Source organism: Homo sapiens, chromosome 10, assembly GCF_000001405.40.
Source record: "Homo sapiens chromosome 10, GRCh38.p14 Primary Assembly".
NCBI classification, from domain to species: Eukaryota; Metazoa; Chordata; class Mammalia; order Primates; family Hominidae; genus Homo; species Homo sapiens.
The window spans coordinates 61,395,082-61,520,261 of NC_000010.11; the positions used below are offsets into that span (position 1 = coordinate 61,395,082).

The window sequence follows — 125,180 nt, forward strand, 5'->3', positions numbered from 1 at the left end:
ATTGGAAATATAGATTTCCTCAAACCAAGTACTATAGTAGCATTCTTTAATGGCCTTAAAATGACCATTTTTAAAAATTGCAAGATCTCTCATTGCCTTCATGGGATTCTCTATTTATTTTGGCCCCAAATACCACAAGATTAGCTACTGTAGCGCAACAGTTCTTATCCATGGGTGATTTTGTGCCCCCCTCTCCTTCTGCCTCAAAGGTATTTGGCAGTGCCTGGAGTCATTGTTAAATGTCAAAACTGAGGAGAGATGTAAAACTAGTATTTAGTGAGTGGAGGCCAGAGAGGCTGTAAAACATTTTAGAGTGCACAGAGCAGCCCCCATAACAAAGAATGATCTGGCCCAAAATGTTAATAGTGTCAAGGTTGAGAAGCCCTGGAAGGTTGGGAAGTCTTAGTGTAGAGTTTCACTTCCAGAAGGGGACTAACAGAAGAAACTGCCATAAAGCTGGTGGAAATAGATGTTTCTTACTCAGGTACTGCTGTTTCTGGATTTTGTTTTTTCTGATTTTTGTTTCTAGTTTTTCCAGAGGCTTAACAAATAGTGTAAGAAAATAAGAAAATGTGAATAGAATAGTTTAGAGTCCTGGAGATTACTATTACCCATCTGCCTCTAAATTCATAAATGATTCTATTTCTAAAACTGCTTGGACCCAAATTAAGAATCTTAAAGAGATTCATCCGAGTCCACATCCAGCATACACCCTAAAGAAACCCTTGTGCATGTGAATGTGCAGGGCGACACAGAGCAATAGCATTGGTAATGGTAAAAACTTAGATGCAATCTAAATATCTCTTAAGAAGAAATGAATAGAATAAGTGAATTTTAAATGAACTAGATACATATCAAGGTAGATAAAGGTCAAACGTAATATTGAGTGGAAAAAGTAAGTTGCAGAACAACTTGTTAAGGCAACCTCATTTTTACACAAATCATTACAGCAAGATAATACAATACCAGTTAGGATTGTATTTGGCTACATTTAAAGGAATTTAACAACAGTGGCTCAACCAAACAGGCTGTTGTAATTTTCTCCTGTAAGATTTCAGCTAAAGATGATCCAAATGAAGTTGGCTCCCAGCTGCCATCAATCGTGTCCCCACAAAGCGAGGGAGGGAATAAAATTTACCTGGTCTGGTGGTCCAAAAGATGAACAAAGGATGATAATGTGTAAGTAGGTTTAATTAGTCCACTTTTGCTAAAGGACTCAAAAATTTATTTTTGTATAGGCTCAAACCTGCCACCAGGGTCCCTTTTGTAAGGATCATGGCTTATTTTACCTTCTTCTATGCTTTCATCCTCAGGATCACAAGATGATAATTCTTGCGACAGATATTGCATCCATGCTCAGATCCAAAGAGGGAGAGGAGACAGAAGATGTAACTGAATCTAAATCTGCCCCATCTTACCAAGAAAATTATGGTTTTACTAGAAGTCTTACCTTTTAAATTACTTATAGTTCCTTGACCAAAACTTGACCATGTCCTTCTCTACCCACCATTTGGCTTTTTAGCTAATGACAGAAGAGCCTGGGAGAGGGGATGACTAGAACTCACTAGGCCACAGAGCAAAGTTTTGATAGGACAGAAGAGAAGAGGGGATTAGTGACAACTAGTGGCTCATTAGAATTTATTGTCTCAAATATTACATATTGTTTAAATATAATTAATAAACATATAAAAATGTAGACTGGGAGAATACATACCAAATTTGTGAAAATGTGTGTCTCCAGGCGGGAGAAAGAGGAATACAACTGAATAGAAGTACAAAGAGGATTTTCAGTTGATCTCCATTATCTTTAAGTATTCATATTTTAAAACATCTGAAGCAAATGTGACAAAATACTAGAGTTCTTAAACCTGGATGTTAGATACATGAATCTTATACTCTGTAATTTACTGTAATTGTTCAAAATTAAGAAAAAAATCTTCGAAGGTATTTTGTTAACCTTCAGAATGCTGGGGCTAGTGGTAAGTGTTCTTTTACCTTGAGAGAGAAAAAGACATGAAAGTATCTGCCCAAATAATGAAAGAAAGGAGGACTAAGATAAAAAGTCCAGGGAGCTGCATTCCCACTGGCCCCTAACCTAGACAATTATTGGAAGTTCTAACACCCAAATCCATATTACATACAGAGTCTCCCAAGTGCATACTCTGAAACAATTGAACTAGGATTTAAGCATAACCATGGGGAAAAAAAAATTAAGTATTCATGATTCATCTTGTTCTCGCTGAAAGTCAGCATAAAAGCTTACACGTACAATGTTTCCAAATAGCTGACTGTCCTAACATTTTCTTTCGTAAGAGATAGGTCACGCAGGATACTCATACAAGAGGTGCTTTTATGTAAGACATTTTTATCCCCCCTCTTCACCATAAAAAATGTGTAATGAATTATTTTCTAAAGTTGATGGTTTTGGAGCATTCATTTTCATGAAAGTCAAAGTCACCCCCACGCAGTCATGAATTCTTTTTGGATGCAATTCAGACTTTCCAAGGTTACCATTTCAGGTTTTACAGAAAGAATTGTACCACTCTGACAAGAGGTATCTAGGAGAACTTGAGGAACAGAAAGTTAAGGAAGCAAAAGACAGGATGAGGTGACATCACCAGCACTAGGCATTTAATGAGTACTTAAGAACTTATTTTCATGAAATATAGACAAAGCCAGTTTAGAATAGGTTTTAATTTATTCAGATGAAGAAGTCAGAAAGAAAAGGAAGGAAGACGCCATTTTAGTTTCACTTTTACTTGCTGCAGATTAATATCCCATGACCTAAAGTGCTCGCATGCAAAGAGGAAGAGCTAGGGAGAGAAAGGAAGGGAGAAAACTGTATCATGGAAACTTGAAGGGTCTTCTGTCATAGAAACCCAGAGATTCCCTGCCATGGTGCCTTTCTTGTATTCTTTTAATTGCTTTTGAAAAGTAGTAAGGGTTTCAGTGTAGGAAGGAGGAAAAATTAGTTTTCTTTTTTCCAGCTCTACTAAATATGAAAGAGAAGACAATCAAAAGAAAACACTCTGACATGAATAATTGTAGTACCACAGAAACAAGGGCAATCGTTTTTCTTTGAGTGAATGTGCACAATGTAAACTTCTGTTTGGGAAGAAGTAGTCAAATGACTTTTCTCATTTTTAATGAGTGTTTGAATATTTCTGGAAATGGACACTGCTGGCAACAAACTAGCTCAGGGCCCAAAGAGTGGTAATTCAATCCCATTCTGATTATGCTGAGAAATGGAGTTGTCATTTTATGGAAGTGGGTTTGCACCCACTTCCAGGGACAGCGAGACTGTTTTACTGGTCAAAGCTAAGTGTAGAAAATTTCAGACCAATGGGAAAAGAAAATCTACTTAGATTTTTAAGTTGATTTGTTATCACTACTGCCCCGTGTTGGAATAAAGTCATTTCATAATGCATTCCTACCTTGGGAGCTGAATCTTTGGACTTGAGTCCCTTGGCCCCAAAGACTTGACCTTTTATAAGTCTGTTGACCTCTCTGAGTGCTCATTTCCTCATTTGTTTTTTTAAAACTTGCCTCCAGATTGGCTGTCAAGACTGAGATAAAGATGTGAAAATGTATAAACTTTAAAATGGTGGGCAAGTAAAATTGTTTCAAGGATATTATAAATATTATGTGCTATTAGCAGAAAACTAAAGATGCTTAATTTTTTGTTTTGTTATAGATTTTGTTTGTATTTTGCTTTTATGTACAGGTAATTCTGATCTTGAGTATGCCATCCCTAGAATACAACTAGGCTGACCCTTTTCTCAGCTTTCATTTATTTGCTTTCAAGGAGATAAGGAGATCCCAAAGGCTCCAGGAGTATGTGACTCAAAGTACAAATAAAGAGCAGAGTCTATGAGTAAAATCCTTGTAAAGGTAACCTCTGAAAGGAAGTCCACAGCATGACACTAAGTGAAACAGCATTTTTGAGGGACTTGAAGCTGAAAAAATAGAAGTTATGATAGTCAATGTTTGCTTTAGCTTATCCAAGAAGTTGGAGAAACAAGTTCTATTTTTTTTTTGGAAGATTCTAATTGAAAATAGGATTTTTATTAAGTTTTAGAAAAGCCGTAAGACGAAGGTGAATTATCTGATAGCTGCTCAAGTATTTCCTGAGCGTTATCCTTTTGAGGGACTGGAGCTTTGATGAATGTGTCTGTCACCCCAGAGATGCCATGGTATAATAAATGGATCAGTGCCTGGATGTTTAGTCTTCTATGGAATAACATAGAATGCAGAAATTCAAGGGTGAGCTTATTTTGGTCGGTGCTGATTTTACATCTGTGCAGGTAGGTGTGCAATTTTAAAACACAAATTTTCAAGATGCTATATAGATCACCAGCACTCAGGCTATGAAGCAGCATGTGTGTGCAGCAGAACCAGAGATGTCTGCAAGTTCAATCAAGTCTGATTCAACAGTCTCTAAAGTAGAAGCAACAGCAGATCCAGAAATATCAGTCATTGCCTCTCATGATGTTGACTCCCAAGCCAAAATAAACCAGACTGAATGAACTTTTTTGTCATGTCTGATTCAGCAGCACACAGCTTAATGGGCTGCTTCCCAAAAGAGAGAAATGGTGGTGGACATCTGTTCTTAAAAATGACTGACATGTTCCCCAAACTAGCATTTTCTCTATGGCTTTTATGCCATTTATCACTATCACTAAATACAATTTTAAACCTTTCAAAAAGGATTTGAAAGAGTTAAGAGATTATAATCCTCAAGTATGGGCCAAGTATATCTTCTTTCTAACGTTGTGTTGCTGTAATTAAAGTTGCTAGAGAGTAATGGCCCCAAGTATTCTTCCTGTTAGCCAGTGATTCTGTAAAAATAAACCTCAGTGCTTTTTGACATATGACAAATGAGCATCTTCTGCCCTGGATATCTACCAGGGATATACTTTAAATTATTCTGAAGGCCTGTAAAGTGCTTTTAAGTCTTCCGTGGGGCTTTCACATGAATGGTACTTTACCACTTTGAGCATAGAAATGTGGCTGAGTTCAGACAGAAGCCTCTCCAGAAGAGCTGCATCCTTTGAAAAGAAGACAGCAGATCATAGCCAAAACCGCTGTTAAGTCTAAGATAAGTTCTTGCCATGTTTCGGGGATCCTATGGTGCCCATCCCACAGTGATCAAGGGCCATCAAGCTGCAAAGGTGTGTTTTCAGAAAACAAACAATTCTCATTTCTTTTAAATCAGCCCTCTAAGATCTACTTTCTTTTTTGCATTTCTTCTTATATTTCAAAGTGCTTGTTGGAGCAAGGCTAGGGACTGCAGCTTCCACACAAAACTCAAAGAGAACCAAAATGAGCCCTTCACAGGCATGAAGATAGGTGGCAGGGAGTGAAGTTTATGGAGGCTATAGCAACATTTTTTAAAGGCCACTGTTATAAAAATTTTCTCTAAAGCAAGTAAAATGTCTTATTCATTTGTGTATCCCTCACATAGCTAGCAGTAGTTTGTATATGATAGATATTAAAAGATATTTGTTGACGTCATTGATCATTCACAGAGCAAAAATATTATTCCTCATGTACCCTGAGAGTCTCCATGGATTACAGAAAAAATAATAAAATGAGGTTTCAATTCCAGAGTTTACCACAGGGGCACCATTTGGTCTAGGCTTCAAATTCACAAAAGGCCTGAAAAATCTCTCATTTCTCCAAGTGAGGTTATATATGCCTTCATAGAGGTGATACTGACAAGATTGAGAGCTGAAGTTGTTCAAAATACATATTTAAATTAAGCCAAAGTTTTGGGAACTCTTTCCTTTTTTTTTTATTTTTAAAGAATGAACCAGTGTATTATTCCATTTATATCTATCTATCTATCTATCTATCTATGTATCTATGTTAAAGGGTTCACAAAAGAATAACCTTTAAAGTGTTAATAATGAATTGTAATAAGGTGGGAGTTCATGTGATTTTTACCCTCTGTATGTTTTACCCTCTGTATGTATTTTATCCTTTTGTATGTTTGAAATTACTACATTGATCGCATATGATTTATATAACCAGAGAAAGCAATAAAACTATATTCATTACAGGAAACAGAGTATAGGATGCAGCAAATGACTTTGAGAGTCAGTCAAAGATAACTCCTTAGTCTGAGCCCAAATGACTGGATGGGTGATGGTTCCATTAAGAGAAATTGAGCGATCAAGAAGAGAAACAGATGTGGGGGAGGAGAAGTTTTGAATCCAAATGTGAGCAAGTTAAGTTGGAAGTGTCAGAAGTGCTTCTGCATGGAAATGTTAAAGAGAAGCTTAGAACAAGGCTGGAAATGCAGATTTAATAGGGCATTGATGAGAGTGGAGTCACAGAGAGACAGATGAGCCCAAATGAACAAGACAGGGCTTGTAAATTTAGAGAGTAAAGGAGTAAACAGACCCATGCGCATAATAGGAGCCAATAATGAGGAACCAGGAGATGATGGTTCTCATATAACCATAGGAGTGGAGGCGAACACTATGTGTGTCAGCTCCTAGGACTTTGCATTCCATCTGGAATCAAAATGAGAAGGAGCTTCTCTAGGATGGGGTTGGGGTGGGATATGGACATCTCAGGAAGCAACACCCGCAAATACAAAGTCCCACAGACAGAAAGAAGGTTGGTGAATTCTGGGAGTAGACAAAATTTCAATGCATCTGGAGTTCTGTGGTTATTATAGCAGAGTATAAAATATGACCTGCGCCCTCAGACAGCTCATAGTCTGATGGGAGAGACAGATATAGCAACGAATACTTCCAATACATTATGGTAAGCACAGGGATAGAGACGAGACAAGTACGAGTGCTATAAATGCACAGTAATAGAGGGGAGACATTCAGTTCTGGAAGCAGAAGCGTGTAATATTTTTCTTAAACCTTCTGAACCTTTTATGAGGAATTTTGCCAAAAAGATGGTAAGTAGTGAGTGGGAGATATTGCTAGAAAGGAGAATCTCTGGAAGGGGAAGGGATAAGACAGCTTATAATATACTTATAAGCTGTTGGATTAGTAAACACAGATTAAATTGCATAGTTCAGCCAGATTCAATAATAGGATAAAACTTCTGGAGACCGTTGGCCAGTTGCTTCTCTTGCTGACTCTCGTCAAGGTTCATGGTAAGTGATGAATCCCATAGCTCTATATCCACATTGCCTTACCTGGCATCCTTAGGATTGCTGCTTCAAAGGAAACCTACAAATTAGAGACCCAGGACTGAAGGATGTCTCTGCTCTCAGGACAAGGGATGTCTACACTCACTCACCTGGAGTTCCCAGAGGGCGCAGAACAATTTTTCTTTCTGGGATTGTTCTTTCTTCCCTAGCATCAACTCTGGATGGAGAAATTAGGCCATCAGTAATGGAGAGGTGGCATCACTGAAAAAAGAATTATGCTTGGAAACACAGCAATGTAAAGGATAATGGCATGTTTAGGGGAACACAAGTAGTTTATTATGGTCTTATGGTGGCAGTTATGTGTGTTGGGGGGCAGACCGCAGTAATGGGAAACAAAGTTGAAGAATTAGGTTAGGGGCAAATTGTGAAAGTTCTTGAATGATTTTTGAGGGACTTTAGGTTTAATCTTGTGGGCAGTGAGGCATCATGAAAGTGTTTTGAATAGAAGAGATGTGATCAAATGTGAGTTTTAGAACAGCCAGCACTGAATGCACTTTGGAATGCACTATGGAGGATTAAACCAGGAGGTTGGAAGACCAGTTGGGAAATAATTGCAATCACTGAGGAAAGAAATGACGTGACACCAAATTAAGATAGTAGCACTTGGAATAGAGAATGTAGGATAAAGATTGAGAGGAAGTATAAGCAGCATAACTGACAGAATTTAGGTATTACTTAAGAAGAAGGTATAAGAAAAAAGAAACAAGGACTTAGGAAACATCTGGTTTTGGCATGGGTGCCTAAGTGGCTGGAGATGCTACTAGTTATTGTTTGGAACACAGGAAAGGAGTAGATTGGGGGTTGAGTGTGGTAAGACATATATAATTTTATATATATATATATATATACACACACACACACACATATAACTATATATAATTATACATTATATATAATTATATATATTATATATAAAAATATACAATTAAATATAAATATAATTATATATGTCTTACCACACTCAACCCCCAATCTACTCCAATCTAATTACACATATAATTATATATATGTGTGTGTGTGTATATATATATATATATATATATATATATATACACGTATATATATATAAAATTGAGTCTGTAATACTTGCAGAATATCCAGAGGAGATGCAAATCCAGGCATAGAGTCCAGGAAGTAAAAGAGTTTGGGATTAGAGATACCAATAAAAATCACTAGTTATAGGAATTAGTTGAAACCAAAAGATCCAATGAAATAATTATAGCATTTGACCCAGCTGTTCGCTGCCACGTAGGTCATATGGGGACTCTTGCATAATAGAGAGAATATACTTTGCCAGAAGGTAGAAGCAACCCCCAAGATCCCAGAGCCACAACCATCTGAATTCTTCAGCTATGCATTTGGCAGAAGCTGAACACCAGCATCCATAGAGAAAACATATTTTGTCTTGTAGATCCAATTTTCCTTGCCCAAAATTCTTAGTTTGGATACAAAGACTATATGATATTTGACATATGGCTGGTTTAGAAATATTTGTTTTCCTGAATAAGTCGATCAGATTTGCATATGATCCATTTGATCACTTACCACAATCAGTTATAAATTTAGTAAATACTTGGCAAAATCATAAAAGCTTACATACACAAATTAGATGGGCTGTGAATACAGACATGGAAACAGATGCCTAGATTCTTTCTGAAGTTTTCACTGTCAGGGTTCCTTCAGTTCTCAATCTCTTCTGGGGAAATCAGCATGACTGTGTCATTCAAAGTGAAATTTCTTGATGGTTTGTTCTGGTGACTCCATAAATGTCAGGAGTGTGGAAGTGTTAGACTGGCAGCTTCAAAGTAGTCTCCATGGTACTCATCAAGAAAGACCCAGTGAATCTTTTTGGTCAGCTGGATTCTTCTGTGCTCTTCTGTATCTATTCATTATTTCATTTCCCCAGTATTAGACACTTTATAAGGCAAGCAGAATTTGACATGGTTTAAGGCCTTGATTTATCTAAAACTTCTCAAGATCATCCTTAGTTATAATGAGAAGGTCTTTATTTTCTTGGGTGGAAATAAATGATGTGCTTTTATTTTATTTGCAAAGTGATATCAAAGCATCTGTGCATGGCAGTAGGCTGAAGTAAAACTCACAAATTGGTGAGGTTTCCTTTGTCATAATTACTTTTAACATTACAAAAATGATGTGTAATTTTAAAAATTCAAGCTATCAAATAGATAAAAGTAGTTTTACAAAGGAGGGAATATCCATGATCATTAGAAACTTGAGCACCATTTCATGTTTATTAGCCACTTGTGAAGGTATGGATAACACTTACAAAAAGAGTAACATACTAACTTGTTTTGTATCCTTATTTTTACTTAACAGAATATTTAAGCTATTGTTTCCTATCAACAGTATGGCTCTACTTCATTCTTTTAAAAAATGACATGGTATTATGTAGTATAGAGGTTACATTATTTAACCATGACTCCATTAATGGACATTATGCTGCAACTATGGAAAATACTGAACAGTCTTATATGCACATGTTTGCACACACATATCTGCAGGATACATTCTTAGAAGTGGAGTTGCTAGGTCAGATGATAAATGTGTTTTGTTCTGACTGATGTTGCCAAATTGTCTTACAAAGGAGTTGTACCAATTTACACCCTCACTAACTATGAATAAGAATGCCTACTTCCCTTGTTTCCCTCTAATACAGCATTCTAAAGAACTTTTGGGTCTTTGCCAACCAAGTAACTGAAAAATGGTTAGCCTGTAGTTGAGTCTGCATTTGAAAAATGGTATTTCATTGTGGTTTGATTTGCATTTCTTCAACTATTCCTTTTGCAGTGAATCATATACTTAAGTCATTTGCTCATTTTTTCAGTGATTTTTTTTCTTATTTGTAAGAACTGTTTGTTCATTAAGAAAACTAACGTTTTGTTATATTCGTTGCAAACAAATTAACTCAGTTCATTGTTCAACTTTTGAATTTGCTTATGGTATTTTTACAATGCTAAAATTTTTAATTTTAGGGGCTGAAATTTATGAATCTTCTATGGTGTCTCATATCTTGCTCAAAAAGCATTCTCACCATCACAGTTATAAAAACAAAGTTTTCTGTGTTTATTTTATTTTAAATGTTTAATTATTTGCTCTACTGGAAATGTTTTGGACATAAGGATTTAGGTAAGGATCCAATTTAATATTTTCCAAAACCTAAACCATTTATAATATTTTACCCCACCCCATGATTTATCACATATCAGAATCCCTTGTGTAACTCGGTCTATTTATTAAATTTATTCTGTTCAGCTTTTTGGCTTGCTTATTCATATTCCACAACCAAATCCTTTTGGTTATTATAGTTGTATAATATATTTAAATATATTAAAATATCTCTCTCATTTTTCAACTTTCTGTTGGTATTTTCTAACTATTCTTTCATGCTTATTTTATCATGAAATCTTTAGAATCAACTTGTACAGTCACAAAAAAATTAATATCTTGTTGAAAGCATGATGATTGTGCTACTTGATCTATTTATAGATCAGTTTAGGGAAAATTGAAACTTTTAAAAAAATATCAAGGCTTCTTACCAATCCCCATAAAATAATGTCTTTCTTTTTGTTAAATTATTCATGTATGGCCCTCACAATCATTTTTAAGTTCTCTTCACGTAGATCTTAAACATTTCCCAAGTTTATTCCTATGTATTTTATAGATTTAGTTTATATTGTAAAGGAAATCTCTTCCTCAAGTATATATTCTATGTGATTTTGTATGTAGAAAAGCTATCGATTTTTGTGTGTGATTTCAGATTATTTTTAAAAGTTTCTTAGGTTTAATATGTTTTCCTTGGATGTTCAAGACTCAATCTTCTATGAATAAATGATACATTTGGCTCCTTCTTTCCAATTTCTATACCTCTCATTTCTCTTGTCTGATTTCTCTGACTCCTTTCTCCAGAAAAGAAAATAAGAGTGATGTATTTATGATAGCTTTCGCCATTGAGAAACGTTAAGCTTTTATGTAGGAAAAATCTGTCAATTCTTCTGTAGCTTCTGGGTTTCATGTCTTGTTTCAGAAGATCTTTCCCATCCCCCACAGGCTAAAGACAGACTGCATATTTTCTTCTAATATTTATAGTTTTCATTTTACATTTACATCTTTAATCCATCTGGAATTTATTTCTATATATTGCAGGAGATAAAAATCTAACTTTATTTTTTCCAGATGGATTGCAAAATTTCCCAACATCATTTGTAAAATTGGTCAGCCTTTCCTCACTGGTTTGAAATGCCACTTTAATCATATTCTAAATAGATCAGTTTTATTTTTTAAACTAGAGCTTAAAAACCATAAAGGAAATGAATTGCAGTAGAGAACAAAGACATGAAAAGCCAGCAAAAATCCACATTAAGATAAAGTTGTGCACACACTATTTAATGCATATAATAAAATACAAAGGCCACTCATAGCAAAATAGTATAAATATAAATACTGCAGAGAAAATATTCTTATATGGTATTCTAGTAAGAAAGAGACAGAGGATGAAATAGATACACATAAAATATAAGACTTAGCAGTTAATTATTCAAACATTGTTTAAAGTTACTCCCTGCATATGGAAACTTATTTGAAGCCTCAAAGCTGTAAACATCCTCCAGCCGCCTAGTTTAACCCCAAATCAGATGTTTCTGAGAGCAAATCAGAATGTCCTCTAAGTAAAAAGCCAAGTCTGAAATTAGAAAAAAAAAAAATCCCCTTTTTTTCTTGTAATTCAAGACTGTTTGGTGTTTCATTTGCGTCTCTGTAGTATACGTCACCATCCCTCTTTCTTAGCATTGGAGGAGGGCTAAAGTGGACAGATGCCTGGCATTTGCAATTCTTTCTCTCCTGTAACAGGAAAAGTTGGTTAAGAATTATCAAGAATTAAATACCAAACATTATTACATTCAACTCTGAAAGATGGATAGAAATCTTAAAGCATGTGCACCTACAAATGCATGCCTTTCCAGAGCTTTGGAAATGTTCAATTAAATAATGAGTTAACAATTAGTATTATAATAGTGAATCCTGCTATTCCTTGGCCATATCTATATGGTTCTATAAGGTCTGAAGTGCTATTTGTTAGTGGAACTACAACAGTGCCAAGAGTAAATTTGTATCAGACTCTTCACTGGAAGATTATAAAGCATGTTATTGGCCAATTCAAAATTTTATTTCATTATGCTATTGAAACAGCTCAAATAAAAATTAAAAGAATAATCAAAGATAAAGACAGTTTACTAATGTTACTATGTCAAGTCATGTCCTCTGAGAGTCATCCAGTAAGGGCAAAAGAAACCCACAAGATGATCATGAGGTGTGTTTCCGCACAGTATCATTGAAACATGCACATTGTGTTTTCTTTCACAAGTGGAATGACATGTTTTTAGGAAGGATATTTGACTGAGTTTAATCAAGCAATTAAATAACAACTATGGCAATAATACCAACAGCACCAACAACCTCAAATAAGCCACTTTCTTCAGGGGTTGGGGAGTGACCTACTGTGTGTTGGGGGGAGGGGTTATGATAGAGAGGATGACTTGCATCACATTATACAGGTGTTGTGAGTCAGTTATCTTATTACAGATAAAATGTAAACAAGTCCCAGGATGTCCACACATGGGAGGTAATTGATGTTCTAGCCACTTTATAACAAACAGTTGGATGTTTTGAAACATTACAGTATTTAGCAGTCTACGCTATGAACTGAACAAATTTGTAATATTTAATCAGGAGTCTTAGGAATGGCTAATATATAACCTAGGTTTAGAGCTTTTATTCAAATAAACTAAGCAAATGCATATTTTTTTTTCCTATTATAAAAGCAGCCAGTATAAGAGAGTAGGAGTACTGGCAGCTAGGTTAACAAATGCTGCCCCAAGCAGATTTTCCTGGAAAACCTTGCAGAAGCTGGGTCTATTTTTGCCGCTATTAATTGCCAAGATGGTCCTGGGTGCTCTTTGACTTCCTGACCCTCTAAATAAAGCTAGACTTTGGACAGGCTTTTTATTTCTCAAGCCCACGAGGAGTCTAATTACAAAATACTTTAATTTAAACACTAGAAACTCATTCACGAAGCCAAGCCAAGTCTCAGATTTGAAAGCATTTAAAAATATCCTTGCAACAGCCGTACTACTTTATACTTTATCTATTTTTAGGGCCTCAGTGTTTATTTTGCTGGAAGAAAAAAATTAAAACATGAAAAGTATGCCATGAGCAAATCTGCAATAATAAGCAGCACATACATGTTGTGGAAGAAAATATTCAACATAAAGCAGTCAACATAAAAACAGATTCTGCTGAGGCATTTTTATAAATAGCAGTTATTATTTTGCTTTCAACTGCTGAGCACTTCAAATAACATGCCCTTAAAAGTTGTCAAGTGATTTACTTCATATAAATATAATTTCTTGATCTTAACTTTCATAAAATTATTATGGAAAATCATAAATGTATTCCATTAGTTCCATGTGTCATTTTATAGTCATTATATTGTTAAAATTAGAAGCACAAGGAAGAAAGAAATAAAAAACATATAACAATGGCACTGAAGAAGCCATTTATGAGAAAATATGCATGACTCTGTATAAAAACACAATTTGTCTATAAAAGTTTGTATAAAATGTTTCGAATAGGTATCATGTCACCCAGAGAGTTACAGATAAAATTGTCCCAACTGGTTGTCAATAAGTCATACCAAATTAAGGGCATACCCCACCTTAAATGTCCCTTTGAATTCTCGAGTATACTAATCTGGGGGAATTAGGTTTTGAACCTAAAAGAACAGTTTTGGAACTGTTTGCCTCGTGTAATTACTGCTACACACCCGAGCAAATTTTCACACTGTATCTTTAAAGGCAAAAATCACTTTAAAAGGTTCTGAATCACCTCCATCTGGAAAGTATAGAGGTATGTAAAGGAAAAGTATGGCTATTTCAATACTGGGAAAATGAAGTCTTAATGCAAGAAAATAAAGCGAATTGCCTGATTCCCACAACGGGGTAGCACATTCCGACTCCCGTCACTCAACAAGGGCTGTTGGCCATGGGTGGAGCTGATGCAACCCTCCATCACCATGTTCCCTGAGAGCAAAGGCCACTTCCAGTAGTCGCGGTTCAAAGAAGCTGCAGCTTTGTTCACTACTGCTGGCAGACACCAGAAACCATGGAAACACTTACAGGGCCCGAAACACCTTTATTCACTGCTTCAGAGCTTCCCTGCATCAGCCCACATGATTCAACTTGGCAATATAGAAAATGGTAAAGCAGGGTTCAGAAAAATACTGATGAACACTGCAAATCATGTTCAGAGTAGAAATTGTGACTTTGCTAGCATTTCACCAATATTTCCTGCCTTGCAACCAGTAGATATGTAACCAAAATGGCTTGCTGTGAATTTTGTAGCACCCAAGACAAAAGCAATAAAATTTCTGTAAGAACATATGCGCCATGGCAGAATACAACATCAGCCCAGAAAAAATGATTTTCCTGGGAAGGCCTGGGCAGCGATGAATAGGGCTCTCTATGATACGGAAGCTGGGCAGAGATTTTCGCTTCTTCCAGCCCACAGTGAGGTAATTTTAAAGGCACTTTTCCCTTCATTTGTTCTGCATTCACTGAATGTACATTTTTTGATGTCAGAGGAACATTGCAGAAAAGATCAGACGAAATAGTCTGACAATGGAGGCAAAGTTCAAAGCTTCTCTATTTCCAGGTAACAGCCGCGACAGTTGGTCTGCACCAAATCTTTCGAGGGCATGTCACTGTAACCTCTTCCATAGCTTTTCAAACAGTTCAAGACAAACAAATCACTTAGTCGTTGAACAACTATAACATCTGATACCATCACACAGAAGTTGTAGCAATAGTCACTAATCAAAGTTCCTTCTATTCAGTTGAAAAAAGAAAATTCCTCAGCTTTGGTTTAAGATCACCTTTTTATGTTGTTCTTTTGAAAATTATTATACGCCAAGGTTGGAGGAGAAAAAGGATCCTCCCTGTAAGAAGAACCAGGGAGTCAGGTTCTAGCCGCAGACCACTGTCAATCAATAACTAAGGGGTGTGGTGGGAGTCGTCGGAGGTGACTGGGGAGCCCCGCAAAGGAATAGCCAGGCCCTCCTTAGACTCGTTCTGCCAGTCCCGCTGAGAGGGCCCACTCTCAGAGGTCTGTGCCCGGCAACCATGTTCTCCTTTCAGGCCTTCTGACTGACTTCTCAACGAAGCACGGACTGCCAATGCCAGCACCACCAAGCGGTAGAGTTGCAACACCACCACGAGGAAGTTCTTCGCGGCAAAGAACACCAGCATCTGATTGATCACTTTGAAATAGGTCATCAGTATGAGACGCACGACAAGGAAGGGGCCATCTTGTATGAAGACGCTGATTCCGATGTTCCACAGATCGGCACTGTACTGGCAAAAGAACAGGCTGGGGAATCCCCTCTCTGTCACAGACACAGGGCACACAACGTTCTGTACTGAAAACACAAGACAGACTAGTTACTATCTCTCTTGGAAGTGTAGACATATAAGACAATGCCATGGGGACGAGTCATTAACAATGGGGACTGTGCTAGTAATAATTCTGTGATTTAATTACAGGATGGAAATCAAATGGAATGATCCAGTAATTTAATTCAGGGTGGAACAAGTGAAAGCACCCTGCCCTGTGACTCGCATCCACATAGAAAATGTAAGATCATCTAGTTCTCACCCTGGGCAAAGCACAATTAAATAGATTCTAGGAGCCAGTCATGGTCACAAGTGCTTATAGCCCAAGCTCCTTGTGAGGCTGAGGCTGCACCATGGGGGGAATAAAAAATAAAGGAAGCCACCATTGTGATTCTGGGGTCCACAGTGTAAGGAAGCCTCACAGTTGCATGCTCAAGGCCTCAAGTCAGGAAGCATGACTGCCGCATTTTCCAGCAGTGAGTTGCTGGCGGGGTCACTAAGCCTTCCTGGGCCACGGTTTCTTCCTTTGAAAACTGGGATAACAATCATATCAGTGAGGAGAGGGGTCCCTATTCATTGGCTCATTTTGTTTCCATTAGAATAACAGCCCTGCATTCTGTCCACTTTTTCCCTCAATCTTCCCCTTAGGATCACGAATGATTTGCTTGAATGATAAGCTTAAGAAACGGAGCAAAGTGTACGTGGCTCTGATCATTCTATATACTCTTTTTAGGATCTGCCTGTTTGTTGGTTTACACACTCAAGCGTGTGCGCAAATTGTGCTGTGAAAATTCAAGTGCTTATATTCAAATTCAAACTTAATTCATATTAAATACATTTTTCAAATGATGGAGGGAAAAAGCCTGAATAAATGCCGTTGTTATTTTATTTTATCCTAATTCCTTGTGCTTTGTTTCACAGTTTACAATAATGACTGGATATAATTACTGATTTTCCAGTTAAACAAAAGGAGGTGCAATCAACAGAAGAACCTTTGTCTTAATTTCTGAAATGTAAATTTAATTCAGGGTCAAGGGCAGAAAATAATCCTTTTATAATAATGAAGCCTTCCATTTGGAGTTTTCAAACAAAGAATGCCTTCGTCTACTGGAGCCTGCAAATATTATGAAGCTGCTTTGATATGGATAAACATAATGTACTATTTGTTGGAAAATACAATAATGATTTAGTCAGAAGTAACATTTGGTCTTTGTTTTTCAAACAGCTGCATAACATTATCACCCCTGAAAGTTTACAAAATGTCTTTCTTAAATACAAATTTTCTTAGCAAGGCAATAAACCACAAGATATGGGAGGGTGAGGATCGGCAGAGTGAAAGACAAAAGAGAAACCAAGGTTATATCAATGGTAGCCTTTCCTAAGAAATGAGGGCCAGGAAATGGCTCCCAAAGGACCTTCTAAAGGTATTAATTCAGTATCTAATGTGATGGCACCTAATATTCTGTAAGTGGACACCAGCTTGACCAATGAGTATAGCATACCTTCCAGGGCACATTATGACAAAATCTGTGTGTGTGTGTGTGTGTTAGCATACATTTGTTTGTAATTACTAATAAGTGATTCCGTTTTTGGCATTTCTTAAAAGCCACAGCAAGTTTTTCCATCTATTCCAAATTGTTAATAATTCCAAAAAGAGGATGCTATGTTTAAAATGGCCTCAGACCTCTGAGCCTACAAAAGTGAACCAAAAAAGATGGAGAAAAAGTTAAATATCTCTGTCCTAAGGATTAATTCTAATCCTGAGGCTGGCAATTAAGGTGTAATAAATAAACAAGTCAGGCTAAGGAAAACATAATTATTAATTTCTAGAATTTCTTTGGAGTAAAGTGACATCCAGGAGAATTCTCAAATCAAAATTCTAGGGTTCCAAGAAGTTTTCAGATGACTCCAGATGAACACTGCTCAACTGAACTTTCTGTGATGATAAAAGTGTTCCATATTACTGCTGTCCAATATGGTAGCCATTTGTGGCAACTGAGCACTTGAAAGGTGGCTAGTATGACTGAGGAGTTGGAATTTTAATGTTTTAAATTTTTAATTAATTTCAATTTAAAGAGCGATGTGTGGTTGGTGGGTCCCCTGTTGAACAATGCAGCCCTAGATTATTGCTAGTATAAAATGCCTGGGAAACAGATTACTTCTTGCAAAATCTTAGGGGTTTATGTTTTTATTAAAGTAAGACCAGTAGGATTCCAAGGACCTCCAATGAGGACAATTTTAACTGCTCCTATGTCTTCTGAAGTTCTAATACATGGGTCTGAAAAAAGAATGAAAATTACTTCTTACAAATAATAAGAAATAAAACTTTTATGGCAGCAACTTGCTAAGCAAACTGTATATTACTGAGTCATGACAAGAATCTTCAACCCTAGTGACTATGATTATCATCCCTATTTCATGGGTGAAAGAAAGCTGAGACACAGATGTATTACCTGGTTTGCAGGAGGTCTTATAAATCATAACTGACGGAACTGCTATTTGAAGTAAATATAACACTATGCAATTATCTGCTCTACTATCTTAAGCTCACCGTGTACCACAGTGGATCCACTCTTCTTGGCTTACTAAGTTTCAATCTACTTTCCTTCTAAGCTGAACTAGAACTAATATTGGGATACAGACATGATAATCCTTTCACTTGCCTTCTTAGTTTTAGCATAGTTAATAATCAAGAGGTGTAATTTTCTATTTCTTTGCACAAACATCAGGATACTTACCTGCCAGGTCAAGTGGAAACTGCAGCATGCTCCAAGTCCATATAACAAGGATGGCATAGACTAGTGCAGGACTATTCCTAGAATACAGACAAAATGTTAAATTTGTAATAAAAAGTATGATCACATGCAGAAAAGTCTTCTCAGTCAAGTTTTTTAGTATATTCCTAATAAACCTCTTGTGGCCAAAATATCTTGGTGATTTAATAAATCAATGAAAAAAATCCTTACATGATAATAATGGAATAATGAAGAAGTGAAAAATAAATAATCTGAGACTTAAAGCCCAACATATGCATGAATTATGACAAAGCCTCTTGGTCCCATATTGCTGTCTTTAGTTTTACAAAATTATGGAAACATTATGGGAGAAAAATGATAGGGGAGAAAATATAGATATTAACATGGATATTCAAATGGCTGATTTCAAGGAATGTCAGTGGGAGGATTAATAATTATTCTAAGAAACCAGGGATCGAATTGAAAAGACATTTCAAAAGAGCTAAATGATGATCAAAGATTAAAAACTCAACATTGAAATAAAATTGTCATTAGATAGGAAAAAGGTAAGGAGATAAATCCAATAAACAAAGATTTATACCAGATAGTAGGACATAAAGCAAGGAATAAGCCTATTTCATTCACCACTGTATCCTTAGTGCCTAGAACAGTGCTTGATGGATACAACATATATTTATGGAAGGAATGGTTAAAAGCACCAAAGAAGGGTCCATACTCAGACAAATATACAAATGTCCTAGACCTAGGAAAATGGTCATGAAGGCTAAAATCAGAAAGAACAGAGGTTGCAGAAATGCAAAGGATATTAAACAGGGTCACATTTATTTTTAGCAAAGATAGAAAGGAAGTCATCAATTTGAGCTTGGTAGCATAATAATAGATTTTGTTTCCATCTTCCATCAAAAGAGATTTTCAGATTGAAGAGGTCTGAAAAGCATCAAGGAGGAGTAATTGAAACCAAAAGAAATGAGGTGATTGTAAGGGATATCTTTAAATGCTTCAAGTGTAGAGGCATTAAATACAAAATTAAATCTCAAAACTCTGAGAGAATTTGTAAATGAGATTTCTAAACCATCATTATCTGTCTTGGCAGTTAATGGTGGAGACAAGGTTGGTGATAAAAAAATAAAGTCTCAACTTTCAAAATGAAGCAGAAATATGTCTTGAAGTACAAAAGGCACATTTACTATTAATCTCTAGTTAGATTATATAAATGATCCTTTAAAAGATTTCTGAGAGCCCTTTTAGAAGAACACAGTTATTACGAAGCATCAGCACAGGTCCTCTGAGAAAAATTGCACTCAATTAAACTTAGTTCCTCCTCTTAAAAAATATAGTTAGGATTACCAAGCAGGTAATGTTATGTAAATTGATGACAGACATTCAGATTTAAACAAGGCTTCTGAAAAAGTCTCCCATAGTGTCCTCATTAACAAAATTAAGAAATATTCCAGGTGTGAATACTGTTAGGTGGATTCCTGTGTAAATGGCTCCCCACAGGGGGACTCTCCAATGGGTTGTTGAAGGCTGTGCTTTTGATTCTTTTCTACTTCACATTTTATCATGACTTGGTGGACATTGATGGAAGGCTTCTCACATGCACATATGGCATAGAACGTGGATAGAAAACCAGTACCCTGGAAGACACAATCAGGATTCCAAAAGAAGTAACTGGATGACCTAGATTAGAATAGAATTGGATAGAAGAAAGAGCATTTCACAGCAGCAGCCATAAAAAAGGGCTCAAAGATTTTCCCTAATTGTTATCTAATTATGAGTCCACAGTATGACATGATTTATGATTTACCAAAATCAAATAAAATCATAGGTTGCTTCACAAGAAATATAAGGTCTAAAATTTTAAGTGGAAATGCCTTGGGAATGCAGACTGTAGCTTTTCCCTCTTTACACAGTCAATGTCTATACACAACAGATGTTCAATAAGTGCCTGAATTTTTAAATAATGTTATGGACAGTTTCTGATTTCAGACATTCATGCCAGGCAGTTTTCTAAATGCTTAACTCTATGATCACACTTAATTCTCACACCAGCTCAACAAAGTAGACACAATTGTTATCTCTATTTTATCAAGGAGGTAAAAGAGAGTTGAGGAAATTTGTCCAAAATAATGTAGTTATGAGTGTTGAGAGCAGAAATCAAAACTAGACAGCTGATTTCAGCATTTACTCCTTTGGACATTACATTATATTATTTCCATGAATGAAACGGAAACTTTTAGGTCTGCTCTATTCTACAATGTTCAGAACATACCTGAAATATTATGTGTGATGCTTCATATATTAGGAGAAACATTTATAAAGTTTCTTGTACCAAAGGGGGAGAACTAGAGTGCTAAAGCATTCAGAGTCATGATCTATGTGAGACAGTTCAAGAAACTAAAAACTAGAGATAATTCCTTAGAAGTTTTATTTCATATGTTTAAGGACTATAATGTGGAAAAGGAATGAAACATTTCTTTTGACTTGAGATGGCCAATTCAGGCTCAAAGGATTTCAGTTGCACCTGTGAGAATTCAAATTTCATCACAATAGAGGAAAGTAGTTTCTAATAATATTACCTCAAAATAGAACAAGTTGCCACTTGGGGTTAGTATGTCTTCTATTAGTGGAATTTTTCCAACAGAGCCTGCAGAAAAAGTTGTTGAGGATATTTTCACAAGGTTTTTTCAATAGATGCAAAAGAAATTTTTCACAAGATCTTTTGAAGTTTCATCTAATCCCAAACTTCAATAATTCTACCAAAAACTATGTGCAATTTGCCTGCAAGGCAGTAGAAAGCAGTGGCAAAGCAGGGGGCTTTGGTACCAAGTGACCAGAATTCTAACACCAGCTCCAACTCTCACTAAAGAAATAGGATGTGAGATTCTAATTCCAGATTGATCAGTTATTAGTCATATGAATATGCATAAGTAGTTTAACATCTGCATGCTTTAGTTTACCCATTTACATTATGAGGAAGACAATAATAATAATTACTGGATTATATAATAATTTTATTAAGTATATTATTTAAACATGTTAAACACATAAAGCTCTTAGAACAGCATGTGACACAAGCTATTATGGTAGATCACTACAAATTAGTTATTTTTGGTTTCATGTCACCTTGAGACTTTATTTTCCTTGCCTGACATGTCTTTGCTTATAAAATTGGGATAATAAAAAAATTTACTTCATAGTGTGGATGTAAATGCAAAATAACTTACTAAATTAAAGCATTTAAGACTTCTTAGCACACAAAAAGTCATAAATAAACATTACATAATTGTAGCAGTAGTAATTTTACTAGTATGTCAACATGCTTCTTAAAATCTTTGTATATTATTCACCATCCTACAGAATAGGGATAAATGATATACTAACCCTAGCCCTACATAAATCCAACTTTAACCATACAATAATAAATGCACAGTTTTTGCATATGTATATATTATCTATGCACACACAAAATACGGAAGAATGTGGGTGTTGAAAAACATACTAGTGAAATTATCAAACACAATTTTGGAAAAGTAGATCAGAAAATTTTAAAGCAGGCAAATATGAATTATTAGATCAGACAGTAAAAATTCTCAGGAAGGTTAAATGTTAGAATGTAAATAAATCATGGAGATTAATGGCAAACACTCAAGATCTGTAAAGGAATTTTGGGTGGATTTATTCACCACTGTCCCATGTGTGTAATCTGCCTTCACAAATGTCAACTGAGAAGCATGTAAGCAGACAATGACTTGCTTCAGAGAGAAACAAAAAAATCTTGGGAAGTTTAATTATTGACATTAGTATCACTTTTCTATTTGAAAAAAATTGTAAGATAAAAGACTGGCATTTGGTATATCAGCACACTCAATATGGTGGTTAAAAGTAAAAATAAAAAGTCATATTTTGCCAATGTGCTTAGCTATTTGTTTTTGGAAGTGTAAATATTCCTGTAGAAAAGACAGAATCAGTGGATAGAATTCATCTAGTTTTTTTTTTTTTTAATGACAAATACCACCAGAAAAGGAAAAAATAATAGAAAGGAAGAAAAAAATGAAGTATTAACCTATCCTGGAAGAAATATTTCACCATTTCTTCCAGGTGAAAAAGAGATTAGCCTCAACTCTGCAAAATAAAAATAAAACACAATGTAAACATAAGAAGAGTCTCCTTTGTATGGTCAAGTATTCACAGGGAAATGTTAGTAATGCTGTGAGAATAGAATTCTTTTTAGTACATGATCTATTAATATGTTGGGGGGAAAAAAGACTGCACAAAGTGATCTCCAAAGGTGTGAATGGCCAGGGAACTCTCCGTGGCAATGATGTTGAAACTCTGACTTGTGAAAATGTTGGAAGGTGGCTGTAGTGAAATGAAAAGGTCAGCAAATCCTTTCCCCAACAAACATGTATAATACTTAAAAAATTGTCAAAAATTGTCAAAAACAACGATCAGGGCTCTGAAAATCAACCAAAGTCAAACAACAAATTGGGTAACATTTATTCATGAAAAGCTGGCCAAGCTTCAGGTAAGAACAGTGGGAATCTGAAGCATTCTTACCCACAGATATTCATTCCCCTATCCCCAGCTTGGCTATTTTTTTTTAATTGTACTGAATGAAGTTAAATAGATGAGGAAAAATTTATTCAAGACTATTGCAATACAGGAGAAAGATTAAACTCAACTCTGCTAAAACAAAAAGTAGCAGAGTTTTCAAGAACTAGGAAAACTTTTCCTACTGGAAAAGTACTGGAGACTGTTAGGATGGAGGTTGGTCAATTTGATTAGGCCACTTGTGTTTGGTAATTGGCACTTTTCAAAGTTAGGATCCTACCCTCTCACAGAGGCTGGGAGACAGGGGCTCCATCTTTCTTTAAGACTGCATTTTAAACAGATGGCTCCCAGGTCCTTGAGAAAGATATTGTTGGTTTGCAAACTGGCAAGAGGCTGGGAAATTTACATTTCAAAGGGGCAGAAACAGAATTTATGATATCAAGTTTCTTAACGTAAATGCTGTATGAAAAGATAAATTAGGGACCTATAGTCAGCAAAAAAACAAAAAAACCCTGTCTAAGTTGATTCAAGTTTTGGGAATGCTAAGACCATATTGATCAGTTAAAGTGGTAATTTTACCAGTGACAGCTTTGGAGTGGAGTATGAAATCTCACACTCAGCGGTGTGGTCAATAGAAGTAACAAACTTGATTAGAAATATTTAAAAAATCTGTAGCTTGCTACTTTGAGACTGCAGTCCTAGTTGGAGTGGGTAATGAACTAACTTTAAATTTAATAGAGAGATTCTTAAAGTGAGAGCTATAGAAGGGCTAGATGAGTACTCCTGTAGGCTTGGCTGACTGAGAAACTGCAGGCATGTTCAGGGAAGGCCAAAGAGGGCCTAGTGGGAATCAAAAGCTAAGGCAGACATGAAAACATCTTGAACTCTAAATGTGCTATCCACTCCATGCACAGATCATCAAAGAGCAGAAGTCATAAGGGCTCATAGTATTTGATTCCAATCTGCCCAAGTTATTGACTGACCAAAAACTACATAGCCATAGGTGTGACCACTAAGACATCGAACTAAAAATAAAACTAGGAATTTTTAAAAAATCTGAGACATCAGTGACTACAACCCAAGGAGAGATACATTCCTCCAATTAAGAAAACAGATGCAACAAAATGAGAAGCCTCAGGTGGTGGCAGTGGTGGGGGAGGCTGAAGATAACATGGTTATAATACATTATCCAAAATGCCCAGTTCTCAACAAAGGAAGTATGTGATATATAAAAGAAAAAATCCAGGAATATCTAACTTACAATCAAGAGGAAAAACTGGTCAGTAGAAACTGTCTCTACTGAGGTCCAGATATTGGATTTAGCAGAAAAATATTTCAAAGCAACTATTATAAATAGGTTCAAAGAATGAAAGAAAACTAAGTTTGATTGGTTAAAGAAAAGTCTCATGGCAATGACTCAATAAGTGAGTAAATAAAGATACAGAAACTATGAAAATGGTTAAATAGAAACTCTAGAATTGAAAATATGCAAACTGAAGTGAAAAATTCAATAGATGAACTCTACAATTGGACTCTACATCTGGATTTGAGATGGCAGAAAAAACAATCAGTGACCTAGAAGATAGATCAATAAAAATCGAATCTGAAAGACACAGAGTAAAAAAAGATTGAAGGAAAAACAGCAGAGCTTCAGAGACCTGTGGAACACAGTCAGTCATATATATTTTTAACAGAAGACCCAGAAGAAGAAAGATAGAAAAGAGAGGAGAAAATATTTAGAGAAATAATGGATGAAAATTTTGAGGAAAAAAACATAATTTACAGGTGTAAGAAGATCAACAAAGCCCTAGAATAAGTAAAAGCAAAGATCCACACTTAGACACATCTCAGCTACTAAAAGCCAAAGAGGAAAGAAAATCTTTAAAACATCAAGAGAAAATTGAGTCATCATGTACAGAGTAACAACAAATAAGTACAGTTGACCTTCCAGCAAAGTGGGGGTTAGTTAAGGGAACTGACCTCCCCACACACAGTTGAAAATCTGTGTATAATTTTGACTTTTCCAAAACTTAACTACTAATAGTGTACTGCTGACTGGAAGTCGTATCAATAACATAAAGTCAATTAACACATATTTTGTATGTTATATGTATTACACACTTTATTTTTATAATAAAGTAAGCTAGAGAAAAGAAAATGTTATTTAGAAAATCATAAGGAAGAAAAAATGTATTTACTATTCATTAGTGGAAGTGAATCATCATAAAGGTCTGCATCCTCATTATCTTCACATTGAGTTGACTGAGAACGAGAAAGAACAGGAGAGGCTGGTTGGTCTTGCTATCTCTGGGGTGGAAGAGGTGGAAGAGGTGGAGGAGGTGAAAGGAGAGGCCAGAGAGGCAGGCACACCCAATGTAAGTTTTATTTTTTAAAAATCTGCGTATACATCGACCCACACAGTTCAAACTCATGTTATTCAAAGGTCAACTATAATGGCTAACTCTGGTCAGAAACAATGAAGGCCAGTAGACAGTGAAATTATATATTTGTATATATATGTAAAATGGTGGATCTTTGTTTTTACTTATTATATGGCTTTGTTGATCTTCTTACACCTGTAAACTATGTTTTTCCTCAAATTATATATATATGAAAAACCTGTCAACCAATAATTCTTTATATAGCAAAATTATCCTTTAAACATGAAGGCAAAATAAGAACATTTCCAGATTAAAAAAAAAAAAAACTTGGAGTATTTTTTACTACACATTTGCCTTAGGAGAAACACTAAATAAAGTCTTTCAGGTCGAAAGGAAATTACACCACATAGTAACTGAAATCCACATGGAGAAATGAAGTGCATGAAAATGATAAATGTATGGGAAATTCAAAGAACATATAAATATACAGTCATATAGATATTTTCTAATATCTTTTTAAAACCTTAAAAGATTATATAGAACAACAATTATAACACTGGATTATTTTATTTATAACATACAAAGATATAATATATGTATAAAAATAACAGCAAAAAGGAAGAGGAGGAAACAGAGTTATCAGTAACGGAGCAAGTGGGGCAACAGTGCTATGACCAAATGGAGCCATATTGTTAGGCTTTATCAGAATTAAGTTAGTTTTACCCTATAATAGAGTGTGAAATTTTAAAATGTATATTGTAACCCCTAGAGCATCCACTAATAAAATAATTCAATAAATGCATGGAGAAATTAACAAGAAATTGACTTAAAAATGCTCATATAACCACTCCCACCAAGAAAACAAAAGAGTAGAGGAGTAACACAGAAATAAAAAGGATGTGAGACATAGAGAAAAACAAATAGCAAAATGGCAGCTGTAAATCTAACCATATCAATAATTACATTAAATATTAATGGTCTAAACACAGTGTACCAGCTTGAATAGTGTCCCTTAAAATTCCATGTCTACCCAATTCTCAGATTGTGACCTTATTTAGAAATAGGGTCTTGGTAGATGTAACCAAGTTAAGATGAGGTCATATGGATTAGGGTGGGCCCTAATCCAATGACTATTGTCCTTATAAGAAAAGGAAAATTTGGAGACACAGACAGACACACTGGGGTGAATGCCATGTGAAGAAAGAGGGAGAAACTGGAGTGATATATCAACAAACAAAGGGACACCAAGAGTTGCTAGCCACCACCAGAAACTAGGAGAGAAGCATGAAGCAGATTCTTCTTCAGAGCCTCCAATAGGAACCAGCATCTTGGTTTTGGATTCCTAGCATCTGGAACTGTGAGAGAAGAAGTTTCTGTTGTTTTAAGCCACCATGTTTGTGGTATTTTGCTATAATAGCCCTAGTAAACTAATATACACTTAAATCAAAAGACAAAAACTGTACTTAACTGGGGAGGAAAATGCAAGATCCAACTATAAGCTGTTTATAAGGGACAGAATGTAGATACATATATATATATAATTTGAAAGTAAAAGAATAAAAAAAGATATCTCTATGCCAACATAAGAAAGCTGGAGTGCCTATATTTGTAGGAGACAAAATTGACTTTCAGAAAAGAAATATTACTAAAGAAAAAGTGATCATTCATGATAAAATGTTACTACATTGGAAATATGTTAACAATTCAATTTTGCACACCTACATACAGAGCCCCAAAATATATGAAGCAAAAACTGACAGTATTTAAAAGAGAAACAGACATTCCAACAATTAGAATGAAAGATTTCAGTGTTCTACTTTCAGGAATCAATAGAACAAATAGACACAAAATCAGTAAGGATACAGAAGACTTGAACAACACTATCAAGCAAGGTGATGTAACTAACATTTTATAGAACACCCCACCCAACACCAAGTAAAGACACATTCATCTCAAGTACACATGCATCTCCAGATAGGCCATATAATAGACCACAAAGTAAGTCTCCATAAATTTAAAAAAACTTAAACAATTTAAAGTAGATCCTCAGAAGAAAATAGAATTAAAGCAGAAAACAACAACAGAAAAAAGTCTAAAAGATCCCTATATATTCAGAAGTTAAACAGCCAATTTCTAAACAACCCATGTCAAAAATAATGACAGAAGAAATTGGAAAATATTTTGAACTGCATTAAGTAACAAAAAAAGACATATCAAATTTCTGGGTGCAGGCAAAGCAGTGCTTACAGGAAAATTCACACTTCAGATGTCTGTAATAGAGGAGACGAAAGGTCTCAAATATAATAGAAAATATGAAAGGTCAGCAATCAAAGTTTCCATCTGAAGAAATTAGAAAAAAAAGAAGAGAAAATTAAATCCAAAGCAAGCATAAAGGAAAAATTAAACATCAGAACAGAAACCAGTGAGGTGGAAAACAGAATAACAGTAGAGAAAATCAATAAAACCAAAGGCTGGCTATGTCTAAATATCAACAAAACCAATAAACCTGATCAAACCAAAAAAGTAAACATCAGCCTCTCCCCTCACTGCCTAAAAATACAAGATAAAAGGCAGAAATTGCTAAACTCAAGAATGAAAAAGGAGGGTACCACAACTCACTCCACAGAAATTAACACATGTATAGTGAATATTATGGACAACTTTATGACAAAAATCTACAACATAGATAAAATAGAAAAATTCCTAGAAAGGAAAATGTAATCAAAACTGATTTAAGAAGAAATAGAATATCTAAATAGACCTATAAAAAGTAATGATATTAAATTGATAATTTAAAAAATCTTCCCACAAAATAAACTTGGTCCAGATAGCTCCCTAGGTGAATTCTATAAAATATTTAAAGAAGAAATAAGACCAAACCTATGTAAAATCTTTCAGAAAATAAAGAAGGAATACTTCTTGAGGTATTTGATGAAGTCAGCATTACCAAAGACAGAAAAAGATATCATTAGAAAATAATACTACAGATCAATATGCCTCATAAGCAAATGTTAGCAAGCTGAATCCAATAACATGTAAAAAATATTACAGACTGAGCACAGTGGCTCACATCTATAATCCTATCACTTTTAGAGGCTTAGGCCGGGGGACTGAAACCAGGAGTTCAAGAGCAGACTGGGAAACATAAGGAGATCCTATCTCTACAAAAAATAAAACAAATTAGCCGGTGAGGGCCTTTGCCTCTGGTCCCACCTGCTTGGGAGGCTGAGGTGGGAAGATCACTTGAGTCCAGGAGGTCAGTGCAATGGTGATCACACTGGGTGGTGCCTAGACCCGGGCTAAAGGGCAAGACCCTGTCTCAAAAGATAAAAAAAGATTATATGTTATAATAAAGTAGAATTTATCTCAGGAAGTCAAGGTTGGTTTAATATCTGAAAATTAATTAGTGTAATCTATTGTTTTAATAGGATAAAAGACAACCAACAAGTAATTATGTCAATAAAAGCAGGAAAAGGATTTAATGAAATTTAACACCCACCAAAAAATAATTCCCAATAATCTAGAAATAAAAGAGAAATTCTTCAAACTGGTAAAGGGCATCTATACAAAACCCACAAGTAACATCATCTTTAATACAGCAAGACAGAATGCTTATCTTTTGAGATTGAAATGTCTACTCTTACTACTTCTATTTGACATTGAAAGAAGTTCTTGCCAGTGCAATAAGGCAAGAAAAATAAAGGCATACTGATTAGAAATAATCAAAACAGTCTGTTCACAAGCAGCATGATACTGTAAGGAGAAAATTTAAGGGATCAAACTAATTAGCAAGTTGAGCATGGCTGTGATAGTAGATCATCATACAGAAGTAAACTGTGTTTCTATTATAGCAATAAAAAATGTGAAAATAAAATTAAAAAAATAATTCCACTACTAAGAGCATCAAAAAGAATAAAATACGTAGGAAATAGTTAAGAAAAGCAGTACAAGCCTTGCACTCTGAAAATTACAAAACATTGCTGAGAGAAATTAAGGAACATCTAAACAAAGGATGAGATATTTTGTGTTCACAGATTGGAAAATTTAATATTGTTAAGATGACACTTCTTCCCAAATTGATCTTTAGATTCAATTTATTCTCTACCAAGAGCATAGTAAGTTATTTTTTTAATTTTTTACCCTTTTTTACAACTTGAAAAGAGAATTATAACAATTATATAAAAATGCAAAGCACCTACAATAGCTAAAACAAATTTTAAAAGAACAATTTTGGAAGACTTACAATATCCAATTTCAAAACACACTATAGCTACATAATCCTGACAGTGTGGTATTGGTATAATGACAAACAAATAAAACAATGGAACACAACAGAAAGTCCAGAGAAAAAGCTTTATATCTGTGATCCGCTGATTTTTGACAAAGATGCTAAGGCAATATAATAAAGAAAGACTCCTTTCAACAAATGGTATTGGGAAAATTAGTCCCAGCTGGAATGGGGCAGTGCCAAAAATAAAAAATAAACTTGGAACCTTACCTCCCACTGTACACAAAAATTATGTAAAAACAGATAATAGAAATAAATGTAAGAACTAAAACATTCTACAAGTGTACTAGTCCATTTTCATGCTGCTGATAAAGACATACCCAACACTGGGTAATTTATACAGGAAAAAGAGTTTAATGGACTTACAGTTCCACATGGCTGGGTAGCCCTCACAATCATGGGGGAAGGCAAGGAGGAGCAAATCACATCTTACGTGGCTGACAGCAGGCAAAGAGGGCTTGTGCAGGGAAACCTCCGTTTTTAAAACTATCAGATTTTGTGAGACTCATTCACTATCACAAGAGCAGTGCAGGAAAGACCTGCTCCCGTAACTCAGTCACCTCCCACCAGCTTCCTCCCATGACACCTGGGAATTGTGGGAGTTACAATTCAAGATGAGATTTGGGCAGGGACACAGCCAAACCATATCAATAAGAAAACAAAAGAAATTACATTTCTCATTTAGAGTTAGGAAAATAGTTCCTAGATATGACACCAAAAATGTGAAAGAACATATTGATAGATTTGAACTTCTTCAAAATTTTAAAAACACGTTTTTCAGAAGATAAACATTAAAAAATTAAAAACAAGCTGAACACAGGGAGGAAATATTTATATTTAGATATTTGATAAAGGACTTGTATCAAGGATATATAAAGAATTCTTACAACTCAATAATAAAAAGACAATCCAATAAAACATGAAGAAAAATTTAAACAGACACATCACCAAAGAAGATAGATGAATAGCTAATATTTCCATGAAAAGATGCTCAGCAACATTAGTCATTAAAGAGCTGCAAATTAATGTCCTGGTGAGATACCACTCTACATCCATCAGAAGGGTATAACAAAAAAGACTACAGGGAAAAGGATGGTTGATAAGGATGCAGAGAAAACGGAATCCTCATGCATTGCTGGTGGGAATATAAATTAATACAACTACTTTAGAAATATCTCAGCAGATTTTTTTAAAAATTAAAGCTATACTTAACATATAACCAGCCATTCCACTCTTAGGTGTCTACCAAAGAGAAATGAAAACATAGCCAGGCAAAAGTCTGTCAGTGAATCCTCTTAGCAACATCATTCTTAATATGAAAAAGCTGGAAGTTATCCACATGTACATCTACTACTGAATGGATAAACAAAATGTGGTATATGTGTTTAATGGAACACTAGCAACTAAAGAGGAGCTAAACATGAAACAACATGGATGAATCCCAGAAACATTATGTTACATAAAAAAGCCACACATAAAAGAGCACACATTTTATAATTCAAATTCCATGAAATTTCTAGGAAAGAAAAATCCACAGAGACATAAAGGATATCAGTGGTTGCCTGTTAAGAGTGAAGACTGACTGCAAACTGCCACAGGAATCTTTTTGGAGTGATGGGAATGTTCTAAACCTGGATTGTGGTTATGGATAAACAAATCTATAATTACTAAATATCATTAAACAATAGAATTACAGTTGAACTTTATGTTATTTAAACCATAACTTCACAAATCTGTTAAGAAAAAGTTGCAGAATCAGAAGCTTTACAAAGCTATGTAAATCCATAAAACTTAGGTAGATGAACTTCAATGTGAGCCAAAGGAAGGAAATTTATTTAATAAAAAATGGAATTTGACATATTAGCTAGAAAATAGGGAAGAGATTTAGACATTTTTGTGATGTAGATATCATTGTAGGCTTTCTCCTAAATCTATCAGCCTAAACTATGGAATAAAACATTAGAAAAAGTAAAATGTCATAATAATAGGCAATGCTGAGTAGACTACAATGAAGTGATCCCTTCTTCTATTAGATATAAATATCTTTTACTTATGTATTAAGATTATTCTCCATGATTATCCTCTTGAGCCTAAAAGGGAAGGCTTATGTCCCAGTTGGAAAGGATTAAGGGTCTCCTTCTTTGAAAAAATAGATATTTGCAGTGTCTATTCTTGCAGTATAGGCGAGAACCAAAACAGGAAATCAGAACATGGAAGCTAATTTTTAGGAGAGAGAAAAATTTTATATCCTTCCTAGGCTTTGACTTTGGGAGGGTTTTTGGGACAGTGGATATCTGAGTAATAGAGGCACATAGAACTTGAATGGGAATTACAGAAGGCTACTGTCACAATGTGGTAATATTAAAAATGAAAATGACTTCAACCTGAGACAATGAAAATTGAAAACAAATTTTAAAAACATTAACCAATAAAAACTATGACATAATTTATTGGGCTCCATTAAACATCAGCTTTCCTGGGATATGATACAAGTTTAAAATTATAAAAATACATATTTATAAAGCATTCAGATTAATTGGTAGGTGATAGAAGAAATTGGGAGTATTTATGGTGTCTTGAAACATTAAGTGCTCCCTAAATTCTTACTGAATTGAAACAGTCTTGATTGAGATAGGACTGTGTGTCCTTTTACTAATACTTGCTCACAATTTGTTCCCCAATCTCTGCCTAGCTCAGTGCTTGACACATATTAGATAACCAATCAGTAGTGGGTGAGTGAAAAAATGCCTTATGGTTTTCAAGATTTGGGTTTTTTCGTTCATTTGGGTTGTTTGTTTTGCTGGGCAATTCTACTTTTATTCACGAAATTATTTAATATTCAACCTTTATTGGAAAACACAGATCTATAAATTGCTCCTTGGTGTCACTTCTGGATGGGACTAACAGTCCATTAAGATAAATGAGTTAGGCATTTCTTACAATTTTATGACTGGCCCCACAAAACATATCCCTCCTTACTACCTCTTCTACTATCCTATGTTCCCTCCCAACTCCCTAAATGTTTTGCATGTGCATGTTTATTTCTATATAGGTGGAGTTAATTATCTTTCTATTGTGATGTCCCTGTCACTTTTATGTGCTCTGTCATGATTGCTTGATGTTTTTCTTGTAACAACATTGTATTCTATTTGAAAATACATTTTACAGTGTAAAGCACTGATCATACTTAAGACATTAAAACTACGGAACTAAAATCAACACTTTGAAGATAATGAATCAATTTAGATTGGATTTTTAAAAGAATATGTCAACTTAATAAGCTATAAGAAAAATTAGTATAGATGAAACAGGAAATTATCTTGTAAAGGTAGCTCATGTTTATAAATATAATTTGTGCTATAATTGGGATATTAAATTTACTTGGTAAGTTAGTGTATTTCGTTGAGCTTTATGTTTTGTTGTTTGAGAAGCACAGCATAAAGTAAACTGTAGCATTAAAAGCCAGACTCATTCCAATTTATTTTTATGGCATAGTGCAAAACAACCCAAGCTTAAAGTATATTCAGGCACTGAGACTTAAATCCCTAATGGTAAGAAAGTCGTTCCGTAAACAGATGTGATCATGGATTCTGAGTTTATTTGCTTGTGGCAAAAATAAAAGTACCAACTCAATAAGTTTTAATTTATAGGCCTCTACACCAGAAAGCCTGTGGGCACTTTGAACAAAACTGACTAAAAATAAAATTTAGTAAAATAAAACCTCATCTGCCCCATTCTCCATATACACCAGGGAATGCAAATCCCCAAATGGATAGGGAGAGACTTCTCCATGTCTTCTCTCAGTGCTCTCTTAAACTGTAGCTATGCTGTGTTCTAGGAGAGGATTTTATGATTGACTATGCTTCTGACACTTGGGAATGGAAAAGAGGAGCTGGGGATGGTCATTCCACTTCAGAAGGTTTTCAGAGAACCATGACTCTATCTAACCTGTGGTCATGAAAACATGCAGAGCTTTTCTGTTCTCTCCCACAGAGAATATTATGTGTCTCTTTCTCTAGCAGAAATCTCCTTTGTGTATTTCTTAAAAAACATAAAGACTGTGCTCGTTTCTAATACGTAAACAGCAGCAAATTCTCTGATCCTAACGTTGCATATAAAATATACTAAAAATTCTTATTCATGTGAAATACAAGTCACAGAACAAAGAGACAGGTGCATGGTCTTGACCCTGAAAACAAGGTGTTTTTGCTGCAAGGAATGCTCACCTCACATTTTGTTCTTCTAGGGTCTCACTTGTGAATTCCAGTATGTCAGCCGCTGTCCCCACAAACATAAGAAGAAGTTGAGAGAGTTGATCTCGAGTGATCCCGCCTCCAATGGGTAGAAGCCATCTTCCAATTATTAGCATTAACAGGAATGTCTGATGGAGTCCCAATGTCCAAACTTTCTCACATACTGTAGATAAGTTATTCACAAAAACTTTGGCCTGTTTAACAGAAATGTCATACAGACAGGATTATCAGCCACCACCTGAGAGAGAAATATTTTCCTCACTGTGCTTTCAATCAAGAGTTTGCTTTTGTAGAGAGTAATTTTCAGGAGTTATTCTTTACTTACTAAAGAAAGTAAAATGCCTTTCAGCTGAACACTCTGAAAAAAATAAAAAGCTAATATGGTCCTTAAGATGGGGGTGCCTATAACTAGCAAGTAATTTGAGCCTTAAACTTACGAGTGGGATTGTACCATATAGTATTTAAAGAACCAATTTTACAATGTTTTAATGTCTCATTTTATTATACTGTGTAATGAAAAATAACACATAGCAAAGTTTTATAAAATCCATATTAATATCACAAAAACTTCCTATATTTTTCTTTAATAGATTTTTAAATCTGAATGTACTAATCTTGAAATATTTTTAGCATTGTACAAATCTTCTCTTTGTTTTTTTGCTTTAAAACTCTATTATAGCTAAACATAAAAATGTAATAATGTTTATCGATTACCTAAATGTAAAGAAAGAGAATAACTGTAAAATTATTATTTTTATTCTGAGTACTTAACATACTATTCAATAATCCATAAGCCAGCAAGCAAATTTTACACTGCCATTATTCTTAGACTAAGAAAAACTTACATCCCACCAATGTATTCTGGATGACAACTTGCCCAATTACATTCTAAATAAGTCTCAAAGTATACTATTGCCCCTACAAGGACTTAGGTCTCAAGTGGATAATGATTCCAACTTATTTATGCAAGTGACTTAACTATGTTTGTGCAAAATTCATTTACCCCTCTCCATCACTTGCTGATATCAAATGCACAAGGACGGATAAAAGACAAGGCATGATGCTATCCTGATTGAATCCATACATGAAAATCAAGAATATTCCATCTGTACGCTTTCTTATATTAGTACTATGAAACTTTGCGTACATCATATTTAATTTATACAGGAAGCACATTAGTAGAGTAAAGATTAATATTTTTGATTGTCAGATGAAAAACTGAGAGAGAAACTAAGCGATTGTCCAGACTGATATAAATAAATTGTGATTGGAGCTTGAATTAGAACCCAAGGTTCATTCCATTAAACCTCACAGAACCAATAGTACATCTTATTATTGAAAATATGTTTTGGTGATAGGGGCCTTTTCCTTTTTAAATAGGTCATGGTCAGTTTGCCAAATAACAGCCTTATGAAGAAAAAGGAAGGGATTCTGTTTTGGCCAGAAATCTTCTCTATGTTATTAATAAACATCTACAAAATACATATGGTGGAGTTCCTAGATAATTCAATAAGACGAGAAAATAAAATAAAAGGTATAGGGATTGGGATGGAAGAAACAAAACTGCCTCTGTTCACAGTTGACATAATTGTCTAGGTAGAAAATCCCAAAGAACTGACAAAAAAAAAAAAAACCTCCTGAAACTAGTAAACGTTTATAGCAAGGTTGTGGGATAAAAGGTTGATATACAAAAGTTAATCTCTTTCCTATATACTAGCAAAGAATAAGTGAAATTTGAAATTAAAAACAAAACGCCACTTTTATTGGCATCCCCAAAAATGCCACGTAGGTTTATCAGTGTTAACAAACGCACCACTGTGGTGCAGGGTATTGATGGATGGGGAGGCTGTACATGAGTACAGAGTATATGGGAAATCTCTGTACCTTCCTCCCAATTTTTGCTGTAAATCTAAAATTCCTCTAAAAAATAAATCTTAAAATTATCATATCCCAATTTTTTAATTATATCATTGTTTCATAAATGTATATGTCTCTCAATGTGCACATATTATCTTCTTTATGTGTTCCTTAATGATGCAGGTTAAATATATCTATTAATATATATAAAATGTATCAATGTATATACTTATGCATATTAAATGTTTAATAATTTAAAAATATAATTATTTTGTGAATTCCTAAGCCAAACAATGGATAACTTTCTTCAGGAAAGAATTAGCTGGGAAGCATGTATAGCAGGTAATTGAGGATTATACCAAGTCCACCATTTTCTAGATCCTTTAATAAACAGTGGAAAAGCTCTCACCGTCTCAATGAGATCATCAGCTCTACTGGTTTGTTCATTGGATGTCAATGTTTGATTGAAGTCTTCTTTTCTGCTGGTATTCTGTGATGTTCCTTCAGCCTGGATACTGCAATACTAAGAATGGGGTCAGGGAAGGCAATTATGGCAAAAAATTAGCACAATATGGTAGAGATCAAAATGACTTAAATCTGTTCAAGAGATTATGAGCAGATATGCAGAGTTTATACAGCATATATATAAACATTTCCAAAAATCGGAATATAGGCCTGAGATTGAAAACCACTTTTTAATCAATATGAAAAGAATGTCAAGTATACAAATCTTATTTTTCCATAAGTCAATGAGGATGCAAATGCTCTGAGTCATTGCAGAGAGCTGTAGAATTTATAGATTGGTAACTGAGATTCCTTTCTTAAACCCTGCAAGAATTTAAAACCAAACAAATAACCAGTGACAACAATCAAACATATATGATCCTGGTCAAGGAAATTACAGTGTTTTTTTTTTTCTTTTTATACTTTCATTTTAGGTTTTGGGGGTTCACGTGCAGGTTTGTTACATGGGTAAATGGCATGTTGTTGAGGCTTGGTGTATGAAGAATTCCATCACCCAGGTAGTGAGCATAGTACCTGATAAGCAGCCTTCCAATTCACACTTCCCTCCGTCCCTCCCCTCTCAAGTAGTCTCTGGTGTCTGTTGTTCCTATCTTTGTGTCCATGTGTATTCAGTTTTTAGCTCCCACTTATAAGTGAAACATGTGGTGTCTGATTTTCTGTTCCTGTGTTAGTTTGCTTAGAATACTGGCCTCCAGCTTCATTCATGTTACTGCAAAGGACATGATTTTGCTATTTTTATGGCTGTGTAGTATTCCACAGTGTGTGTCTGTGTGTGTGTATGTGTGTGTATATAGTATTTTAAGAGTTTGTTTCTTATCCAGAAGCCTCTTTAACTAAAATATCATATTGCTTAAGTAAATAATCCAATCATTTTTAATCCTGACTGTCAAGTACTGTAACAACCTAAAAAATTATCATGTTCACCCACCAAAACATACATTTTAGTGACAGTGTAAAAGCCAATTTAGGTCTATGGAAAATTCAACAACAGACATGAAAAATGGCATTTTTCCTTTTTTGTTTCTTCATTTTGTATGAGAATTTCTCCAAGTGAATTGTGCATGATATTTATCCACCAGATGCTGGGAATCCGAGGTAAAGTAAGAAAAGGAAAAATTATGTAAGAGAAGAAAGGAGTGACACTTGAAAATGTAGCTGTACCCAATGAAAATTTTACAAACTGGTTTAAAAAAAGTTGAAGGTTTTTCAAACATCTGCAGTGCTAACATATTTTGAAACACATACACATGCTCCACCACCGCCACTACAACCACCACACATCCACGATCACACATTTGTATTTAGAGAGGACTTATTTTTTTAAAAAAAATTAAAGCTGTAAGAAGTGTATTTTTCTTAATTATTCTGGATACATCGTCGACTATTCTATAAGCTACTTGAAAAAACAGAAAAGAAAGTCTGCAAGAAGCTGTTTTTTCTACTCTCTTTCCAAACGACTAGTATTATGGTTGAAATGACAAGAATAATTAAGAAAAATGGCCATATTCCATATCTGTAGGAGCAAAAATACAGTTGTTTGCACACTTTGTGTGTGTGTATATGTGTGCAGCTAAGCCTCCAAGAAAAGATAATGAAGATAAAAATTAAATGTTTAACCAAGCAACAAATTTTCATTGCAAAGCATGTTGGTGTTTTTATTTAAGATTTATTTCAATAGGAAATATATTTTGACCACTTTGTAGGCATGAAAACAGACTATGTATTAAAAATGGCGACCTTAATATGTTTTTGACATTCTTACCACTAAAATACTTAAACATCTTGTTATTTAAGAAAATAGGCCATGCTTTAGTGCAGTAGAAGATAACTTGGAAGCAAATAGCTTCATAGTCCATATTATGGTATTAAGACTTATCTGAGTTGCTCTCCGCTCTTGTTATTCTATTTGTTATAGATTTATGAGATTTTCCTCCAACTGGCCTCTACATTGGGACTGCAGTGAACAAGTGACTTCACTCTTAAAACCTAGCCTGACTTGTATTATTTTGGGGATTATATTGTTTACATTCTGCCTCGTATAGGTGAGTTCACATAGATTATCTGGATACCAACATGCCTTTTTTTAAAAAAAGGCTGTGTCTTTTAAACTCTTATTAGCTTCAAAAATATTCCTTTGGGTCCAACAAGACTGTGACAACAAGATGACCAGAATATTTCCACTACTTTAATCTTGCCACTTCATAAATGGACCTAAGAACTAAGGTCACAATCATTGTCATAAACGTTTTGTTCCCATACATGTACACCCAACCAGATTCAGGAATGAAGGTAAGAAATTAGTTATCTAGGAGAAATGTCTCATGAAATAGGTCAGGATGTTTTCCTAATGCCAAGTCATAGGTTAGAACATATAGTATATAGAGCAAACGGAAAATGTGAAAGAAAATTAAATTACTCTTTTCTACAATGAACAACTCAGATAATTCTGATGCAAACTCCTCTAAAACACAGAACACATAGCTGAGAAGGGCAATATGGTTTAATGGACTAGACATCCATTAGGTTCTAAGCCCCAGCATTACTGTGTATTCACCGTATCAACTTAGGAAAATTACTGAACCTTTCTGAGTCTCAGGATCCTCGTCTTTAAAATAGAAATGTATGTATCATGCCTAACCTATGGAGTTGTTGGGTCCATATATGTGAAAACATTTGTGAAAGTGCAGGAGACTACCTGAAGAAAAGTGATTATTATCACTCCCAAAATGTTCTAAATGAGTAGACTAGAAGAATTGCTGTAACTCCCTTTATTCTGCCATTTCTTCTTTATTTAACTGCAATTCCAATACTTTTTTTCTCTCTTACTATTTTTCTACTTTCATTTCTGCTCAGTCTGCCCAATTCAACCTCTGGGCATTCATTTTAATTCTCAGTGTCAAAATGAGTCAAATCCATTACTACTAAAGGTTCAGTTTCTTTTGTAGTTTGAAAATTAGAGAGCTACTGCTCGGGGCTCAAAAATCTTTTTTTATTAAAAAGGGAACTTTTGGTTGCACGTTATTTGTTGTAACGGGATTTGAGCTGTATATCAATTAATTGTGCAACAAATTTATATTATAAAAGCATTTAGGGAAATGAATGGTTATTGTGTATGACAGCCATGTCATAGAATTGGATATGAAAGAAACATGAAAGAATTGATTCAAATCACTAGAGCTTATATTCATACCCTTGAAAGTAGTAAATAGTAAAGAGATTGAAACAGTCCCCTAACTCCTTCCAGTATAGTTTTAAAAAGCCATGATAACTTGAACCAAAAATATACAGTTACAAAAACACTTTTGCTACAGACATAGGGATAGCCTATATGACTTTGGTGATTTTTAGCAGATTGAAGGGAGAAAAATGTTTTATTCATCCCTACATTCTTGGTACTTGCTTGTAGAATTCTTCAAAAGTAGTCCACAGAACTAAATTCCCCTTTGTGTGCCTATAATTTGGAGCAAGCCTTTTACAGATAAGGTTATATATTGGAGGCAGATAGGGTTACATATTGGGGGCTTAACCTTGCTATAAAATGACCAACTATAACAAAGAAATCTATGTAAGTCCAAATTCTCGAAGATCTTTTCTAAAGTATTTTATCAGTGAAGTTACCAAAATATTATTAGGTCATAACTACATTTCTCTGTAACATAGTCCTGTAACCTGAACTATGAAGTCAAAGCTGGAATCAGATGGACTTTAGAAACTTGGCCTCCCCAGAGTTGTACAGGAACATCAACAGCAGTATATGACTGCACTCAACCTAGAGACTGCTTATTAGAGTTGTCTGTGTAGAAAATAGCTGTATTAAAAATTTCTGTAATAAATTAGGGACTCTTATTGGAAGCTACTTTTTCTTTGGGAGGGAGTTTCTCTCTGTTGCCAGGCTGGAGTGCAGTGGTACAATCTCGGCTCACTAAAACCTCCACCTCCGGGTTCAAGTGATTCTCCTGCCTTGGCCTCCACAGTAGCTGAAGTTACACAAGCATGCCACCACGCCCAGATAATTCTTGTATTTTCGGTAGATACAGGGTTTCACCACGTTGGCCAGGATGGTCCCCATCTCTTGACCTCGTGATCCACCCGCTTCGGCCTCCCAAAGTGCCGTGATTATAGGCATGAGCCACCACGCCTGGCCGGAAGCTACTATTTTATTTCTATGACAATGTGATCTTCTAATACATATAAGCTCACCTTCCACATGGTGGGTCCCACGACTCCTCCCCTTTAATCTTAGTTTCGGGGCTCTAGAAAAGAATTTCTATTTCACTAAGGCAGCCCGTGGGACTCCCAAAAATTAATCTCCTGTAATCTGCATAACCTGCATTTTAAAAGAGACTATTTTAAATGGCTCCTATAAGTTTAATTGCATTTATATAGCTGACTACAGATAAGGGTTTTGTTTTTGTTTTTGAAATTCCTAAAAGTGTCACTTTACAGGATGCCAGATCATTGAGGCATGCCCATTCTTAGCACAACATAGAAACTCACTGAAGCTGGAAGGGTTAAAATCAAATTTCCACACCCCCATGTAAACTCTACCATCCTGTAGGGTGGGGGACAGGGGAAGTCTTAGTAATAAGATCTCTAACACAAAATGTTAATTCACTATATAATCCTAAATCTTACATAAATGTAATTTTTTTATTGGAGTTTTTTTTTGGGGGGGCAAATCATGGATTCACTTCCTTTTGCTGATAGCCTCTTATTTATTCAATTCTTGCTAACTCCAGTACCTTAGAAAAGTGCATTCCGAAAATAAACTGGATCATACTGTGAAAGTAGCTTATTGCTGAATAGGTCAATTCCTACTTTCCAAAAAGAAGTACCTGGGTCTCATGGTGCAATTCAAGAAGCCATAATGATGGAACGATGCTAATCAGATATAAAAATATGGCTGGTGAAAACCTGTGAAAAGAGAGAAGAAAAAATAGTTTAGCTAATTTAAGCTAATTTTCCAAAAAAAAAAATTAAGAGGAAGAATGAAAAAAAAATGCACATACTCCGACCACATTGAGTCAAACCTTTTCGTATAACTTCAAAGTGTTTATTTCAATGAAGAAAAAAGCATTATGTGATTTCTGCCATATGGATTATAAAGAAACAAAGTAACTGTAAAAGGCACTAGCAGCTGTCATTCTCACTGAATTTCTAATCCAATTAATAGACATTAATTTTGATATGGTTTAATGGGACACTGCCAATTAGTTTCAGGCACAACACTGGATATTTTGTATTTAATATGTTTTACGAAAAGCAAATACAGCAGGAGTAAATCTTGAATTTATTAGACATTACAATTTCAAGATATGGCTACATTTTTCAACATTAACCTGGAACTCTGAGAGCTCAAACAATAATATGATGCTGGAACACAAAAATCAGATGATAAGGACTAGGAATGAGAGTAACCCATTGGCTTTGTGTGTGGTTTGCTAAACCTATAAAATAAAAACACCAACAACCAACGGTGTAAGCCTTTGGTATTTTTTTTAAGTTATCTATATTCACTGTTTTCTCATTCAAAATTCAGAAAGGAATCCGAAGAGTGGACTTCTGTGATCCAACACACTCAGGTTCAAATGCCAGTTTTGCCACTGACCTCTCAGTTTGTTTCTTAATCCACAAAAACGTCACTGCATCAGCCAACTCAGGCTGCTGTACAAAATACCATAGACTATGTGACTTAAACTACAGACATTAATTTTCTTGTAGCTCTGGAGGCTGGGGGTCTGAGATTAAGGAGCCAGAAGAGTGGGATTCTGGTGAGGACTCCCTTCCTGACACGTAGACAGTGCCTTCTCCATGTGTCCTCAGATATCCGTCTCTTCTTCTTCTTATAAAGCCTCCAGTTTTATTGGATTGGGACCCTACCTTTAAGACCTTATTTAACCTTAATGACCAAATTAATCTCCAAATATTGTCACATTTGGGGTTAGGACTTCAGTCTAGAACCTGGAAGGGGAGACAATTCAGCAGTTACATTTATCTCACAGGGTTTTTAATTTTACTTCCCGTAAAGCAGTGCCTGGCAGTGGTGAGCATTCAATAATAGGTAGATATTACTAGTATTATTATCGGACATGGTACAACATAAATGTGTCCTTAAAATGCTGAAATAAGAAAAATAACATACTTTCCACATTTATTTCTTCAAATTGGTCTGGGCACGGTGGCTCAGGCCTGTAATCCCAGCACTTTGGGAGGCCAAGGCAGGTGGATCACTTGAGGTTAGGAGTTTGAGACCAGCCTAACCAACACGGTGAAAACCCATCGCTACTAAAAATACAAAAAATTAACCAGGCAGAGTGGTCTGGGCCTGTAATCCCACCTATTCAGGTGGCTGAGGCAGGAGAATTGCTTGAACCCGGGAGGCAAATGTCGCAGCGAGCTGAGATCAGCTACTACACTCCAGCCTGGGCAACAGAGCAAGACTCCGTCTCAAGAAAAAACAAACAAATAAAAAAACAAATTGAACTTTATTTTAGAGGACTCTTGCTTTGCAGAACATCTCAAAGTCAAAATTATGTCACTATAATTTTATTAAAATGCTTTTAATACGCAGCAATAGTTTGAAATGACCTAGAAAATAGACATGTTAATTGCTCAACAAATAGAATTGTTCGAGATGAAATGTTACCCAAAGTATGTTATTATAATTCAGGAGAGAAAAGTGAAATGAAAAGAGAAAATTTAGAATGATTTTTTTAAAGGCTATTAACCCTTTCACTAATATATTTTTTCAATTCCTAGAGAGAGGAAGGGAGAAAGGGCAAGAGAAAGAGAGGTCTCTTAAAAAATCAATATTTAATATAGATACTCCCCCACCTTTGATTTCCTGCAAAAGCCAATTTTGAAACAAAAGGTTATGGGTCATGATATTATTAAAATCTGACTTGGAGGATGGTGAAGCTGTAGAGAGATATCAAAAGCCCATGTTTAGCATGCTCTTAGAAAAAAAAGAACAATTAACTTTTTGACCTCACATATCAAAGGAAACATCAGGAGATAATATTTCCCTTGTGAAACTGGGAAAGAAAGTGAATTCTAGGTAAGAGGGACAGTAGGAATATGCATATTTTGGTTTGGAGACATGAAATGTTGGCTGGATTGCAATTTCATTGAGTCTCTTGGGATTAATTTTGAGACTAACCCCTCCCTAACAATAATGTAACAATAATAATCTAGGGAAACCATAGCCTGAACATACAATAGCTCTTGAAAGAGGTTAAAAATAAAACAAACAATACCCTTAACATCTTCTATGCATAACATTTATTTCTATAATTGGAAAAAAGTACTATCCTGTTTCAACGTATTTCCTCTAATTGGGAAACTGGTTATATAAACAAACAAACTTCAAGATTCAAGATGTTTTGTGTTGCCTAATAGAAAATCTAAACTCCATAATCTGATATTCGAAGACTTCATTATCTGATCTTATCTCCACTTTTCCTCCCTTACCACATCCTGTCAAGCTGAGCAACTCAGTAGTTACAACTGACTGTGTATTTTAAATAAAACAAACAAAAAGCTTTGGAAAGTTCCTCTCACTTCAATCCTCTTCCTTAGATTATTTGACCTAATGAAGAAAGGGGTAAGGAAAAAGGAATCATATTGAGGGCCCAAGAATTAATTATATTCAACTCAATCCTCAGCCTTGTTTAACTAACCACGTGTCTCTGGTAAGAACAAAGTGCTCTCTGCTCTTTTAGTTTGGTTAATCTAAGGAGCGAGGTTCTGCAATGGTTTTACAGCAAATATCTCCCAAAATTATGAAAGCTTATTTTGGAATGTTCTTCTCTTGCACGTCTATCCACCAACATTCTACTTGTATTTTAAAGGCACAGCAGGAATTAATCTTAACCTGTACTTCTCTTGTGGCCCAACACATGCTGTACTGTTTTATAGTTATGTGTGTATAAGACTTCGCTTTCCTAATGCAAGCTCCATGAAGGAAGGTCCTGGGTCTTATATATTCCTTATATCTCTTTCCTCTTCCCACTCCTTCATTTTCTTTTCTCCCCAGTGGAATCACAGTGTGTTACTAAGTCTCAAATTAATGCTTACTAAGCAAATGCTTAAATATTTGAATGCCCGAATTTATGAAGGAAGGAAGGACTGAGCAAATAAAGTCAATAGAGACTACTGATATCTACAAGGAGCTTTCATTTCAAGAGGTCTGGTATCAAGTAACCTCTTCCAGCTATGAACCTTGAATTATTATATGTTAGTGAGACCCTGTATAAATTTCAGAAACTTAGAAGACCCAAATTTGAATCCTGCCTTTTCCATGCACTGATCTTTGGAAATTCACAACCTTCCCTGAAACTGAATGTCCTCATCTGTAAAATGGGGAAAATAATACCCATCTCATAGTGTAGTTATGAGGATTAAATAAGACAATGTATGCAATGAGATTGACACTTTAGGTGCTCAATAAATGTACTTGCTGCTTTGCCTAGACTCAGCTCTGAAAATGTACTCACAGCTACATACTTGTTATTTATGCTTATGAAGGACTCTTAGAGGACACCCAATTAGGAGACTGTTTCTTTATATAATTTATAATGACTTATATTTTTAAACCATGATTCTCAAAACTAAACCTATATAAGGCCGTGCACAGTGCCTCATGCCTGTAATCCCAGCACTTTGGGAGGCCAAGGCAGGCAGATCACTTGAGGTCAGGAGTTCGCGACCAGCCTGGCCAACATGGTGAACCCCCATCTCTACTAAAAATACAAAAATTAGTCGGGCATGGTGGCTTGCACCTGTAATCCCAGGTACTCCATAGGCTGAGGCAGGAGAATTGCTTGAACCCGGGAGGTGGAGGTTGCAGTGAGCTAAGATCATATCACCGCACTCCAACCTGGGCAATTTAGTGAGACTCTGACTCAAAAAAAAGCAAAAAAAATGACAACGAAAACTAAACCTATATAAAACTCCTTGAATCAAGGGCCCTTCTTGTACTGTTGAATACAAACATCGTTATGCTTAACTTCACAATCAATGTTGAGGCAATTACTGTCACACTGCCATGGTTTGCATGGAGCATTTGCCCATCACTACCTACAAGATGCTGCCCACTCAGGGCCCTGCCCACCTCTTGCTCTCTCTTGCTTGCCATTCTTCCAACTGTGTTCATATAACAGTGTTCTTCTTCCAGTTCTCAAAAAAAAAAAAAAAAAAAAGCAAGTGCTGTCCCAACTGAAGCCCTCACATATGTATTTCTCTCTTTAGAAATACCCCCTCTCTCTTACTTTTAACCTGATTATTTCATATCAGTTATATGGGACTTCAGAAAACTTTCCTTGTTCCTCAAGTCTAAATTAGCCCTCTCTGGTCACTTTTATGCCATAGATTTTCAATATTTATAATTACATATGTGCATATGTATATGTGTGTATTTGATATCGTTTAAGTGTTGACTCCAAGCAATTCTAAATAACGCAAGCACCAGAACTGTGCCTGTCTGCTCAAAAGTGCAGTCATCCCTTAGTATCTGGGGGGGATTGGTTCTAGAAACCCTGCAGGTAGCAAACACTGCAAATGCCTAACTTCTTTATATAAGATAGTGTAGTATTTGCATATAACCTATGCATATCCTCCCTATGCTTTAAATCATCTCTACATTACTTATAATACCTGATATAGCTGTAAATGTTATGTAGATAGTTGCTGTACAGTATTGTTTTTTATTTGTATTATGTTTTAGTGTCACATTGTTGTATTTTATTGTGTTTTTTTTCCCAAATATTTTTGATCTGCAGTTGGTTGAATCCGCAGATGTGGAGCCTGCATATATGAAGGGCTGACCGTATACTCTCTGCTCCTTCCAGAGTATCTGGCATGTGATGAGCTCGCCACAAACATTTAGTGATTCGATAAGGCTCTGGTTGATTTACAGTTTCTACTTTCCTGACACTCTGTTGCTGGTTTGAATAAAAATTTCTTCTTGAAATGTCATCATAAATTGATTTTTATTGGAAGATTTACAGAAGAAAACTAATTTTATATGTTCTGCTCCTATGAAAAATTTAATATTTTAGTGTGATATCTTTGCCATTAATTACTATTTTGAGGGTTTGCAGTATTCTTGATCATGTGTTGTCTGTGCAATTCATTTTTAGAGCAAAGAAGAGTGTGAAGTTTAAAAATTAATAAACCAGGTTTTATTTTAGTCTTTGTCTTGATGGCATTAGGAGTAAGGAGATGTGGAGTACCTTGTATGACGACTAATACCATGGAAAGATCTGGCCAACTAACAAATCATTTATATCACGTTTCTGGATAACTGTTTATAAACATACAATATATTGGACTGATAAAAGCTGATAAGTATATGATTCAATGACTAATACATGTCCAAGTGAAAAATTTTTACAAATGGACAATACCCTATTACCAGTGAGCTATCTGCCCTTAGAAACTCAGATTTATTAGAATCCCAATTACCTGTCAGAATACCAAACTTGTCCAATATGAATTCTTCAATGCCAAATTACTTTGCTCAACTATATTTTCATATAAAGCCCTCTTAAAATCTTTCTTTTCCATGAAGTTGTGTTTTTTTGTTTTAATTCCATAGCTCTTAGCCTACCTACCAATTCTCTCCCAAGTACACAAGCAGGAGCACCATCTCAAAGGAGTTTTTTTCTTTATATATTTACTTGTTTACTTAAAAATTCATTTGTTTTGTTTTATTTGTTTATGAAATATGTATATATATATAGGTCTTGCTACATATTAGACACTGCTCCAAGCTTTTTAAAAGCTTTACTCATTGCTTTTGTCAGTTCATTTCATCCAAAAGTAAAATATTGTTTACCATACAAAGTTGTCATTTCAACAAATTATAATGTTTTCTACAAAATGATATGTCATGACATTTAGCAATTTAGCCCTGCAGTAGATTTTATTTACTTTGACTCACCATTAGTCTAGAATTAGGATTCCATTTTTCTCTTTCTAAAAATGACAATTATTAATGTTTTCTTATTGAAAAAAATAACATCCATTCATTTTTATTAACAAATAACAGTATAAGTAAGCCTATAGAAGAAAAATTAGCCATATCACTACCCTGTTTAGTTTTTCTCTGTCTGTCTTCTGATCATATGTATATATCTGAAAATGGATAATATTTAAGTGAAGCAAAAATAATATTCAAAATGTACTTCAATTGAATCCAGATTTTATTTGTATTTCATTTCTCAATATTTTCTCCTCTACAAAAACAGAGTGAAGTTGTAAGAATACTAGACCCAAGTTTCAAAATCTCATGTTAAGTGAGATTTTGCATGTCCTCCGTAAAATTTCTGGAGCACTTTATAAAAGTTTATTTTCGTGGAAATCAAAAAACCAGGTCATGATATTCTTTTCTAAGTCCCTAAACCTGTCTAACAATGCAAAGGTTGTCTGTCCTTCTTACATGTAGACTCATTTGTCTAAGTGGGCCTTAACATGTATGATTTCCATCAAGGCTGCTTGGCAAAGGCTTTCTGTTAGTGTGTAAGGGGAATATGATGACCAATATAACAACCTCAGTATTTCCTCTACCTCTCTTCAACTCCTCAACGTGAACCCAATGTTTTTGTGGAACACAAAGCCTCTGAATGCCTGGGAAGTCACCAGTGTGATCCCAGCCACCACCCATTAATCTTCTTAACTAGCATGTCCCTCATCATTACCTCCCTTCCCAAAGCCCTTTGCATGTGCCTGTTCCCTGGCAAGAAAGCCTCAACTAAATGGCCAAGAGCTAATGAGAATTCCCCCCAAAATGGAAAATTGAATATAAATGAGAAAGTTTTAAAAGGTGCCAAGATCAGGCCCGGTGCAGTGTGTCACGCCTGTAATCCCAGCCCTTTGAGAGGCCGAGGTGGGCGGATAACAAGGTCAGGAGATCGAGACCATCCTGGCTAACACGGTGAAACCTGTCTCTACTAAAAATACCAAAAAAAAAAAAAAAAAAATTAGCCGGTTGTGGCGGCGTGCGCCTGTAGTCCCAGCTACTCGGGAGGCTGAGGCAGGAGAATGGTGTGAACCTGGGAGGCAGAGCTAGCAGTGAGCGGAGATTGGGTCACTGCACTCCAGCCTGGGCAACTGAGGGAGACTCCATCTCAAAAAAAAAAAAAGTGCCAAGATCGGTGGATAGGTTTGTTTATTCAGTGATCTTAAGGATAGACCAGACAAATAATGACAGAAGAGACAAGGAGGAACTTCAAATGGGTTGAGAAAATCCATTGCAATGAAATCTTTCTTTGTATTTCCGAAGCCCTTGAAGATTGTCTATATTCAGATTTTGTAAAGAGAAGATACTACTGAATGTGACTCTTAGTTATAATTTTCATTGTTTGTTGTTGCAATTTAAAAAAAGTCATATTCCCAAATAATGATATAAACTAATAGCAAAATTAGTACCCCATATACCTCACTCAATCTAAAATTTTCCAAGAGTAGGCCTAAAGCAAGCACAAGCTTTATTACAATTGAAGTTGTTCACAAACTCCAGCAATATGTTTCACTATTACTAAACTAGTTATAGTGACAAAATATGAATCCATTTGAGGATCTACATACTATCTTTCTCATAAAATATTTCAGAAGAAAAGAAAATCATGGCATCCTCCTAAATGAATTGTTCCAATTGAAATCCTAACTGTCACCATCATGATATTCTTTCAACCTGAAAAGCACATCTTTCTTTTCTGCACTCATAACCACTACTACCTCAGAAATCATTTACCTCTGAAATGGTCCTTGTCAACAAGCCCACCTTACTGATTGTATCTTGATTCTGCAGGCTTTCCACACTCTTGGACTTAATTTGTGAAAATTTATTTGGTTCTCTAAATGTCATTTTATACTGTTCTCATATAACTATACATATTTTCTATTTTTTATAAAACCACCATGACAGCATCTGGTACAATAAATGCTTATTTAATGAACAAATGAACTTATATTGCTGCCGACTACAGGAACTTTAATGCTCTCTGAGAAAATAAAATGCATTATAATTGTTATTTGTGTTAGGCTTTAGTTTATTTCATTCTAAATAAAGATGATAGTACTTATTTCTGTTCTGTAGAGGAGATTGGTTCTTTAGGACGAAAGTTAAAATAGTCTAGAATTTTCCCCCTTTTCTCCCTTTTATGTCCTGTTTTGGTTTTACAAGAATGTTTGCTTGTGCAAGAGTGTATCTGAGCCAGACACTCTTGTATGTAGTGTGGACTTCCCTACATTGTGTTCTAAGCAAAATCATCGCAGTCTTCCTTTAGCTGGTCACTTGAGTTTTACCCTCATAATTTAAAAAAAAAAAAAAAAAACACCAACAGAACTTTGACCCTTTCTCTACTACAGAAAATCCTTGACCCTAAAAATTATGTAGTAATGTAGTTACTGTATACAAAACATAACAAATAAGTTGATGGAGTAAGGGGAGGACTCAACACAGGATTACCAAGCTTTCCATCCTGGGAAGAAGAATCCTTCTCCAGACCTCTAAGCTGTAGCTTCCCCATCTGCAAGCAGAGGCATAAAGGCACTACCAGGGCTATTGTGAGGATTGAATGAGCTGATGTGTGCAATGCCAATGCCTGGCTCAATAAATGTGAGTGCTCACCTGATGCTAGGAATTGTTTTCATTATCTATTATTGTCAGTTGTGACCTTGGATAAATGATTTATTGTTGGTGTGCATTAGCGTACTCACCCTAAAATGGTAATTAAGATGGCAACTAATGTATAGGGTCATTGTAAGGATTACATGAGATAAGGGAAAGAAAGCAGGCTGTAGCATTGTCAGTACTCAATAATTGATAAGTGGTGCCACCTCCATTATCATCATCACCATCATCATTTTCATCACCATCGTCATCACTAGTATTAAGAGACTGTCTGAGAATGGCACTAGCCAATTTATTTTGAGGCTATTTCAGGTAGATTAAAATGTGTATGGGACAGGAAGCTCAACCTGGGAAATAAGAAAGCAAAGGAACACTACAGGAACAACCCCACCCCCTCTTCCAGGGCTACAGCAGCACTGATGTTAGAGAACCTCTTTATGTGCTTAAGGATGACCGATTTTTATTCTAATAAGTGGATAACATTAAGTCAGTTGTACATTATCTACCTCTTTGAGGTCAGTCAGACAAAACAAAGATAAAATATAACCCATCTCCTTAAATAACTATAGGTAATAGGTTTATATTCAGAGAAAAGTAACAAAATTGGCGTTCACCCTGGCATGTTACATTAACAAGCCTTATATTCTTAATATATTTTCAATATGACTTTCCAAAAAAGTACATTTCATAAAGTGCCTACATTAAATTTTTTTTTAAAAAAAAGGAAAGAAACTTATTTTTAACAAAACATTTTATATACCAAAGGCCTTTTTGTCCTAGTACCAAGACTTTACAGGAACTTCCAGGGTAGTGGGGAATATACACATGGGGAGAATAAACCTTGATGTAAATGTGAATTTTTCCACCGTTGGAAAAAAACTTAAGGTATTCAGATTTGTCCTGATGCTGTATGCATAATGTCACTGCCATGAGAAGAAATGCATGAAATTTAAAAGTAGGAATATATTTATACTGACTTATAGGAGCTGCCCATGCTAATTTGTACTTTGTTTTTCTCCAGTCAAGTACAAGAAGTGAAAAAAAATATATCAGTAAACTTAATTTTCAGTTCTAAATGTCTCAGTTGAACATGATCATAAAGAAAGCATAGCCATCATTCAGAGGTTCCATTTCTTGGAGCTCCCATTCTACTTGCAGACATAATTATTACATTGATCTGAAGTCTTATGTGAGGCAAAAGAAGGAAATATGACTTCTTCTTGGGAGTAAAGCATGGTACTAATTTTTGAAGAAGACTCTTGTCCTAAACCATGACTTGGATTACTAAGAACAAAGTCATTTGCTAATAACATTCAGTGTGTGCTTCCCAAAATGATGCACATTTAAGTCACCCTTCTGCACTGAGTTCAAGACTCAGGATATAAAACACACATTCCCACAAGCATACAGGAAGATAACAAATACAAGCAAACCTTGGTTTCAGATATCTCAATAAAGCAGATCACACAAAACTTTTGGTTTCCTAGTCCATATAAAAGTTATATTTACACTATACTGTAGTCTATTAAGTGTGCAATAGTATTATGTCTTAAAAAATGTATATACTGGGCCAGGCGCGATGGCTCACGCCTGTAATCCCAGCACTTTGGGAGGCCGAGGTGGGCTGATCACGAGGTCAGGAGATTGAGACCATCCTGGCCAACATGGTGAAATCCCGTCTCTACTAAAATACAAAAAATTAACCAGGCGTGGTGGCACGCACCTGTAGTCCCAGCTACTCAGCAGGCCAAGGCAGGGGAATCGCTTGAATCCAGGAGGCGGAGGTTACAGTGAGCCGAGATCGCGCCACGGCACTCCAGCCTGGCGACAGAGCGAGACTCCATCTCAAAAAAAAAAAAAAAAAAAAAAAAAAAAAAAAAAATTAAAAATGCTTTATTGCTAAAAAGATGCTGACACAGAAACACAGAAACACAGAGTGAACATACATGTTGGAAAAACAGCGTCAAGACTTGCTCCCATCAGGGCTACAACAAACTTTAAAAAAAAATGCACTATGTGCAAACACAATAAAATGAGGTACACCTGTAGAATAAAACCTCAGATACACTAAAAAGCTAAAGAGAGATTTCAGGCAACTTGGACACGAAGTGTGAAGAGGGAGAGAAATTGTTTATCTTCTGGGAGAATTTCCAGTGCCCAAGTTGGCCATATGGAAGTCACAGGGTCTCCTTTCAAATCCCTCTATCTCATCCTCTCTGGGGTCCAAAAACATTGGGGTGGGGAGTGGAGGAGGAAGAGTTTTATTTCCAAACCTTCTCTCTGGCATTTTCATAAACATTTTTGATGGAGGAAAGCACATATTATCACATACTACAGAATTACATCATACAAAGTTCTCCCGCATTGCTTAAAACTTATACATCAAGATCAAATTTCACACAGTATGCATCTGTCAAGTCTAGGTTTTCAATTTCACTGCTGAACTTTTCAAATGCAATTGAGTGATCTAAACAGATTTCAGTGAATTTTTTACAAAATTGGTTTGAATTTGAGATCAATTTAGGATAGAATCCTTTCTGTTTCCTAACTTGTCTTTTCTGTTTTCAGCTGTGAGCCATCCAGATAATTTCTAATACACAGTGTTTAAAATGAAGTATTGTAAAGTTAAAGAAATTCGGAAGAGTTTTTAACATGGAGTCTAGGGATACTGGAATAATAAGAAAAGGGGAAGAGTAGAAAAACAGTATTAATCGGTCATTTGAGGGTATGTCAGAAATATTTCAAGGCTCATGACGATTGCCCCTTTTGTTATCCTCCCCATGCCTGGCTGGCTCCCTCTCTTCTCTAAGGCCTCAGCTCAAAGGTCACATCCCCAGCCAGGCCTCTCTGACCATCCAGTGGCACCTTCCCCTGCACACCCCCCTCACTCTGTCACCCAAACCACTGGGGCCTTCAGAGTTCTGATCACTCATTTGTTCACTTGTTTTCTGTTACCTATTAATTCATCTGTTTATTAATTACTCACATCTTTATTTTCTAAGCCCCTTGACTAAAATGTGAGGTTTGCGAGGGCAGAATTTTGCCTGTTTATTCACTTCCATATTCTCAGTACTTGAATAATGCCTGACACAATACAGTAGATGTTCCGTACACTGTTGTTGAAAGAAGAGTGAAAAGACTCTGTGCCTTCTCCAGAGAAAACTACTCAAGGTTGTCTAATTCACCTGCCCACCCAGGAGGTTCCCTCCCTACATGGCCTTCACACACCTCTCTCCGGATGCAGCTCTCACCCATTCTTCCTGTGACAGCTCAAATGCTGTCAAGTTCCCTGTTCCCGACCCAATATTCTGCAGCATATCCTTTCTCCTCTGAACTGCTGGAGTGAGTAAGATTGGGAGCCTGGAGTCTTCACTCTTCTCTCTCAACTGACAACTAACTGGTCCCAAAAGGGATGACTTAATAACTCTGTGCCTCAGTTTTCTCATCTAAAAACGGGAGAAAACAGAGAAACAATATAAACTACAGTTTTTGAAAGGATCAAATGGGACTATCTGTGTGGAACACTTGGAAGATTCTGGAAGATAGGAAATGCTAAATATTCATAATTATTCTGATACCAGCACATTTGAGCACTGTATCAAAATGCTACCTTTTAAAATGTCGACCGTGTTTGTTTTCTGTTTTTTTGTTTTTTTTTTTTTTTGGTCTGGTCACACAGTGTTTAGCATAGTATCATATCATGCTTGCTCATTAAGCAATTCAAAAATACTTGTCTGATTGAACTTAATAAAGTAAAAGGAAATGAGAGATAACAAAGCAAGGTGACCAAATAGGTGAGTTATTATTTATTAACTCACAAATGATATTTTCCTTGGATTTATCTGGGGAAGAAAACTCAGTGCTTAAAATTGTATACTTTTGCCAGTAAGTTCAACCTAGCTTTCTACTTATTCTCAGATAATGCCTGCTTTCGAGTGAACAGCCTTCAAACTTGTCACAGTCTTAGTAATTTTTTTCTATCCCTGAGGAATATTTTATTGGCTGGAAAGCAGCTGAAATGTTGACTTTTATTTGACTTTACCTAAATGGTAATTCACAGATCCATTGGATTGTTGCCCAGACAATAGAAAATAAAATCAAGAAAATCTTAAGCCAAGTGATATTCATTTTCATCTTACAGAAATGTAATTAAATATGCAGGTGAAATAGATAAATATTAGGTGAAAAAAAGCAAACTCCAGGAGTACATATTTTTTTTAGCTTAACGGGGGACATGTTGTTGGCTCACCCTCTCTATTCTATAGGATTCCAACAAATTAAATATTAGGTGAAAAAAAAGCAAACTCCAGGAGTGCATATTTTTTTTAGCTTAACGGGGGACATGTTGTTGGCTCACCCTCTCTATTCTATAGGATTCCAACAAATCAAACCTCTCCAACTGGCGAGTTACTAGTGTTGATGTAATGTTGCTTGTCCCTGGACAGCTGAGCTCAGCAATTCCAGTTCCATGTTTCCTTTCCAAAGGATAGCTAAAGAAACATTCACTGGATAAGTGTCATATGTTTGCTGTGTTTCAAAATATTTAGTTCACATTTTCCTCTATAGCTCTATTTATTGTTCCACAATTTCTGTAGATTGGACTCGTTTGGGTCCAAGTGTAAATTTGAATTAAAAGAACAATACTCAAAGTAGCCCAGAGTAGTCCAAAGGAAGTTCATGGATCTGATTTTCAAAGAAAAGAACTTTTCCACCTTATATATGTATATATTTTAGTCCATCATTCATGTTTAGTCAATCATTCTGTCTATTCTAATTTATTCCTCTTTATTTATTTTCAATATGGAAGGTTTTTTTTTCCTTTTCGCCTTCCCTTTCTCCTCCTCCTTTGCTCCTCATTTCAACTTGTAGAAACAATGCTTTCAATTGATACAAAGGACAATTCTTTTACATTTTTAAAAAATGTAACCATAATATACACAACTCTATAACTTTAGTGTCCTGATAATATATCATGGACATTCCTTGAGTTTAGTGGTTAAAATCTAGCTCATTATTTTTAATGTCAGCAAAATAGCCTATAGTATGAATATTTCACAATTCTTAACTATTCCTCTGATGGACAATCAGTATGCTTTCAGCTTTACTTTCCACAAACAAGATGGATATTAATATTTTTGCTCATGTCTTCACATATGGGTACCTTTAGTTCTACAGGGTTGATTCCAAAATATAAGACTATAAGAGCAATGGAAAAAAGGCTTATCTATATATAGATTAATGCATATTAATATTTTTCTATATAGAGGTATAGATGTTGCCATAATGTTTACTTCATCTCTATTTAATTCCATCAGCCTAGATTTTCGAATGGAAATTTTTTCTTAACACTCAAAAACAAAAATTACACCTTGCTTTACTCAGAATACTTCACCTAGAAAGGGAATGTTCCCCAAATTGAACGTTTTTTCATTGTTAACATATTATTTCAAGGATAATTTCCTACATGTTTTAGCAGCCCATGTTCTGATTTTTTATTCTCACATTTATGACAGAATAGTGTGTGGGCTTTTTCCACCACAAAAATGAGCATATGTCTATATTCAGTTGTATTTGGTAACATCAATAGAATAAAGCATTATTAATCATATTCCTATTTAGACCATTTACCAAGACTCATTTGTTGCTGAAATTTTATACTAAGTCAAATCAATCAACTTTTTTCTTTGCTTATTTTCAAATATGAGTGTAGATACTATGCCAGCAAGATTTTCCTTGAATTCATGTTATAATGCACAATATATATAATGGGTCTGTTCTTCCAAAATAAAGGTGAGAATTTTTTTTTTGACGTTTTTGCCTGGAACCAATGGTTTATTGGCTAGTCACTCAAGTAAATTTGTCTGACTTGTGCGGACATAAAGTGTGCCTAGTTGATACAATAATATTTTTAATAAGAAGAAAATAAAGAAAAATCTTTGGATTTAGAAAAGATCATTGCTTTCTTATTCATCACCAGTCAACATATATTATTTTATATAATTCTCTAATCACCTATGAGGTAAGTATTCACAGGTAAGAAATTGAGGCTGAGACATTAAGTAGCCTGCTCAAGGTCTGACAGCAAGTAGGAAAACCCAGATTTTACCCCATTATCTGTCTGATTTTGAGGTGCGTACTCTAAACACTAGTATATCCCCAGTTCCCTGTATAACTTGACTTATTGACCATCACTCATTTTTATCCCAACCATTTTTCCTCTCTCGGTTGTAAGTCACATGTCAGTACCAATCAGCAGTAAACAAAGATGTAGACGTGAAGGTAAAGTTCCATTGGCTATAGTATTTACACACAACAGGAATGTTTGACTTAATGCGAGTTAAGGCCTCTGGTCTACTCTTGGAGGGGGAGAGCAGCCCCTCTTCTGAGGCTGAAGGTCTCCTAGAAACTCTGGCGGTTGGTGGCAGGACTATTTTCCAATGAACAGTTTTCAGCCTCAGACTTCATCTTTCTGTGACCAAAGATATTTCCACTCTGGCTTATTAAACCTACTCAGTCAAAGTTAAATCAATGTTATATGACCTGCTGAGTGAACAAACACTTTTCTCCCCCTTTGTTTCTTTATCCCTGAGGCTTACTTGGGAAACTAACACCATTTTTCTTTGAGATTTCCAAAAGGCACACTGGAAAGTACCTCAAATGTCTCACGCTTAATAAATTCTTCATGGGGGTGGGGAGGTGGAGCCAGGGGTAGTCACATTCCCATCCTGGTCGTATTAAATTAGGATTGTTCTTGAATAATTTCAGCATTGATAATTCTAGAAATTTTTCAACAGTAGAAAATGTAAGTAAGATTCACATCATCTTCAGAGGCAACATGTTTTCTTCCGTGAACTGTCAGGAAATACAAAGCCTTTTGTAGTTTAGTATGTAAAACTGTAGAGGGGTTGTTTCATTTTTTTTGAACACAATGACTATAATGCCATTGTGTATGTAATTGTAAATTGCCTAATACCATTTTCTCCTTTCTCATAGCATGAGATATTTTTAATGTATTGATATATATATATATATATATGAAAACACATCCTATTTAAAGAATTAAAAGAGAAAGAGGCCTAACTTGGAGAAGTTCTGGATGAACTTCCAGATGGATTCCTCTGGGGGTTGGGGGAGGCTCTTCGTCAATGGCAAGAGAATCTTTTTCTCAATTATTTGATTGCCATTCAAGCCTTTCGGGGAGGAAATAAGCACCACACGTGGCGTGTAGTTATTGCACACAGACGTTAAGACTGAACCACTACCTGCTGGTCCCTTCACCAGCGTTACAACCCGTTCCTTGCAAGATAGGCAGGCCGTTAGCCAAGCCCCAAAGCCAGCAAACCCAGACACCTGAAGCTGGCGCTGTGCTAGAGAACGCGCGACGCGCGCGGCTGGAGGGAAGGGAAGCGGATGAAACCACAGACGTGCAGCGAGGGTCTTCTCGTCTTAGGAGGGTGGCCAGTGTGCTCAGCTCTTGCGAAGGTCGCTGATGCCCAGCGAAGGACATTCCCACATGTGCACGCACGCAGAGTAACCCGCGCACACTCACACACCCCAGTTTCAGAAGGCACACTACATGGCAACCTCCTTGTCCCAAGACTCCCCTATTTGCGGGCACATTCAGCAAAATAGACCAGCGCTTCCTCTCTTTACTCATCTTCCAAGTTTCCAAACCTGAGACTGGGTGACTCTTGCCTAGGCTCACAGATCGAGCCTTCCCAGTGTTGCACTGGGACCCTAGGGTGGCCCTGGGGTGCCCAAGAGATGCGCAAGCATCTCGCGCCTTCCAAGCGATCAGCGAGGAAAAACGGGGTCCAAATTCGAGTAGAATCTGCGGGTTGCGGGAAGATGGCCTGCGAGTGCGGTGGGGGACAATACCCTAGGGCCCCGTGCGCCCTCGCTTTCCCGGGGCACTCTCACCATTTGTAGCCTCTGCCGCGCTTGAACTTGAGGGTGAGCGCAGTCTCCAGGAAGAGCAAGAGGTTGAGCAGCGCAAGCAGCCAGTACCGCGGCTCCTTCTTCACCTCGGTCACTCGCCAGACCCCGACCAGCGAGTGCAGCAGGAACAGCAACCGAGTGGCCAGGGCGTTAAGGAAGACCAGTCCCTCCATGCTGGCCGGAGCACTCTGCCTACGTCCCCTTGCCTGCGCCCCCAGGACCCTGCCGGGCGTGCCCGGAGCCCACCGGTGAGCAGGAATATGACAAGCACTGAGACCTGCTGCTGCTTGTGGTCCCTTCTCACCCTCAGCGCCCGATGCCGGTAGAACTGGTGCGCGGCTCGCCCCTCCCCCAAACTTCCTGAGAACTCTTCAAAGAGGGGTGAGTCCAAACCCAGCTTTTCCAGACTGCTGGGTTTTCCAGGGAGTCTGGGGCTGCGCTGCCCTGTCTCCAGGGCGTTATTCTCCAGCGCTGCCCATCCCCCTCCCAATCTCGGGGCCAGTCTCCATCCCTGTCCGGTATCCCCGCCCCCGGGCCTCTGTGAGGTTCCCAAGAACTTCCCCATCACGAGGGGGCGGAAAGAGGAGGGAGGAGGACTGAAGGTCAAGGTGCAGCACAGCCAGAAAGGCGGAGGAGGAGAGCATCTCTGGCAGCTCCGCCTTACTTTTCCACCGAAGTACTTTAATTCACTAACACGTTTCACGCTGTCATGCTGACCCGAAGCCGGGACGCAGGAGGGCCAAAGAATCCAAGCAATTTTAGAAACCCCGTTACTGCCCAGCTTGAATTAAAACTTCCTAGGATCAGAGGCAGTCAGACCCTCTGGGCTTTCTGCGAGTTTAGCGCACCTCCCTGGGCCAGTGGGTAGCCCTGCTCACTTTTACTACTCGAAGATTCCTTATTGTGCCATCCCCCACCGCACCCCACCCCTGTTGGTTATTTTTTTTTCTTGAAAAAAATATAGGGGTAGCAAGATAAGACGGAAGAAGGGAAAGTGGAGGAGGAGAGGAATGATAAAACCAGGAATGCCATTAGAAGGTAAAATGCATGCACTCTCAAATTCAAGGACCTGTGCTCTTGAGATCAATGACCATGAATTAAACTCTCCTCTTTCCAGCGTCCAACACAAGAAATGAAGTCGGGGTTTCCCAAAACACCTTCATGATTTTTGTTTGCTTGTTTGGTGTCCTACCACCTGTACTACTATTGACTTAATATTTTTCTTTAAATGTCCTCAAATTTTTACTCAAATAAATTTATTTTAAAAAGAAACTTTGTATCATTTGTAAATGGAAAGCCTGTATAATTGGCTATAGTTGGAAAGTAATTACAAAAATAGCTAAAATATGATGAACTATGTTATTGAAATCTCTCTAGATATTAATTAGTGCCTTCCAAAGCTCTCTGCCTCAAACTCCCTCTTTCTTTGTTATAAAGGGAGATATAGAATTAATTAGTCATATTACTATAATACCAAGCAGGAATGCTCCCTTGACCACATTAGTAACATTGAAAGAAAAGTACAAAGGGAATATCTTTCCTGGTTAGGTTTAGTCAAGTTAAAATCATGTCATACTTTTCTTAAAATCAAGTTGAAAAATTGCAAATTATGTGATTAATGTCTCCATTAGTTGAGAAATATCTAACTGCTCACAAGAAGCTTAGAAGTTATTTCCAATACTGAGAGCTGAGAGAATTTTTGTTTTCTCCTGTGGGTCAGCATTCTCCCACATCTTACAGGAAACCCAGCAATGATTTCCTGGTGCAGTTTATTCTAGTTTATAGTGTCCTTCAATGTTGGCTGATGACACAGTGACCACACGCCATTCAGTGAAGCGGAAGAGCATAGTGTGGCAGATGAATGCTGTGGAAGGAAGCAGTGTGCTGTGGGGGTTAGAGCCCTGTACCCACCAACCAGCTGACTTAGACGGCTCACTAAGTCACTTAGTAGTATTGTGCCTTTTGTCCTTCTGTAAATTTGGTACTAAACCTATCTACTCACGGGGTCATTGTGGGGATCAAATGAGTTAATCCATATGAAGGGCCTGGCAAGTGGTAAATGCTTGGTAGACATCAGTGATTATTGGGAGGGCCAAGAAAGTTACGCCAGGGGAACTGCTCTTCGATGATCTGAGACAAGTAATAACAGGATTGGAGTGGAGCAACATAACATTCCTGTCAAAAAACCCCAGATGAACACATCTGGAACTGAACAAGTTGAGTTTATTACTTTTTTAGGGAGGGGGCACACTCCATGGGCCACTGTGGGGCGTCTCAGTATGAAAGTCTTAGAAAGGTTAAAAAGCATTGGAGATAACTTATTAGATATGATTTGGGCTTGACTGAGGTGATTTTGGGGCTTACAGAAGTGGGGCTTTACTCTAGATGGAATGCTATTAGGAAGCTGGGTTAATTTTATGTTGGGTATGTTGATAAATCTAATATAGAAAGGGATATTTGTGGTTTGTACAATATTCATGTTCAGACATAATTTTGGAGCGGTCCTATTTGATCCACCATGATCTCAGAGTGGCCTTACCTGATGTTTTGTAAAACTTGTATGTTCAAGAGGAGGATACCAATGCTTGGCTGATGGTGCCAGACCACTTGCTTGCAGTCAGGGGTTGTTTTTCTCTTTCTCTCTCTTTTCTTTTTTTCGAGACGGAGTCCCGCTCTGTTACCCAGAATGGAGTGCAGTGGCGCGATCTCGGTCACTGCAGCCTCCACCTCCCAAGTTCAAGCGATTTTGTGCCTCTGGCTCCCGAGATTACAGGAGGATGCCATTATGCCCGACTAATTTTTGTATTTTTAGTAGAGACGGGGTTTTACCGTATTGGCCAGTCTGGTCTCAAACTCCTGACCGCAAGTGATCTGTCCACCTCTGCCTCCCAAAGTGCTAGGATTACAAGCGTGAGCCACCGCATCCAGCAACTTCTCTCTTTCTCAAGCCTACTAGGAAGGGATCTCTAGGAGAGCTTTAAAAAAGGGAAGGCAGTCAGTCTGACATCTTCCAATCATTTCTTATTCCCTATTTTGAAGGTTCAGAAACAAATTAGTTTCTGTCGTCTCTGGATCTGAAAAACAAAATTGTCATTAAAGAGAATTAAGGTTGATTTCTTCTTAATTTTTTCCTAAGTCCATTTTAAAGACTGGAAGCTTTCAGAAATATCTTAAAACTGTCAGGCAAATAGCCCAATATTTAAACAAGAAGAAAAAAATAAGCAATTTTAAAAATTTACTCTTCTTGAAAAAAAAGCAATCTCAGTTGATGCACCCAGGTCTTGTGGTATGGGCTGGGGTTGCACTAAAATGCAGCCAGCTTGTTCCACTATCCCAGGAGGCAGCTATCAACAGGTCTCCCTTCCCTTCTGAATGCAAACTGAACATAGTTGTCAGGATTTTCTTTCAATTTGGGTGATTTTGGCTACAAGGAAGAGACTTTCTCAATTCGCTCACGTAAAAGGAGTTGTTATTGGAAGGGAATGTGTGGTCTAAAAATGAAGATGGAATCTCTTGGACTGAAGAATACGAGGTAGATGAAGACAGGGCCTTGGGAACTGGGAGCTGGGGACAGCTGTGGACTTGGGTGGCAGCAAGGATCTCAAGGTTGCAGTTTAGAGACCTTTGCACAGCAACTCTCTAACATTCTTGTCTTCCAGCCAGATTTCTCCACTCTGAATTCAAATTGCTGAGATAAGGAATTCAACTGACTTCCTTCAACTCTAAGCATCAGGGTCACACTACAGACCACAGAGCAGGCTACTGACTGAAATCCAGTCACCGGCTATCCCTCTGCAAATACCAGTTTAGTGTTGTTTTGTTCATCCTTCAACATAAGATTCTGGGCAGCAGAGTTTAAGCAGGGGAGGAATGGGGCATGGCAGGTACATTGATAGGTGGAGTACCATGCAGCTGTGGGATGACACGCACACATCCTACACCTATGATGCCAAAGGCCAAAGATGCCCCTCCCTAATACTATTGAAACATTGTGCATGCATGCAATTATGCACCCAGCTATGGTCTCCCAACAGGGATGCAATACAAAGTCACATCTGCATCCAGAGGCCACCAAAGCTGCAGACTGGTCACAGAAGCTGCAGTCTCCTGGAAATCTTCATTCCTCCCTTGGCTCCATTTAATCCTATTCAGGCATTACTTGTATACATAAATGTGTGTGTGTGTGTGTGTGTGTGTGTGTAATACAATGCATGAAAAAACATAATATACTACAGGATTGTATATCTATTCCCCAGAGGAATCATTCACAATTAACATTTTCATTTTTTTCTGATGATTAAAATTATACCTTTAAAATTACACTTTATATTCCTCTATTTCCTGATTTACCGATTTACAGAACTTGATTTTTCAGTTTGAAATTTGGGGAATCCATTATCCTGCAACACCTTCTTCCTTCCTCATTCCACCTATACCACCCAAATTTGTTAAAATTGTTGTCTGTAACATTCTATTCTCCAGCTATAATTAAGCCTGCATACTGTGTCTTCTCAAATGGTTTATTCTAAAAATTGAAAATCAACAAACAATATTTAAAATATATAATTATTACTCAATGTATTTTCAGATATTTTCAGATTCCATTATTTTCTAGAATGCAATGTTACTGATAAGAAGTATGTTTTATGTCTCATTGTCTTCTTTGTGTAGATAAGTATTTTTTTAAATCTCCAGAAATTTTTAGAATTTTTTTACCTTGGAATGTTTATCATTTGACTGCATCTAGATAGTGGACATTTCTTTCATATACCCTACTCAACACAGCAGTCTTGCGTCTTTCGGTAGAGAGTCAAATCTCCTTTTATTATGTCTTTGATCTTTTTTTCTCCTTCATTGTTTCTGTTTTCTCCTTCTGGAATACCTTATACGTTTCATCTTTGTCTTTTTCATCTATGTTCTTACCTTTATCTTCCATATGTCTAAGTTAGTCTTCGGATTATTTCATTTTATTGTTGAACTCTATAAGTGATTTTTTTGTTGTTGTTGGTCAACTTATTTTGTAATAAGCCTTACTTATTAATGGAGATTTTCTTTTACAGAAGTTTATTCTTGTCTGCTGGATGCAATACCTTTTTGTCTTCCTGAATTATTTCTGTTTTTACTTGGTTGGTTGCTCAGTTCCATCCTTTACATCTAGGGTTTTATAACATGACGGTTCTCAAATACTCTGATGATCTTTTGTTGTTCATTTATATTTACAAACCAAGGACTGGGCTGGTTACAGGACATATTTGAAATAGGTGTATGAGTTGCTGTTTATCTATTAAATGGAAGAGCTGGCTGTGGTCCTGGATACTTGGGCAAGAAACACTTGTCAGGTCAGCTTCCGTAACGGGTGCAATGAAGAGGAGCAGGCAGGGGTGTCAAGGCAAGGAAGGTTCCTCTGGGAGCTGGTTCTTAGTGCATCTCATTCAGTCATTGGTAGAGCTGCCTTGACTTCTCTCTTCTACTCCTTGCCCTAGTTCTGGCTGCTGTGAAGATCCATATCTACCCATAACAATGCTCTGATTCTACCCACACCCTTACTAGAAGCCTCACAGCCCACCCAACAACTTTTCTTTAAAGAACACCTCTCAGGTTTTAGCTTGGGAGCAAATATCGCTAGTGATAGCCTCTAAGTAAGGAAGCAGAAGTGATCTCCAGATATTTCAATTGTTCTCAATATATGTGTTGAACAAACACCTCAAGCATTACTGCTGTTTGTACTTGCGGGTTGTGACTTCAGCTTCTTAAGGAGTGCTCATAGAAAGAACTGGGCCCACCTTGGCTATCTCAGTCTGTTTTCCTCTGCACTGGTTTTTCCATTGACCCAATCCTGTCTGTATTCTGTCTTCCTGGATTTCCTCAAAAAGGAGGTTCACCCCCTCATGCTTTCTAATACTGCTTCTATTGTATCTTTTTGGATTTTCAAAATCTTTTCTTCCATTTCAAAGGTGAAATCTTAATTCTCAGTTCCCAATTTGAAACAGAAAACTCACAGGTTGCTTTACTGTTCAAAATGTGTGTATTAAACAGGAAAAGGAATTGTAATTATTTCACATTATAATATAACAGGAAGGAAAATAGAACTTTATTATGCTAGTAATAACTATCATAATTATTCATCTTTAGAAACTAATAAAAGTCAGTGGTAGTGATCAGTTTTCAGACACTTCAACAGCTAACAAGGAATAGGAATCTAAAGTGCAGGTGGAGGATCTTGATTAAGCCACCTTCTTCAAGAGTTGGCTCCACTTCTTATGTGACAGTTGGAAAGTTACTTAATTTCTTTGAATTTTGGTTCTCATTTATAAAAACAAATAATGATAGACCTTCATGTCTATTATTAAGATTAAATTAACTGATACTTCAAAAGTGCTCAGAAAAATGTCTGGAATAAAGCAGGTACTCAGTAAATATTTGTTGAATAAATAAATAAAGATATAAGTGAGGATTGGGTAAACAACACCCAAAACAGAAAGGTATAATTCCCCAGCTGGGACCATAGCTGAGTATTCTAAGGCCAGCTGCTTGTAAATGATGGGGCTAGTAAATGTCATTTGTGTGAGCTCAACGCCTCACTCCATCACAAAGAAGGGAGAACACTGATCAGTAGAAACATTTGATCATCTTCTGTGATGATCTAAATTTGTTCAAATAAGACTAAGGTTACAGTTACAGGATGAAGATAACATGAATCACTAAATCATGAACATTCCTAGCCACAGCAGCTCTAGAGTGAGTTGACATGGAAAGCATTGTAAGATATTGCTTCGTTTATGTATAATTTAGAAGAGGTGGTCAGGTGCTATAAAGGAACCAGTGGGGTGGCAGTCCCAACACCTTAATTCCATCCCAGCCTCAAAATCCCCCTTTGTATAATGGACCTAAGGATGCCAATCTTGTCCATTTCATGATCATTTAAAGAATCACATGAGGTAATGATTATGAAAATGCTTTGTACATTGAGGTCAAGGTTAATATCATCAGTGATAAGTCATGTTGATAGCATGCTCCTTTTGTATGAGGTTATGAAAATGGCACTTTACCTCTGTGATCTTCCTCCAAAAATCTCACAAAACATTACACAAAGACAAATTGAGGGACATTTTTCAGAATAACCTACCAATACTCCTCAAAACCGTCAAAGCCATGGAAAACAAGCAAAGACTGAGAAACTCTCAAAGACCAGAGGAAACTGAGGAGACATGATGACTCAATGTAATGTGGTCTCTTGAATGGGATTCTGGAACATGAGAAGGAAATTAGTAACAAAAAATAATGAAATCCGAATAAGGCCAAGAGTTTAGTTGGTAATAATATACCAATGTTGGTTCCGTATTTGTGACAAAAGTTATGTGATAATGTAAGATGTTAATAAGAAAATAAATGAAGAGTACGTAGGAACTCTGTACTATTTTTGCAAATATTTCATGCAAATCTAACTATTATAAAATTTAAAGGTTTATTTTTTAAAAGTTGATAGGTAAATATAACATTTTATTTGGTTCTTTAATTTTATTTCAAAGCAGATTATACATTTAAAAATAGACTTCAGAAATGTCAGATAAAGGAATTATGTGACATTTTAAGAATACTTTTCAAGTACCGTAATCAATTACCTTTCTGCTGCCTTCCATGAAAATAGTCTGTTCTATGATTGTTGTCATCAATAAAAATCATTATCTCAGTTCTAAGAGGTCCACAGAGCTTATCTAGTCCAATCTTCTCACTTTACAAACTGAGGCCCAGAAGGGGCAGGTGACCTTTCCAAAGTCACAGTCTATTTCATTCTTAGCAGCTTTAAGAATGTGAAATAAGAGATATTTTTATTATACCCAAAATACTAGAAAAAAATGAGTGTGTGTGTGTGTCTGCCAGAAAAGCTTCAAATATGAGAGAGAGAGAGTGTGTGTGTGTGTGTATGTGTGTGTAAAGCTTCAAGGAGTCACCTAACCCAATTATGGGACTGGCCTTAAATAACCCTTCTAGGAAGGATGACAACTTGCCATACCTTAAAAGATGAGGAGAGAGTTCACCAAATGGAAGGAAAGGGGGAAGGGATTCCAGGCAGGAGAAGGGATGTCTTGTCCTCCAAGATTGCAGGGAGGAAGGAAGGGTGAGGGTTTAGATAAGAGAATGACTAAAGTGAGACAGAAAAATGATATAGGTCAGGCCTGATGATCTCAGCCATCATAGTAATAGGATAGGAGACCATGTGCTGATAGTGAAGTGTGGGCATTGGTTGGGGAACTGGAGGAGAGTGGTGAGGACTTGAGCTTGTCTTTGAAGATAAAGAGTAGAATCTAAGAAAAGGTAAATAAAAGGCTAATGAATAATTCTAAGCTTGTATTAATAGCATCATATAGGGATATGCAATTTCCTCTAGCAACTTTCAGTTGTCCACATATAGAGAAAGTGGACTGTGGCATTCATCTAGGATTCAGTTTTCTTGGGCAAGGTCAACAGAGTATGAAGATCTAAAGGAACCAAGGATGTTAATATCAACTTTTGTGAGATCAGCTGTAAAGTCTAGGAGGAGTAGAACAAAAAAGAAAATGGAGGAAGTCAACTGACTAGAAGAAAATAGAGGCAGCAAGAAATTGGATGTCTCTGGAATGACCAGGGAAGGTAAAATCTCTTAAAAGTAAATTTGGTAGAAAAGGATCCTAATTCATGTGCCAAGCATCTGAGTGAATAAAAGGAGATGACTGGAAGGTTAAGAGAGTCATAGGCTATTAAAGAAGATGGCATCAACTTCAAAAGAGGATGACACCTACAAAATGGTAGGAGCTCAACTGGGTGCCAAGAGAATACATCCTGGGATGGTGGAGGTACAGATGTTGAAGTGCAGAATTGCAAAGCAGTAAGAGATAAAAGCATGACAAGGAACAATTCACAACTGCAAAGATATGGAACCAATCTAAGTGCCCACTGACCAATGAATGGATAAAGTAAATGTGGTATGTATACACCATGGAATACTACTTAGCCATAAAAAGAACAAAGTGATATCTTTTGCAGCAACTTGGATGGAGCTGGAGGCCACTATTCTAAGTGAAATAACTCAGAAATGGAAAATTAAATACTGTATGTTCTCACTTATAAGTGAGAGCTAAGCTGTGGGTATGCAAAGGCATACAGGGTGATATAATGGTCTATGGAGACTCAAAGAGGGGAGTGGAGGGGAGTCAAGGGATAAAGAAACTACATATTGGGTATAATGTACTCTACTCAGGTGACAGGTGCACTAAAATCTCAGATTTCAACAGGATACAATCTATCCAAGTAACCAAAAACTACTTGTACCCCCAAAGCTATTGAAATAAAAACATTTAAAAAAAAACATGCCAAAGAAAGGAGATACCATGGCAATGCATTTTGTTTGGTGACCAAAAATTGCAAAATGGGAGGAATGGTTGAAAAAGCTCCTCTCTAATATGGCAGGGAGAGTAGCAGCACAAGGTGAGGGCACAGGCCTTAGCATCAGGCTGTCAGCACTATGTCCCTACAGGAAAGAACCTAAACCTTTTATGCTTCCCTTTTCTCCTTTGTAAGAGCACTACCTAACATGCTACTGTGGCACCAAAGAAGGTAATGTGCCTGTACCATAGCGAGTGAGTACCTAATAAATGAGAGCCAATGGTTTTCTTCCCCCAGCTTTCACTGTGGCTAAAGGCTCTAGATAGTCTTGCAAGTCTGTGCAAGGCCTGCACACAGTGGACAGATGGCTAATGACATCCTGGTGCCAGGTAGACAGAGCATCAGTGAGGTTTGAGTGTGACTACAGTCTTTCATAATGTATCAAGTTTGAAATATTCAGATGTCTAATATTTATGCCTACATTGAAAGACAAAAATGATGGAGGTTAACATCCCCAATCACCACTGCAGACACAATGATGGAGGTTAACATCCCCAATCACCACTGCAGACACAAAAGACAATTCCCTTTTCGGCCAAATAGCTATTTGGAGCTATTGCTCCCCAAATAGCTAATCTAATTCCTGCAAGTAAGGAGGAGGCACATACCTGGCAGAAAATAAGGAGGGGGAAAGAAGTTGAAGTGAGTAAGGGACAGGAGCAAAGAGCTGCGAAGAGACTGTATAGAGGCAAAGTTATCAAGCAAACCCACTTGAATTCCATGCCCCTAGGCTTGGATTATATTTATAAGGAAAGGGTCATTCTTGAGATCTATGGAGTCTTTAGTTCTCATGATAGCGAACATGTTGGTTATATTTATAAAATAGAATCATAACTACATCTGGAACTTTTACACAGAAATTAAGGTTGACTTACATGCCAGATTGATTAACATTCCCAGATAAGATGGTAAAGTAAAGATTTATTTTACTTTGCACTCTTACAGCGTGGATTATTATTCATACTTTATTTTGCAAATTGGTGGTAACCTAACTGCAGCCAAATCAAGAGTTCACATGCCAAGTTTTGGTCTGAACAAGTTTTGCATCCAATATACACTTGGCCAGAAAAATAAGGAGATAGAATAATAGAAGAGAAAAGAAAGTATTTTATGCACCCTGGAGGTCAAAAACAGATGTGAGTAGGGCCCTTGTGGAGTGTGACTAGTTAACATCTGGTAATCCCTAATGGATTTCACTGTCCATTTGTAAGTTTCCCCCAATGTTTAATATCAACAGCTATTCAGGAACGTAGTGACTTGCACAAAGAATAAAATTTACAGATATCAAAGACAAAGCCAAAAAATTACTCTGTTCTTGGCATCCATCCTTTCTGGGCAAAGACTACATATTTTCTTTCTGTTGATACTATGTTTAATAAAGCTATGCGATTGGTTAGATTTCGATTGAGCTGAATGTGTTTTGTTTTGTTTCTTTTTATGACTCAGTGACAAAGGGAAATATAAAACCTTCTGCTTACTTAATCAGAGAACTCTGGTTTCTTCTATGTAATTTGAGCAGAAATTGAAAAAAACCATCCCCAGAAGGAGTAATTATGCCCATACTGGTGGGAGGAAGACAAGCAAGGGATGGTGAGGAAGGTAGATAATCTGGCCCATTTTCTTCTCTTGGCGCATAGTCTGTCTGATTTCTTGTTCCCTTTCAAGTCACTCTTTTTTGCAGTGGCAATTCCCACAAACTGCAGAATTTGTAAGAAAATTTACAAGAGGGGCAGAAATGTCTGTATTTCTGACCATAAAGGCTTCAAATGCTGAGGGACACACTGGAAATGTTTTGCAAAGTTGATGCAGAAGAGTTATAATTCTTATTGCTAACTGCAACAATTGAGATTAAACATAGTTCTCCACACCATCCACACACCAATTAATCCAGACATTCCTTTGACAGAACAGGCTACCCACAGAATTGCTAACTTAGTAACAAATTGGTTAGTTGATTAGTAACAAATCAATGAGGCATCAATTTGTGGACCTACTCAGGTCCATTGGTAGTGGTTGCCAGGAATACTAAAATGCTAATATAATACTAGGCATTAGAAGATTCTTAAAAAGAAACAGGGTCTCTGTCGCCCAGGCTGGAGTGCAGTAGCACAATCTTGACTCACTGCGGCCTCAAACTTCTGGCCTCAAGCGATCCTCCCAGCTCAGCCTCCCAAACTGCTGGGATCATAGGCGTGAGCTTCCAATCCCAGTCTAAACCCTTAACATGCTCAGTGGGAAAGAAGCATCTCCTTGGTGGATTGGATTTCAGATGCCTGTCAGGGAAGTGGGAAGGAAGACTAGCAGCATGTGTGCTACTGAGTTTCCATCTCTGATTTAACCAAAGGAGTGTGTCATCAAAAGATGTTTCCTAAGGTTTAGGAATTTTCCATTCAAGATAAACCTACATAGCAGCAAATGCATGTGTATATTATACAGTATTAGTACAAAACTCAATCACATGATAGTGCTTTCTATCTTTACAGGAACTTTTACACGTGCCATGTCATGAAATGCTAAAATGACTCCATGAAATAGAAACAGGATATATTTTTATCCCCATTTTACAAATGAGGAACTGAATTTTGGAGCAAATAAGCGATTCACCCGAGGTCATGCAGCCAGTATGTTAGAGAATTTAGGAAATATTTCATAGTCACTTGGATATTTTGTAATCACTCAAATTTCTGACACAAATTAAGAGTCAGAAAACTGTGGGAAGTATGGCTGAGATTTTCTGATTCCCACATTCTGCAACAATAAAATATAAACATGACTAACCAGGATACATTTACAATACACATGACTAAGTGACAACACGTGGGAGATAACTGGCTTTTGAAATGCATGTCTGTATTAATCAGAGTTCTCCAGAGAAACAGAATTAATAGGGTTCTACAAACCTGCAGAGCCTATATCCCAGCTTGAAACTGAAGGCTGTAAGGCTGCTGTAGTACCAGAAAGAGCCACTGTCTCAGAGTTCAAAGGCCATCAGGCAAAGGAAAAAAGAACACACACAAAAAAATAAAAAAAATAAAGTTGATATTTCAGTTCAAAGGCTGTCAGGCAAGATAAATCTCTTACTTGGAGGAAGGTCACCCTTTTGTTCTACATAGGTCTTTAACTGGTTTGGTAAAACCTACCCACATTATGGAGGGCTGTCTTTTATTCAGTCTACCAATCCAAATATTAATCTCATTCGAAAACACCCTCACAGAAATACCCAGTTTAACCAAATATCTGGGAATCTCATGGTCCAATCAAGTTGACACAAAATTAACCATCATAAGCCCACCCTTGTCAACTTGGCACTGTACATGTCTCTGTAAAACACATATAATGTCCAAATAAGGGTAATAACAAGATCATACTTCCACCACATTATACAGCTATCCTGCATACAAGCATAACTGCACTAACCCTTTCCCCAGAAGAGGATGCAAACTCCTTGCATGATGGACTCTTCTCCTTAATGTCTCATAACTTAAGTAAGTATGTGGGAAGAATGTTATGAAGTAAATTGTGTCTTCCCTCCGCCATCGGTATATTGAAGCCTTATCCCACAACTTGACTGTATTTGGAGACAGGGCTTTTAGTAGGGTAATTAGTTTGAAATGAGGTCATAAGGGTGAAGCCCTAATCCAATCAGACTGTTTTCATAGAAAGAGGAAGAGACACTAGAGGTCTCTCTCTCCTTGCTCACATAGAGGAAAGGCCATGCAGGTCCACCGCAAGAAGGCAGCCCTCTGCAAGCAAGGACAAGAGGCCTTACCAGAAACCTACCCTGCTGGCTCTTGATCTTGGGGCTTCCAGCCTCCAGAACTGTAAGAAAATAAATGTCTATTTTTTAAGCCACCCAGTCTGTGGTACCTTGTTATGGCAGCCTGAGTTGTGTAATACAATGACTAAAGCCCTAGCTGGGTTATTTCTCACTATCACAGAAGAGGAAATTTATTTAAAATATATCAGTCCAATTATTGTGTGCATGTTCTAAACCTTTCTGTTTAATTTCCAGGCTGGACAGAGGCCTTAAATGGGGCTCTTTTTAAAAAGAAATCAGAAGACATATGTTCTTGGGTATTTTGAGGGCTGGATTATAAATTCCTTTATGTCTTAGGGGAAGATTTCATCATGCTCTTTTAAAAGCTGCATGACGAACCTATCAATAGCAGGGAGATGTCTGGAACAGAGAATACATAATCAACAAATTTTCACTGAGTGTCTACCATATGCTGAATCTCGGAGATACAATAGGGGTAAAGGCATATGCTGTCCTTCCCTTTAGGTAGTATTCTAGTGAGGGACCTAGGTTGTGAGATAGGGATTGGGTATTGATTCATCTGAACGTTTAAGGTTGTTATAATAAAAAAATTGACTTTTAAAAGCTCATTTGGAGATTCTAGTAGAAAGCACAGCTACACATGTAGCCTTAACCTGGAAGAAGATACTGCTCCCTGACTAGCAAAAGTGTTCCCTTTTTCATTTGTCACCTTTGGCTGTAAGCAGGAGTAGCAGATACCATGGCCTGGTTATACTACCATCTCAACATCAAGCTACCAGTTGGGTTATAGAAGATTTGGTTTAGGTCCAGTGGATTTGCAATCAATGAAGAGCTAAACTAGAGTTACAAAGACAGTGTCTGGTGTGTGTGTGTGTGTATGTGTGTGTTTTAATTTATACTACACAACCAACTTTCAGAACCCTAATTTGCTGCAAGGCCCCTATGTTTGTAACAAGGTGGTTTTCATTCTTTCAGTAACACTGTTTTTTGTTTTTACCTAGTTGAAGAGACCTCTTGAAATATTTTCAAGTGTTATATAATATTTTCATGTGTGTTAATACAACACCTTTATGCTGTAAGTCCAAAAGAAAAGTCAAACAAAGGGTCGTCTGTAGCAACACTAAGGTGTTTCCATTTTTCACTGCTCTGCATTCACAGAGTTTGGAGATGACCTATGAAGCTATAAATAAAAGCAATACGATTTTTCTGTAAAACAATTTCTAAACTTTTCAAAACGTGCAATGTTAGATTCATGTAATAGATTGTTACAGGCTTTCCTTGGGGAAGCTACAGGCTTTTTTCCCTTTTACGAATCAAAAGTTGATAATGCAGAAATATTGCACAAATATCATGACAATATCTTTTCTTTTCTTTTTATTGAACAATAGTTGTGATTTGAAGAGTAACCTTCTTCAGAAAACTGTGGAGACTTCACAGAAATGGCAGAAGCTAGTTGAAGTCTACAAATTACCTAATGGAACAGGTAAGCTTTATGCCTTTAAAATTTTATATATATATATATTTTATATTTTCTTTGAAGTCTCTGGTACAGAACTTTTCAGCTCGTAATATTTTGTATTGAGCATGAAATTGACTGCTGTTCTCACTGCTTCGTCTTTTCAAAGCCCGCAATGTAGGAAAAAAAAAAATCGATTTTTTTTTACAAGCCCCAAATCCAAGAACCATACCAATGCTGCCTTTCTTTCCCACAGAGCCGTTAAAAAATATATATCAACATGGCTTCTACCATATTACTAAATTCTATCAAGTTGGTACCCTTCTAACAACAGTAACAACAGCAGATTCCCAAAGTCGTAAGGAGTGAGGAATGGTGAATGGAAACAGTAGGGAGGGAGTTACGGAACAGTGTTACTTTTTTTTTTTTTTTTTTTTTTTTTTTTGAGACGGAGTCTCACTCTGTCTCCCAGCCTGGAGCGCAGTGGCGCAATCTCGGCTCACTGCAACCTTCACCTCCCAGGTTCAAGTGATTCTACAGCCTCAGCCTCCCGAATAGAGTAGCTGGGATGACAGCCACGTGTCACCACGTCTGGCTAATTTTTGTGTTTTTCGTAGAGACGGGGTTTCATCATGTTGGCCAGGCTGGTCGCAAATCCCTGACCTCAGGCGATCCGCCGCCTCAGCCTACCAAAGTGCTGGGATTACAGGTGTGAGCCACCGCGCCCAGCCCAGTGTTACTTTTTAAGACAGATTCAAGAAGCTTTAAAACTGAGTTGACAATTTAGTCACAGGTAAAAATATACTGCATGCAATTAGCTAAAAATTTCTTACAGTAAATGAAAGTCTTGGTATGGCAGACACTGCAAACCTACCAAGGCACATTGAGTTATGAATTGAGGTTTGGACATTCTAGCATGGACAGCTCCCTTCCCCCACACTTCAAACTTCAAACTCGTCTACCTCCTGCCTCCCACACACAGACTCCCAGTCCCACCCTAAATTGACCTATTGAAACTTGCTCTGTTGCCCTCAAAGAGTAAGAGGCTATTTATTCTTCCCTAAACATCCGACTCCTGCACATTCCAAACTAATAGACACAGCCATGCCCCAGGTTTCTGTAGGATCCATAAACCTCACACGCAATTCAGGAGCCTGAATTCCACACGCAACAGAAATTTAGACCAATGAGGGACAAAGTTAAAAGTTCCTTCTGGAGGAAGGCTGAAGAAGAGAAATCAATCACTTACGAAAACTGATGAATGATTCTGGCTCTCAGGCGAGGGAAGAGGGGTCCTGTGCACTCTGTGGGGCTGTTTGTAACCCTCCAGAGTCACCTGCATGCTTTGGGATAATAGTAAAACTAGCTATCACTAGGAAACCGGGCCACTACGCCATGGGACATCGGCCTTAAGAGTGGGATGTGGGCCGGGCACAGTGGCTCACGCCTGTAATCCCAGCAGATGGGTTACCTGAGGTCAGGAGTTCGAGACCAGCCTGGCCAAGATGGTGAAACTCTGTCTCTACTGAAAGTACAAAAATTAGCCAGAGTCGGTGGCGCACCTTTAGTCCCAGCTACTCGGGAAGCTGAAACAAGAGAATCGCTTGAATCCGGGAGCAGAGGTTGCAGTGAGCCAAGATCGCACCACTGCACTCCAGCCTGGGCGACAAGAGTGAAACTCCGTCTTAAACAACAACAAAAAAAGAGTGAGATGTGAGAAGGGAAAAGCGTTTTCCTACTGTCCTACGGAAGAAAACCAAACAGTCAAAGGCAAGGAGCCACGGAGCTCTAACCATCAATGGCAGATCCACACACCAGGTGAGCAGCTTGAGCAAGAGCTGGGAATCAGCAGCCCGAGCACTTCCAGAGATGATTACCCCAGAATCCACGGTCAGGGCACTTCCGGAGTCCACAGTCAGAACACTTCCGGAGGTGGTCACCTTGGATCTGTGGTCAGGACATTTACAGAGGTGATCACCTGGGTCTGTGGTCAGGGCACTTCTGGAGATGGTCTCTCTGGATCTGTGGTCAGGACATTTACAGAGGTGATCACCTGGGTCTGTGGTCAGAGCACTTCTGGAGATGGTCTCTCTGGATCTGTGGTCAGAACATTTTCTGAGGTGATCACCCCGGAATCCACGGTCAGGGGCACTGATGGAGACGGTCATCCATAGGATGGTCAGTGACCCTAAAACAAGACAGAGAGTTAGTTATATGGGGACAAACATCCGCCCTCATAGACTTTGAAAAAAGACTCTGGGTGAGTTTATCCAGGAGCCGTGAGCTGGAGGGGCCTGCAAACCTTCAGGTTACTTTTTCTTAAAGCACCATTGATCAAGGCTTTTTCATGGTTAGAGAGCAAACCAAGGCTACGTGTCACAAATGTAATTTAGGTCCTCTACTGAAAGCTTAATGGACCATTTGCCCCCTCTATCTTGTGTGCTTTATTCCTTTTTAATCAAGAAAATTAATTTTTTTAATTAAATGTTTTTAAATTCTGCACTCCTATTCATATGTTGTCCTACTGAGTTATTTCTTGTGCCATGAGGTCAGAACCCACAGGAATAGTTGAATTTTGGGAATAGAATTTGAGGAGAAGGACCAGAGGGCTGAGGACTGAGCCTTTGGAGATGCTCACAGGCAATGGACAGCACCTAGAAGAAGGAAGAATTCAGTGCCAGTTGGCTCATGCAAAGGTCAACCAGCCCAGAAGTCTATATTAACTGATACCCTAAAACCTCGATTCTTATTTTTACTTGAAATATAGAACAAAGTTGACTTATACATACATATACACATGAATATGTAAATACACATGAATGAGGAATCTCTCTCTCCACACATACACAGGCCATTCTAAAGTCGTTTTCAGAATGTCTTATTATTGAATGAAAAAAAAACCTGAAGTATGTATGTTACTTTTCTAGTTATCTAAGAAAGAAGGGTATAAATATTAGGTTGGTGCAAAAGTAATTGTGGTTTTTGCCATTATTTGCACCAGCCTAACAGATTCATTGTTTTTTTAATAGCTGAAGAGTACACCATTGTGTGGACGTACCATAATTTATTCAGCTAGGCCCCTTTTGGTGGGCATTTGAATTGTTCTTAGTAGTTTGCTGTTACAAAGCACTGGCTTACAGTGAATTGCCTTGTCCACATATCTTTTCTTGCTTTTTCCAGTGAATCATTGGGATAATTTTTTTAAAGTAAGATTGGCAATAGTGTAAATGAGTATGTGATTTTTCTAAATATTGCCAAATTCCTTTTCCTATAGGTCGTACTATTCATTTTGTATTTCTACCAGCAATATATAAGAATGGCTGTTTCCCACCCCATCACTAGTGTCATCCACAGAGTGTGCACTGACATTGGCATTTTGCCAACCTAATGATGAGAAATGCTATCTCAGTATAGTTTAATTTCACTTCTCCTTTTGTAATTGATTGAGCATTTTTACATTTATATTTCCCTATAGAAAATATAAAATTTAACTCTTAAAAATTCAGCTTACCTGATATCAACATTATCAAAATATATCAAACTTCCTGTGTAAACCTAGAGCGAATGGCTATTTTTGTGTCCTAGCTACAGACAGCAAAATATGGAATCCTTCCCCACTCTTTGTAGCAATGACCCTTTAAGTCCTAGGTTGTCTCAACTTCATGATATCCATACCACACAAGGGAATGAATTTTTCCCCTAATGATTATATAGGTTACATTTTTCCAAATGATATCTTCTTCAGTTCCCTCCCAATGTATTCCATTTCTTAACTCAATAACACACATTTACTGAGTTTCTACTATGTACCTGAACAACATAGATCCCATAGTAACCAATCAGAGCCAGTCTTTCTCTGGGCTGCTGGCACCATCAACGCATTGCAAAATTCCAGAAATTTCTGGCCACTCACAGTTCCCAAGCCCCTAATAAAACTATTTTAATTCTATGTGTTTCCTCTACCCAATATCAACATTTTGCATAATTGGGATGCGGAAAAACTCTCCACTCTGGAGGAGGCTTTGAGTTTAGAAAAGAAAGCAGGGTGGAAGAGAAGTTGTTCTTCAACAAAACAAGATTAACTAAAAAAACAAGAGTCCTGAGGAGTCCTGGGCTTTGCGGTCAATGTGATTTATCATTCAGGGCTCTGACTAAGACACAAGAGTTGAGTAGCAGGCAACTTTTGAAGCTCTACAACTTACTGAATTTTAGTCTCTTCATTAAAGTATAATCTGAATTTTATTCTCTTCATCCAAGTATAATTCTTTCATTTACAATGAGTCCAAGAGAAAAGATACATTAAAATATTTAAGATTATTAAGTAGATACTAAATATTATAAAGTCTTGACCAAAAAAAGTGCTTCTCTTGAATAAACAATAGCAAATGACTCAAATGACAGAGATGATTTGTGAAAGTGCTAATAGTTAGACTGTATTTCAGAGCTGACTAAACTTGTTTTTTCTTATAGCCCCCCCATCCATGCCATTAGCAAATTCTACTTTCAAAATATATCTTCAATTCTAAGCATTCTCATTATCCCACTGTTATCCCTCTAATTCAGGCCTCACCTAGTCTATAACCACAGCCTCCTAACTGGCCTCTCTACTTATGAGCTTATCCGTACTTCAGCCTTCAGTTATACCTCAATTATCCATACAGCAACCAGAGTGATGATTTAAAATTGTGACACAGCTCCTGCCACTGATCCTTCACGCCCTCTATTGGTTCACAATCACACCCGTTTAAATCCAAATCCCTTTCATGGCCTGAAAGCCTCCACTTGATCATGATCCAGCCCCTCACCTCCTCTCTGACCTGGCCTCCTCTCACTTTCTGTCTTGCTCATTCTGCATGGCCAGAAGTCTTCTCACACTTCCTGATAAAATCCAGACATGATCCTGGATCAAGGCCTTAGCACTTCCTCTTCCTCTGCTTGGAACTCTTGGCTCATAACTCCCTGTGACTTCCTTCAAGGCTCTGCTCAAACACTTAATTAGCGAGGACTTCCCTGACTAAAATGGCACTTCAGTCACTCTCTGCTTACCCTGATTTATTTTTCTTCATAATATAATTTTCAATACGTGGCACACTTTATACTTATTTGTTTATCGTCTGTCTCCTCCTACAAGAATGTAAACTCCACCAGAGGAGAGACTTTGTTTTGTTCACAGATGGATCTGCAGGGCTTAGAATTGTGAACGAAGAGTTATTACAGTGGCCTGTTCCCAGGAGAGGCATGTGAAATAAAATTATGAAGTGGGATATTGCTTTATCGACAGCTGTTTGGACTGTAAATACTCCTTGTCACCATCAGGTTACAAAGTCTCTCGTAACAAAGATAGGGAGGTAGGTTGGAGAGGGGTAGGGACAAAAAAAAAGAAGAGGAGTTAGGGTGTTCCTAATATGGCCCAAGGGAGAAATAATGGTGGTTTGCATAAGGGTATGGCGGCCCAGATGGAGAGAACCAACAGGGCTTGGTAATGGTTTGAATGTGGGAAATGAAAGAAAAAAAAGAAAAGAATAAAAATGGTCCTTGATAATTTTTTTTCGCACGAACAGTTGAGTGTATACTGGTGCCTTCTGCTGAGATGGAGAAGGGTGAAGAAAGAATGAGATGTGTGTGTTTATTTGGAGAATGGGGATTGGTAATAGTAGAAGTTGTGCCAACCCCCCACTTCCACAAACAATGTGCACACACAAGCACACACCCATCTATTTCCCACACTTCTCTGCTCTGCTTTATGGCCAGGGTGTGCTCTTGTCGTCTGATTTCAAATGGCATAAGGCAATATGAGGTACCAGCAAGAGGCTGAATAAGAAACAAGTAGGAGAATTTATTCCTTTAGACCCTCCCTGTCTCACTCCAGTTCTGCCAGTCACTGCATTCTGGGATTGCTACTTCAATTGGATGGACCTTGTTCTATGGCTTCAGGCTTTCCCTGGGTTCCTTTTGCTTGTCCCTACAGGATTAAAGAAGATAACAGCTTTCCAATGTTGCTAATCCCTGGATGCCTTAACACCTTGTATTGGCTTCTATAGTTCTGCCCACACCTTGGCAAACTGTACTTCATTAAACTTTCTTTTTTTTTTTCATTGCCCAGGCTGGAGTACAGTGGCATGATCTCAGCTCTCTGCAACCTCCATCTTCCAGGTTCGAGCAATTCTCCTCCTGCAGCCTCCCCAGTACCTGAGATTACAGGCACGCACCACCATGCCTGGCTAATTTTTGTATTTTTAGTAGAGACAGGTTTTTGCCATGTTGGCTAGGCTGGTCTCAAACTCCTGACTTCAAGTGATCTGCTTGCCTCGGCCTCTAAAAGTGCTGGGATTACAGGCATGAGCAACGACTCCTGGCTGTCATTAAACTTTCTATTAAAACTTTTGAGTACGCCAGCTGTCCCATGCTGAGACCCTGATTGTGACAAAAGCCAAGTTCATGTTGATCTGCCTATTAGACATCCAAGTGAAGATATACATAGGCAAGCAGAAATGAGTTGGGAGAGACTCTAAGGCTGGGAAAGTCTGGGATACAGAAAGTGTAAGAGTCTTTAGCAAATAAACTGGGAGTGGAGGTGTGCACCTCCAGTCCCAGCTACAAGGGAAGCTGAGGTGGGAAGATCGCCTGAGCCCGGAAGTTAGAGGCTGCAGTGAGCTGTGATCACGCCACTGCACTCCAGCCTGGGTGACAGACCAAGACCGTCTCAAAAAATAAAAAGGCTTTTTACCATATAGGTGCAGAAGGAAATAGTTATGACCTTTTGCTCTCCAGGAAAGCAACTGTCTCATCTGCAGACCAGGCTACCTTGTTGAATGGTAAGATGGGAATCTTATTAGATTCAAGGAAGACCTGGGCTACTTCATCCTCACATTCAGAAAGCCTGACATTCAGTACTAAAACCTGAAATAGTTACCCTCCTTCCTTTAAGAGTCTAGCAAGACTAATTCTCCCATGCCTCACACCACTGTTTACCTTGGTTAATAACAGAGGCCCAAACCTCCCAGGCATCCATTTGTCTGGGGACTCTCATTTTCTTACAGTTGTGTATATCCCTATCATATGACTTGATACTTCCCTCCCTTTCAAAATTTACTTTCAAGCAGTTTTAGATTCTAAATGATAAATTACTTACTCTATGACCATAATGAACTTTTCAAAAAATGGTTAACAGTTAGCCAAGAGGAGAACAAAATTAATTCACTTCAGCCATTTATTCACAATTACAATAGCCACAATGCACTTCATCACTGAACAAACTCTGTGATAGACATTTGGCCACGGGGACAAGGAGCCAGATTAGACTGATCAATTTTTTACTGTTTTGGGTTTGCCCTAACATACATGGCCATAAACAGTAAATTGGAGCTATAAATACTTCCAGCTAAGTTTAATTAGTTCTCCGTACAAAATCCCAGGTTATAATAACTGTGGTGATAACTCTGGACAAAAATTTTAAAATTCCATAGGAAGTTTGTTTTAAAAATTGATCTAGAATATGCTTTGAGAGAAAAAAGAGAGAGAAAAAAAGAAATCGAATAAAGGAGCAAGAAATCAGAGTATGAAAAGATTAGTTACTCTGTAAAAAGCCAATATGATTGTCGAGGTATTAAAATCCCTGTAGGAGATTTACAGAGAAGTCTGCCCTGGATTAGAATTTCATATCAAATAAGTTAACTGAAGTCATACAATTTCTGTGCCATTTGTAGTTGAGTTAATAGCATATGTTCCTGGAGGATTACAGCCAATGATTAAGGAAATTAGGTTTTGTTTGAATTTAATTTAGTTATATAAAACTGCTACTATAATTTACAGCTTTGATATTTAATATTTAATAACCCAGATCTTAGAAGAATACTAGATATAGCTGTGTCATTATGCCTTGAAATATTATTCCCATAAGTCATTTATATTTGCTGGCTGATAAGGATGTTCATCAACTAGATGGACTCAACATGAGTCCACTGATAAAGCCAATGCAGTTTTACAGTTTGCTGAGTCCCTTGTATGTTTCCACTCCATTTCCCGCACCCGTAACTTATGGAATCATAAATTATCTGGCTGGTCAATTGTCATAATAAAGAAACATTACAGCCTTTTCTTCAACAGCCAGCTGTGGGAATGACTCAGCTCTGCCTTCCTCTCACATTTTATGTATCTGTGGCATTTAGTCATTAAAAATCATAGGAATTTCTCCGTAAATATTGCCCCATCAATATTTTTTCTTGTTTTCTTTTTGTTGTGTTGCTTCTTTTTTCCCTATTCATCTCTTTGACTTTTTATTTCTTTTTTCCCATCATTTTTCTGAGGAAAAAATGATAAAATAGTAATGACTGCAATTTTTCTTTCCTAAATATATGTATATATGTATGTAGACATTTTAAGTTTTCTTTTTCTCTGATTTATAAAAATTAATCCTGATTTCTGATTTCATAGATTGACATTTGTTTCCAAACATTCCTATTTTTTCTCCTCATATAAGAATGTTTAAACTATTTAAACTCCTTTTATCTTTTAGTGTTTCTGACTTAAACTTTTTATCTCCTTTATTCACATGTCTTATTGCTTTTACAGCTACTAGAAATCCTTCCATCACAGCTATTCTGTCTAGTTTTATTCCTCTCACTTGCCTTTACTTCCTAGTTTAGGCTTCCTTCAAAGACAGGTCAAGTCAGCCCTTACATATCAATTTAAAAAAAAGACAGAAAATTTAAGAACAAAAAAATGGCGAGTTCATAAGCTACAATTTCGAATCCCAAAGATTGTAGAGTCTATACAGAGGGTTTATGTGAGAATGTCCATTTTTAAAATTTTTTTTTATACTTAGATAGATATGGATATAGACGTCAAATATTAAACGTTGACCACTACTTAAATATGCAAGTTGAATACTCGAAGATTGTTTGAAGAGAAGGAAGAGATTCATTAATACATTCTAAGAAGCAAGTTTCCTTTGTGCTTTACTACCCACTTTCCAACTTGGATTCCAACTTGGAGAACATTTTGTAATAATAACAATAATAAATGTTAATAAAATGTTAAATGTTAATAACAAAATGTTATTACTAATATTATTTTTTTTAAAGTATAGTGATGTGCCTAGGTGGCAATCTTGGCTTCACTATTTTATAGCTGTGTGATTGAATAATTTACTTAACCTCTCTGTGCCTCAGTTTTCAAATCTGTAAAATGGGGATAACAATAGTACTTTGTTGACAAAGTTCTTATGTTAATTTATGTAAAATGCTTAGAATGATGCCTCATACACAGTAAAGTCTCAATAATTGTTCCATATTGTTTTCTATATTATTATTTTTCTTACTGTGAAATAAAGACCAATTAGAAGGAAATAGCAGACGAATGTAAAGACTAGGAAGCAAACAACCACCATGGCAGTAACTGGAAAGTATTTACAAAATCTGTATTTTTTGGCATGTATGTTGCATAATTTTGGAGGTAAAAATTCTTTGGTATTCTTTGGAGTAGCCACAACACATATTGAAGTGACCAGTACCGTATCAACAATCACTAGTTCAAAAGTTACCCATGCGAGTAGTTGAAAGAAAAGTCTACATCAAACATATTTGAGAAGCAAAGTCCTTTTATTATCTGAATATAATGAGCTGCTTCGAATCATGTAAAGCCTGAAGCTCTGGTGGATATTAAAAATTCCATCTCAAAAACTAGAGAAACAATATGGTTGCACTAATCTAAAAAAAACTCGAGCCATAAAGCAGCATCCAGAACTGGATAAAGATATTTCATATCCAAAAATAGAATCTCCTAATTTATTTGAAGAGAATTTCACTGAGTGCAGGCTGTATAGAAGACACCAACATCCACCCTGTGAGGAAGTTAAAAACAGAACACTGTGTAACAGAAGCAATGGTAATCCTTAATATTGAATACAAATGAAAGGAAGGAGAGAATTTACTATGTTTCAATGAATCATAAAATAAACCAGAACACACCAAGAAAGAGAAAAAAAAATTCAAAATGTCCGAGAAGAGAAACAAGATCTATTTCCTGTACTGTGTTTTCATTTATTCACAAACCAGATACCATGCAATATATACTGGAAAGGGGTAAAAATGTACATAATGACTAATACCAAATAAAACATCTTCCACTAAAGGAAATACAAGGAGAATCTGCAGGACATAGACATACAGCAGCAGGGACAATAAGAAATGTGGATTTATGCCAGGTACAGTGGCTCATACCTACAATCCTAGCACTTTGGGAGGCCAAGAGGGGAGGGTCAGTTGAGCCCAGGAGTTTGAGACCAGCCTGAGCAGCATCATAGCAAGACCCCATCTCTACAAAATTTTAAAATTAGCTTGGCATGGTGGCACACACCTGTAGTCCCAGCCACTCAGGAGGCTAAGGTGGGAAGATCACTTGAGCGTAGAGTTTGAGGCTGCAGTGAGCTATGATGACACCATTGCACTCCGGTCTGGGTGACAACGTGAGATCCTGTCTCAAGAAACAAGGAAGGAAGGAAGGAAGGGAGGAAGGAAGGAAGGAAGGGAGGGAGGGAGGGAGGGAGGGAGGGAGGGAGGCAGGGAGAGGCAGGCTGAAGTGGCTAATGACGGGCATTCCTGGGAACAGATTGCTTGTAATAAGATATAAAGCAATAGAAGCATAGCCAAATTCAGGTCTATTACAAAGCTATTTTCAATTACCTAAAACATTTAAAATACCCAGATAGTTATAATGACTTAGGAATACCAGTATTTGAGGGTGAGAAAATTTGAGTGTATGTCACATCTTTGCCATTTACTAGCTCCATGATCTTAAGAAATCATTAAACTTGCTGAACTCATTCTTTCCATAAGGAAAATAGAGACAATAGTATTTACATAGTATATCTTATAAGGGTTTAATAATAGTTCAATTAAATGATACTTTGAAACATGAAACACTAACTGGAATGTAAACCGTTAATGGAATTCAGCTCTTCTTAAATTTCCAATGGTGAAAATGTTACTATTTTATCATATTATTTATGAACACCTCTAATTGTTAAGGATAAATCACTGTTCAATATACGAAAAAAAATCTAACTCTCACACTGGTCCCAGCTATAGCCTCCGGTACATCATAGAATTAAATTTATCTGCCAACCAATGCTATTTTTAAAATATTTAATGATAGCCACCGTAATACCCTTTTTACCTCTGTATATTAGAGAAGTTCAAAGGTTGATTAATTTACTGGTGTAATGACATCAGAGCTCTGATTGTACCTAGTTCCTTTATTTACTCAAAATACAGTGCAGTTGCTAGGTCTTGGAAATCCTCGTCATTTTTTCTCTAGATTCTCTTGAGTTTGTTAATATTTTTCTTAAAAGCTGCTGCCTGCACCTGTGACATACTCTTGCTTACCCAGGACATATGCATCACCACCCTATTTATCTCTTCTCTTTGCCAACAGAAGCCTATTGTTTTCAGATACTGGGGAGTATTATGTTTAAGAAAGGCAGCCCTGTCCCTGGACCCAAGAGGTGAACGTTGATTAGTTGAAAGCAATCACAACAAGTCTATTACTCTGCCACTGCCATGGCCACAAGATGGAGTCTTGACCTCTGAGATACAAAAGGAAGTCTTCTGGCAGGGTTTGTAGAAATGTTCTTACTCTTTATAAGACCCCAAACCTGGATTCACTCATTCCTGCCACTGGAATACTTACTTGTAATGTTTGGAAGGGCTGCAGACAACCTGAAATGATGTTAGGAGGAAATAAGATTAATGCAGAACTACCAATCCAGAGCCCCTTCATCATTAAGCCTCTGAATTAACAAAATATTAACTTTTCCTTTTTCCAGACATTTTTATGTGAGACAATAGATTTTAGTTATTGTTTTATCCCTATTTAGATGTGTAGAAGAGTCTGCTGATGCACCAACACATCTTCTTTGCCATCCTGAAATGATCTGCTGCTGCAATAGTTTCTAGCACTCTGACAGTTTTCCACCTCAAGCACCTGCACCTCTTCTTCTCTTCCTGAAGTTGCAATGCCGAAGTGGAGGAGAAGTTTAAGCCACTTCCCCCTTATCCCCAATCAATAAAGAAGGAGATTTGGTGGAGTTGGAGGGTTCAGCCTTCCCACACCTGGGAGTGAGTTCAGAAACTCACTCATTTCTGAAGTGAGTTTTCTCAGAGGATTCCAAAGGAGTCCCAGTTGCCTACAGTAGAAACTTCATATTAATATGCCATTTACTGGCTCTTTTAGCTTCCTTTTTTTACTTTTATTTTTCCTAAAAACGTGCTCTACTTGACCTTGGGGTCACCTCCTAAATAAATTACATAAGCCCAAAACCTTGTCTCAGGGTCTGCTTTTGAGGAGCCCAACTCAATATGAGTTGAGAATTCTATTACTTGCAGCTGAAAGCATTCTAATGCAAATCCGATAGAGCAGCACTGTTCAGTAGAACTTTCTGTGACAATGGAAATGTTCCATATCTGCAGTGGTCATCATGGAAGGTAGCCATGAGCCCCTTGTGGCTGCTAGAACACATGAAATGTGGCTAGTATGATTGAGGAACTGAATCTTTCCTTTCATTTTAATTAATTTAAATTTAAATGGCCACATGTGGCTAGTGGCTACCATATTGGACAGCACAGCTCTAGATGCATTTCAGTGAGTATAGAATGAATGAAACAATTACACCCTTGCCTTAGACATCAGAATTATATTCCACAACCATATAGTTTGCACAATAAAGAATTAGGCTAGGCCAGACTCTGTGAAGAATACAAAGATGAATAAAATAAACAGCTCCTGCCTTCCAAAACTCAAGTGTATTCAGGGAGGCATACATGCAAGTATATTCATACACGGGATACATGTTGCAAGAGTGGCATTTGGAAATAAGAGGATGTGGAAACAAAGCACATTTGGAAATAAGAGGATGCACAATTGATTTCTACTATGGGAATCTAAGAACTCTTCACTGAGGTAGCATTTGAGCTTCATCGTGAAAATGAATAGAATGTCTTTGGGGAGGGACCAAGGGAAAATTACATTTATAACAAAGAAAAGAGACACATGGAAGCAATATAAACAAGAGGCATGAGAGGGCAAGCAGTATGGTAAATCTGGGCTACAGACCAAGATGCTAGGTGAGGTCCAGAATATGCAGAGCTTTGAATTCCATGTGAGCACACTTAGATTTTTTTTTCTGTGAGCAGTAGTCATCAAAATATTTGAACTTTGGTGTTGATGATGGTATTGTCAATGACATAATTGGTTACAGATGGAAACAATTAGAGACATGGAAATCAGTTAGGAGTTTACAGCATTACCCCATATGAGAAATAATATCGATGTTATTTTTGCTTATAGCATCAAGAATAAAATGAGAAGGAGTTTCAAACCCATCTCATAGGTAGGCGTGGCAGGTCCTGACCATAAACTAAAAGTAGACTATGAGAAAGAGCTGGAGATGGCCCTGAAGAGAACATATGGGAGAAACAGGTTTGAGGGGGGAAAATAATGAGTCTATCAAGATGAAAGAGATGCTCAGGAGACATCTGGACATACAAATGTTGGGTTTGATGGTCAGCTTTGTCAAAAGATGCAGAGTTTAAGGAGGAAGAAGAATGAGAGGAAGCTCTTAAAGTTTACTCATAGCTCAAGGAGGATGAAAAGGTTTGGAAAAACCAAAGGGAAACAAAGGAATAGATTATGTATCTTTCTAAGAACCACATTATACTTTCCACTAATATTGAGCAAAAGATTGTTATTTGTTTCTGCTACAGTGTCTTGTTGATTTGAATGCATGATTCCCATCTACTGAGCTTCTGTTTATCTATTACTCATTGCACAGAAAAGTTACTGAATTTTTCTGATGGTTTTCTTTTGTATTTTTAGTCTAAGGAAGTTATTTAAAATATAAAATACTGAATAAAAGGGAAAGCTAATCATTTTCCTGGAAAAGTAAGCAAGACTGTAAAAATTGTGACATGGATGCTGTGGTGCACTGCCCATATTCCTATTCAAGATCAAGGCATTCATTCCCAGAGACTGAGAGCATTGGTTACTGACAGCTCGTAACTGAGTCTTTCTCCAGAAACTGCCCTTGGCCTTGCCCACTACACCTTTTTCTTGGCGGTAGCTTGTCCATTAACTGGTTGCTGTAGCTCTTTTGTTTAATTCCAGTCAATTCAGAAGAACAATTCTAGCCTCAGAGCTCCCTATGGAATCAGTCGCAACCCTCTGTTGCAACTCCATCACAGTTTAACTTCTCCCTTTGCATTCTCTCTTCTCTTACAGGTGTTATTCCCATGAGATTCCCAAATAAACTTCCTGCATGCAAATCTCCATCTCAGCATCTGTTTCCCTGAGGAGGAACCAACCTAAAATGAATTGCAAATTAAAATCTCAGTGGGTACTTTTTAACTTAACAAAACCATTTTAGACATAATTTAAAGCATCAGGATTCTTTTTACATTTGAAAAAGAAGATTAATGAGGATGACTTTTTTAACATTCTATTAATTTAATCAGCATGTCACTAGTACAATAATGAAGAGACAAATGAATAGATGAGAATAGATATCTTAGAAACAGATCCTACAATATACAAGAATGTATTATATTATCAAGGCCATTGACATCATAAATTATGATAAAGATTAATGGCATAACAAATCAAAGAGGAAGGGAAAGATTATTCAATAAATGATTCTGGGACAACAGGATGAAAAAATAAATTTAATCCTTATATTATATACTGAAATAAGTCCCAAATGGATTGAAAATATCATCATAGTTCAATTTTACTAATAATCAAAGAAGAAAATTTGGGCATCAATGAGATACTACCTTTTGCTTGTCATATTGTTGGAAAAGAGTATCTTCATATCTGTTGGTGGAATATAAATTGTTATAGCTTCTGAAGCACAATCTGCCACTCACTATGAAAATTTGAAGTGTGTATGTCTTTGATTACTTGATGAATATATATAATATTAATAATATATGTATATATAATAAATTTCACAAACCTTAAGAGTTTTTACAAATTTATATATTTATGTACATGTAAAAATAAATGTCAACATTTCTGTAACCATCACTCTGTGGGGCTCAGAAAATGATACCCTATAAGTATGGCACTTTGACATGCTGAGTACTGTGAACTGAAGAACACTGGAAGGGCCTCAAAAGCAAGTTCTCTCTGACCTTCTCTTGCTCTCCTGTCTCCCACTCCTTTCTCCACAGAAGTGAGTCAAAGCAACCAGAATTTCCCTTCCCAAGGTAAGTCATAGAAACTGGAAGCCCTCTCCCCCACAGCAAGTCCTAAAACCTACAAAAGTTACTCTCTCCCTTCTCTTTTGAATACCCTCATTCCAGAGGGGACCAGCCCCATACCCATGAGGAAAGGATGCTACACAGAGAAGCCAAGAAGAGTCTGCATGGATAGGCCTTACTGGCTTCCTCACCTGAGTGTATCACCATTAATTAGATGATACCTCTTTGTCCAATCACATTTCTACATGGCTGTCCCCAGTTTAAGGACAAAAACAGACAGTCTCCCCTTGAGTCTTTGAGTCTTCATTTTTGAAGGCTTCCATGTCACAAAAAAATCTTTGATTAAATAAATTGATGTTTTTCTCTTGTAAACTTGTATTTTGTTATAGGAGTATCAGCTGTGACCCTTATGATGGGTGAGGAAAGTTATCACACCCTTTCTGTCCCTACAACTCAAATGAAGATCTAAAACATTTTCAGCACTTCAGAAGTTTTCCTGGTGCCCTATCCTGGATAGTAACCTTCCCTACCCCCTACAAATAAGTGAATAAGACAGAGACCGTGTCCTAGCTTTCATGGAACTTATGACCTACTGAGGAATGCAAATTGTTTAGTTAAGTAAACAATTACACAAACGATTGTTTATTAATAATTGATATTACTATTACAATGGAAAACTCAAAGTATGAAAAGAGAAATGTAATTTAGTTTGGTGAAACTGAGAAAAGACAAATCTGAAGAAGTAATCTTTAATGCGAAGAATGAGTAGGAGTTAGTTAGGCAAAGAGAATAGGGAGGAAAGAGCATCCCGAGGAGAGGAAATAGTATGTGTCTTGAGTAGGAAAACAGCTTCAAGGAAATAAAAAATAAAAATACTGTTGGTAAGCAGAAAAGAGGTAATGCAGGAAACTGGAGGAACAGGCAGGAGCCAGTCCCTGCAGGGCCTTATAAACTGGTTAAGGATGTGTGTTTTAATCTAATTGTAATGGAAAACTACTCCATGGCTTGAAAGGAAAGTGCATTTTTAAATGATCATTGTGGACCACTGTGAAGATAATGCATTGTTGAGAAGACGGAATTGAAGTTGGAAGCCACTTTTAGGCTATTGTAAGAGATGATGATGACTTGGACCATAAAAGCGGCTTTGAAACAAAAATACACGGGAAATTAAAGATGCAGTTTGAAAGGTGCATCCACTGGATTCAATGACTGATGGGATGAGAAGGGTAAGTGTAAAGAAGATTGCAAATTCATATAAAAGAAAAGTTCTAAAGGATATACATCAAACTGCTAGTAGTTATCTCTGATTTGGGTTTGGGTGAGGAGGGGAGATGAAGACAGACTTTCACATTTTATTCTGTATAGTCCAAATGAAAATGGTGATGATAGTGGTGGTGGTGGCATTAGTAGTATTAGTACTAGTAGCGGTACTAATAATAATACTAGTAGTAGTAGTTTAGAGTTATTAAGTGATCTTGCATTATCATCTTTAATTTATTACATTGTTTAATAGAAATGACATAATTTAAAAGATCACTTATTTGATTTTATAAAGCAAAAAGTATCTGAGACTCCTCTCTCTCAATCAGTTTAGAAGTTTGTTTTGCCAAGTTTAAGGATGGGCCCATGAACAGCTTCAGAAGGTCCTGAGAAGGTTGGGTCACAGCTTGATTTTATACATTTTAGGTGGGCAGAAGTTACAGACAACTATCAATCAATACATGTTGGTGTATATTGGTTCAGCCTGGAGGGGCAGGACATCTCAAAGCAGGGGTGGGAGGGAAGGGGGTGTTCCAGTTCATAGATGGATTCAAAGATTTCCTGACTGGCAAATCTTTGAAAGAGTTGTTTTGCCTGAAGAGTTGAAATCAGCAGAAAGAAATTCCTGGAGTTAAGATAAGGGGGTTTGTGGAAGCCAAGGTTCTTATTATGTAGATGAAACCTCCAGCTATTGGGCTTCAGAGACATAAATGGTAAATTTCTTCTTATTAAACGAAGGGCCATTTGAAAATATGTCAAAGAAATATATTTTGGGGTAAAATGCTTTGATTCTTTTCAGGGCCTGTTATCTGTCATGTGATGCTATGCTAGTCAGGTTGGAATTTGGTATCATTGCTACAAAAAGTCTGTTTTGTCAGTCTTAAGATTTCTTTTTTAATGTCAATGCTGGTAGGTCATGGTGCCTGAATTCCAATGGGAGGAGAGTATAATGAGGCATGTCTGACCTCCACTTTCCATCATGGCCTGAACTAGTTTTTCAGGTTAACTTTGGAATGCCCTTGGCCAAAAAGAGGGGTCGGCAGGGCTTAGAATTTTATTTTTTGTTTATATTCTCATAAAATAATTGTTATTCTATAAATGAAATATAATTCAAATTAAAAGGCAAAAATAAACTGGAAAAAATATTACGATAAGTATCACAATGGATTGAGATCACTTCTATATAAAAAGCTCATACAAATTGTTAAGGTTTGTATGAGGATTTCCATACCAATCAGCAATTCACAAAGGAAGAAATAGTAATATTTAATAGATATGGCAATCAAGAAAATGGGAACACAATCCCTTTTTTGTCCTATCAAATTAGCAGAGATTAACTAAAGAAGAATCTGCAGGGGGTAGGGTGAGGAGGAGGAACCCGTGAGACAGGCCATCTCGAGCATTAATGATTGTGAGTTAAATTGTTGTGGTCTGGTAGTTAGGTGATATAAAAATTGTAACTATGTCATTACCATTTTTATAACCTTTGACTTGAACTTCTACCTTAGGGACTCTATTATAAAGAAATTAGTATAAATGTGAAGAGATATGTATGCCCAAAGGCATTCCTTACAGCCATTATTCATAACAGAATGCTGGAAATAATATAATGCAGAATGGTAAATGGTTAGGGCAATTATAGCATATTCTTGACTCTTGTAAAGTCATTTAAATGTACATGGAGACATGCTTAAGCTCTAATTTTAAGTTAAAGCATGTTTTTAACGTCTTCTTGGCCCAGCATCCCTCTATGCCCTCACCTGTGCCAGCCATACACAACCTTAGTCATACCAATATCAGAAACCAGATTTTAGCCCAGTCTAGCCAAACTTAGGCAATCTGTGGCAGGCCCATTTACATACCTGCCTACCAGATCCTGTCTTTCACTCAGATCTCCAGCCACTCCATTTAAAACAAATGCTATTCACTCTCTTTAGGCAACCTGCAAAAGAACTCAGGTATATGGGATCACTGAAATCAGCGACTCTCTATACGTCATAAGGAACACATTCCAGAACAAATAAATTATAAACTTAAAGCTGTGAGATAAGCTGAAAATCTATTTAAAATAAAAGGAGTGATGCTATATGCTGAATATATATAGAAGAGAACAACAGCCTGTATGAAGGTTAAGAAAAAGGAAAGCTGAGAATCCGTACTTCTCAGTGTAACCAGTACTCCACCCTGTAGGTAACAGGCACTTAAAATCTATTTGTTAATGATGATGTTTTAAGATAGTTTGTCTTCCCACTAGAAGGCAAAGTATTTGAAGACTAACTTGCTGACTTGCTTACTTGTGTAGACACTTGCATAGCTGGAACAGTGTTTACACCCAAGATGTACTTATTTCATTCCCGAAACAACCAGCCTTGAGAGAAGTACACTGAAAAAGCATAGACTGAATAACCTCTAGGGAATGGAACTGGGAAAGGATAACAGAGGAGAGCCCTCTGTTTATTTATTCAAATACTTCACTTTTTACATCATAATTTTGTATTATTTTTGACCCTTTTTTACAATTGGTATGTATTTTGTTAAAAGTAAATATGTAAAAGCATATTACTATGTTTTACCTAATCTTCCACTGTTTTAATTATACAGGTATCAGAGGAATATAGTATATATGTTGTATATCTATATATTACTCACCTTCGAACCCAGGATAAGAAATAGCTACTCAAATCAAACCCAAGACGAAAGTAATACTGTTAGTGATGGTGGCAGCAGTTATAATAGCAGTAATAACAGTAGTAGAAGCAGTATTAGTAGCTAGTAATAGTAGTGCCTTATGTATGTTTCCTCAACCCTTGTGGTTTTTCAATGACCTTACATTATTTCCTTTGTCCTATCAAACAGCACTGTGAAGCCATTGTGAAATCATTTCCATTTAACTAAAGGGAGAAGTAAGGGTCAAAGTGTTTGCCTAACAAATGACACACAGATAATGAATGGTAGAACCAAAACAAAATTTTGCAATTTGATTCTTAAACTAGTTTCAGTTTCACTATTTTTCCAGACACTTGCATATGCAATTATCCCAAGTGGATCCATATACAATTTGACTCTCCAAATATTAGGGCCACTGGTACATTATAATTTTAAGGGCGTTGTATTTCTCAATATGAAAAAAATGTAATCCAAGAATAAGCCTAACAATAAGAGTAATAACTCTAGGATCTTCTGATTTTTATTTGTCTCAGGTCAATGACCATTTTCCCAGTGTAGGTAAAACTAGAAAGGTGTAAAAATGAAATTCAGTGTGTCCATGGGACATATAATTTTGAAGTTGTTCTGAGTAGGAAATAATGTTCTACAGTGGCTGAAAAAGAAAATTGCCTTGCAAGGTTATCTGGATTTTGAAAATCGTCATTATGAACCCTAAGCTTAATGTAAACTTTGTGTAAGTTACCACCTTATAGCAACTTGTGCTAACAAATGCCATCCCTAAATCCTATCATCTGATGACAATTAAGAAGCCTTATAAAAATCCTTTTCCTGAGCAACTCACTTCCTGCCAAAGAAACTGTAAATCTTCACTTTAAACTACAACATCTGCTGAGGCATGCGTGTCAGGTGGCCATTTTTAAATTGTGAATTTTAGCATCCATGAAGTCTGTCGGTTTGTTATTTTCATGTTGCTGTGAGTCACTTCTGAACTGTCATTTCCTCTTACTTTTACATTCCTAAAGCTTTGCCATACTCGGATACTCACTGGAATATCGAATACTCTGTTGTTCCTGTAGGGGTCAAGCCCTCTTTTCCGTGTTATGGTAACTCACCCATATCATCATCACTACCAGCTCTGCCATCATCACCCCCATCTCTGCCATCATCACCCAAGAGACATTTACCCTATATCTCCTTGAGCACACACTCTGTATAAGACCTGATTCCTTTTTTCCAAAGGTACCATCCCTCTTCACTGAATTCTCAAAAATTTTATTCTTCTCTGAAGTAATTCAATGGCAGTTATACATTTATTTTATTGCATCAGTGGACTATTCTTTCCATTTAGATTCTTATCTCTTTTTCTATTATCTTATCTCAAGATAATAGGAAAAGATGAAACTGATGCTACTGCTGATTTTGAAGTCTTAACATTTTGTAGTGAGTATTTTCTGGGACTAAACATGTGTGCTATGCATTCAATTTGAGAAGAAAGATGAGAAAGTTAAGTATCAAGAGAGAATACCTTGAAGAATAATTCTTAAGAGTCCAAAAATAATTTCCAGCATAAATCCTTTCAGAAGGGAAAACATGAGCTGAGAAAAACATCCCTCTGTTTAGCTAATCCACATATAGTGGTTTGGGTGTTACATTTTCTTATGAGTTAGCATTTTGGGGGAATTTGCTATGTATCAAGAACACTTTAAAGCATTTTACGTGCAATATCTCATATAAACGTCACAATAACTTCAAAGGTAGCTATTATTATACACACTTTCTGGAGGAGAAAACAAAGGCTTAGAGAATTTGAATGATTTTTCCAAACTAAATAGCTAATAAGAAGCAAGAGCCAAGGCTTAAACAAAGATCTTTCTCTAGATAAAGTCCAAACGTTTGGTCAAGCATGGAAAAAGGTTCTACTAGATTTTACTAGATTCAATGAATCTATATTGCGTTAGAGCCAGTAAAAATTATTGTGGGATATATTGCCTAATCTTGGTTTAGTTATTTCATTCATTAAACCTGTCTTAAGCACCTATTATGTATTGGGCACCATGTAGGTATAGCCATTAAAGCTCCAACATTCTGGACACAGAATGGTGAAAAAAAATAAACAGAAAAGGAAGTATATAAGATGAATTATAAGGCAGTTAAAGTTACAAATTATGGGACAAAAAAAGAAAGAACTGGCTATGCATAAATATAGTGGAAATGATGTAGGGATTGCAACAGATTATAAGTTACATATCAGTCAGAAATGCAATGCTGTTTGAAAATAACACAAAGACATAAAATGTAACTGCAAATAATGTTCTCTTCATATTTAGCTTTGGCTAAACTGTTATGAGGACAAGCTATTCCAGAGCAACCATGTTGTAAGAAAGCTATGGGAAACTTGAAGAGGGTCCATAGTTCTACAGTGAAAATAATTAAAAAGAAAGAAGAAAAGAAATCTTTAAAGAAATACTTTAGGATTTGTGGTTATTTTGTCTGACGAAAGCAAAAACGTGAACAAGGAGAGCCTTAGTAACTATTTCAACATACAGAGAACTTTTCAGAGGATGGGAAAAAGTTGTTCCACTTTTCCATTAGAGAGAGAATAAAAGAAATGTATGTTCCTTAGAGGATGATACCATCAATGTGTTAAAGAGGTCATTCTTTATCCTATTCAGGAAGAGACATCCTAATTCTCCTCTTGGGACTTGTAAGTAGACAGAAACAAAAACTTTAAGATGATCAGAGGGCAAAAGTTTCTCTTCTCACCCTTTCTCTGACACACATGCAGCCAGAGAGTGCCTACTTAACAATCAATGACATACATAATTGTGCAACGTAAATGGTGTTACCTTTACTGAAAGTTTATAAAACATATAGGTGTGAAACTCGTTTGTTGTCCACATATTTTATAAAACTGTATTTTTTACCAAAATCAAAAAATTTCAGATAATAATTTAAATTGTTTCTCTAATTTTTTAAAGATCAAAACATGTGGCGACCTGATCCCCATTCTTAGTGGGCTGGAGGTGTGTACTTTATCTCACATTAAATAGTGCATATGCCTTCCATTTATCTGAGTCTCCAACATTTCCTATAATATGCATACCTGACCTATTTCATTCATTCAAGTTACCTGGTTAATCTCTTTAGACTTTTGATACTGCAACTACTGGCACAAGTTAAAGAAGGACCGTTGGGTGACTTCACTAAACCTACTTAGTGTACACAGTTTCTCACATGGAGCCCTATTCTTAACATTTTATTTAGAACTGGGCAACCAAATTCTGGCTGGTATGGAGTGCCTGAGCAGTAGTGCACAAAGAGGAGACACAGAAAAACAAATACTCCATGGTCTTCCAAAAGTATTCTATGGAGCTAGGTTTCTCCAGGTAAGATTGGTACAATGTGCCAGGAGCCACTCCAAGCTACAAAAGATTGTGGCAGCTGATCTCTTGGATGATTATTTTTATTCATTGAGGAGTCACTTAAAACATGATTTTCATATTAAAGTATTATCATATGCAAAATTCGAATACTAGATAAAGTATGAAATTTCAGAGACATTTTGTCATTTGTAACAGAGAATCCAGGTTTGCAAACTTTTGCATACTTTTGGTGGGTATTTTGCTGGCAACGTTTGAGGAGCATTACTAGATTTCCACAAACTCTAAATTATTTTAAGTTGTATCTCCCGTGACCTAAACCTCTCCTGAATCTCTTCTTGGAAGCCTTACAAGCACAAGGGTATGTGTCCAATGAAGAAGTAAATCCTAATTAAGATTATTCCCACCAAAATTAAGCAACTCTTCATTTGAAATATTGTTTTTTAAATGATCTCCAACACACTAATTCAGCATAATGTCTTCGGTTATGGACACATGTCTGGAGTCAGATTGCCTGGGCTCTCTATCACTCAATAGCTGTATGATCTTGAATGAGTAACTTAACCTCCATGGGCTCCAATGTCTTCATAGGTTCTTCATAATATTGTTAAGAGGTTTAAATGTGTCAACATTTGTAAGGCATCTAGAATAATATGTGATAAATAGCAAGTGGTACAAATCTTCCTATGGGGAATGCTAAAGTTTTTTTTCTAAAGCTTTGTTTTCAGGTGGAAGAAATATGACCATTCACATAATAAGCTTTATGACCTCATCCTGAGGTGGTAATCTTGGGTAAAATATATCTATCAACCAACCCTCTAGTGACCCAACCTTTAGTTTAGCATTAAAGGGAAAGGAAAGTACTGAAAAATGAGGACCAACTCTCAACAACTATTTAAGTGTGTTTTGACATCTCAAAAAGCAGTAGCAAAGCAAAGAGAAAGAAAGAAAGAAAAGAAAAAAAGAAGGAAGGAAGGAGGAAGGAAGGAAGGAAGGAAGAAAGAAAAAAGAAAGAAAGGGAAAAGAAAAGAAAAGAAAGAGAGAGGGAGGAAGGGAGGGAGGGAAGGAAGGAAGGAGAAGGGAAGGGAGGAAGGAAGGAAGGGAAAGAAAGAAAAGAAAGAAAAAGAAATAAAGAAAGAAAGAGGGCAGGGAGGGAGAGGGAGGCAGGGAGGGAGGAAGGGAAGAAGCAAGAAAGAAAGAAGAAGAAGGAAGAAAGAAAGAGATAAGGAAGGAAGGAAAGAAAAGAAGGAAGGGAGAGAAATAAAGAAAGAGAGAGAAAGAAAGAGAAAGAGAGAGAGAGAAAAAGAAAGAAAGAAAAAGAAAGAAAGAAAGAAAGAAAGAAAGAAAGAAAGAAAGAAAGAAAGAAAGAAAGAAAAAAGAAAGAAGGGAAAGGAAGGAAGAAAGGGAGAGAGGCAGGAAGGGAGGGAGGGAGGAAGAGGGAGGGAGGGAGGGGGAGAGAGGGAAGAGGGAGGGAGGAAGGAAGGGAGGGAAAGAAAGGAAGAAAGGAAGGAAGGAGGGAAAGAAGGAAGGAAGGAAGGAAGGAAGGAAGGAAGGAAGGAAGGAAGGAAGGAAGGAAGGAGCTAGAAAGAGGAAGAAAACTGGGACAAACAGAAGCCCTGCCAAATAGTACTTATTTCAGAAATGTGAGAGACTTGATCTCTAAATTTTATTTTGAAGAATCACATTTTAAGTAAAAGTACAAACATTTAATGCTGTATTATACTCTGTGGCATTTAAATGAGACTAATTATATTTATTTATGGGTATTGTTTTTTACCTCTGTGGTTTTTTTTTTTTTTTTGTCTGAAATATTTTTAAAGCACAGGGCCTATTCCAAATACCTTATCCAAAAGATTAACAACACCCAACTAGATGATGGAAGCTTATTCAAGGAATAAGGACCCATGGTTTTGTGCTATTATAATATACTCCATAATTAAAAGGTAGTAAAAACTTGGCAATCTCAGGTTTTTCTGATTAGCCTTGCCCAGTAGTTCACACACATTTTGGTCTCAGGACCACTTTATAGTCTTAAAAGCTATTAAGAATCCCAAGGAGCTTTTATTTATGTAGATTATACCAATAAACATTTACCTAATTAGAAAATTTTTGACCGAGGAAAAATTTTAAATATTTCTACTTTAATGCTATTAAAAATAACATTAAACCAAATGCATGCTAAAATAAATGAAATAGTTTTATGACAAAATGACTATGTTTTCCAAGGCCCAAAAAGAAATCATTTTTGACAAGAATGACATTGTTTCACATTTTTGCTAATTCCCTAATGCCTGATTTCAGAGAAGTTGAATTCTCATATCAGCTACTGCATTCAGTCTGTTGCAATATATGTTTAGGTTGAAGTATGTGAAGACAATCTGGCCCTCACAGATATGTATTTTGGAAAGAGAAGAGTACTTTACTCATTTTGTAAGATAATTGTGGATACCCTTCTTTGGAACTAAACTTGGAAAGAGATAGTTTCTTAAAGTTTAGTTGCAATATGGAATCTGGAACCACATCAATGAATTTTTGGTACATATTGTAGCGATGTCTATGTGTCTGTCTTGCACTTCCAATGGATTTTTCACATACAAATAACTTTGCAACATGGTGCATTGGCCATTTGGAAAATTTGACTCACTGAATGATGTAAATCAACCAAATGATTACACAGCAATTTTAAAATTGTGTTTATTAATATACCATCAGTCTTAACGCCTAAGCTTTTCAGAACTAAAATGCCATCAAGATCATGGGGACATATTTTTCAAAGTTCTAATGTTTGCTGGAAAGCTCTAATGTTATTATTAAGAATGAAAGCTATCATTTTTTGAAGTAGGAGACTCATTCATTCATTTTTAAGAAAACATCCAAATACCAAAGTCAAAATAGCCATAATCTGTCAGTCACTCTCACACGTAATAAATGTGTTCAATGAAAAAGTGGCTACTTGAGCTTGTAACTCAATCTCACAAGTGTTTTTCCTCTTGAAGACCATCATACAGCAGAATGTTTTATACATAATTCCCATTTCAATACACAGAATGTTAAAAATATCTAATAAAATTCAGGATCGGGATTTAATGAATTAACAATGTTTTCTGCTTCATTGGGTACATTTTTAAACAAAAGTGACATTTCTTGTTTTCTTCCTTTTTTTAATAAGGTGAGGGCATGTCGGTGATGAAACTATCACTACTGTTCAAGGTGCCAGAAGTTTGACTTACCATCGCTTTTGAACAATCATCACTACATGTCAGCGTGGGAAAAAGAATAAAATAACATCTTAATATTATTATGAAAACAGTTTTGGCCTCATGGACCCCTTGAAAACCTATCAGGTTAACTGCAGACCACAGTTTGACGCTTTTAATGTATCCTAGAGGATATCCTTCTTTGTATTACTGTGGGGTACCCATTGTCGTTGAAATTTGTTTGATAATCCCCCTTTTTACCTCTCTTCTGTCATCACTTTGAATCACAACTTGCATTTTTTATTATTAGGGTTATCTTTTTACATGGTCGCCTTGGCTACCCCAATAGATAGTATAGTGCCTTGTTACCCAAAATATGGGCCGTGGACCAATAGCATCAGCATCACCTAGGAGCTTTGAAAAAAATGCAGAAATTCAGGCCTCCTTCCAGTACTACTGAATCACAAACTGCACTTTTCTTTTTTTTTTTTTTTTTTTTTTTTTTTCTTGAGACGGAGTCTCGCTCTGTCGCCCAGGCTGGGGTACATTGGCGCGATCTCTGCTCACCGCAAGCTCCGCCTCCTGGGTTCACGTCATTCTCCTGCCTCAGCCTCTCCAGTAGCTGGGACTACAGGCACCCGCCACCACGCCCGGCTAATTTTTTGTATTTTTAGTAGAGACGAGGTTTCACCATGTTAGCCAGGATGGTCTCCATCTCCTGACCTCGTGATCCGCCCGCCTCGGCCTCCCAAAGTGCCGGGATTACAGGCGTGAGCCACCGCGCCCGGCCCACAGGCTGCATTTTAATAACACTCTCTGGTGATTTGTACGCTTGTGTGTTGGAGACCTATTATATTTGCCTAACTGTCGTTCTCTGCTTCAGGAAATCTGTCATTTATCTGTTTCAGGAAATGCTCTGACTCCAACACATAAGGTTGGTTGCATTTTCCCTGATACAGAAGTGGGTGTATAACTAAGTTAAGCTATTTAGAGTATGCTATCCCTGTAAACAGAGTAATTTGTCCATTGCTGGGCATGTGTAAGCAAGACCAATCAGAGTCCATTTTTTCAGAAAAATATGGGTGGTGGGAGAAAGGAAATGCTCCTCTCTCTGGGATTATTAGCTGTATGGATAATGCAAATCCAAAAATTGCTGTGGCCATCTTTGCTGCAACATAAAGGAAAGTTCTCTGAAGTGATTCCAGAAAAGAGGAGGACAGAAGTCAGAGATGGAGAGAGATAGACCCTTGATGACATCAAATGAGCCTCTGGATCCAGCTCTGCCTGAAGTCATCTGCCCCATGATTTTCAGTAATGTGAATCAACAACATATTCTGCTTTTCTAGCTAATGTTAGTTTGAATCGGGTTTCTGTTCCTTGCAACCAAGGGTTTTGACATAAGACGAAAAACTCTGTGGGGACATATGTATCATTTATATTTTTTGTAATCTTCAAAATACCTAGCAAGTGCCTTAAATTTAATGATCACCATTGTTCACCATCTCAGCTCATTTTATTGAGTCCCCTATTTTATACCTTTCTGATATGCATATTGGAATATGTCAACCCTGGCTTAAATGCTTCAACTCTTCCTTACCATGGAGGTGTACAGTGCTGTTTAAAACGTTCTTCACAGTATAGCTATACCCACCTTCACAGGCTTATCTGTCAGTTCCTCTCTACTGGTGCCATTCACCTCATTTGCTGGGTCTTGAAGAAGCCCTAGCATTTCTTGACACCAAGCATTTACATATGCTGTTCCCACTATACCTTGGCTATCTAACTGATGAACTCCTATGTGGTTTGAAGGAGCCTTTTCAAAGATCACCTTCTTTGTAAAGGTTTTCTTAATGCCCAATTATTTTACTCCCTGAGATTATACTCCTGTGTTCTTCATCAAGCCTTTACAAACTATATTAAATTTCTTGGACATTTCTCAGTGTTGCCTGTAAGATTATGAACCTGTTAAATTCAGAGACATCTTTCATCCCTGTATTCTCATATTTGATATAGAAATCCGACACTTACCATGAGCCCTTTAAATGTTTATTAAAAGCAAAAATAACTAAAAATGACAAAAGGATTTTAGTCATTACTCTTGGGCTCTGCCATTTATTTGCTCTTTGACCAGGGTCAAATAATTTATGCTACTGAAATACTGTATTTCTTCATCTATAAAATTAGGATAATATTGTCCACCTTGCCTGGCATGATAATTCTATGGAATTACAGGCAGAAAAACAGTCTCCCCTCAAAGATGTCTACACCTTAATCTCTGGAACCTGCTAATATGTTGTGTTACATGGCAGAAGGGGCTTGCAGACTTAGTGAAATTTACAGATCTTGATATGGTGAGATTATTCTGTATTATCAGGCAGGGTTCAGGCAAAGCACATGAGCTCTTAAAATAGTTTCTTTTTTTCCAGGCAGAGAACAGAGGAGAGATGAGGCAAAAGGGAATATTAGACAGATTCAAAGCTTGAAAAGGACTTGATCCACTATGAGGCCATTAATGAAGGAATGCAGGCTGCCTGTAACAGTTGAAAATCACCCCAGCCAACACCCAGCAAGGAAATGGAGACCATAGTCCTCTAACTGTATGGAACTGAATTCTGCCAACAAAGTGAATAAGATGGGAAGTGAAGACCCTCCCAGAGCCTCCAGAAAGGAAGAGAGCCATTCAGACACCTTGATTTCAGCCTTCTGAAACTTGGAGCAGAGAGCCGGCTGTGTCAACCTGAACCTGGGTTTTTAACCTACAAAACTGAGAAATAATGAATAGTGATTTTTTTTTTTAAAGATGGAGTCTAGCTCCGTCACCCAGGCTGGAGTGCAGTGGCACGAATAGTGATTGTTTTAAGCCACTAAATTTATGGTAGTTTTGTTAGGGCAGCAATAGAAAACTAATACATATGTAATATAGCATTTTATAAACTAAAATGTCAGGCAAATATGTGCTCTTATAATTTGATATTGCTATCTATTAGAGACATTGGGTTAAAGAATATACTGAACCAATGTTGTATTTATTATAAGAAAGATAAGGGTGGGAGATGGAAAAAATGATGTTAAACTCATGAATTTAGTTTGCTTTGCAAATGTTTAACTTTGAGGTTGCTTTTTTCCAGATCCCTGGAGATTTGGCCTTTCGGCATACAGAGAGGTTTTATTAAAGCTGAAGTCCCTTGTAAAAGCTTTTAATAGCTTCCTTTAAAAAAATCACCTAAACTCTCTGTTCTGTGCTATTCCTCTAAATGCAAGAAAGCACAAAGATACTGAAGAAACACAGAGACAAAATTAAATCAGGGGCTCTCCTAGCTCCTCCATTATTCAAAGCACTTAGTGGACTATAAATGATTTAGAAGTGATACAACTAGACTTTTCAGAGTAAATAGTTTTCATTTTCCTGATTGGTAATCAGGAGAAAGAAGATTCCATATTCCCATCAGCAGAGATTTAGAATTATCTTTTGCCAAAAATGAAAGAGCTCTTTCTTCCTGTGTAGTCCTTTTAAATATACATATATATGAAGGTGAATCAAAAGAAAAAGAAAACAGATTACAACTTTATTACTGCCCTTGTTGGACACTTATACCAGCAGGCTAGCAGACACTGCACAGAATATAGAAATGAGACTCTGAGTACATGATCTATAATGAAAATGAAGCCAATCAGAATCTAATATTACTACAAGGTTGAAATAAAAGCTATGGTATTTCTCATAACTGCACTTGGCACTTAGAGAAATTGAGACTCACAACATGCTTCATAAACATTAATTAATTACTCTGGGCTTACATTTAATTCTTCCAGTGGATAGAACGTATGTACAGAAGATGAAAGAGTCAGCCATAACCTGGTGCTCATTGTACTTCCAGATTGTAGGATCAGCTAATAATAATCACAATAGTAGCTGACACTTGTAATCTTCAGAACACCCTTTAAGCATTTATTAATCAACTATTGCGCCATCTCAAGGGAAATATTATTCTTCTCACTTATAACCCATAAAATTGTGTCTTCAAGTGGAACAGTTTTGCCCAGGATTCCCCCAAAAAACCCCAAGTGGAGATTAGAGAATTAGAATCCCTCTATATACATACCATAAATGTTCAATACCACATTAAGAGAGGTCTTAAAACAGTGAAATTGACAGACAGCATTGATTACTATAGAAAAAGTCCTAGGGTACATCCAAGAAAGAGAAAAAAAAAGGTTGACAAATTGGAAAGGAAAGTTGATGCACTCCCAGAGAAAATCTCCTACTCAAAGAGTTTCCTTTGACTGCAACACATGATTTTCTGATTCCTCCAGAACACTCAGTTCTGGAATGGTCACTAAACAGGTTTGAGATGAGGGTAAAAAAAAATCCAGCCAAAAGGCCCACATAGGAACTCACAGATATATCTGACTGGCCCACATAGTGTTTTTATTTTTAATGAACATAAATAGGGTGCAGCCACACTTGCCCATGCACCACTGCATATGAGACAATGCATTTGACACTGGTGGTTGTTAATATGTATAGACTATACTACTGAGAGATGCCTTGTACACCCAGAATCACCACCAGCTCAGAGCATATAATGCTCCTTTCTTTCTACCATTCTCAAAACAAAAAGTTGAGTGAGAGTACTAGAGTATCCCCAACCTACTGCCATTGTTGTGGTTTTTCTCTCTGTTCTTTGTCCTACCTCCTATTTTGCTTCCTTTCCAGCCCAAGTCTTTCCACCTTGTATCTGGCCTTTTTACTCCCAATTCAGAGCTTTCATCCTGACATCTCCGTCTGCTGGGAAAGTTCTTATCCTTATATCTCATACCCTTTTGACCTAAAGAATTGTTTAGGCCTCAAATCTCTCAAATATGTATCTAATCAAATGCTGTTCCCACCTCCTGTGACCCCTTAGTCTGCTTTATGTTTTTTCATGGTAATTATCACTACTGAAATTACATTATATGTTTGTTTGTTTAGTTTTTCATCAACTGAATCTACCACTAGAACATAAATTTCTTGAGTGCAGGCCTGTTTTCTTTTCCACTGAAGTACCTAGTTCAGCGCCTTCCTCAGAAGAGGCATGAGGCAATATTAGTGAATCAGTGAATTAATCATGCACAGATTTCCATGTCAATACATATGTATGTCTTCATTATTATCTTAATAGCTGCATAATATTTCACTAATATCCACATTTATTTAAACAATATATTGTTTTTGGAAATTGAGGTTGTTTCCACTTTTTTCCTTTAAAATAGCATAACATGAGGACTATGACAGGGAGGGCAGAGTAGAAAGAAGGAAGGGATCAGGGTTAGAGAAATAAACCCACCCTCTTTCTTGGTAATCAGGGGCTACTCTGCTTCCTACAACCCAACTGATTCCTAGTGACAAGATCTCTTAAACCTGGGTTCCTGCAGCAGTTGGCCCCTGTCAGATGCCTTCTTGCGTTTACTTGGTTGGCATGTCTAGCTGTCTAGGCTCCAGTTCCTGCTTAAAGACGATGAGGTACAGAACTAAATGCATGAAGCATATCCTCTATTAATGTTAAGTCCCTTCCTACTCCTATTGTTCAAAGGGGAAGGTGTTAAATTTGTTCTTCCTGTACCCTTCGGTTTCATTCTGTGTCTTAGTCCTTTGGAGATAATTGGGGTAGAGTACTACATACTATAATTAGGATAGTGGGTTTTTGTTTTGTTTTGTTTTGTTTTTCAGAATGAGTCTCACTCTGTCACCCAGGCTGGAGGGCAGTGGCTTCATCATGGCTCACTGCAACCTCCGCCTCCCGGGTTCAAGTGATTCTCCTGCCTCAGCCTCCCAAGTAGCTGGATTACAGGTGTGCACCACCATGCCCAGCTAATTTTTGTATTTTCAGTAGAGACGGGGTTTCACTATGTTGGCCAGGCTGGTCTGGAACTCCTGACCTCAGGTGATCCGCCCGCCTTGGCCTCCCAAATTGCTGGGATGACAGGTGTGAGACCTCATGCCTGGCTTAGGATAGTGTATTGATGCAAGAGGTTTTGAGTGTCCAAATAATTATCTGCTGAATTTGGAACCTTTAGGAAAGATTATCTAGAGCTGTAATTTCAAATACACCTCTGGGAGGGGCTGGAGAAGTTAGGAGGCAAAGTGAGGGTGTCCACAAGTCAAATCAGTCAAATTATCTGGAAAATTCAGAGTGCTAAATTTATAGTTACCCAATGTGCTATTCTTCCCCACTTTCTCACTTACAGTATATAGACTCAGCCATAAGTATACTTAAAGCCTGTCCTAATTTCTACCCTTAGTTTCTTGACTGCAACTCAGCATGGGAGTTAACTGACTGAAGGTTAACACTCAGACTGGGTCCATATTTCTCTGAGAATAGATTTTGATCTTCCATTGCTAAGAGACCTCCCCATTCCACAATATATACTAACCTATAGCTCTGTTCTTCTTATAATTATAAAATGCAAGACGGCAGGGTCTATTTCCTAGAGGCAAACAGTATTAATCTGCATACCTGAAATGCTTTCTCACTATGTATTTTTTGTAAAAGCATCTGTAGGTTTTGTCATAAACACATAGTGTTAAGGAAGCTAAATTAATTACATGCACTTTAATATTGAAAATACAAAATAACAAACCTTACCTAGAATGCATATTTTATCTGTCTTGGTGAGAGGAAGGACAGATGAAAGAAAAATGTGTACTTAAGTATGCATTTAATAGTGTAGACAGTGAGGGGCAAACGCGTGGATGAAAAATGAATGCTAAAGTCGATATTTTTGAAATAAATGAAGTAGAAACATTTGTAGCTAAAACACAAGTATAATCTCAGCAACTACTGAAACAAATATCATCACTAATAATATATTTCTGGAGGCTCACAAAAAATATAATCAATTTTTCAGTTCATAAAATTTCAAAAAATTGAATTTACATTTGCTAAACCAATTAACAAATTCTAATTTACACAGTGTTGATGCTTCTAATTGGCAGCCGTGCATTTTTATGAGTCTTCCTGTTAATCTCTTATGGTAATCAAACTCACAAATTTAAAATTCATTGGTGTTCTTAATACATGTAACTAGCTAAAATTCTTAATTAAATTAGGGTGACTAAAAGAAAAGTCATTTTAAAAGTAAAATCATAAAGTGTTATGACTAATGCTGTACAAATTAGCATAAGGTAGGTTTGGGGAGAATCATTCTGAAGACTTTGCAATTAGGAGCACCTGCTATTAGTGCACTTGTTAAACTTTTATCAATTAATCATTACTCTCTCAAATAGCAAGAAAAATTGAATGTTGTGAATATGAAGAGAGTGATTAATTGCAAGTGGTAAATTGCTGACTGGTTCCATTATTACCTGTGCTTTAAGAATTTTTAGAAATAAATGTCTATTATCAGTTTTATGAATACATAAATTATACTAATGTGTTCAATATTGGTTGGTTTTCTGTCTTATTCTGTAATAATTGTTTTCTCAAAGTTATAAAGATGACTTGGAGAACATGGATTCTGTAATAGCATATTATTATGGCTTCATCAAAAACATTTAATGATTGAATTATTTAATCTTATTCTCTAAATACACTCTATCCATATTTTTTATTAAAAGGGGCACAGGAAGAAGCAACACTTGTTTTTCTGCAGTGTAGAAATCAATCCCTATTTGAAGTATAATTTAGGATTAAACAACATAGCACTCTGACTTCAAAATGTTAATTAATTCTCAATTTGTCCTGCTGTTCTCAAACCTAAGCATTTAGATTGCAAAGGGCACTTTGGTTAAGACTCATTTTATTACAAGTTAAAATTGCAAAAAAAATTGATTTAAAAATGTGTTTCTAAATCAATGCAGTAATAGCAGGGTACCTAAAGTCTTTGCTAGAATGTACTTTTCATTATTCTAAGATTCACACAGGGATCGCTAATGGTCCCTGAAAATCCAGAGATTATCAAGAAATGTGACTTTAAGTACCATGAAATTGCTATAGCTATTTATCTTAGCCACTCATAGATAAAGTCATATAACTATTAAAAGGAAAGAGTCTCAAGTATAGGAAAGACTTCAGCTATATTTTATATTTTAGAAAATTATAGGACATAAGTCTAAATTAGGATGAAGAGTAGGGGTGGTTGTTGGAGGAAGACGACCTATAAACCTAACCTTTACAAATTCCAAATTCAACCAAAGAGTAATAAATATCAAAGGAGGATGTTCTTCTTACCTTCTGGGAAAAAAAATACACTACATAGCATTGCCTTCCACAGAAGCTTTGAAATAACAAATGTACCCTCATACTTGACTCTCTTATGCTGGCTTTAGGTCATGCGTTTTCTTGACTGCCTAAACCACAAGAAGGAAGTCATTAATTTACAACAGAACTATCCAGGCATGGAAAAAGAGGTCTAGATCATGGATTCTCCATGGACATTCAGGGCCAGATCATTCTTTGTGGAGGGGGACAGCTCTTTTTGGGGAAGGATGATGGGCAGCATCCCTAGCTTCTATGCCCTACGCTCCACAGGACTCCTGCAGTTGTGATGTCCTCAAATGTCTCCAAACATTGTCAAAAATCCCCTGGGTGGCAAAGTCATCCTCCATTGAGAACCACTAATCTCAATTGATCTAAAATTCTAGATATTATTTATGTGGTAAATCAGGTAGATTCAGATCCCAGTAATAACACCTTTCAAGTGTTGGCAACTAAAATGCTTAATTCAGTTTCCCATTCTGCTACTCACCCTGTGATTTTGGTTTTCACACTAAACTTTAGTCTGTTCATTTATAAAATGGAGATAATAAGTTTCAAGTTAATAGGATTGTTGTGGGTAATAAATAAGATACTGCATATAAACGTATAACATAATGCTGAGCATATTATTAATGTTCAAAAAAAGTTGATATTTTTGTATTATTATTTTGGGTTGTTATTGGTCCAGAATCATTTTACAGCAATGAAATCTGTGTCTAGATGTCTTCTCAAGCTGCACTAGAGAAAGTTTCAAACATAGATAATGATGATAACTTACATTTGTATAACACTTTAGAGAATCTAAACACTATTCCAGAGCTTATTTTTTATTTCCCTATCCACATTTTTTAGGACAATATGTCCAATAGTCTACTGAACATTGTCAAGAAATTCAAAAGAAATAAAAGTCTACTTTGGGCCTTCAAAGAACTTAAAACCTAGTCAGGGAAAATGATTCTTTACTCATAGAGCCATTAAAGAAAAGTAGACAATGCTGTTCTATACATACTTATTAGATTGCAAACTCTTTCTGAATTATGATAGTGTCTTAGACACAATTTTAATTCCCCCACTGCTACTTTGCAAGTAGAAGGCAACCCATAAATATTGGAAGGAATGTCAGAATGAAAAACTGCCTTTTTTCAGGTTGTTCTTGACTTATTATATGGCCTTGCTGAAGTCATGTCTGTAAGTTGATCTCTCTCAGTAAATGGAGAAGGTAATAACGATGCCTAACACCTGATGTTTATATTGCCCGAAATAGTTTGTAAAGCATTTTCACTTACATTATCATATCTCCTGATGATATATCATCAGCCCATTCTCCTTTGAGAGCTCAGCAATTTCACTGCTGCAGCTACATCATGGGTCTTGGCCCTGGAGTGTTTCTCAGCCTAGGATGTACCTCAGACCTTAAATGAACTTGACTCTGTGAGAATATGCTTTAGTAACAACAGATCGATTTTACTATATGCAAGACGAAGTTATAAACATAAATATAAAACCCCTTACGATCTTTATCTGATGGGGTAGAGCCCTAAGCATCAGTTTAGTCTTATCCTTTTACAGATATGAAGATGTGGTCCTTTGGTGAAGAGGATTTCCCAAGTTTTCTCTTGGTGGGTCACTGTCCACATCAGAATTAGAAGCTGATGACTCTTTCATTGTCTCACGGTATGAATCATTACAAAAGACAGAGGATTTAAATTTAACTCAAATTAGTCAGGCTTCCTTTGGCTCTAAAGTATTTCACTTGTAAGAGCATGTACATTTTTTAGCCTCCCATTTATTAACCCAGTAAACTAATGAGCACATAATTTAGTTAGCCAATATGGAAAGAAGTAATGTAATGCAGCTGATGTCTCTTCACCAGCCATTTGCTTAGGAAGGTCCAAATGGAATTTTTTTTCTCTTCAATTTCAGCTTTAACATCTAATATACACTGAGGTAATTGTCTTAATTTTAGAGAAATCTTTCAACTATCATTAAGTGCAAATGAATTAAATATTTTCAAGCATTAAATATACCCATCATGGACTTTTATTTTCATTTTACTCTCACTCAATTTATTTGGAGACCTAATTCATCATGCAACAAGCTCTATATACTACATGTGGGCTGTAACTCTTCATAGATGTAGACAATGAGGCTCGAACTCCTTTTGGACACAGACATGTAAGAGATGGCTGACAAATATTGCGAATGTTGGTGGCTGCCTGCTAAGATTTTAAAGAGCCACCAACTATAATTTATGTACTTGGTCTGGTGAGCCATCTTCATACAATTTGAATGCTTGTAGAGTTCTTTATATAGAAAAGCTTTAATAATAAATATGTAAAATGAGAGATGAGTAAGTCAACCAGCAGTAATTATATTCAAGGCTAGAATTAAGGGCCTTAGTTATGTAATCACTGGTGAACTATAAAGCAGAAATTAAACTTTCTTTGAACACTGTCTGAAACTAGGGGCATGTCTCAGGGCCAAATACGGATGAAAATAGAAAGACTGTGGTCATCTGTAAAGTTCTAAAGGACAGAGACCACATTTTATCAATTTCTGTACATATTAGCAGGTAATGGTATTCAACAATTTTTTGTTAAACTGGCCCAACATTGTCTCTAGAATGTTAAATCACCTACTAGTCCATTCCTGAATTTTAGGGATGGCATGGCTTCCAAGGAATCTTCTGTTTGCCCTACGTACACACCTCAGTTTGACCACTTGGGTTACTTATGTGGATGCTAACTGGTTGCTAAATTTGCCTGTAAGATTTCTAGAAGCCAGGCTGGCTAATTCTTGTGCAACCCTTCTGCCTCCTGTTTGTGTTAAGCCAAGAAAAATCTCCTATTTAAACACAAATTTCCAAATCTTAAACTGATGCTAACTCCAAATCTTAAACCCTAAATCAAGAGAAACATTCTTAAAAATACATGGACACTAGGGCCAATTGCTGTGAATGCCTCTGCAGTATCAATAAGAATTCATGAAAACCTGGACAGAGTGAAATCTTCATGGAATTTTGTAAATGAGATCAGTTGTGGAGGCTCTTTTAATTTATCAGAGCCCATGATGGCCAGGAAAACATGGGCTAAGAAAACTTAAGGAGGAGAGATCTATTTTATTCCAGTCAACAGGCTTTCATAGAAAAAGAACATGGCTGTGACTGGTGTTTTGCAATCCTTTTTCCATATCCCAAGGCTGATTAAGTTCATGACCAATAAATACATGTTGCATTCCCTGAAAGGTGATTTAAACAACTTTTGATGCCTTTGCCCTAATAACAATACTCATCATATCTAGAAACTTCTATCATGTCTCCTTGCAAGATTCCACTGACAAAGAGGCTTGCTTTTCCTACAAAAGCCCTGATATATTATTATATAACCTGTGAGCCTGTACCCTGTTTCAGGACTGGCACCCTCTGCTAGCCCTACAGATGGAGACACTGAATATTCTTGCCATCTCAAGAGTGTTGTCTCAGCTCAACACCACTCCCCTGGGAAAAAGTCCTTCATCATTTTCCAGGTGTGGATAACTCACCAATGTAAGTAACCAAACCAGAAGCCCTGAAGTTTCAAAAATGAAAATTCCTGCTTAGAAATGTTCTTCATAGACAAAATAAGATAGGTTTGCCAGGTTCAAGATGAGCTCTCCACCAGGAGCAGGGTTCAGTGCTCCCTACATAGGAATACAGCAGTTTCAGTGCTTTGCTCCTGACAGACTCATTGGCAGGTATTGCTTGAAAGGTACGGTTTCTGTTATGTCAGGAAGTTGTAAATCCCACAGTTAAGGAACTTGATGGTTAGTAACATAATTTCTGTACAAGACACTAACATTTTAGACCATCGATCTCTCTGGATTCATGGTATTTCTTTATCTGTTGGGGTAAATATTTTTGGAGTATTGTCTACTCTTTCTCCTGGTTTTAGAGGACATTCTGGCAGCCAAACAAGTAACTAGTGAAGTTGAGAGGAGGAATCTCTTTTTTTTTTTTTTCCTTTTGAGACGGAGTTTTGCTCTGTCACCAGGCTGGAGTGCAGTGGCACAATCTCGGCTCACTGCAACCTCTGCCTCCCCTCCCGGGTTCAAGCGATTCTCCTGCCTCAGCCTCCCGAGCAGCTGAGACTACAGGCACGCGCCACCACACCCAGCTAATTTTTGGATTTTTAGTAGAGATGGGGTTTCACCATGTTGGCCAGGATGGTCTCGATATCTTGACCTCGTGATCTGCCCACCTCGGCCTCCCAAAGTCCTGGGATTACAGTCATGAGCCACCACTCCCGGCTGAGAGAAGCAACCTTAAAGGGTCCATCTTTGAGCTGTCTCTCTCATAAAACCAGAACACCTTCTATTCAGTCCGAGTTTTTATGTGATATGGTAGATGCAATGAATTTCCTTGTCATGGAAAACGACATCCACCTATACGAGTTATTTTCAATCTTGGCTGCACATTAGATTCACCTTGAGAGCTTTAAAAAATACCAATGCCCAGGCCCTACCCAAAAAATTCTTGTGTAATTGATCTGGGGCAATGAAAACCCATTAGCGTTATTTTTTTCTAACTCCCCAGGTGATTCTAATAAGTGCCCAGAATCATGAACTTATGCTTAGATTTATTATCTCTCTCTCTGATAATCTTTTAAATTTATTTAGCTTTACAGTGTTCTGCAAAGATAATCTTCCCTGGAGGACTGAAGGGTAAGATTGATGATGAACTCAGTATTTCTCCACCTGAAGCCATTGGGGAATAGATTGGCCACCTCTTCCCACTGGGCCACTATTTTAGATATAGAAAAATTAACCTAAAAGGGATATTTATCATTAAATGTGTTCATGAACTAAACATGGTGGTGCTAAACGGTAGATATAAATCCAGAGGAAATATTGCACATGTCACTGGATCAAATATTCTCACTTATCATTTATCATCAAAAGACATATTAAAAAATTCTGCCTTAGTTACTTAGGGAAAATGTTTCTGCCTTCACCATCTTTTAACAGATTGATGATGACTTAAACCTGATCTGCTCTTGATCTGCTAGGGTCTGATTTGACAAGGAGGATCAGACAGCTGAATGAATCTTTGATCAGGTCAGTGTGCAAGTAAAAAATAAAGGCTATTGTGTTTTTTACAAATTTTAAATCTTAATATATGATAGGGAGTTCTGGTTCTGCCAAGATGGAGTAGTTTCATTTCTCTCCAATGCCCCACTTAAAATTAAAAAAAAAAAGCCCTGGATATAACACAACAAGCATAGGAAGTCTCAGAAATGGAGGAAAGAAGAAAGCTGGCTGCAAAGGGACCTTGAGACTTGAGGAACTACATGGTGATGAGTTTACTGCGTCTCCTTATTGCCTCCCACATATCCCAGACAGTGCCAGGCAGAAGCTTCCAACCCAGAAGTGTCAACAGCCACAAACCAAAATGCTCCAAGAAAAACCTGCTCCGCCCAAGCCAAGAGACCAGGAAACATGGCCCAACATTAGAAAGCTTTCTTGGCAACACCGCCAAACTCTAGCCAAACATGAAGGGGAAAAAATCATATCTTGTATTCCTCTGGTTTCAGCCATGCAGTGGGAAGTTGATCTTCCAAACCAATCCCCTGCCTGGTGAAAATAGGCAGCATTCTGATTCCCCACATCTGATTGATGTCCATGGGGCTAAGCAGGGAGATGGTATTCCATCCCCTGCCCGATGAAGATGGGCAGTGCTCCAATTTCCCCAGGAGAGTTATGGCAGTGGAGCCTGGGTTGGGGAGCTGAACCTCCACTCCCACCCGCAATCAACAAGATTAAATAAAGAGGTGCCAGTTGTGGCTAATCTGTGCTCCAATTGACCTCCATCCCAGGTGTCAGCAAGACTTGGTGGGGAACTGAACCTCCACACCCACATAGCATCAAGGAGATGGAATGAAGTAGTAGAAGGCAGGGTAGTTGACAATGGGATAGTTGTCCCATTGTTCATCTACCTCGGTGTCAGCAGGACCAGTGAGACGCTAAACCTGCACCCTGTCTGGCACTGAACAGGCAGAAGAGGTAGTGGGAGGCAGGAATAATTGCAACTCCAGTTCTTCTTCTGGTTTCAGGCTCAGTATGGAACCAAACTTAATCGACACCCTGCAGCAACCACGCAGTGTGAGTCAGTACCCACTTTTGCCAGGGTGTGGTAGATGAGACCCTGCAAGAAGCTGAACACATACAACCACCCAGACCTTGAGGTGCCCCTTAACAGAGGCATGGCCTGCACAGAAAAGATTATGAAATAGGAAACAGAGTCTCATAATATAATATCCAAAATGTCTAGGACACAATAAAAAATTATTTTTCATATCAAAAACCAGGAAAATCACAACAAGAATTAGAAAAGCAACCAGCAGAAGCCAGCACCAAGACAAATCAGATGTTACAGCAATTTGACAAGGATTTTAAGGCAACCATCATAAAAATGCCTCAATGCACAATCACAAATTCTCTTGAAAGGAGTGAACAAATAGGAAAATCTCAGCAAGGAAATAGAAGTCATTCAAAAAGAATCAAATGGAAATTATAGAACTAAAAAACACAACAGCCAATTTATTTTTAAAACTCACTGAATGTGCTCAATAGTAGAATGGGATTGGCAGAGGATAGAATCAGTGAACTTGAAGTTAGATCAATAAAATCTTCTCAGTCTAAACAGCTGCAAGAAAATAGATTGAAAATAAAAATAAAGTCTCAAGGACCTTTGGGACAAAAACAAAAGAACAAACATTAGTATCATTGGAGACTTAGAAGGAGAGGAAAAAGAGTAGAACTGAAAAAGTATTCAAAGAAATAATGGCAGGCCGGGCGTGGTGGCTCATGCCTGTAATCCCAGCACTTTGGGAGGCCCGAGGCGGGCGGATCACGAGGTCAGGAGTTCGAGACCAGCCTGGCCAACAATGATGAAACTCTGTCTCTACTAAAAATAAAAAAAAAAATTAGCTGGGCGCGGTGGCACACACCTGTAATCCCAGATGCTCAGGAGGCTGAGGCAAGAGAATCACTTGAACCCAGGAGGCGGAGGTTGCAGTGAGCCGAGATCACACCATTGCACTCCAGCCTGAATGACAGAGCAAGACTCCTTCTCAGAAAAGAAAAGAAATAATGACTAAAAACTTTCCACATTTGGAAAAAGACATAAACCTGCAAACTCAAGAAGCTGAGCAAACTGCAAATAGAATACCCAGAGAAATCCATGCCAAGGTACAAACATCATAAATAAACTTCTGAAAATTAAAGACAAAGAAAAAATCTTTAAAATGGCCACAAATAAATAATACATTGCTTATAAGAACATACCAATTTCATACCTAAAACCAGGGAGGACAGAAAAAAGTGACATTTTTTAAGTATTGGAAGAAAAGAACTCAATATAAATTTTATGTCTGATGAAAATAGCCTTTAAAAATGATGGGAAAATAAAAACATTCTCAGAAGAAGTAAAACTAAGAAAATTTATTGTTAGCAAATCCACTGTAAAAGAATTACTAAAGGAAGTTCTATAAATGGGAAGGAAATATTAATAGAAGGCTTGAAACTTTGGAAGGAAATAACATTGGAATGGGTAAAAATAGGAATAAATATAATAGACAATCTTCTTGTAAAGTTCTTATATCATGTTTGATGATTAAAATAAAATTTCTAACACCCTCTAATGTGTTACTTAATGTATGCAGAAGAAATACATAAGACAATTATATTCTTAAATTGAGTAATTGAGTGGGGTAAAGGGACCCCAGTGGGAGTAAGCTTTCTAAATTTCACTCAAAGTGGCAAAATGTTAATAACGTCAGACTAATATGCAGATTGTTATAACCTGGACCACCCCTACTGAAACGAAAATACCATAAATAAAAAACAGGATGAAGTTTTATAAAATATGTAAATAACCCACAGGAATGTAAGAAAGGCGAAACAGAGGAACAAAAAACAGAAAATGAATATTTTATTTTATACTTTTTGATATCTTAAAATATATATATATATATCAGGTATCCATGTAAGAGTGTCTGAATTCGACACTAAGATCCAATCATAAAGAAGAATCTAAAACATTGTTACCTAAGGTATGAATTCAGAAAGTATACAAATGACATTTTTAGAGAGGAAGGTTAAAGTAAGCTCTCAAAAATTTGTTTTATGCCTGAAGAATGATAGCCTTCATTTTAGTCAATTTTTAGTTGTTCATATAACTAATATATTGTGGTCCCATCTGGTATAACTAAAATGAGCTATTTCTTATTTTCTAAAAGACTATCTTTTACTCTTCCAACAGTATAGAATCATTAGTTTATAGAAGAGCTATGTATATCAAAATATTTTTAAATGTTTTTATTATAAAGGAAATAAAAATATATTAGTAAACCAAAAGCAAGGCTTTTCAGACTAACGTTCTACTGACAGAAGTATTTAAGGTACATTTATTTTTCTGATGCTGATCACTTACTATGTTTTTAAATCATCTTGTAAAAATTATTCAAAACAATAAAGGATTGTTGCTTTTATTAACATTATTACTTTATTGTATTTTTCTTTTTGCTCATTTGTAATTAGTAAAGTTTTTTCAAGAAGCATGCCTTGGTATTATAAGATAAAAATTCCAGGTTCATATTATATAATGGCCATCAGCAAATTCTAATTTCTCTATATATTCTCCCAAAAACTATACAAATCAAGGATGTGAGCAAATAACAAATAACATCACCATCAAAGAGAATACTAAGACAAGAAAAATATTCAAATTATTTTTATGATTAGAGCATAATATTGAAACTAGAAAGCTGGAACCCTAAGTGGTTAAAACTACAGATAATTTCATTTGTGAATATCAATGCAAAAATCTCAAATAAAATATGATCAAGCAAAATCAAACAGCACATTAAAAAATAATATATCCTGACTAAGTGGAATTCATCACAATAATGCAAGAACAGTTCAACAATTTTTAAAAAGCCTTTAATGTAATTCAACACATGAATAAATTTAAGGAAACAAAATCATACATCTTCCTAGATGCTTGAGAGGCATTTGAAAATTCAACATCATTTTCTAACTTAAAAAAAAAGACTTTGTGAAATAGGATTCAATGCATTCATCCTTAAAATTATTACATATGTGTCTGTGTGTCTGTGTATCTATGTACATCCAGTCCTCAACACAAATGGTAACATTATGTAGTAAACACAACATAAATTTTCCCTAAGGCAGGGATAAGGCAAGGATGCCTATCATTTCCACTAACATATCGTCTTGTTTTGGAGACATTACTAATATGGTTTGGATTCTTGTCCCCACCTAAATCTCATGGTGAATTGTAATCCCCAGTTTTGGAGATGGGGCCTGGTGGGAGGTGATTGGATCATGACAGTGGTTTATCATGAATGGTTCAGCACCATCCCCTTTGGTACTGTCCTCATGATAGTGAGTGAGCTCTCGTGAGATCTGGTTGTTTAAAAGTGTGTGACACCTCCCCTTCTCTCTCTCTTGCTCCTACTCCAGCCACAGGATGTTTGTGCTCCCCCTTTATCTACCGCCATGATTGTAAGTTTCCTGAGGTCTCCCAAGAAGCTGAATAGATGCCAGCATCACGTTTCCTATACGGCCTGCAGAACTGTGAGCCAATTAAACCTCTTTTCTTCATAAATTACCTGGTCTCAGGTATTTCTTTATAGCAATGTGAGAACGGACTAATACAATTACCCAATGTTATAATAAGCACAATAATTAGGAGTAAAATGATTATAAAGGAAAAGATTAAAAATATATCTATATGTATGAATTATGATAGTGTACTTGAAAAGAATCAATGAAAATATAATTACAAACAAAAATATAGTTCCATGAGGAATCAAGATCTAAAATTAGCATGCAAAAATTATTTCACATATGCAAAAATAATTAGAAAATATAATAGAAGGAAAGATGCCCCAACAAAAACAAAAAAGTGAGCAAAACAAGAAATACAATGAATAATAAATGTGGTGCAAAATCTATATATAGAAGATAATAAACACTATTAGAAGATACAAGCAAAATAAACTTGGACAGCAAATCACCCTATATTCTTGAATTTGGTGATTTGACTCATAAAGGGTTAATATTATTCAAGTTAATATAAAAATTACAATATGTAATTCCAATAAAAATGTGAAGTTATTTTCTAAGCTACAGACTTGATTCTCAAAATGCAAATAGTCAAGAAAATGTAGGAAAAAATCAATAAAAACTACCTTAAATTGTATAATAAGGCCACTATAATTAAACATTGTGATGTTAGTGCAAGAAAAAATAGACAGCGAAAGTGAATAGAAAGTACAAAATTAGGGCAAGTATATATGGATATTTGATATATGGTAAACGTGGCATCTCAAGTTACTGGGAAAATGATGCACTTATAAGTAAATGATCATAGAACAATTGGATAACTAGAAAAAGATACAATTGAATCCAGACCTCTCACTTATTATACACCAACAAAAAATCCATATGGATCAGGGATATAAATATAAAAAAGAGAATGTTACCTATACTGGAAGAAAAATAAGTAAATTATTTTAATACATGAAAGTTGGAAAGCCTTTCCCATTATGATTCAAATTTTGAAGCAATAAAAAAAAAATCAGTAAACCTGAATACAAAAAATCTTTTGTGTGGCAAGACAAAAAGGAAGAAACAAAATATAACACCATATACCAGTAAAAATATAACTCTATTCATCAGCTTTTATAAGGTATGCTGTGTAATAATCCCCACATCTCCATGAACAGCAACAGCAAATGTTGATTTCTCTCCTGGCTTATTGAAATTTTGTGTTGGCTATTGCTTTGTTTCATTACTCCAGAATCCTCATTACTCCAGAATCCTCATTACTCCAGAATCTAGGCTGATAGAATAGTCCATTTCTGTAACACTGCTATTCTCCTGACAGTCATTTAGCACTTCCACAGGTGGTTCATGAGGATTCCAGTTGCTCCACATCTTTGCCAGGGCTTGTTTTTAATTGTAGTTATTCTGACAGGTGTGTAATAGTACATCACTGTAGTTTTAATTTGCATTTACGTAGTGACCAATGATGTTCAACAACTTTTCCTGGGCTTGCTGGTCATTTACAAATAACTTGCCCATTTCGTTCTGGATTGTCTTGTTATTGAGTTGTAAGATTTCATTATATGTTCTGAATCCAAGCCTTTTGTAACATGTATATTTTGCAGGTATTTTTCCCCATCTGTGGCTTATCTTTTAGTTTTCTTAATTAATGGTGTTTTCTGACAAGCCAAAGCTTTTTATTTTGGTGTATTTTAACTATAAAATATTTTTCTTTGGTGAGTCATATATTTTGCATCCTGTCTTTGCAAACTTTGCCTTACCCAAGACCACAAAGATTTTTCGTATGTTTTCTTCTAGAGGTTGTGGGGTTTTAACTCTTATTGGGGTCTATGACCCATTTTGAATCAAATTTTGTGTACGTTGTGAGAAAAGTGCCCAAGATCCTGTTTTCCATACAGATATCCAGCCGGATCATATCTTTCAGGACCATTTATTTAAAAGACAAATTCTTTCCTCACTGAATTATCTTGACATTTTTTTAAAATTGACCATATAATCATACATCTATTTCTGAACTCTCAATTCTGTTTCTTGGATCTAGATGTCTATATTTATGCCAATACAAGCATTACACATTGATAGTGTCTTCAACTCAGGGAATATAAGTTTTCTGGATACATTCTTTTTCAAAATTCTGTATTCTTTGTGTACTTACATAAACTTTAGGATCAGTTTGACAATTTCTATAAAAACTTCTGCCTGAATTTTAATTGAAATTGTGTTAAATAAATACATTTGGAAATAATCAATATCATAACCGTATTCAATCTTCCAATTCATGAACCTTGTGTCTCCCAAATTATTTGTTTTCTTTAATTGCATTCAACAATTTTTTATATTTTTCAATGTATTGTTAAAATTATCTCTATGCACTTTATGGTTGTTAATGCCATTATATTTGTTCATTGTTAGAATTGAGAAAATCATTGACTTTGGTCTAGTTTTGTCTCATTTGATGTTACATTTACATACTGGTTAGAGTGGCTTCAGTTGTAAAGATCTTAGGAATTTCTATGTACAGGATGGCAATACCCAAAAAAATTTTAAGTTTTATAGCTTCCTTTCATATATATACATATATATATATATATATACACACACAGATTAAAAACAAATAAAACATCTATCTATCTCTCTATCTAATCTATCTATATGAATGTGTGTGTGTGTGTGTATGGAAGGTGTGTGTATATATTATTACCTGGGTGACAAAATAATATGTACACCAAAGCCCTGTAACATGCAGTTTACCTATATAACAAACCTGCACATGTACACCTGATCCTAAAATAAAAGTTTACAAAAATTCAAAAAAAGATGAAGAAAAACATATCATCTCAACAGTGTAATACACACATATCCATACACATATATATGGATAACTATTTAGAAGAGATACAATTGAATCCAAACCTATTTTTTTATTTCTTTTTTCTTGCTCTATTTCACAGGCTAGGACTTCAAAGACAATGTTGAATATAAGTGGGAGTAGATATTCTTTCAATTTTCCCAATCTTAGAGGACAATTATTTGATCCTTCACTGTAAGTATGATGCTACCTTAAGTAAGGTTTTCTACTCTTACTCTAATATTTACATGTTGCTCAGAACTTTTACAATGTGTGGATGATGCATTTTGCAAAATGTTTTTAATTACATCTATTGAGATGATATGTTTTTCTTCATCTTTTTCTGAATTTTTAAAAACTTTTATTTTCGGTTCGGGGTATATGTGCAGATTTGTTACATAGGTAAATTGCATGTCACAGGGCTTTGGTATCCATATTATTTTGTCACCCAGGTAACAAGGATAGTACCTGATAAGTCATTTTTTTGATCCTCACCCTCCTCCCACTCTCCACCCTCAAGTAGGCCCCAGTGTCTCTTGTTCTCTTCTTTGTGTCCATATGTACTAAATGATTAGCTTCCATTTGTAAGTGAGAACATGTGGCATTTCATTTTCTGTTCCTGTGGCAGTTTACTTAGGATAATGCCTCCATCCATGTTGCTGCAAAGGACATGATCTCATTCTTTTTTATAACTGCATAGTATTCTATGGTGTATATGTACTACATTATTTTAACACAGTATACCATTGATAGGCATTTAGGTTGATACCACATCTTTGCTATTGTGAAGAGTGCTGCAGTGAACATACATGTTAATGTGTCCTTATGGTAGAATAAGTTCTATGACTTTGGCTATATGCCCAATAATGGGATTGCTGGGTCAAATGGTAATTCTGCTTTGAGTTCTTTGAAAAATCACCAAACTGCTTTACGCAATGGCTAAACTAATTTAAATTTCCACCAAAAGTATATAAGCAATGCCTTTTCTTCACAACCTTGCCAGCATCTGTTATTTTTTTTTGACTTTTTAATAACGGCCATTCCGACTGGAATGAGATGATATCTCATTGTGGTTTTGATTTGCATTTCTCTAATGATTAGTGATGTTGAACAGTTTTTCTATGCTTGTTGGCCACATGTATGTCTGCTTTTCAAAAATGTCTGTTCGTGTCCTTTACCCACTTCTTCTAAGGTTGTTTGTTTTTCACTTGTTAATTTGTTTGAGTTCATTATAGATACTGGATATTAGACCTTTGTCAGATGTGTAGTTTGCAAATATTTTCTACCATTCTGTAGGTTGTCTGCTTACTCTGTTGTTTCTTTTGCTGTGCAGAAGCTCTTTAGTTTAATTAGATCCCATTTGTCAATTTTTGTTTTTGTTGCAATTGCTTTTGGTGTCATAGTCATGAAATCTTTGCCAGGGCTATGTCCAGAATAGCATTCTTAGGTTATCTTCCATGGTTTATAATTTTATGTTTTACATTTAAGTCTTTAATCTATCTTGAATTGATTTTTGTAAACGGTGTAAGGAAAGAATCTAGTTTCAATCTTCTGCACATGGCTAGCCAGTTATCCTGGCACCATTTATTGAATAGGAAGTCCTTTCCCCATTGCTTGTTTTTGTCAGCTTTGTTGAAAATCAGATAGTTGTAGGTGTGCAGCCTTATTTCTGGGTTCTCTATTCTGTTTCATTGGTCTGTGGGTCTACTTTTATACCAGCACCATGCTGTTTTGGTTACTGTAGCCTTGTAGAATAATTTGAAGTCTGGTATTGTGGTGCCTCCAGGCTTGTTCTTTTTCTTTAGGATTGCCTTAGCTATTTGACCTCTGTTTTGATTCCATGTAGATTTTAAAATAGTTTTATCTAGTTCTGTGAAGAATGTAATTTGTAGTTTGATAGGAATAGCATTAAATCTGTAAATTTCTTTAGACAGTACAGCCATTTTAACAATATTCATTCTTCCTTTCCATGAGCATGGGATGTTTTTCCATTTGTGTCACCTTGGATTTCTTTGAGCAGTGTTTTATATTTCTCATTGTAGACATAGTTCACCTTCCTAATTAGCTGTATTCCTAGGTGTTTTATTCTTTTCGTGGCTATTGTGAATGAGATTCTTTCTTTCTTTCTTTCTTTCTTTTTTTTTTTTTTTTTTGAGTCTGAGACTCACTCTGTCACCCAGGCTGTGTCCAAGCGATTCTCCTGCCTCAGCCTCTTGAGTAGCTGGGATTACAGGTGCTCCACCACGCCCAGCTAATTTTTTTGTATTTTTAGTACAGACGACGTTTCACCATGTTGGTCAGGCTGGTCTCCAACTCCTGACCTCGTGATCCACCCACCTCAGCCTCCCAAAGTGCTGGGATTACAGACATTAGCAACTGCGCCCAACCGATATTTTGTTCTTTATTTCACTCTCAGCTTGGATGTTGTTGGTGTATAGGAATGCTACTAATTTTTGTACATTGATTTTGTATCCTGAAACTTTGCTGAAGTTGTTTATCAGATCAAGGAGCTTTTATGGGGTTTTCTATGTATAGAATCATATCATCTGCAAACAGGGATAACTTGACTTCCTCTCTTCCTATTTGAATGCCTTTTATTTCTTTCTCTTGCTTAATTGTTCTGGCCATCATTTCTAGTACTATATTGAATAGGAGGGGTGACAATGGGCATCCTTGCCTTGTACTGCTTTTCAAGGAGAATCCTTCCAGCTATTCCCCATTCAGTATGATGCTGGTTGTAGATTTTTCATAGCTGGCTCTTATTATTTTGAAGTATGTTCCTTCAATGCCCAGTTTGTTGAGGATTTTTAACATGAAGTGATGTTGAATTTTATCAAAAGACCTTTCTGCATCTATTGAGATGGTCATGTGGTTTCCGTTTTTAGTTCTGTTTATGTGATGAATCACATTTATTGATTGGCCTATATTGAGTCAGCCTTGAATCCCAGATATAAAGCCTACTTGATTGTGGTGGATTAACTTTTTGATATTTTGCTGGATTTAGATTGTTAGCATTTTGTTAAGAATTTTTGCATATGCTCATCAAGGATATTGGCCTGACATTTTCTTTTTATGTTATGTCTCTTCTAGGTTTTGGTGTCAGCATGATGTTGTTCTCATAGAATGAGTTAGGGAGGGGTCCCTTCTCCTGGATATTTTGGAATACTTTCAGTAGGAATCGTACCAGCACTTCTTTATACTTCTGATAGAATTTGGCTGTGAGTCTATCTGGCCCTGAGCTTTTTCTGGTTGGTAGACTTTTTATTACTAATTCAATTTCAGAACTCATTATTGGTCTGTTCAGGGATTCAATTTCTTCCTGGTTCAATCTTAGGAGATTGCATGTTTTTAGGAATTTATTCATTCCTTCTAAGTTTTCTAGTTTGCATTCATAGAAGTGTTTGTAGTAGTCTCTGAGAGCTTTTGTTTGTTTGTTTGTTATTTCTCTGTGGTCAATGTTAACATCTTTGTCCTTTCTGATTGTGTTTATTTGGATCTTCTCTTTTTTTTCTTTATTAGTCTAGCTAGCAGTCTCTCTATCTTATTAATTCTTCCAAAAATTTACTTCGGGATTTGTTGATCTTTTCTATGGTTTTTCACATCTCAATTTCCTTCAGTTCAGCTCTGATTTTGCTTCTTTCTTGTCTTCTGCTGGCTTTTGGGTTTGTTTGCTCCTGCTTCTCTGGTTCCTCTAGTTGTGATGCTAGGTTAATTTGAAATCTTTCTAAGTTTCTGGTGCGGGTGTTTAGTGCTATGCGTTTCCCTCTTAGCATGGCTTTAGTGTGTCCCAGAGATTTTTGTATGTTGTCTCTATGTTTTCATTAGTTTCAAAGAATTTCTTGATGTCTGCCTTAATTTCATTGTTTACCCAAAAGTCATTCAGGAGAAGGTCATTTAATTTCTATATAATTGTATGATTTTGAACAATTTTATTGGTATTAACTTCTATTTTTGTTGTGCTGTGGTCTGAAAGGGTGGTTGGTATGATTTCAGTTTTTATGAATTTGTTAAGGATTGTTTTATGTCCAATTGTGTGCTTGATTTTAGAGTATGTACCATGTGCAGATGAGAAGAATGTACATTCTCTTGTTTTCGGGTGGAGAGTTACGTAGATGTCTATTAGGTTCATTTGGTCAAGTGTCGAGTTCAGGTCCTGAATACCTTTGTTAGTCTTCTGCCTTGATAATGTGTCTAACACTTTCAGTGGTGTCATGAAGCCTCTCAATATTTTTGTGTGGTTATCTAAGTCTCTTTGTAGGTCACTAGGTACTTGTTTTACAAATCTGGGTGCTCCTGTATTGGGTGTGTATATATTTAGGATAGTTAGATCTTTTAATTGAATTGAGTCCTTTACCCTTACCATTATGTAATGCTCTTCTTTGTCTTTTGTATCTTTCTTGGTTTAACGTCTGTTTTGTCTGAAATTAGAATAACAACCTGGGCTGGGCACAGTGGCTCACACTTGTAATCCCAGCACTTTGGTAGGCCGAGGCAGGTGGATCACCTGAGGTCAGGAGATCAAGACCAGCCTGAGCAACATGGTGAAACCCCGTATCTACTAAAAAATACAAAAAAATTTACTGGGCGTGGTGGCAGGCGCCTGTAATCCCAGCTACTCAGGAGGCTGAGGCAGGAGAATCACTTGAACCCAGGAGGCAGAGGTTGCAGTGAGCCGAGATCACACCATTGCACTCCAGCCTGGATGACAGCAACTCCATCTCAAAAAAAAAAAAAAAAAAGAATAACAACCCTTGCCTTGCTGTTTTCTGTTTGCTTGTTAGATTTTTCTCAATCCCTTTACTTTGAGCCTGTGGGTGTCACTGCATGTGAGATGGGTCTCCTGGAGACTGCATATTGTTGGGTCTTGCTTTTTTATTCAACTTGCCACTCTGTGCCTTTCAGTTGGGGCATTTAGCCTATTTACATTTAAGGTTAATATTGAAATGTGCAGATTTGATCCTGTCATTGTGTTGTCAGCTGGTTATTATGCAGACTTGTTTTTGTGGTTGCTTTGTAGTGTCACTGGTCTATGTACTTAAGTCTATTTTTGTAGTAGCTGGTAATGGTCTTTCTTTCCATATTTAGCACTCCCTTTAGGACCCCTTGTAAGACAGTCTAATGGTAACAAATTCCCTTAGCATTTGCTTGTCTGAAAAGCATCTTGTTTCAACTTCGCTTATAAAGCTTAATTTGGATGGATATGAAATTTTTGGTTGGAAATTCTTTTCTTTAAGAATGCTGAATATAGGCTCCTAACCTCTTATGGCTTGTAGGGTTTCTTCTGAAAGGTCTGCTGTTAGCCTGATGGGGTTCCCTTTGTAGGTAAACTGCCATTTCTCTCTAGCTCCCTTTAACATTTTTTCTTTTATGTCATTCTTGGAGAATCTGATGACTGTGTGTCTTGGGAATGGTCTTTTTTGTATTATCATGCAGGAGTTCTCTGTATTTTTTGAATTTGAATGTTGGCATCTCCAATAATGTTGGAGAAATTTTCATGAACAGTGTCCTGAAGTATATTTTGAAGTTGTTAGTGTTTTCTCCCTCTCTTTCAGTGATGCCAATGAATTGTAGATTTGGTCTCTTTACATAATCCCATATTTTTCAGCAAATTTGTTCATTCTTCTATACTGTTTTTTTTTTCTTTATTTTTGTCTGACTGAGTTATTTTGGAGAACCAGTCTTTGAGCTCTGAAATTCTTTCCTCAGCTTGGTTAATTCTGCTGTTAATACTTGTGATTGTATTCTGAAATTCTTGAAGTGAGTCATTCAGCTCTGTCAGAATAGTTTGATTCTTTCTTAAAATGACCATTTTCTCTTTCATCTCCTCCATTGTTGTATCATATTCCTTAGAATTCTTGGATTGGTTTTTGACTTTCTGAATCTCAATGATCTTCATTCATATTCATATTCAGAATTCTATTTATGTTTTTTCAGCCACTTCAGCCTGGTCATGAACCATTGCTGGGGAACTACTGTGATCATTTGTAGGTAAGACACTCTGGCTTTTTGAGTTGGCAGAGTTCCAGGGCTGGTTATTTCTCATCTTTTTGGGTTGATGTTCCTTCAATCTTTGAAGATGCTGTCCTTTGGATCATTTTGTTGTTGTTGTTGTTTTGGCTTTTGTCCTATTTGGTGTCCTTGGGGGTTTACTTATGGTATAAGGTAGATTCAGTTGACTGGCTTCATTTTGGGAAGATTTTAGGAGGCCAAGCCTCAACTCAGCACT

At 36.7% G+C, this 125,180-nt stretch overlaps 1 protein-coding gene and 2 long non-coding RNA genes across 11 annotated transcripts, besides 5 other annotated features; 1 reads left to right on the plus strand and 2 right to left on the minus strand.

Annotated features, from left to right (window-relative positions):
* Positions 1–11,560: 11,560 nt before the first annotated feature.
* TMEM26 (transmembrane protein 26) lies at positions 11,561–58,300 on the minus strand. 6 transcript variants are annotated; one of them, NR_134507.2, is made up of 7 exons: positions 57,810–58,300; positions 41,089–41,167; positions 36,138–36,251; positions 33,845–34,065; positions 18,378–18,454; positions 14,368–15,665; positions 11,561–12,034 (listed from the first exon to the last, which is right to left on the minus strand). NR_134507.2 is itself a non-coding variant. In NM_178505.8 (6 exons), the coding sequence occupies exons 1-6, from the start codon at positions 57,998–58,000 to the stop codon at positions 15,241–15,243; spliced, it is 1,107 nt and encodes a 368-aa protein (NP_848600.2). In that variant the 5' UTR covers positions 58,001–58,300; the 3' UTR covers positions 11,561–15,240. The 6 variants fall into 6 exon arrangements, 4 of the variants coding, with proteins under 4 accessions (NP_848600.2, XP_011537752.1, XP_011537753.1 ...); NR_134508.2 differs by lacking the exons at positions 11,561–12,034; positions 14,368–15,665 and adding exons at positions 17,812–17,917; positions 20,975–21,042 and having other exon boundaries at positions 18,378–20,032; NM_178505.8 differs by having other exon boundaries at positions 11,561–15,665.
* Positions 14,770–15,969: an enhancer, noted in NCBI's record as "CDK7 strongly-dependent group 2 enhancer chr10:63169609-63170808 (GRCh37/hg19 assembly coordinates)". NCBI's record gives its function as "activates an origin of replication core promoter dependent on BRD2, BRD4, P300/CBP, MED14 and CDK7 cofactors, with strong dependence on CDK7, by STARR-seq in HCT116 cells {active_cell/tissue: HCT116}" and the evidence as "EXISTENCE:reporter gene assay evidence [ECO:0000049][PMID:35650434]".
* Positions 19,653–20,154: an enhancer, noted in NCBI's record as "NANOG hESC enhancer chr10:63174492-63174993 (GRCh37/hg19 assembly coordinates)". NCBI's record gives its function as "activates a minimal SCP1, AML or CMV promoter by ChIP-STARR-seq in primed H9 embryonic stem cells {active_cell/tissue: H9 hESC(primed)}" and the evidence as "EXISTENCE:reporter gene assay evidence [ECO:0000049][PMID:30033119]".
* Positions 38,656–38,856: a silencer, noted in NCBI's record as "peak956 fragment used in MPRA reporter construct". NCBI's record gives its function as "represses an SCP1 promoter by STARR-seq MPRAs in K562 erythroleukemia cells {active_cell/tissue: K562}" and the evidence as "EXISTENCE:reporter gene assay evidence [ECO:0000049][PMID:32103011]".
* Positions 57,090–57,384: a silencer, noted in NCBI's record as "tiled region #6107; HepG2 Repressive non-DNase unmatched - State 21:Repr". NCBI's record gives its function as "represses a minimal TATA promoter and a strong SV40 promoter by Sharpr-MPRA in HepG2 cells {active_cell/tissue: HepG2}" and the evidence as "EXISTENCE:reporter gene assay evidence [ECO:0000049][PMID:27701403]".
* TMEM26-AS1 (TMEM26 antisense RNA 1) lies at positions 57,558–98,352 on the plus strand. 3 transcript variants are annotated; one of them, NR_120643.1, is made up of 6 exons: positions 57,558–58,208; positions 72,417–72,511; positions 86,759–86,869; positions 87,709–87,744; positions 88,751–88,964; positions 98,215–98,352. It is a non-coding gene; the product is annotated as a TMEM26 antisense RNA 1 (long non-coding RNA). The 3 variants fall into 3 exon arrangements; NR_120645.1 differs by lacking the exons at positions 57,558–58,208; positions 72,417–72,511; positions 88,751–88,964 and adding exons at positions 84,960–85,123; positions 88,128–88,154; NR_120644.1 differs by lacking the exons at positions 57,558–58,208; positions 72,417–72,511; positions 88,751–88,964; positions 98,215–98,352 and adding exons at positions 84,960–85,123; positions 87,841–88,110.
* LOC124902548 (uncharacterized) lies at positions 82,065–84,692 on the minus strand. Of its 2 annotated transcripts, XR_007062376.1 has the most exons (3): positions 84,619–84,692; positions 84,173–84,201; positions 82,933–82,957 (listed from the first exon to the last, which is right to left on the minus strand). It is a non-coding gene; the product is annotated as an uncharacterized LOC124902548 (long non-coding RNA). The 2 variants fall into 2 exon arrangements; XR_007062375.1 differs by lacking the exons at positions 82,933–82,957; positions 84,619–84,692 and adding an exon at positions 82,065–82,325 and having other exon boundaries at positions 84,173–84,381.
* Positions 97,376–97,576: a silencer, noted in NCBI's record as "peak957 fragment used in MPRA reporter construct". NCBI's record gives its function as "represses an SCP1 promoter by STARR-seq MPRAs in K562 erythroleukemia cells {active_cell/tissue: K562}" and the evidence as "EXISTENCE:reporter gene assay evidence [ECO:0000049][PMID:32103011]".
* Positions 98,353–125,180: the final 26,828 nt, after the last annotated feature.

What these genes read in the sequence shown, in the direction of transcription:
- TMEM26 (NM_178505.8), bottom strand. Translation starts at nt 58,000, where the DNA reads ATGGAGGGACTGGTCTTCCTTAACGCCCTGGCCACTCGGTTGCTGTTC. An exon ending in CGCGGCAGAGGCTACAAATG is followed by an intron (nt 41,168 to 57,809) that starts GTGAGAGTGCCC and finishes CTCTTTTCACAG; the next exon opens with GTTTTCACCAGCCATATTTT. An exon ending in CTAGAAGAACAAAATGTGAG is followed by an intron (nt 18,455 to 33,844) that starts GTGAGCATTCCT and finishes TCTGTATTCTAG; the next exon opens with GAATAGTCCTGCACTAGTCT.